The sequence below is a fragment of the Brachypodium distachyon genome, chromosome 2 (assembly GCF_000005505.3).
Source record: "Brachypodium distachyon strain Bd21 chromosome 2, Brachypodium_distachyon_v3.0, whole genome shotgun sequence".
Lineage (NCBI taxonomy): Eukaryota > Viridiplantae > Streptophyta > Magnoliopsida > Poales > Poaceae > Brachypodium > Brachypodium distachyon.
In genome coordinates, this window is record NC_016132.3 from 4415133 (window position 1) to 4532202 (window position 117070).

The 117070-nt window shown below is 44.8% G+C and overlaps 13 protein-coding genes, 2 long non-coding RNA genes and 1 other non-coding gene across 25 annotated transcripts; 8 read left to right on the forward strand and 8 right to left on the reverse strand.

Moving 5' to 3' along the window:
* The first annotated feature begins 3062 nt into the window (after positions 1 to 3062).
* LOC100835824 (protein indeterminate-domain 11) lies at positions 3063 to 5739 on the forward strand. The gene is made up of 3 exons (XM_003565407.4): positions 3063 to 3861; positions 3962 to 4361; positions 4463 to 5739. Exons 1-3 carry the CDS (start codon positions 3717 to 3719, stop codon positions 5316 to 5318), a joined length of 1401 nt encoding a protein of 466 aa, XP_003565455.1. The 5' UTR covers positions 3063 to 3716; the 3' UTR covers positions 5319 to 5739.
* A 5348-nt stretch (positions 5740 to 11087) lies between these two features.
* LOC100836129 (receptor-like serine/threonine-protein kinase ALE2) lies at positions 11088 to 17749 on the reverse strand. 2 transcript variants are annotated; one of them, XM_010232280.3, is made up of 16 exons: positions 17304 to 17749; positions 16534 to 16644; positions 16363 to 16467; positions 16062 to 16292; positions 15864 to 15926; positions 15693 to 15788; positions 15491 to 15598; positions 15204 to 15413; positions 15035 to 15118; positions 14885 to 14956; positions 14706 to 14807; positions 14212 to 14583; positions 13707 to 13985; positions 12658 to 13056; positions 12343 to 12586; positions 11088 to 12263 (listed from the first exon to the last, which is right to left on the reverse strand). In XM_010232280.3, the coding sequence occupies exons 1-16, from the start codon at positions 17383 to 17385 to the stop codon at positions 11627 to 11629; spliced, it is 3195 nt and encodes a 1064-aa protein (XP_010230582.1). In that variant the 5' UTR covers positions 17386 to 17749; the 3' UTR covers positions 11088 to 11626. The 2 variants fall into 2 exon arrangements, with proteins under 2 accessions (XP_010230582.1, XP_010230581.1); XM_010232279.3 differs by having other exon boundaries at positions 15693 to 15791; positions 17304 to 17745.
* A 10859-nt stretch (positions 17750 to 28608) lies between these two features.
* Positions 28609 to 33228, reverse strand: LOC100836746 (uncharacterized protein At2g29880-like). 2 transcript variants are annotated; one of them, XM_024460143.1, is made up of 5 exons: positions 32997 to 33228; positions 29760 to 29865; positions 29462 to 29590; positions 29195 to 29296; positions 28609 to 29099 (listed from the first exon to the last, which is right to left on the reverse strand). In XM_024460143.1, the coding sequence occupies exons 1-5, from the start codon at positions 33087 to 33089 to the stop codon at positions 28906 to 28908; spliced, it is 624 nt and encodes a 207-aa protein (XP_024315911.1). In that variant the 5' UTR covers positions 33090 to 33228; the 3' UTR covers positions 28609 to 28905. The 2 variants fall into 2 exon arrangements, with proteins under 2 accessions (XP_024315911.1, XP_024315910.1); XM_024460142.1 differs by having other exon boundaries at positions 29195 to 29590.
* Positions 30948 to 32586, reverse strand: LOC100836538 (NDR1/HIN1-like protein 6). Its single transcript, XM_003564859.4, has one exon. The coding sequence runs from the start codon at positions 32312 to 32314 to the stop codon at positions 31409 to 31411; it is 906 nt and encodes a 301-aa protein (XP_003564907.1). The 5' UTR covers positions 32315 to 32586; the 3' UTR covers positions 30948 to 31408.
* A 4051-nt stretch (positions 33229 to 37279) lies between the features above and the next one.
* LOC100838976 (translation machinery-associated protein 22) lies at positions 37280 to 39881 on the reverse strand. Its single transcript, XM_003564867.4, has 7 exons — positions 39568 to 39881; positions 39370 to 39450; positions 39163 to 39227; positions 38801 to 38882; positions 38498 to 38565; positions 38325 to 38408; positions 37280 to 37625 (listed from the first exon to the last, which is right to left on the reverse strand). Exons 1-7 carry the CDS (start codon positions 39728 to 39730, stop codon positions 37569 to 37571), a joined length of 600 nt encoding a protein of 199 aa, XP_003564915.1. The 5' UTR covers positions 39731 to 39881; the 3' UTR covers positions 37280 to 37568.
* Positions 39882 to 47329: 7448 nt separating this feature from the next.
* On the forward strand, positions 47330 to 50280 carry LOC100837058 (putative transcription factor bHLH041). The gene is made up of 4 exons (XM_003565410.3): positions 47330 to 47739; positions 47853 to 48509; positions 48619 to 49020; positions 49673 to 50280. The coding sequence occupies exons 1-4, from the start codon at positions 47578 to 47580 to the stop codon at positions 49832 to 49834; spliced, it is 1383 nt and encodes a 460-aa protein (XP_003565458.1). The 5' UTR covers positions 47330 to 47577; the 3' UTR covers positions 49835 to 50280.
* A 137-nt stretch (positions 50281 to 50417) lies between these two features.
* Positions 50418 to 56371, reverse strand: LOC112270624. Its single transcript, XR_002962939.1, has 4 exons — positions 56141 to 56371; positions 53010 to 53238; positions 50813 to 52929; positions 50418 to 50726 (listed from the first exon to the last, which is right to left on the reverse strand). It is a non-coding gene; the product is annotated as an uncharacterized LOC112270624 (long non-coding RNA).
* Positions 56372 to 56657: 286 nt separating this feature from the next.
* Positions 56658 to 59841, reverse strand: LOC100845776 (PRA1 family protein F3). Of its 2 annotated transcripts, none has more exons than XR_730253.3 (2): positions 58132 to 59841; positions 56658 to 57259 (listed from the first exon to the last, which is right to left on the reverse strand). XR_730253.3 is itself a non-coding variant. In XM_003564890.4 (2 exons), exon 1 carries the CDS (start codon positions 59615 to 59617, stop codon positions 59033 to 59035), a length of 585 nt encoding a protein of 194 aa, XP_003564938.1. In that variant the 5' UTR covers positions 59618 to 59837; the 3' UTR covers positions 56658 to 57259; positions 59005 to 59032. The 2 variants fall into 2 exon arrangements, 1 of the variants encoding a protein (XP_003564938.1); XM_003564890.4 differs by having other exon boundaries at positions 59005 to 59837.
* A 1502-nt stretch (positions 59842 to 61343) lies between these two features.
* LOC100843949 (venom phosphodiesterase 2) lies at positions 61344 to 63084 on the forward strand. The gene has a single exon (XM_003564884.4). It carries the CDS (start codon positions 61420 to 61422, stop codon positions 62839 to 62841), a length of 1422 nt encoding a protein of 473 aa, XP_003564932.1. The 5' UTR covers positions 61344 to 61419; the 3' UTR covers positions 62842 to 63084.
* A 794-nt stretch (positions 63085 to 63878) lies between these two features.
* On the forward strand, positions 63879 to 69837 carry LOC106866196. 4 transcript variants are annotated; one of them, XR_002963048.1, is made up of 4 exons: positions 63879 to 66056; positions 66792 to 66859; positions 66952 to 67135; positions 68147 to 69837. It is a non-coding gene; the product is annotated as an uncharacterized LOC106866196 (long non-coding RNA). The 4 variants fall into 4 exon arrangements; XR_002963049.1 differs by having other exon boundaries at positions 63879 to 66050; XR_002963047.1 differs by having other exon boundaries at positions 63879 to 64538; positions 65892 to 66859.
* A 2937-nt stretch (positions 69838 to 72774) lies between these two features.
* On the forward strand, positions 72775 to 79176 carry LOC100837364 (cytochrome P450 90D2). Its single transcript, XM_003565411.4, has 8 exons — positions 72775 to 73397; positions 73592 to 73928; positions 74701 to 74850; positions 75037 to 75300; positions 76570 to 76659; positions 76761 to 76946; positions 77183 to 77307; positions 78672 to 79176. The coding sequence occupies exons 1-8, from the start codon at positions 73141 to 73143 to the stop codon at positions 78775 to 78777; spliced, it is 1515 nt and encodes a 504-aa protein (XP_003565459.1). The 5' UTR covers positions 72775 to 73140; the 3' UTR covers positions 78778 to 79176.
* On the reverse strand, positions 79007 to 86244 carry LOC100824274 (DEAD-box ATP-dependent RNA helicase 20). 3 transcript variants are annotated; one of them, XM_024458606.1, is made up of 10 exons: positions 85989 to 86244; positions 85666 to 85913; positions 83631 to 83810; positions 83373 to 83534; positions 83144 to 83298; positions 82747 to 82839; positions 82570 to 82655; positions 82255 to 82481; positions 81936 to 82169; positions 79007 to 79624 (listed from the first exon to the last, which is right to left on the reverse strand). In XM_024458606.1, the coding sequence occupies exons 1-10, from the start codon at positions 86042 to 86044 to the stop codon at positions 79257 to 79259; spliced, it is 1809 nt and encodes a 602-aa protein (XP_024314374.1). In that variant the 5' UTR covers positions 86045 to 86244; the 3' UTR covers positions 79007 to 79256. The 3 variants fall into 3 exon arrangements, with proteins under 3 accessions (XP_024314374.1, XP_024314375.1, XP_003564953.1); XM_024458607.1 differs by lacking the exon at positions 79007 to 79624 and adding an exon at positions 80737 to 80917 and having other exon boundaries at positions 85989 to 86242; XM_003564905.4 differs by lacking the exon at positions 79007 to 79624 and adding an exon at positions 81536 to 81785 and having other exon boundaries at positions 85989 to 86241.
* A 186-nt stretch (positions 86245 to 86430) lies between these two features.
* Positions 86431 to 89224, forward strand: LOC100826428 (mini-ribonuclease 3). 2 transcript variants are annotated; one of them, XM_010232281.3, is made up of 7 exons: positions 86431 to 86739; positions 87089 to 87213; positions 87438 to 87527; positions 87867 to 87919; positions 88165 to 88267; positions 88437 to 88552; positions 88636 to 89224. In XM_010232281.3, exons 1-7 carry the CDS (start codon positions 86514 to 86516, stop codon positions 88682 to 88684), a joined length of 762 nt encoding a protein of 253 aa, XP_010230583.1. In that variant the 5' UTR covers positions 86431 to 86513; the 3' UTR covers positions 88685 to 89224. The 2 variants fall into 2 exon arrangements, with proteins under 2 accessions (XP_010230583.1, XP_003564960.1); XM_003564912.4 differs by having other exon boundaries at positions 86432 to 86739; positions 87092 to 87213.
* A 6246-nt stretch (positions 89225 to 95470) lies between these two features.
* MIR7763 (microRNA MIR7763) lies at positions 95471 to 95574 on the forward strand. Its single transcript, NR_127052.1, has one exon. It is a non-coding gene; the product is annotated as a microRNA MIR7763 (primary transcript).
* A 10379-nt stretch (positions 95575 to 105953) lies between these two features.
* LOC100828874 lies at positions 105954 to 111094 on the forward strand. The gene is made up of 5 exons (XM_003564920.4): positions 105954 to 106499; positions 110048 to 110100; positions 110181 to 110274; positions 110399 to 110497; positions 110585 to 111094. Exons 1-5 carry the CDS (start codon positions 106092 to 106094, stop codon positions 110744 to 110746), a joined length of 816 nt encoding a protein of 271 aa, XP_003564968.1. The 5' UTR covers positions 105954 to 106091; the 3' UTR covers positions 110747 to 111094.
* Positions 111095 to 111847: 753 nt separating this feature from the next.
* Positions 111848 to 115230, reverse strand: LOC100837666. The gene is made up of 6 exons (XM_003565412.4): positions 114867 to 115230; positions 113787 to 113907; positions 113263 to 113384; positions 113037 to 113158; positions 112796 to 112955; positions 111848 to 112240 (listed from the first exon to the last, which is right to left on the reverse strand). Exons 1-6 carry the CDS (start codon positions 115169 to 115171, stop codon positions 112231 to 112233), a joined length of 840 nt encoding a protein of 279 aa, XP_003565460.1. The 5' UTR covers positions 115172 to 115230; the 3' UTR covers positions 111848 to 112230.
* Between the last annotated feature and the right edge of the window lie 1840 nt (positions 115231 to 117070).

Genomic DNA, 117070 nt, shown 5'->3' on the forward strand with positions numbered 1-117070 from the left:
ATGGTATGGTCCAAATATCTCGAATGAAAATTTTCAAATTTCTCAAATGACATAGAACCAATATAAACACAAATCATGTCATGGTGCCAAAATAATCACAAATCATGCGGTGCATTATCACAAAAATTTTGTCTCCAAGATTTCCATACCACACTTTGTCCCGGCAAGGCCTTCCAAAGCCAAATTGATGATGTGGCATGTGTCGCGGACAATGTCCGGCTTGCCAAACCCAAGCCAAATTTGGCTAGAATTGGCTTGTCCGCGGACAAACGGACGGATGGCTAGCATTTGACGAGTCCCATTGGATGGCTATTTTTGTCCGTGAACAAAAACGGACAAATGGCTAGCATCTTGGATAGTACCCTTGGAGATGCCCTAAGGCAAGTTAAATGCTTGGAGCCTTAGGGCAAGAGCAGCATGGTGGTTCTAAGAATCTGTCAGTTAGACCGAGTCTAAGAAACCACAAAATGATGAAATGTACATTTTTCTTAGCCTCTCTAGTTGGGACCCATGAAAACGACAAAGTTGAATTGTTTACTCAGATTGATACCCTTGTCATAAATGAAAATGCATAAGAAATAAATTTTTTATTCACTATAACCTGGTTCACCAACTTGAACCAATTGCTCATTTTCTTAGCTAGCCAACAAGGTGCTGCAATGGTTAGAATCGGTTCTAGTGAGCCCTAGCACCAGGTTTGAGGGACACTTAACTACCATCCCACCAACAATATTTATGGCCAAGGTGGGGTTTATGACATGCGATTTGGCCATCACAACAATCACTTGTCATATTTTAGGGTGTGAGGACTCATTTTATAAGTTGGTCGAAGTACTTCTATATCCGGTTCATTTTACGCCCGGTTTCGAAGGACATTTTTAAAAATTTAATTCAACAAAACCCCCTTTAATTTCTATGACAACTACGGCCTACATCTTTCTTATTTTACAGTCAAACATGTCTTGCTTACTCACTGTTTCTTGTAGAAAACGATGTGTCACGACCTCCAGTTTTAATATATTTTTTCCTATTTACAGAATCTAAAAAATCGAGTGAAGGCCCAGACGGATAGCTTAGAAGAAAACAAAGCTTTTCGCTAAACTACTTAAGAAATGTTTTACTAGGTTCGCTAGCGGTACCTTTTGATCATATCATACTGATAGTATAGAAAAGGGAAGCCTAGGGATAGAGACAGAGTGTTTAATTAGTTAGTGTACGTTAATGCATTATTGGCAAGATGCTCTTCCAATTCCCCATCAACTTCAAGAAAGATTGGTTAACGGAAGCTACTAGGATCAACACTAGTATAAACTAGTACTGTAAGATGACATGGAAGGCCAATACTATACACAATCTGTATCCATCAGGACATGGGGTATGATCTTGATGGGCACATCAGGCTGTGAATTCAATCAATGGACCAATGATGTGTGTGTGTAAATGGCAAAAAGCTGCCCCTTTTGCTTGCCCTGCTTTACCACTCACTCACTCCAAACCTTTCCCCTTCCTTAACAACAATATAAACGAGCCAAGAGCCCATAATTCTCCAGGAAATCATACCTGCCTTTCCATGGGCCTTTTCCCACTTTTGAGACAAAGTTGGTGTCTGCCCTAATTTTTTTGCCCTGCCTGGCTGAAAGATGGAGGTCACTACGTTTGTCAGATATACCAAACCCAAAGCTGGAGGAGATGGTGAAAGATACACATGCATGCACATACCAGTCATCAGAGAAAGGGATCTTTATGTCTCATCTCCTGGTGTTTAATGCATTGAATCTCGTCCGTGAAGTACTCAGCCGTTTGAAGATCGGAGTATAAACTTTCTAACTGAGAATCACGAGCTTATATTAGTTACCGAATACACGGAGAAACTAAGGCCGAAGCCTTGGAACAGATAGGTATATACAGTCCGGTTGCGAGGGAGGAGAGGTCTGACTAGCAATCAGATCAGCTTCATCAAGCATTTAGTGCCTCTTTGATTCATGAGATTTTGAAAACATAAAAACAGGACAAACACAAGAATTGATAGGGATGCATGTGCAAAACAAACAAATAAAAACAAAATAATTTTGTAGACTCTTTTGTTTGATTCCCAAGAATAAAAACATAGGAATCCTAATAGAAACGTGTTTGTTGTAGCAGAACAACACTAGTGTTAGGGGGCATCGATGGTCCAAGGGAGTAGCATTTTGTTTGGAAACTAGTACAAAAGGAAAATTTCCTGAGTTTTTTTTAATCAAATTGGTGAATAGTGCCACCAAAGGATTTTTTTTTTCCTAATCCTATGTTCTTATATGAATCAGCTCATCTTTGCATCATAAGAATGTTGGAGAAAAAATGATTTAGTTCCTGAGAAAAAAAACTCATATACACATGTCCTTTAAATCATAGGGTTACATTAAGGACAGAAATTTTATAGGATAAACAATCTCTTTTAATTTTGAAGGAATCCAAGCATATGGTTTAACACCCGGGATTTTTTTTAAAGAAAATTTCAATGCATCTTCTCCACACTCTCCTCTCTTGCCCCAAATAACACAGAGTCTCAAAATTTCCGTATTTTTCTTTCGAGTACCTCTTTCGAAAATTTCCAATGTTTTTAATTCCGATAGCTGCAAAAGTGCCGTAACATTTTAATTCGTTTGGTCCAAAGATGGTCCAGCGAAGGCCTCTCGAGAGCATAGAATGAAAACTAAGCCATTGAAAGCAAACTATTCTCACATTCAGCGAGCAAAAGCCGGAGAGAAGTTTTATTTCCAGGCGCAAAACAGAGAGCCGCCGTATAATTATTAATCCTTCGAGAAAGAGAAAAAAAGGGCTCGCAAAAATGATCACAAGATCCACAATTCTAGGCCTGTAGCACTGTTCGATAGCACTGCAGAACAAGAACCCATTATTAACCTCCCTGGCCGGAATGGGATTAGCGAGCAGTGACAGAAGGTACAGGGGAGGGATTTCTCGAGCCTAGTGCAGCCCAAGTGATAGAGAGAGACCAAAGGAAAGGACACTGCTGACGTGGGCCCTCGTTTCGGTTCAGAGAGACTTGAGAGTAGTGTACCCCGGTGTGTGATCGCGGGGACCGAATGGGTGGACACTTGCGCTTGCCTCCCTCATCCGCATCCCTAGCTCTCCTAATTTCTTCTCTCTCTAGCAAAGCAAACAAGCAATCAACCCTAGTGCTAGTGCTAGTGCTAGCGTAGCTTCTTCCTCCAACCCCACTCTAGCTACTACCACCACCAGCTCGTCCACCGGGGACGTTAATCCGATTGCCTGATCACTCCATCAGCTAGCTAGCTGAGGACAGGAACCTCACCTCGGTTCTTACTCACTATAGTCAGTCAGCTACTCAGCTCCATGATTCCACCTATGCGGTATACGCTTGCTAGTCAGGACTAGCCCCGGACCTCAAGATTCAGAGATCAGCTGGAGTAGTAAGCTAACTATCCGTCCCCACCACCGCGGCAGGACGATACCGCGCCGCGTGGGCGATCTGCAAGTACCACCACCGCAGGCAAGCAAGCTGCTTGCTGCTGCACATGATCAGGATCAGATCGCCCGGCCGCGAGATCTGATCCCAGCAGAGTTGTCTTGTCGCTGAATTCTGCAGTTGCAAAGCAGCCGCTGCTCGACTGATTGGTACTACGTGGCTTGCGTCGGATCGATCGATCAATCGATCAGGGGGGAATTGAAGAAGGAAGTTCAATCAAGAATTGGAGATGATGCTCAAGGATCTGGCGACGATCCAGCAGGCGGAGGAGAACATGTCGAACCTGACCTCGGCGTCCGGCGACCAGACCAGCGTCTCCTCCCACCCGCTCCCTCCTCCTTCCAAGAAGAAGCGCAGCCTCCCCGGCAATCCAGGTACACACACACACCTGATCCGAATCAAGAAAGACAAGAATCGGTTGAACTTCGACCTTAAAATTCCGAGTTTTTCTGACGATGGTACAAACGACAACAGACCCGGAGGCGGAGGTGATCGCGCTGTCGCCGCGAGCCCTGATGGCGACGAACCGGTACGTGTGCGAGATCTGCGGCAAGGGGTTCCAGCGGGACCAGAACCTGCAGCTGCACCGGCGAGGGCACAACCTGCCGTGGAAGCTGAAGCAGCGGAACCCGAACGAGGCGGTGCGGAAGAAGGTGTACGTGTGCCCGGAACCCGGGTGCGTGCACCATGACCCGGCCAGGGCGCTGGGCGACCTCACGGGGATCAAGAAGCACTTCTCCCGGAAACACGGCGAGAAGCGGTGGAGGTGCGACCGGTGCGGCAAGAAGTACGCCGTGCAGTCCGACTGGAAGGCCCACTCCAAGGTCTGCGGCACCCGCGAGTACCGCTGCGACTGCGGCACCCTCTTCTCACGGCACGTTCTTGATCCTTCTTCTTCTTCCTCCTTGGGTTAATTTGTTCTTCGATGATCTTCGTCTTGCTGATCGTGTGTCAGTGTGTGTGTTGTGCATGCAGGAGGGACAGCTTCATCACGCACAGGGCGTTCTGCGACGCGCTGGCGGAGGAGAGCGCGAGGGCCACAGTGGAGGGGCAGCAGCAGCTTCAAGTTCAAGGGATGCTCTTCTCGCATGCCGGTGGCGACGAGGCCGGGTTCCAGATGCCGGTGCTGGACCCGGCGGCGCAGCAGCAGCAGCATCTTCAAGGGAGCCAGCTGATCCACGAACTGTGCCTAAAGAGGGAGAATCATCATCATCAGCAGCAGCAGCAGCAATTCGCGCCGTCGTCGTGGCTGTCGGAGCAGCAGCAGATTGAGATGGCCGGTGGAGAGCAGGGCGCCTCGTCCCCGGCCATGTTCGTCAACGGGACGCCGGCCGCGGAGAGCAGCAGCACGCAGCAGCAGCCAGGGCCAGGCAGCGGCGGCACGAGCTCCTTCGCGTTCTCGTCTCCGGCTCCGGCGCACATGTCGGCGACCGCGCTGCTCCAGAAGGCGGCGCAGATGGGCGCCACGCTCAGCCGCCCGTCGTGCCAAGGCCAGATGGCCGCGGCCACCCTCAGCACCAATGCACCAGTACTAGAAGCTGTTGCTACCACTAGCAACAACGCCAACAACCTGACAGGCACTGCCACTGCCATTGGCGCCGGATTCGGCGTGCAATTGCCAAGGACGAACCGAGCTGCCGGCGGCAACGACGGTCTCACGAGGGACTTCTTGGGGCTCCGGGCCTTCTCCCATGGGGACATGCTTGGCATGGCCGGGTTCGATCCCTGCGGCATGCCGACGTCGGCCTCGGCCTCGGCCTCGGCGGCGGTGGTGTATGATCAGCAAGGCGGCGGACACCATCAGAGCGGCAGCAAGCCATGGCATGGCTAGCTAGCGATCAACTTAATTCGCAATCGGCTGGATCGCCATTAATCGTTCGATGAGCTGAGCCAAACAATCCAATGTGACGCGCCATTCGTGGACTACTCATTGTACGTCTTCGAAGGCCTGGCATTGCTCCTCCATCACAAAAGACAAAGGTTAATCACCGGGTAAGTGGAGTCAGGTCGATAGTATCTAGTTCGTTCTTTTTGTTTACTGCGTACTCCATTTGATCTTCTTTTGGGAGGAAATGAGGAATGCGCTGTCCAAATGCAATGGAGGAGAGCTATAGATACGGAACTTGCAAAACGTACAAGTATTATTTGTCCATGCTATATACCATAGTCAATTCATGTTCCCCGTTGTAATAAATAAAGATTTAGCCCTTATTCTCATAAAGTCATGCTCGTAATTACCCGTATTAATCCTAGTACATAGTACTTCAGTTTACAACGCCTGTTGTCGGCTAAATTTGATATATACTTAGTAAATGCAGAGACATTTCTTCCAATTTCCAATCATATCGTTATAGTGCATTTGGGAGTATTCATTTATGCCATACTGTAAATGAACTGATATATGGTAGAGTACAGTATATCATTGTCAAACAGTGTGGTTGTATAACTAAAAAGTTGGGGCAAAAAAAATATTACTCGGTACCTGTAGGCTGTAGAAGTGGCCTACAGTACACTGCTGAACAGTACAAATGACCAGATGCCACTATTTTCAATACGTCAGAGCATTACACATTGTTGGTAACATGAAATTTTAAATGGTTAACACTACCTGGGTAACTTAATTTGCTCCCCTGTTGCAGATGTAACTTCGTTAATTAATGATCATATACCCAAAATATCATAAATCATGTCTCTTGTTCATTTTATGTATATATACTTGCTCAACGGTGAACGGTACTCATTTTATTCATGTTTTTAACAACACCACCACCACCCCCCCCCCCCCCCCCCCAGCAGGGAATTGACCCTTGCATTCTCATTTTATTTAGATATTGCCACCTTGCTACTCAATTTGCCATTTGAAAAAAATTATGAGTCCAGCTCTTAGACATATTAAGCTTGTTACTCCAGCTTGCACCTTTTTGCCATGGACTCATGCATAGAAGATTAAAAAAAAAACACCTTGTAGTGGAGTGTAAATTGTATTTGTTAATTAGTTGTCATATAAGCTTGTTAGCTTGCACCTTTTTCTCAGTAAAGAATGCAACGATATTCCAGAGAATGCACTAGCTAGTAGCAGTAGTACATCTTTCCCATCCGAGAGATCTCCCATGGCAGCAAAATGGATGCTACAACTGCATACAAATCAGTGAAACCTCGTAGGCATGCAAGCTTTGGGTAGAAAGGTTTTTGTTTTCTGTCACTTGTCTCTAGCCATTTGATCGATGACTACTCGAGATCATTTCGTTCATCTATACACGGAAGAAAAAGCAGCTAGCTAGCTAGCCTGAGAAGTTGTTTCTGGCTGTCTTTTTTGCCCTTTTGCATGTATGTGGTCGTAGTTTCTATACCTACGATGATTGCCACGGAGACCGCACCCCCTGAGCTGAGCTAGAACTCCAAGGTGGCATGCAAACGCGCAAGCTAGTTCCTTTTGGGTTTTGGCCATGCCTTGGTGGTCATAAATGTTTGTATCTCCCCCTTGTCTTGTTTCCGGGAATCCCCGGCCCGCGCATGATTTCATGGCAGCCTATCATTCCAACACAGGAACCAAAACCCAGAGTTTCAAATAAAATGCCCCCCGGCCTATCCATCATTCAAGTGTCTACAACTAGCTACAATCAATTTCCAAGTCCGTTCGATCAGTCTGCTGGTCGTCTCTTCCTCAAAATGCTCTCGTGCTGTTCTCGGCCATGCACGCACAGGTGAAGTAGTATTAACTGAAGCTAGTGGTAGCTTGTGTCACCGATTGCATTGCAGCTGAGCTTCTTCCAGCTAGACTTGGGCTGATGCTAGCTGCTGGGGCTATGGATGGGGGCACTGGTCACATGTGAGCATGAATGAAAAGAGAAGAGAGAAAACTAAGTAGGGGCTGGGCATTGTCAGTTTTGGAATCGTGCATAGACAAGAACAACTGCGTCCCATCCTTGTTTCCGCATCAAATATTCCACGCATCAGAATCCTGGGGGTGCTTCCAAGCGCTACAAGACAAATGCGTCGTCACGTGTCTCCCTAGCTTTTTTCCCCAAGTGCGCGCGTCCACGAGACACAGAGCGAGATGGATACAGAGACGAGTACTCTATAGAGATACGATGATATATTGGTCTGCAACAACTGCTATGTGCACGCGCTGTTGCTGTCTGGGTTGAGATGAAGACGAGTCTGCTGAAGGCGCTTTGAAAAAGAATCAAAATTGGTTTGACGGGATGGAGAGAGCAATGGATGCAGAGATCGAAGGTGATCGATCGAGTAGTTTTCCTGTTGCTTCGCGTTGTCAACGGGTGTGTCGTCGCGTGCCGGCCGGAGGGAGATATTGAAGCGACGCGCCACAGTAGTCCTTTTTCTTTCTTACGTAAGTAGAGTACGTACGTGCAGTCATTTCCTATTTAGTCGCACCCTACTCAGCTAGCAAAGAACTATCAGTGGCGGGTGAACACTGATGGACACATAAAATGGCCGCTGGGTTTCAGCGGCATATATCATCATCGTTCCGCAGGCCGCAGCGTCACGGGCTAGGTACGGCGGAGACGAGGCTAGCAGCTTGCGAGGGCTTCTACAGTGCTACTAGTGCTAGTGCGTACGTACGTAGTTGCATCGCGTCACGAAAGCTTCTTCACGTCCGCACGCTTTTTCCTTCTTTCTTCTGCCCTGCTCCTGTGAACAAAAAAGAGGGGGAGGAAAGTGATCGCGGCCATCACGAGGCCTTGTCCCGCGGCTCCCCCAGTAGTCCCACCACCACACCACCCCATTTCCTTTCTTTATGTACTCCTCCCACACTCTTCTTCACAACAAGCTACAGCCACAACACCAACGCATCTGCACGCACGAACCCAAACCCAAATGCCGTCTCTCTCTACAGTGCATTCCTAGATGTCTGTGCACGCCGCTCTGCATGCATGCATGTCAAGGAAGAAACGCCGATCGATCTCCATGCATGTTCCATGAGGAAAGAAGAAATAGAGAAAGAAAGGGGGAAGAGATACTGTTGGTGATGATGGCACGGGGAGACAATTGAGAGGGCAAAGGAGTGTCGCGGAAAGCCGCAACTTTTGTAGCCGTTGACATGGGGTCTCATCTCGATCGACTACACTTGTGATCATCCCGGACCAAACTTGCATCTCTTTGCACTCTACTACACTACTCCGTCTCCGTACGTTGGATACTTTGGGCCGTGTGGAGTGTGAAACTGTGAAAAAAATACTCAATTTTTTTTATTTTACTCAAAAAAGAAAACTGTGAAAAGCAGTGTATGTCTCTTCGTCTTCTCCCTTATGTTCAAGCGTGAAAGCACTGGGTATTTGCGCGCAGACATAAGGTTGACCGTTTGGTCGGTTCCACGTACGTGCATGCATGGAAGCGGATGGATCGACTCAAACTTGACCATTCAGACAAAGCCGGTAATTATGCCACGGCTTGACGCCCTACGTGATCCAAAGTCCATGTAGAGCTTGACCGTTCAGACAAACCGGATTCTGAAACGGGCTGTGAAGCGCCAGCTGTCACGGTCTTTGCATCTCCATCGAGTATATGCCGACTGGTCCTCGAAAAGTCCTTTTGGATCAGGCGCTGCGGGAAGCTTTTCTTATATACATAAGAAACACAGTACAAATGCATACAACTCAAAACACGCGCATACACTCTTCCCTAAGAATGCACACACGCACAATAACCTTCAAAAGACTGATCTGACAAATATTGAGAGATTGACTAAGTTACCGCAGTCGTCTCGCTGTTGACGAGTACATCACCTGCCAAATAAGTTTTTTTTTTAAAGATCGAAACAATGTTTTATTGTTTCCAAGATCATGAAAACAAATACTCTTTCCAATCCTAAATTGTTGTCGAAGTATTACATGTATCTAGACGCTTTTTAAGAATAAATACGTCCATATTTGGGCAAATTTGAGTCAAGAATTTAGGATCCGAGGGAGTAAGTTTTAGGGACTTTTGATGGGAAACATGTTTATTTGCGGTCTACAAACGGGAATGTGGTGCTGGATATGTTATATGTGCTCATTGACTGGGCCAAAGAGTATGGTCAGATTGGTGGAGTTGTACCGCACCCGGTGGATGACCGACTCTCAATTCTTCAGTATGCAGATAACACAATTTTCTTTTTGGAACATGACTTGGAAAAGGCTAGGAATTTGAAGTTAGTTCTTTGTTTCTTTGAGCAACTATTTGGGTTGGAAAATGGAAATCAACTTTCGTAAGAGTAAATTCTTGTTATACTTTTGCCAAGCCTGGGATGTGGCCGATCAATATGTTAAGTTGCTTGGGTGTGGCTTAGGACAATTTTTCATCTCGCCCTCTGGGCATTCCTATTCATTATAGACGGCTGAGCATAACAAATCAAAACAATAAGACTCACCATGATTGTTTCATCTAAATATAGTTACTAGCAATCTATCTAAATACGAAATCAAAACAAAAATTCCCACCATGATTGTTTCATCTAAATATAGTTACTAGCAATCGCTATATTATTTTGCAGGTAACTAGCAATCTCTATTTTACTGGTATTTCACTCTGGTTTCGTAACCAAATTTTTGTTTAGGAAATATCAATGGAACAGAAGTGAAATCTTTGTGAAGTGAAATAAATATCAATTATTTTAGACAATGAAACCTTTATTACATTCGGCCTCTCTATTCCTCTACGTATACAGTCTAGAATAAAATATTAATAATTGGAAATTTTTAAGTGTCATCGATTTTTAGTTCTAGTTTCACTAAAGTTCCACTCCAGTGTCAGCAATTTGGTTATAGAGCACAATCGAGCAGGCAAAGCTCGTCTTGGGTTCTTGGCAGCTGGCTGCAAAAGATCTGGAACTTGAACGAATCCTGCACTCTTCTCGTCGACCCAGCACGACAAATTAAGCCTGTTCCTGACTGTTGTGGATATAATAATCCAACCATGTATGATTAACAGCTCCTATGATAGTGTTTACTAGCTTGGTTGGAGCGTAACGGCTGGGCATCAGTCGCCCGTCTCCTTGTGCTGTGTCGCTCTCCGTTTGCTCTCGTGTCATTTGTCCCGGGGAGCTTGTAGGTTTGTAGCCCGTCACCACCTAACCTGCACCATTGTTCATGACGTGTAGCTATACTGCTCCACGCTAATCATGTTTCCAGAATAATTTTTCGTCCTCGTGGTTCTTTAGTTCTTGCCAGTTCGTGGTAACTGCTGGTAAGGTTCAGGTTTTGGTCGTCCAAGGCTTTAGTTTTTGCCAGTTCTAGCAGTCTGTATGAGGACTAACCAAACGTAGTTCAGTACAGCAGTAATCATACTGTTATGGTAGCAAATTCGCATCCTGCTAGCAAACAAAACAAAAAACGTGTGATGTAGTGATGTAAGAAATATAGGAGTTAGGAAACTTGCAACATCTGGCTAAAACTTTTGACCCCCAGATGGAAAATGGAGTGGCACTTTTTAAGGAAAAGAAAGTGGCATCAGAGCTAACTCGTGCCTCTTTATCTATATACAAAAAGGCTAAAACTCATGCCATACTCTTCAACAAGGTGCAGAGCTGCGAATACTAATGTCCAGAAGGCATCAATAAACTCAATACAGGTTGCACATCAACATATATCCACTCTAGGCCTGGAGAGCAATGAAATTCTTTCTTCAAAATATATATCCACAGACCACAGACTAGAGGAAAGAGAGAACTGAAGCCACCCTTTCAGAGCTGCACTACATAGTTTAATCGGAAAAGAGGTCTGAATCAACAAGGCGCAAAGAAGCTATTTCTGCAAATGCTAGTGTACAGGGAGTTGAAATCCACATGACCAAATGCAATCTGAATCTGTACATCAACAATTCCTACCAAACGGCTAAACCAAACAAAAAGGAAAAACAGACTAACTCAAACTGGAATGCTGAAAAGGAGAAACAGTGTGAGACGAAAGGCAGGTGTATCTGTGCATAGCAGTGCCCATTGAGTCCGAGCATATCTTATTAAAGCTTCCTGTGATCTAAAAACTCATGCTGCGGCCTGGTACTCTGCTGGTCCTGAACTGTGTATATAGCCTTTCTCCCCACATGCTTAATGTACAACAAATTAGGCCTTGAAAACTCTTTTTACGTCCAATCAGTTGAATATTCACCTTCTCGAGACCGGAAGATGAACAGAAAAAAGCCTCATCTATTGCTACACTGTGAGCGCGTCTCAAAATCTGGCGAAGCGCCGTGCTCGCTCATACTACCTCTTGACAAGCTTCGCAATCTCTGCCAGAACTTCTTGTTCTTGCCTGTCATCAAAGGGCCTGAGCTGGACTGCTTGCGGAAAGAACCTGAATCAGGAGCTGGAGTGAAGACAGGGGTTGATCCAAACATCTCAGATAATAGCACCCTTTCCGCTTCCATGCCAGTTACATCGTAAACCGCGGTAGTATGAGCCGCCAATTCCTCGCTGAAACTTGCCGAACCAAGAACCTCGTCACCCTCGCTGCAGACAAGTTTCAAGGCCTGCACGACCTCACTCATACTTGGCCGGTGTGCAACTTCAGGTTGCACACACATTGATGCAATAGCAGCTGCTTTTGCCACATTGTCCAGTGGTACATTAGGGCCAAGAAGCGGATCGACAGCTTGGCGTAAGCTCACCACATTCGTCAGATATGGGCGAGCCCATGAGACTAGGCTTTCTTGCCCTGCAGGCTGAGACATATCGACAGGCTTTCTACCTGTGAGGAGCTCAAGTAGTACGACACCATAACTGTATACATCACTCTTGACAAGAAGATGCCCCGTCATGGCATACTCCGGTGCAACATAGCTGAGAAGAAATACAAATGATCATATTACGTTTAATATCAAAAACTATATTAAGACAGTTAAGAGGATATATTTCATACCCGAATGTGCCCATGACACGAGTGGAGATGTGCTGGTTTCCCTCCCCTCTCGCAGTCCTAGCAAGTCCAAAGTCAGAAACTTTTGGAGTGAAGTCGTGCTCTAGCAGTATGTTGCTTGACTTGAAATCACGATGAATCACACAAGGGCTTGAATCTTCATGTAGATATGCAAGTGCCCGCCCTGCCCCCAGGGCTATCTTCATTCGGGCATTCCAATCAAGGGGAGCTATATCACGATCCGCTCCTACAATGAGCAAAGACGATAAGTAATTTCTTCAATCAATTTATGTTGGAGGTAAATCTGCAACTACTTACCATGCAGATGGGACTCAACACTGCCATTTGGAATAAGTTCATATACCAGACACCGTGCATTCTCCTCGATGCATATGCCTAACAACTTGACCAAATTTCGGTGATGCAAGCGTCCCAGCATCTCAACCTCAGCCAAGAACTCCCGTTCACCTTGGCAATCAAATTTTTTCAGAACCTTTACTGCGACCCGTGTTCCATCTTCAAGTGTGCCCTGGTAGACACACCCGAAGCCACCTTCTCCAAGTACCGTTGAATCATCAAAGCCATTTGTAGCCTTTTCAATCTCAGTGAATTTGAATGTCTTTGCATGTCCTGCGTATGTTGCCATGCTTGACCCCAGCGAACCTGATGGACCTGACGGTGAACTACAGCGACCAGCTAACAGTGTGTGGCATGTCCCTGCAATCATGAGATGTTTCAGGAGGGAAACTTGTACTAACAAAAACAGAAAAATATTATTATAACAAGGAAATGATACAGGATGTTTGGAAGTGAAATGGAGGATTTCTCTGAAAAGCTTTTACAAGCACTATTCATTACTGTTTCAGATGAGCACATAAATTTTGCTTGTTTGAGAAAATAAAAAAATTGGTTATGAATTTAGCAATATAACCATAATTAAACAATAAACACTTGAGGAGCGCTAAAATCTAGAGACAGTGGCTAATTTAATCCTAGCAAACTGACAACTTCCGGTTCAATTCAGTAGATGCTAAATGAGGATGAAATCAGGGCTTTTGAAAGCTCATTTTGTAGGTACCACAACAAAGCAGTGAAGATGTCATAATTTGTTTATAGTTTGAAATATTTGCTGCATGGGAAGCCAGGGCTATATCCCTCCATCTCATGGAATTATTGGTACTCTAGAAGAATACTGTTTGACAATATTTACGTATAGGTCACAGTGACATTCAATATAGTCTGTTGGAGTCACTTGACTGAAAATATGTAACTCGTGTTCTGCTATCATTTGAGCAGCTGACGAAAATGGCATCACAAGAATACAAGATGGTGCATTTATCATATATTACAAGCATGAGTACACATACCGGAAGATCTGGAAAACTTCGGAATTGCACTATGAGGAAATTGTTGAGCCATGTCATCTGAATCCCTGAATCTGATTATCAGCAACCATGCAGACAGGGTGCAAATAATCAACGCTATAACTGTAGACAAAACAGCAATGGCAATTAGGCTCCCATTCACTTTTCTTTTGGGTCTTCTTACATCAACCCCAAGAGGCTTCATTGCCCTTCCATTTCTGCTGTTGCCAAATGCACCCTTGCCAACACCTTCCGGTGCTGAAGGGGGAGAAGGAGGAAGCCCTGAAAAGAGTGCATGCATTTTGGTGAAACTCATGGTTCAGAAGATCAAAAATCAAAATGCTTAACAATGAGATAATAAATAATGAGCATAACACACTGAAATTTAATGATGTTTATGAGATTAATCAAATGACTACGGTATAATATGGTAAAAATAGCCTGTAGCATTGGTCAGTGGCATTCATGAAATAAGGGAGAGGTCAGGAGCACACGTAAGAATGCAAACCTGGATATACAACATAGAGGATTTCATAGTCCCCGAAAACTGACGGTTTTAGAGAAATTTTTTTGCTCCACAAGCTTTGAAATGTCGCAAAGGCAGTAGCATTATCAAAATTGACATGCATCGGTACCAGATCCACAAGAACCACCGTCTTGTCTGGTTGATCACCAGCCACATTTGCACCCATAACACGAACCTGCCTCCGTGCCATGTTTAACCCAGATCCCACTTCTTCGGCAAAATCCGACACCAATGGAAAGAATGAATAAAGGTCAACACTTAAACGAATTCCAACTTTAATTGGTAGAACACAAGCACATGGGGCTCCCGCAGGTGGATCTGTTAAAGGCTCTGAGCATGATAACGAGTTGCAATCTGCATATTAAAGCTTCACTAGGTAAGAAACCATTATAATTCCAAACTATGCAGATATTACAGAACTAGTACTAAAGTTTTAAAGGACAAAGATATGGAAATATATATATAGAAAAATGCACCTAAGTTAGGTGGTGGTGGAGGTAATGCCCAAATAGGATGAGTTGATGGGGCCTTGGGCTCTTTGGGAGGGATTGGTGGAAGAGTAGGAGAAACACGAGGTCCTGAAAATGAGAGAAGTATCAAAATATGTACTGACACGATGAAGACAAATAGGCCAAGCAAGAAGGCTTGAAAGTACTTTTAGTGACAGTGTGCCCCCTTGGTGACGCCGGTGAAGTAGATGGAGGATGCACAGGGAAGTTTGGATGGCCTGGACAGAGAAAAGAAATAAAAGTGTTAGTGCTATAAAATGATGCCAATGTGTTTAAAAAGGAAGAGCCAACATTACCTCGAAACATCGGTGGAGGTGCATGATGGTGTTGCGTTTTAGCCCCAACCTGTCTTGGAGCTCCAGCTCGAGAGATCTCAGGACCTATAATGCAGAACTTTTGAACCTCAATGTTCACAATTGACAATAGCTAGCCAGCTAGGTAATTGATGGGAGTATTATGCCGAACCTTGAGCCTGCAATGGTGGATAAGACGGTGCGGTCGATGGATTTTCTCCTTTCTTTGGCACCCATCCACGAGGATGAGATCTACTAATGGGTGCTGGTTTAGGAGCTACTCCTACCGATGGAGGATGAGCATGTGAAGTTGTCGAAGCATTTTTGGGGATTGCGGGCATATTTCTGTTCCGGGATAGAGGACTAGCTGCAGGTGCAAACCCTGAAATCAGAAATTAAGCAGTCAAGCAACAATGTCTTTCACAAACTGCAGATGTCCGAAATATTAACTGAGATTACCTCTAGTGGGTGATTTGTGAACTGGGGCAGTACTAGGCTCCTTTGGAGGAGGTGCACGCAGAATGTCATGATTCTGGTAACTTGGAGGGGGTGTATTTGATGAAGGCACTGCATTTCCAAAAGATAAACATTAAGTTCAGCATCTAAGAAAAAACACGAGGAAGATGATCAGATCAATAGAAACATATTTGTTTATACTCACCATTATTATGCTCAGTATTTGGAGCCAGTGCCTGTTGTTGTGGTGCTTGCGCAATAATAGGTGGTGCAGTCGGAGGATTCACATGTTCCCGTGGAACTTCTAAACAAGAAGTGGAAATGGTAAAGATACACAACTTGGCTATTTTGATCCACCCCAAGGAAAGCAAGTTACCTGAAGTAGGAGGAACAGCTGGGGAACTGCTTTTAGGTGGTGGATATGGAGGGACACCAGTACCTAGAGAAGGAGAATGAAGGGGGTGAATAATGAGGGAATATACACATTGGCATAATTGCGAATTTTGCGATTAAATTTTGGTAAATCAAGAATCCAGGAACCTAAGCGTACTATCAGAATTCAGAATATAGATACCTGATCCAACTGGACTTGGATGATTGTTAACAGAGGGAGGAGGTGCTACGGGCAGATTAGGCTTCACTGGGACAGATGAAGTAGGAGCCTGAACTGACGGTAGCAATGCAGGTGACCCAGGAAGTATTGGTGTGGGATCTTCGACTGCAGCTTTTGGAGGAGCTGCTGGCGGGGGCACCTTAACAGAGATAGTGGGAGGCACAGACTCAACTGGAGGAGGGGCATTATATTCTGCACAAGATTCAATTAGTGATGCAATCATCAGGAATGGAATACAGTATCTAACTGCAAGATGAGCTACCTTCAGGGGGAACAACTGGAGCCGGTGCATTTTGCGGCTCGGTGGGAACTGCAGGGCTAACAGCTCCCTTCTGGAGGGGAGGACTTGCTGATGGAGCAAGGGGTGCTGCAACAAACCAATGTTAGGGGCCACATTGCAATGTTGATCATGATCTTAGGAATTCAGAGTTACCTGTTGGAAGAGTTATTGGACCGAGAGCGAATGTAGGTTGAGGAGGACTAGGAGCTTGTCCTTCAGCCGCAGGCGAATTAGCAACCGCCGGAGAAGAAGCCAGATCACTACCTATAGTGGAGTGAAGAACACAGGTTTATTGTCAAGTATATATGTACACTAGTACTATGCAATTACTAAGCTCAGAGTTCAATAACAGAGAATTGTAGGCTACTATCAGACCCAGTCACACAAATTGTCCAGTGTTGTTTCACCATATAAGATTGCAAGACGAGCAACTATTGCAAGCATATAGCAGCAAAATGCCAAGCCTAGTTATATTTAGGGGGGGCGAATATTCAGCCAAAGCAAGCATTTCCCACGAAATAAACAGGTGGATTTAAATCGAAGCACATGTGATGGAATTTAAGTGGCTCGCAGTTGCAGGTACAGACAAGGGCAGGAAACACGAGATGGCCAAGCCACCGACACTCGTAATGGAAGTTCAGAAATAACAGGCCCATACTCGTTAATCCTGACAAACTTCAGAAAACACAGCGAAATTGCAGTTTCCCGGCCACGGGTTAGTTAGCTAGCACGCGCATTGCGAAGAAAAAAATCCTGAATCCACAAAGTTTTCCCCAACAAATCACACATCACCCCCGTAAAAATACTCAATGAGATACTGTATGAGCAACAACCAAGCCCTCGCATTATCACCAGCACCTACAGCAGTTACAAGGGAAAACAGGCGAAGCTTCAGCCTTGAGCAATGGCGAAAATTTCCTCACCTGTGGATCCAAGAGCCGAAGCGAGAAGAGCCACCGCTACCACCACCGCAGAAGCGAGAGGCCGCATCTCCCGCACGCTCATAGCGAGAGCAAGCCCAGACCACCACCACCACCAGCAGCAGCAGCAGCAGGCGGCAATGTCCCCCGGCACAGATCACAAATCAGGCGCGGTGCCGCTCCTCCGAAACCCACGAGAAACAGCCCCTAGAGCGGCGGGAAAGCACGGAGCCTGACTGCCATTTTGGCACCACGCCATGGGCGAGCAGAGGCCCATGTGGGGAGGGAGGGAGAAGAGGAGGAAGAGGGGAAGGTGCCCAGGGGAAGGCCAACGCCAAGGCAAGGCAGCAGCAGACAGCAGTACTAGTAGTGGTACAGTACAGTAGCCAGCAGTTAGTAGTTTACACGGGGAAAAAGGTGTATCTGTAGCAGCTACAAATGAATTATGAGCACTCATGAATTATTAACAGACGCCCCATCAATCAACAAAAAGGAGAGCACTAGCTAGAAATGGATCAAAGCAGAGAGAGATCATTTGTGATTCAGTTCAGCCGCGGCGAAGCAACGAACGAACGGTGTTGTGAAAAACATTCCTTGCTTCCTGCCCGTGCCCTCCTCCCACGTGTTTCAATTCAACATCCACCAAGGCTGCCCTGAAAAGAAATCTCGATCTTAATCTTGATCTTGATCTTGGCCGGGTCCGTTTAAATGATCTTGATCTTGGAGCAATTAATCGAGGCATCCGGCCAGCACCGTGAGACACCATCCGTCCGTCCGTCCCTATCGCTGTAGATCCTTGTCCTGTGGATGGAGCGGATTTGTTTGTCGTCCAGCGCAGCCTGGTCCGGCCCGGGATTAATATTAACAATTCCGATGCATTGGTGCAGACACGAACCGCTCCCTGAAAATTCGGTCGGGTTTCGATGCCCGTCGGTCGATCACGGGCCACGGAGCATAGCTAGCGGGAAACTTTTGAACGGGTATCCGCCGTCCGTGTAATCCTGACACGGATATTCGTCTCCGTTTGACAGCACAACTGGGTCATGCCACCACCTTTCAGTTTTGGTTTTGCCGAGAGGTTGTGGAGTCGCCGTCGCCGGCACGTACGGACCGCTAACACTTAGCCTAGCGCGGGTCAGGCATTGCGTTAGCTAGCTAGACGTGTCACGTACGTACAACTCTGCCGATATTATTTGGTCCCGTGCACTGTGATGCTGCTGGACCTTGTGTGGAATCCTGACAACGTAATGTCATGCCACGTGTTCCGGATCAGATGGAATTTTGAAGCCCTCACCGCAGGAATTTCACCAAGATTTTTGTACTGGTGTTTGCTCGTGATATATCAAACACACCGTTGTCGGCTGGAACCGCTCCAACTCCAAGGACAAGAATACAAAACTATTTACAGTATACTGCATACACTTTGTCTCCATCGATCTACTCGCTGGTGAACTACGGCAATCGAATAACCTGCGGGCTTTTCTTTTATGCTTTACTTAAATTAATATAATTTGCAGCGGTTGTACATTGTGCATCGCGATACACATTTTCCCTCCCGCGATAAAAATATATAGATATGCTTCTCGAGTTGATAAATGTTCGTTGGACGTATGTGTCGGCCAGTACGCAGCTGAAGCAACAGGCTTCAAAAGGAACACCGTGTGTGCGCACGTGTCCACGTGTCGTGGTCGCTTGACCTACCACGGCCGCTTTGGCTTTTCGCCACGGGACGGCAACGTGCGGATACGTACGTATAGAGAGATTGCGTGACATGCAAAGATGGACGAAAGAAAGAGTACTAGTTACCGGCGCTCGTCACGCCTTTGCTTCCCAAGTTGCCATCGATCCATCCACTTATCCACATGCTCGTCCTACCTAGTGGATGCAACACGTTTAATTCCTTTCCTTCAAGGAAGCCCTTCTTCTTTCTTTCGCATCATTGAACTCCCCCTTTGAGTTCGTATCTGTTTATAGACATGGATGTTCTGTTTTGAAACGCATGAGTGTATACATGGACCAGTGTAAATTGATATGGCTGTTTTGACAGGGACTTCAGTATGATCAGTTGATCGACCGCCGTATAAAGTTACACTGGTCCATGTACAAATTCGTGCCACCGCAACAGTTTCAGTCGCATGTCCATTGCCGCAACATCTCAGTTCTTATTTTTGCAAGCATACCCGGCTGGGCTCATTTCCACCCCTACTGATGGTTATTGAAAGCTACCATGCTTAATTTGTTTATGGATTATTGCTACTCAAGAAAAAAAAATTGCCCAAAATTTGGTTAGCAAGAGAATATAATAGGAAAAATTCGTACAGACAAACGAGATTATCGTAATCCAGTGCCAGGTCTAACAAAGCCTGGTACGGATATGTACCACGAAGCTGTCGGACAGGACAATTCCCACGCCGGCCGATTACAAATTGCGTGCATATATGATCATAAGGATTGTGATGACCGCATTGATGGATGAACGTGGCCGTGTCTCTTATAGGCATGCAAGGGTAAGTACGTACCGCGGCACGTTATATTCCCGGGCAGTACCAATAATTCTGATTAGATTAGATTCCTAAGCCCGAAAGCCAACTTGATGATCGATTTCGATCGTACGATTCTTAAGACCTTTCTGATGTTGCGAATTCCGGTCCGTACGTGATCGAATACTAAACATTTCCCCCCCTTTTTTGCTCTCACGAGAATATAATTAAGGATCGGTCTGAAGAAGAATATAATTAAGGTGCTCCAGTGCAAATTTTGGTTCCGTTTATTTCATTTTCGTGTCACGCGGACGGCGGACCGTGTCGTCAAATGATTTCTGTTCCGCGCTGATCGACTCGTGCCGTCTTTTCAGTCTGTGCACGTGCCTAGAGGTGCAACATGGCGATTCTCAGGTTACCCTTGATCCTTCTTAGTTTAACCAAATGAACTAAAATTTTAAAATGATACGATTTTTTGAAAAATTAGTTCATTTGTTTGAACTAAGAGGATCAAAGGGTACCTGAGGGTCACCATGTTGCACCTCTACGCGTGCCGTAATTTGCTAATTGGACAGGGCACGTAGATTTACCGTAAAACTCACCTGGAAGCAGGCTAAAACGACATTCATGATTTGCAAATGTAGTTTTGCAAGTCAGCAGTGGTAGAAAAGAAAGCTTTGGTAGCAGCGGCAGCTAGACAGTGAGGGCCTCTCCCCCTGTTTGCTTTGGCGCTGTAAAGGTGGCAAAGAGCCGGCCGGCGTCCTTTCACTGCATGTGCCGTTGCCGAGGTTCAATACCACGCAACAGGCAGCCCGATCTACCTTCACTAGTCACTACTGCATGCCTCTGATCCCATCATGAAATACTTGCTAGTAACGGAAAACCTCAACACGCCCGTACGGATAATATGCTTGCCACTGCATCTGCTTGCTTGCTTGCTCGCAGCGTTTAAGCCACACGAGGGCGTGACATACCATACCGGCATCGATCAGAAAGAAGCAAGGGAACAATCTGCTTGTCCTTGCGAGTGAGTAAAATGAGAATAAAGATGGATCGATCTGGGAGCAGAAACAGGACCCGGCATGCCTGCCTGCCTCGCCGGGCCAGGCCAGCAGAAAAGTGCCCTGTTGCAGCAAGCGCTGAGCTGAAGTGCAGCACTGGCCGGCAGGCAAGCATGTGACCGAGGAGGCGGCACGCACGCGCCTCGCTTTGCCTCCAGCAATCAGCGCGCAAAGTGGAGCCAACTTTTCCTTTTATTTGGTCCTCCCGGTTCTTAAAGAAACAGAGGAGCAATCATGGCTTCCTCCTTCTGCCTTTGCCTTGCGTCGCAATTCTACTATGCCATGCGTGAGCCGTGATAGTACGACATCTCGCTCTCTCTAACAACATCTTTGTCAATAGCAGCGGCAGACAGAAACAGTGATCCTGAACTCAAGGGGCTTGGCCAGGAAGTCTCTGTTCTTTCTTTTTGGAGGGGAGGAGAGAGCGAGAGAGGAAAAGAAAAGGCTATCAAAAGGACTTTGACGAAAGGCGTGAGAGATTCATCTGGCTTGTTCTTATCTATACCATCTGCGCTATCTTCCACGGAGTACATGCATATGCATTTGCAGATTTGCTCTTCTGTGGCGCTCAACATATATGTTCAGAGAAAGGCTGAAACACCTTAACCGTGCCTTTGGTTAAGAGTCTTTCAGGGATAATCCAGGCGCAGAGGGAAAATTAGCAGAGGACGATGCGTGCAGCTTTCTTCTGCTGTAAGAATTGTACTCTGCTACTGTTGCACTATATGTATGTCAGGTGTTGGTATCGATCTTAACCAAAAAAAAAAGTCCCAACCGGCAAACGCTGCATGAGAGCAGAGAAATTGTCATCCTTCGTACGAAACGACCAATGGGTCCAGACAGTTGTCTGTTTATAGTGAAACGGCAGGAGCCATGGGGCCCCGATTGGCAAAACAGAAGCCCACAAGATTAGAACCGGCCCTGTGAAGATGGTAAAAACAGAACAGAATCGGTCCAGTTAAGAGGGTGAGGTTTCTGATGCAGCACATCTAAATGGGCCTTACTGGAGGCCCATACACAGAAAGGCAAGGTCTCATCGTGGCTAGGTGCCTAGGTTTGTGCTGGTCTGATGAGTACAGTACCGACTCCCCCCCCCCCTCAAAAAAAGAACCTATGGTAAAAATACAGTTAAAAATATGAGTACTGGCACCCGTAGCCCGTAGGGCCGTGCAGCCCGTGCCTGTGTTATTTGGCCGCTCATTGGAACAGCAAGCGGCTTCACTGTTACATGCCGGCGGCAGGTAAACTGGTAAAGAAAACAATACTACTCCTACTATACGGAAAACAGCTAGTAGTACACACAGCATCGGCGGGACTGTTCACCCCAGTACGAAGTGTATAGCGAAGATGTCGTAGCAATGCATCTACAGGAGTACATGACAGGCACACTTATGACAGGTACTCCTAAGATCCTAATGTGTACGGAGTAGGCGACTAGCTAGCTAGGCGTACAGCAACAACACATAAGCGCGCGGCGCGCATTGATCAGACGAAGCGGGTATGGTCCTAGGATGCACCAGTCGATGCGCATCAGCAAAACTTGTGTTGTTCTGTACCAAGCTCGGCTATCCAGCATGACAGAACCTGCATGCATGTGTTGAATTCGCATCGCCTTCGCATGTACTACGGCCTGCCAAGCCTGAAAGTACTGCAGCTCACCGAAAGCCTGCACCACGGTACCGGAGCTGATCGATGGCCTGAAAGGCTGAAACCGCAGCGATCGAAAGCCAGACTTTTAGCTAGGTCTGTATGCTTGATGTTGGTATTGGCAGAGGCCGGAGCGGGACGCTGTATCGGTTTCTTGGTCCTCCTTTATTATACGATCGTACGTACCCTAGCTAGCTACGATCGCACCAGATGATGAGGAAACTCTAGCGATCTACTAGCACGCTGCACGCACTGATAGAATGATACAGTCCACACGGCGGGTCACGCACGTTTCCGATCATTAGAGAGGGACCTTTTATTTCTCGACATATTGGCTCTAATCGAAGACGACGTACATTGAATAAGCGAAGACCGTGGCAGGTTGGTTGGTTACCGAAAACACAGACACACACACGCACGCCGAATCCATTCAAACGCCGCTCGCCCATCTCGCCGGCCGGGCCGCGGTCAAGGAGAGCAAAAGGTGGCAGGAAACGGGAAGGAAAAAACTCGGCAGCAGAAACCGGAAAGGAAAGCGATCGCGCAAGGCGACACGAAGCCAGCTAGTACTCGCACTCAGTACAGCAGTACGCACAGGCCTCTCCTCTCTGAATTCTGAAACAAAACAAGAGTCCACACCGCATTGAATCGCTGCTTGCCCATACGCCGCAGAGTCCGTCCGTTCTCCAGAGCGACACACGCCGAAACAAAACTGTGACCACGGCGCGGGCCCACTGCCCAGTTGGAGTACTCCTACTTCCTTTTCTTTTCTTTCTTCTTGCTGGGGCTGTACAACCGTCCGAAAAAGGAAACGGGCGGTACGCCGTGGGCTCTACGCCGGCCGGACGGACCTTGAATTCCCTAGTGCTACCCGGTAACACACGAGGCGGTGGATGCATGATCTGAATCATCTGATCTATCCTACTCCAGGCTCCAAAGCTCAAGGGCGGGGTCGCCGGCCAACAGCTCCACCAGCCATTCCTCCTCCTGGTAGTAGCCGTCGGCGGAGAGCTCGGCCGCGGCCCGCTCGTCGTCGTCCACGCGCGCGGCGGCGGCGGCGGCGGTTTCGGGCCACGGCCAGGGGATGGGGGTCGGGGGCGGCGGCGCTCCGGCGCGCGTGTCGACGGCGGCCATGACGGTGGAGGCGGCGGCGGAGAAGGACGGGCCGCAGCTCTCCTCGTTGCCGTTGATGGTCACGAACCCCTTTTCCTCGTCCTCCTTGTCGCCCGAGGAGTAAATCTCCTTCTCCAGCCACCGCATCACCTCCTCCACGGCCTCCTCGTCGATGCCCGCCTCGCACTCGTCCTCCTCCTCCGCCTGCACCAGCTCCTTCACGACGCCCGCGCCGAAGGCCTCGCCTTCCCGCTTCCGCTTCCGTACGGCGGTGGCGTCATCCTCCTCCTCCATCGAACCGACAGATAGCGAGAGAGAGAAGCTCGGAGAAGGAACCGCCAACGCCAAGTGGAAAGGAGAAAACTCGAACAGAGAGGGGGGAGAGTGGGAAACTGAAGCGGTGGAGGCAGCACGGCAGCGGTCGACCGCCACGTAGGCGTATATATAGCCCACGGCGCGACGTGGCTGCGCGGCAGAGCACCTTGAGGACCGTCGGATCCGCCTCGGGACCCACACAGCGGCGCGCATCGGGCGGCCTCGATCGTTTTTGCCCCGAGGAAGAAGAAAAATAACAGGCCGCGTTCGCGCAAAACCGGGGCCCCCGCAGCTCGTGGCGCGTAGCGTACCGCGCTTTGGGAAGCCGCGATTTTTTTTATTTCATTTTTTCCTTTTTTTGTTTGGACGCGACGAGAGGAGACGGGCAGGGAAAGTCTTCCTCTCCCCGTGGTGTTGACTGGCCAGCTGGGCCCGTGCTGCGTGGGTGCGAGCCAGCTGGGCTGTTGCCAGAAACGCCTTCCCCTATCCTCTGCTCGTGACGGAAGCAGCAGCAGGAGCAGCCCAGGGCCCGAGACCGCACAGCCGTGCGATGGGAGGGTCCGCGATCGACAACCGTACGATCGGGAAACGTTTCTCGGCCGCCAAAGTTGGGAGTTTTCGCTCCTTTTGTGGCACTTTGCGTGGGGCGCCATTGTTTACCCCAAATGCAGAAGGGGCGCTCTAGAACTCTCCGCCCCCGATAATTAAGCCCCAACATAAATTTCGTGTACTGCACGGGAAGGATGTAGATATGGAAGTCGGGGCAATATGGAACGAACGGGGAAACTTCCCCCAGCACCAGTGGAACGCGCGCGCGTCTTTTGCTTGAAATGGTGCCGTCTAAATTAGCAACGTGAGCTGTAGCGCGTTAACCTTATTTCTTCCGAGGGAGGGTTTAAAGGAGATTTCCCTTTTTCTTGGTTGACACGGTTTTACTTTTACAGGAGCCGATGGGAATGGGAAGTGCGCGCGTTTATGCGTGATCCGGACGGAACGGTGCTAACAGGCCCAAATGATCACAAAGCAAAGAGTGTTTAAGCCAGTGGGCCTGCTCCAGCTACGGCCTGGAGTCTCTTTTTCGTGTATACCTGGCCCAATGGAGTTATTTGGGCCCATGGTCCCGAAAAAACCTAGTTTGAACAACATTCATGCAAGGAAAATGTGCAATCAGTCTTCTCATGAAGAAACTCTTAACCGTCACTTTCAAAAGTGCGACTCCATCTCTGACGGGACCGCGGATCCACCTGTCCTCTTCAGCTCATGTAGTTTGGTATTTTACTTTCTTGTTCAAGTCCTAGGCCAAAGCCAAAAGGATCCTACTCTCCCGCTATCAGGCTACTGAAAATGTTTTGCTCCCGCAAGTCTTCAAATTGTAGCTTCCTCTTTGATTTTAGCTGCAATGATCGTTGGTAGAGTGAAAACATGTCGAAGAATTCGTGCGTTTTGCCCGTTCCAAATCTCCTAACAAACTAACACGACACGCCTCTTTACAAGATCGTCTTTCATGGGTTACGTTGGTCCACCAATCCTTCATAAAAATTGCACTACCCCATTGATTCGGGTACACGTCGTGAAGGCCGAGCCAAAATTTAATCCCAATCCAGATTGTGATTGTGCAGCGGCACTTGAAGGGAAAATGGGCGCCTAATCGGCCACCTGCTTACAAGGAGGGCACAAGCCACAATTTGGCTGACCCCGACGCTCGAGACGATATGCGGTCGATACCCTATCTTGCATAATGGGCCATTCAAAGAATCTGTATTTTGGTGGTGCCTACACTTTCCAAACCGTGGGGTACATCATGGTGGTCATTGCACCAGCAAACTGTGCCTTGTAAGCTGATTCTGCAGAGTAAACCCATCAACGATAAATTTCCATCAGTTAGTATCTCGAATTCCATTGGTAAACTGAACATTGTTCAGCCTTTTCTGAAGAGAGTGAAACTCCTGGACTGGATGTGCTCCAAAGGTAGTTCTCGCTGGATTTCAATCGCAGCTTTGAACTGCTCTCACTAGTCACCAGGACCTGGGCGTCAGAATCAACTTCAAGACGCTTAAGGAGGTACTCTCTCCGTTCCATAATTTTTGTCTTAAATTTGTCTAAATGGATGTATCTATTTTTAAAAAGTGTCTAGATACATATAATATTTCGATAAAAATTATGGAATAGAGAGAATATAATTGTTGCAACTGCCTTAAAGATTGGGCTGCCGACGAGGGAGAATGCAACTGCAGTCCCGGCCTAATTGCGGCGGTGTTTATTCTGTTCATGCATCTCACACTCACAGGTAAATTTCCTTCTCTTCTCGTCCTCTTCCTTTTATCCTTTCTCACGGGGCATGCTGGGGAAAGACGGGGCACGCTTCAATGATTGTGTTGACCTTTAAACTAAGGACTCACCAATCCCGGTGAATTAACACCTTGTCATCCCGCTTAAACACACACCCCTTTTCACTAAGAAATGGATCTTTAGGCCCTGTTCGGTTTGGAGGATTTACAAAACATGAGAATAGAAAAAGTGTAGGAATAAGATGCCCAACCCATCCAAATTCTTTGGAAAACAAAACCTCAGGATTTCTGAATAACTAGCATTCGGTTGCACCATTTCCTAACATAGGAAAGGTACAGGAATACACTAGCCGTTAGCACACAATTAATTGACTCAACTAGCCGTTAGCTTTCAACTAGTACTAGTACGTGTATAAATAGCCTCACCGGTTCTCTTCAGTTCTTCCATTTTCCAGCTGCTCCTCGCACACTATGCTCTGTTTTATTCTCTTCAATCTCAGCTTTGCTCCTGGACAAGCCAACACAACAAGGCATAGCTGGCTGGAGAAATAAGGTCAGTACATATCCAGCTTCTGCAAAAAAAAACTTATTTTCTCCCAAGCAAAAGTAATGATTTTCTTTACTCTCTTCCATTCATTTTTCAGCATCATCTGCACAACGTCATTTCACAACATGTACTCAAGCTACCAGCGTAGATCAGCAACTGATGATGAGTTCATTAATTTTGTTCTCCCTACTTTAGAAGAGTCATCACCATCATCTTCTAGTAGGAGACCAATGCACACATCAAAGCTTACAGGTGCTTGTCGTGTTCATGAGATCCTTACTGGACATGAAAACTTATGCAAAAGGAACTTTCGCATGGAGGTTTCCATTTTTCTTGCACTAGTCAATAAGTTGTGTGAGAAAAAATATCTAGCTGATACAACATATGTTTCAGTAGAAAAACAAGTTGTTATATTTTTGTATGCAGTAGCAAAAAATGCAACCAATGAAACACTTCAAGATTGGTTTCAACATAGCCCAGATACAATACATCGACATTTCAAAAGAGTTCTTGAAGCAATCACAAATCTCACACCTATCTACATACGCCCACCTTCTCTACACCCGCATTCAATATTGAGGAAACCAAAAATTTACCCCTTCTTCAAGGTACGACTACATCTTGAATTGTTTTGGTTTAACATTGGAATAAAATATTTTTAAATATCTAACTTTGACTTGTCTTGTGTGCAGAATTGTATTGGTGCTGTAGATGGTACTCATATCCCTATGAAACTTCCATTGGATCAACAAAAACCATACAGAAATAGGAAGCAAACAATCTCACAGAATGCGATGGTTGCTTGTGATTTTGATTTGAAGTTTGTACATATAAATCCTGGTTGGGAGGGATCAGCTTCAGATGCAAGAGTTCTACAAGATGCACTTAACCATGGTTTTGAAGTTCCTGATGGCAAATTTTATCTAGTAGATGCTGGTTATGCAAATACACCTCAATTTCTTGCTCCCTATCGTGATACTAGGTATCACTTAAATGAACAAGGAAGAGCACGTCAAAAGCCACAGAATCACAAGGAACTATTCAATCTCGGACATGCTCAACTTCGGAATCATATTGAGAGAATTATTGGCATATGGAAAATGAGATTTCCTATACTGAAAGTTGCTTCGCATTTCTCAAAAGAAAAACAGATTGACACATCCGTGGCTTGTGCAGTTCTACATAACTTCATACGCATACACAATGGAGATATGACTTGGCCTAGTGATGCTACCATGGATATTGATCCTGACCAGATTGTTGATGTACCAAATGGAGACCATAGCTATCATGCTGACATCCATGCATTCAACAACTCCAGGCTTGCGGGACATCAAATGCGAGATACCATAGCACAACAAATGTGGGAGCAGTATGTATCACATAAAAATTCAAGATAAAGATAGTGAGAAGGCTCCCAAGTTGTATTACCACTGATGTAACTTGAAATATTAAAGTTCTAATCCATAATATATTAGTCTTAATATATTTTTCCTTGTTCCTTACCATGGCTGCAACAGATATAAGCTTGTACAAAATATTACCATTGATGTTAGTTGGACCTCTCGGCCTACCAAAATATACTAACCACCAAATGGCCAAAATATATGCTAACCACCACATGACACTATGAGATATGCAGGTTCTACTACTGTCCTCACGGCATACCAAAATATGCTAACCACCAAATGACCAAACTATATGCTAATCACCACATGACACCATGAGATGCAGGTTCTAGCACTGATAATTTGTGTTGCTACGTGTAATCTCCCTTTTAATCTAGGCCAACCGTAGTTCATCACTAGAAAATGATAAGAAAACTTCCCTGTGATCTTTTGCTTGGAAGATATCTGACGCCAACAAAATGTCACTCACTTGTAGACCATCTAACCCTTCAAGAGTTATAATACACTTGTTAATGCTTTAGGGATCCTCTGCTTTCTTCTCCTCAATAGAAGCTTTCTTCTCCTCGATAGCTGCAAATCGGTCTATTTCTTCCCGCTTCAGCTTTAGGTATCTCTCATGAAATCCCTCGGGAGGTTCAGTAGTACTTCTCTTTTGTTTTTTTGCACGTCTGCTGCTAGGCTTATCAGTACGTGCTTGTGCAGAGCTTGGTGTGGATTTCATTTGTTGAAAAGGTGTTGATGAACGCTAGGCAGCATCCGCAATGAAATCCTCGGTCTCTTCCTCAATAGAAAAATGCATACCATATTCTCCAGCACCTTGTAAAGTAGGCGATGGAGACTGATAAGCATCAGGCTGTTCATCAATAGAAATCACCACATTATTTGCCCTGCTTGCATAATAGTCCATACCACGACGAGTCCTTCCTTCAGCATGACGGCCTACATATATGTTCAATAAAAATTAGATTGGCATCAAGAAAAACATGACTAAAGCATGCTGAAAAAACACAAAGCTATAAGGATATTTCGCTAACCGTCGTAGAGTGGAACCAATTCAGCATAGTATGGGAAAGACTTGTCTCGCCATTGGAGGGCATCCTTGCTGTTCTTGCGAGCAGCAAATGTGGCCCAAATATCTGTTGGTGCATCTACCATCATTCTCACGCTATCCCATCCAAAACCACTTTCAGCTAACAAGTCTTTTACACTTCGATAATCTTTTTTTAAATCCTGCTCCTTTTGCTTGACTTGGTTAACAGTGAATGACACAACAAACTTGGTATTCAATTGAGAAGTAATACCTGTCCATGCTTCCATACTCCATGCATTTTGGTTTCGAAAACCAGGCACATCATGATCTTTCAAGAGTTGAATAAGAAATAGCTTCATTTGGTGACTCCATTTAGCTCTAGGACAAGTCCTTACGGTACCTAAAGCAGGTAGAAACTTGCTCAATTTCAACTATATTAGTCCTTCTAAGGAAGTAGGAGAACACACTAATCCAATTTATTTAAAACTGGAGCAATACCTATATATTATGCGCTTCGTCTGCAGTACCAAATTACTAATGCAAGAAATTTAACCCTTCAAGAGTAATACCTATTTGTTGAGAAGGTTGAGAAGTCACACGATCAGCTTCAAAATCGCTTAGTCCATGCGATTGTGAACGATGGCCTTGTTGCTCATAGCTCCGGTGATTACCATTCTGTAATAAGACAACAGTATTATTGCAACCAAAATAATCACCACAACTGATTGCTAATATTCTTCATCTGCACCTAAGCATCACACATTGATGCTACAGATTAATTACTGCTACGTAGGAGCACGTTAGTACACTGGCCAGATTAATCTCATTCAGTCATTCAGAGATGACTAGGACACACAGTAGATGGAGATTGATTGGTTCCGGCTTGAGAAAGATTACTTGGTGTACTGGTTCTACCTTCGGAATTGTCATCTGGTTGTATTTAACATCTCCTAATTATTGTCCAAAGCCAACTAATCATCTGGTTGTATTTAACGAAGAAAAACTCTGCTATTAATCTCCTAAGGGGACTGAAACCACAAAATCGATGAATCAGATCGACTGATCTCTGAACACCTGACATACCTGCAAAGAGGAACAAATGGCCATGTTGTAGGGACGACCTGGAGCAGTAGGAGAAGAAGAGATGGCCTCGCCTCGCCGTAGTGACGCAGGCGGAGAAGACGAGATGGGCGAGGGGAGAAACCAGCAGACGGGATCTGGTGGCTATCGTCGGTCGCTGCTCCCCTTCTAGACGAGGCGGAGTGCCTTCCTTTTTTCCCCCTTTTATTTGCCCTCGCGAAAGATCCAGCTATATTACTTTTGGCGCGAGAGTAGCGCGGGGGGCACTTCGCGCAGTCGTTCCGCGCCAGGAATTTTTACAGGCTCAGGAATCGGTTTTTCTAAGGAACTCGGTATCACCGATCCTGTGAACCGAATGTCACGTACAGGAAAATATCCTCTGGTTCAAAATCCCGTAAGAATCCGACAGATTTCTTGCAAACCGAAGGAGGCCTTAACCCTTTATCAGCTTCCTCCTCACTCCAGCATTGTTCACAAGAGAAAGCTTTACGTGAACACGTTCCACAGTGGTAGCAGTCCAATCCTTCCTCTCAGCTCCACTGTTCGTCAAAAGCAACCTCGTGATTCAATCGGCTGCAACTTTTCTCTGACGAGCAAAATTCCAGAGTTAATATCTACAGCGAGACGAACATACTGACCGACACATCTTAGAGAATCTGAATAAACTTTCCCTCGTGTTTGCCAACTGAAAACTTTGCGATAATATTTGAAACAAGAATGTAATTTGACAATACTCCATCAGTAGTTACTAATACAAGCCACTAACAATTACAAATTCAGATACATTCGTACTAGTATACAAAGTTAAGCATAACAAATCCCCAAAGAGTCCCATCCCCAAATTGTACTTGCACTAACAAAAAAGGAGGTAAAAAAAGAAGAAATAGGAAACAATAAACAAATGACTCAAGCTCTCAAACTGACTTACCACCCTCCCCCATCACTCCCCCGCCAAATTTCGTAAAATTCAAATCGAAAAGAATTTACAGCAACCCACGGTTGATTTGATTCGGTTTTGGATTTTCTACTGCGCACCGCAGCGGCATGATGATCATCGCAAGTGAAAAAGTAAAGCGACCTTTTCTTTGCCCGATATATTTGTTTTCGCAATGCGGCCCCTAGGAGATTCGCCCCGTTACTAGAAGGTCCACCTCCAGATCTTGACTCGGATCCTGACCTGGCACACGCGCGGCGCCATGGCGGTCGCCGTCGCCGGGGTACCGGTGGCGGCGTCGTCGGCGCCTGCCGACGGCTCCGGAGCCTCCACGACACCCGCAGCCGCCGCCGGCGCGGGCGCCTTGGAGACGGTGAGCTTGACGACCCCCTTCTTCTTGGCCGCCGGCGCGGGGGCCGTCGCGGGCGCGGCGACCTTGATGCCGTCGCAGTGCACCTGGATGCCGATCTTCTTGGTCCTGAGCCCGCCGACCTTCACCCCGGCCTTGGTCTCCAGGTCGAGCGTGATGGCGAAGCTTCCGGACTTCTTGATGTCGGAGCTGGCCGCGGCGGGGTCGACCCCGAGCGCGGACGCGGCCACGGTGGCCTTGATGACGGTGATATTGCCGGCCTCGTGCGCGAACCCGGGCACGGCGGCGTCCCCGAGCGGCACGGCGTTGGCGGCGGTGGCGGCGGAGACGGCGAAGTCGTCGTAGAGGAAGACGAGCTTCTTGTTGGGGTTCCTGGCGGTGAGGGTGAAGTCGATGGAGTCGGTGAGGGCCGGCGCGGCGGAGGAGTTGGAGAGGGCGAGCTTGTTGACGCGGGCGAGCGAGAGGGTGAAGGCCGGGCGGTGCGGGCGGTAGAGGAGGTAGAAGGCGCCGCCGGCCACGGCGGCTGCGAAGGCGAGGAGGAGCACGACGAGGATTGTCCAGAAGAAGCAGCAGCAACAGCTGAAGGGGCAGGAGCGCCCGCGCCCGCCGCGGCGGCCCTTGGAGGAGGGCCCCTGTGGGCGGTAGATGGGCCGCTGGTACATCTTGGGCGGGCCGCCGGTGGCAGCGCCGTTGCTGGCGGCGGCGGGGGGCTGCGGATTGGGCTTGCCGTTGGAAGACATTGCCGCCGGTGGAAGGGGCGAGGTCCTTTGCCCGGCGGAAGCTAGTTGGCTAGCTGGTTGGACTGGACTGGATTGGATTCCGTGCGCTTTGCTGAGTACTTGGCCGGGAGCTGGAGATCTATAAGCGAAGGGACGACGAGGAGGAAGAAGGAGAAGGTGAGTGAGGTGAGGGAAAAGGGACGGGTCACCTTACGGATGGTTCGTCCTCACCGAATCATTTGCTGCTGCTGCTGCTCGCTCAGCTCAGCTCAGGCAGCTCAGCTGATGCTTTCCTTTGCCTTTTATTTTAAGCAAGTCTCCTCCGTAATTCCCGTCTGCGCCCGAAAAATTCCTCCGGAAAATTCATTTCGGAATAATTTAAACTTGTTTTTACCGGGGGTACGACTTATACGTAAATCAGCATAATCTGTCAAAATCTTGAGTATTGTTACTGTTTGCCTGCTCGGCTCAATATACTCCACAAGAGTAATGATCAGAGATGGAGTATTTCACAAACCTCGAATTTGTATCGACAGATTTGACAGTAGATCAACTTGAGCAGCCTAGCACTAACCCTAACGCTAGTACGTCTAGCTTACTCCGGGTACTGTAGCAGTACTCCGATCCAGCCGGTACAATCAATTGCTACTTTAATTTGTCCCTCCAAAGCTTTATTATGCATCAATCAGGTACAAGTAATTACCTTCCCGCGAACCAGGCCTGCAATCCCCTGCCGAATTCTTCTTGCAGAAGTGCAGAGATTAATAAAAGCTCCATTTGTTGTAACTAAGTGCATTAAACTAATGGCAGCAGTAGCATCTGCGATCGTTTGGGGCCGGCCTTATATTACTGCCACTGATACTTCAATGAAGACTTGTGATCCGGGTTTGTTTTGGGCAAAGGCATCTTTGGGATCACACTCTCTGTTGCAAGTTGATTTTGGTATCCCAGGCTCTAGTCTATTACTCTCTCCTTCCCTTTATACTAGTATATGACATAATCCTTTTTACACGAGAATTATAGAACCCATAATTCAGCTAATCCATCGGTTAGGTAGACTGAATAAATAAAACCGGATTATCTAACAAGCAAAGACGCATAAGTATAACATCGATCCATGAAGCGTTTCGGACACAAAAATTGGAGAAGATCTACGAAAATACTCTCTGGAAGCAAGATTAATCTAATGTCCATAAAGAGTTTCAGATGGAATCTCCACCAAAATAACTTTGTTCTCAGTGAAGAATACATTTTTTTTTTGGAAAGGTGGGTTCATCGACCTCTCCATCGAACTGATGCAACAACCATTTTATGAAAAAAAGAAACAAACAATTCAGTCACGGATCACACAATGTGAATATAAAAATCAACTAGAGAAATCTAGAATCCTTTAGTGCATGTGCAAATAGCTCTTTACCTAACAGATGGTGGTGTTACCGTGTCGTCTTTTTTATCTGAGGATTGAGCTGGGCGGTTTTACGAATGGATGTGACTTTGAGATCAATAAATATTCCATTATGTTTTTTAGACAGAACTGAAAAAAATAACCCGTTTTATTTGCATTTTTTCTATTGAACCGTCAAACCATTTTTTTACAACAATTAGCTTTTTGCGGCTATCCAACCATTTTCCTATGGTCATGCAACGCCTCTTGATCGGTTGATCTGGTACTCCCTCTTGATCAGTTGAGTACATTTTATTTGCTTTGATCAAGATTCTGATAAAAAGTTACTCACCCTGATCCTAAATTCTTAACTCAAATTTGCCCAAATATAAATGTATCTATTCTTAAAAAACGTCTAGATACATATAATATTTCGACAACAATTTAGAATCGAAGAGAGTACTTCATTAACATGCATGAGTCATGTGGGCAAAATCATAACTATAGGCAACTACTTCTAAATACGAATACAATGATAGTATCAACTCAAAACATTTATTGATCAAAGAAAAACGAAATATATTTTATATTTTGGGAAAGAGGCAGTAGTAGTTAACTTCCAACACACAGGTAGCAGTAGTAGTTAACTTCCAGCAAAAATATCATTATATATAGACATTTATTTCTTGGGATGGGTGCTTTTGGTGTCAACGTCCTTGATAGTTGGCACGAAACTTGCCAAGGCAAACTTCCACGGAGGTGTCTAGTCACTTTCTTTCCCATCCTTGGCCATCAACGACGACAACCACGACGATGGATCTATATATACCCCAGCAAGCAGCCGGTGCATGTTCCACGATAGCGAAGGCGATTCACGAAAGAACTAGCGCAAAAGAATTACTACCGCCAAGACTTGTATTACCAATGTCTGTGGAATTTATCCCCGCAAAAAAAAAATTGTCTCTGGACTTTAGAAGGATCACAAGAGCGGGAGACATGAGATTGACGAGCAGAAAAATACTCACTCCGATTTTAAATTGTTGTCGGAAATATTACATGTATCTAGACGTTTTTTAAGAATAGATACATCTATATTTGAACAAATTTGAGTCAAGAATTTAGAATCAGATTACGTATTTCCGCATGTGTGGTTTATGTGCATTACATATCGTGGGGTTAGAGTTTACAAAATAATAATATTTTGGGGTTAGCACTTAGCAGCATGGAGCGATGGCGATGGTTTTTCTCTGGTTGTTGCGCCGTGCCGGGTAGGACGTCGCCGGCAGTCCAGCTGTGCTCTGCACCCTGAGGTTGCTCGTGCATGCGTGGCCCTACACGTTCAAACTAAACGTGATTTTCATCCATTTAATTATCGACATGAAGTTTGCTCGTGAATTCTACATGTTCTTCCGGCAGACTAAACAACGCCGCCCGAGTTCCATGCCTTTCCGCTTTTACGTTACCCAAACTATTGCTTCCGTAAATCGACACGAAACAGAGCAGAAGTACAAATCGGGACATTGTTGATAGCCGAACTTCTAAACTCTCAAGATAAAAAAAGAAAGATAGTCAAACTTGTACTTTCTCTGTCCAACAAAGGATGTCTCAATTTTGATTACATTTGAATGCATCTATACACAAAGTCATGTCTACATACATTCAAATTTTAACAAACTTGAGACATCTTTTGTTGGACGGAGGAAGTAGTAGAGTTTAACTGGAGCTTTGTCCAAAACACCATCTTTCCATAACCCAGAGAGAGTACATCTAGCAAAGCAGCTGTTACATAAGCTAATTAATGTTATTTGCACATGGAACCGAACATGGCCCCTATCATTTATATTCCCTACTTTTTCTCCATAAACAAGAAATCGCCGTGAAAAAGACGGACTACTCGAACTGCACCAAACACAGCCATGTCATTGACCATGCACGCACCTTGCTTGTAAATTAAACCTCCCTGTCTCCAGCAGTGCTGCCAGTGATCAAGAAGCCTCTTTCGTAGTCATACATTAATCATGTCGATCCATGACGTCCACCGAGAATAGTAACCGAGCGAAATGGAGCTTCGATCCAACGGCGGTAGTTGGGAGGATCGGAATATTCAAGCTCCTGTTTCGTTGGTAAGGAGGGGATGCCAAGGTAAGTCATCTATCGCTGTCTAGCTAAGTGTCTACCCCTAAAATACAATTGAGATGTATTTTTTCATTAAAATCTAGCATCCACCTGACGAGTGGTACCAAAAATACAACAATCTTGTCATCATGTGTGAACAACCAGCTGGGATTTCACGAATCCCTTGTCATATGCAGCCCCTCTTTCTATTGTTGATGTGACTTTTGGTATTTATGTCAAAGTTTGGGGGTCCAAATTAGTACACTTGAACATTCCCAAGTTTTTTTTTCCGCCTAAGCAAGGGGACGAAGGGCACGAGCTCTGTCATTCAAGATAAGAGTTACTATCCGGTTAATTTAGAAACAACAGACGGAAACCAGATTTACAAACACCCAAAACACCCAAAAGCAAACACACTGGAGCTTAATGGCTCGGAGATAGGGTCCAGACTGATACCAGTACTCCCTCCGTCAGATATCAAGTGATTCAAATTTGTCTAAAAATAACGAATCTATATACTAAAATACGTCTAGATGCCTGTAATATTTCGACACTTAATATGGGAGGGACGGAGGAAGGACATGTTCATATAAAATATTGGTTCTTGAATTGTTGCACACGGTGTTTTATGGCGTTTCTGGCCCTAGAAACCTTTATACAGACAATATTTATGCAAATGTTCCCTCTTCTCATTAACGCCTATTGCAATATCAGTAGGTACATAGCTAGGCACGGTTTATTAATGATGCTAAAGTACCGTCATTCCGTCACATGATTCTAACCGTAAGTGCCCACGACGTGAAACATGTCCGGAAGAACTGGAGTAATCTGCGGCGAGAGGTACATCAGTACATGGCACCGACGCCGACAGGGATCACGTAGGAACGCCGGCTTCCATTTGCTGCCGGAGTGATCACTGCCGGGATGACGGTGGTACATCATCCAGACTGCTTAGATCGATCACGTTTGTGTCTGCAAGAAAGCCGTGACATGTACCCATATCCGTCTGCGTAGGTCACATGGTTCGTGGACATCCTGAAAGGGAACCAAGAAATTCTGCTTTCTCGCGGCATCTTGTCCTTTCTTGCTTAGATCTCTCCCCGCACCGTCTATTGTCGATCGTAGCAATCGATCGAACAAAACCGTCAGCTTTTGGGAGTAAAGTTTGCCGATAATGATGAACTCAAGGAAATACTAGACTTTAAATGATGGCATGGCCATCCGGACCATTTTTTTTTGAGCATTTTTTGTTTTGAACGTGCAAAGTGAAAACACATGCTACAGATCAGTGTTCATTCTACAGGTTAGTGTGAAGTTACATATTCTACATACCAATGATCAGTTGCCAAGATGTTTTGCATCATTCAGATTTCTCTTACTAGCACGCTGGATGCAATAGATAAAAAGTAACACAAAACACTGGGTTGTTTCAAGAAAGCACAAAATGCTGGAGCACTGCTAATCAGCACCCAACTCTTGCAAGTTGATGAACAGATTGTACGAAATTGCTCCAAATATCTGAGATACCAACACGAAACTTCAAATGGATATTATACTGGCTTGCAGGAACTCGATTGCTAAATAAAGTTGGTACACGGAGGCAAGGTGCCAGTGGTAGATAAAACACCACAAGTGAATTGAGCCCAGAAATTAAAAAGAACAGTCGTCTGAGATGAGAACTCATGCAGGAGACCATGCCTTGACAGCCATATCTCGCCTTATATTTTGGCTATACCTCTAACTCCAGTGGTGTTTTGCCTTGCAAATTATACAACATCAAGCAGCGGCAACCTTCCTTCCATCTTCAATGAAATAGATGGCCGATTCAGGTACCTAGAAAGTATAAAGGCAAGGAGAAAGCCATAAGTATTGAAAAGTCACCTTTCATAAGCCATTAATATTAACAAAATTTGACTGGCAGTAATCATATCATGATCGTAATATGTGAAACAACTCAAATAACCTTTTTATCAGTGTTACGGCGCAAATGCATAACAAATTGTACTCATGATTAGTCCAGAAATAGAACGAAAAATAGCGACAATATTTTTTCCCCAAAGATATAAGAATATGCCATTAAAAAAGGGAACCTATATAAGGAATTGATGAGGACTTTGGGCGACTGCTGTTTGTTGAGAACAGGACTTGAACCATGGGAGATAGGCTCCCCATTGTTGCTACCTTAAAGGCTTAAACTTTCTCAGGCAAATGTGACAAATGCAAGAATGATCGGGCTAGCCTAACCACTGAGGCGCTGACCGAATACAAGATAACCAAAAAAAGCTACCATGGCTCTATGTTCCTATACATTTCCACTTTCTCAGCATGGAAGTGCATTATTGAACATTTATTTTGTTAAATAGTTAGTGCCAAGAAAAAATATTAGATTAAATAGATAGTGGATGTTCTCCCCATGTTCTTGTGAAACCAAATTGAATTGTCAAGTTGATAAAGTACCAGAAAGTTATCATCCATGAAAGCATACAGAAGATGTAAACCATAAAAAAAATGCAGAGATGATGGATAAATTACATCAGGCCATGTATCTGTAATGAACTCCACAACATCATATGATATGTCCCCTTGCACATCAATTTGCTCCTTCTCAGTTGGGCCCTGGAGAACATATTACAAGAAAAGATTGATGATTAAACAAAGCTTAAATGAATATCAGAAGTCTTGATAATCTCTAGATACTAGTATACCTTAACAACAGAAGCTCCAGTAGCAAACTTCTTCCCGAGCTTCTTTGAAGCATCAGTTAGCTTTACACCTAAAGAGTTCAGCAGACAAATATGATCTATTAAACAATGGCCATCATTGATAGCAAAGATCTACCACCATGAAACTTTAACACAGGTTCAGCTTAAGCCTGGATATAGTATCTGTAGAACAAACTCTTCTACAGAGTTTAAAATGATGTCCATCCAGCTTACTTCATTAGCTGGAAACAGTTCGTGCACAGCCATTTAACTCGTAAACAAGAGGGCTTATTCAACACCACTCACCAAACAATTCCAGACCTTTCACCACAGTAACACATTTGCGCTTGTTGCGGACAATCTTCTCAATAATAACCTCTTGCTTGTCCTACAGATACACAAGGGGAATTTATCCACCAAAAATGGCATATATATATATAGATTTAGACTGGCCCCAACTCAAACCCATAGACATGAATACAATAGCAGTCGAGCATAAAATGGTCATGTCACATGCCAAAGTAACTAGTACTGGAGTGAAACATGAGGTTGCATCAAACACCCAAATAACAAATATTCAGTTTCAATTCCTCGATTTCAGAGTAACATCTAATGGTGAAGCTACACAGCTAGAAAGTGGATTGTGGAAAGTGTGCAAGGGAACCAACCTTTTTCTTGAGCTTACCACCAGGCAGGCGTTTCACGTCTTCCTGCTTAGATGCTGAAGCACCCCCTGCAAACACAGGAACATCAATCAACTTTGACCGATCGTATGCTAAATCGAAGACTCACATCCACTCTCGCTACATCACTAAGAGTATAACACAACAAATTTGTAGAGGGGAAAAAAGAGACGGGCATGAGTTTACGCCAACCTGCACTGGTGGAGCCATCGGCGGAGATACCGACGCCTTGCAGGCGCACGGCGACCTTATCCACGTCCTTGTCGTCGCCGCCTTCACGCCCCAAACAGATCAAACGACACGCACCGTCAGAGAGTCGAGCCAACACGGAGCGCAAACAAAGAGGGGGAGGGGGAAAACAAGCAAGGCAGTTAGGTCAGCGCGGCGAACCGGAGGAGGAGGCGATTAGCTCGTCGGGGTAGACGCCGGGCGCGTGGGCGCGGAGCCAGGGCTTGCAGCGCTCGAAGTCGGGGCCGAACTCGCAGTACTCCGCGGGGAGGCCGCAGACGCCGCAGTAGAGCACCTTCACCGGAGCTGGCTTCTCAGCCGCCATCGCCGCCGGTTCCTCCGGATTCGATTCGACCCGATCTGGTGCGGAATGCTCGACGAAGGGGATGATGGGGGGCGGCGGGCTGCGCGAATCTGTGTTGCCCTGCTCGAGTGCTCGTGCTCGCCGTGGATGCGATTTTTTCCGTTTCTCTTTCTCCTCTTGGGGACGCGCAAGAGAAAAAGGAAAAGTTGGAGAGTCAGCAGCTCCGTATTGGGCTGGGCTACGGGCTACTGCAGCCTAGCTTGCTTTTCGTTTCCCAGCATGGGCTTCGTTGGGCTGGGGTAAGTATTGTCATATTGGGCTATGCCCGTCCATATTACGGCCTGAACTTCACTGTTTTCTTTTCTCTAAGTACTTCCTTCATTCTCAAATAAGTGACGTGGATTTATATATGTTCTTATACAAGTCGTCACTTATTTCAGGACGGAGTGAGTATCAACTTCACTTATATGTGCCCGTAATCACCAGCTGTGATTACGATGTAACCATGTCATCTAAGCAATAAAGAGGTTCTTTACTGTCAAAAAAAATATTTGCCCGGTAAAAAAAATCACTTATTTGCGTACTGTCCAAAACAAACTTCACAATCACTTATTTGGGTCGAAAGTGATGAAGAGTCGGCGTTTTCCACATGTAACCATGTTTTTTTGCTAGCCGATAAACACGAGCAAACATACAGTCATACTTTGCAAATAAACACGAGTACAGCCATGAGTGCGCAAACCCTGCAGACAGTCAACGTTCTTCGGAGAACAGCAGGGCTCGACCCACAGGTTTCAGTTGCAAAAGCCAAAACGATACATTTGGAAAACCCGAATGATCGAAATATAATTTACGTAACTGCAACAACAAATGTACATGATGAGAAATAAAAACCTCCACGTTTCACAGATCGACAACGTTAAAAATTTATGTTGCGAAACCAGGTGCACAGAGATCTGGAATTGTTCAATCTCCGCCCCGCTGATTTTCTCAAACGCTCGTGCCAGCGAAGAATATAGACTGATCGGCTAAGATCAATTTTATTTTGAGGTTCATGAATCTGGCAAAAGTTTGCCACCGAGCCGTGCAGGCAGACCACGGACGGAAGATCATTAGGTCATTAGGGAGAGAAAGAGTCGATTGCATTAGGCGCCAGGGCCGGGAATGGAAACGGTCGATGCAGGCTCGTGTACTCCGCGGACTAGGACTCATGCTGGGCCTACATGTTTTCTGGCCTGTTGAAAGGCGTGCGTTGTTTGCTGACTGAGTGACGGTATCGTTGCCATCAGGACATCTTCAACGAGTCACGGATACATAGGTTTCATGTCATCATTTTTTTTCCATCCTAATCTCATCTCTTCTTTATTATGTAGAGATATTTTATTTTATAATTTTTTCTTTTCTAGCAGGCCCACTGTCATTCTCTTTTTTAGTCTTGGTACCCGTGTAGTAGTGGTATCTTGCAGAAGAAACCATCTCTTTAACTTTTGGTTACACCTCAGTAAAAAAGTAGGAAAGAGAATTTAAGTACCTACCCTTGTTGGAGATGTCCTTAGTGTACATTATACCACTCGTAGGCCTCTTATTTTAGGGGATTCTCGCAGGCCTCTTTCGACGTTTCTACTTGCCGTCATCTTTTAAGCGTTCATGGCATTTTTCTTTCTTTCTTTGTGGCACTAAATAATGTTGTTTTTTATGTTGTCGACTGCCTTTTCACGTAATCAACACAAAGACATTAAAATTAATTTTGTACAAATAGACACATCTGATTTGTGGGCCATGCTAATCAAACTTGATCCTCACCCAATTCACCGTCAAGTCGTAAGGAGGTCGTACACAAGGCATTTATCACTACTCCCTCCGTCCACAAATAAGTGTGCTTCTAAGTTTGTCCTAAGTCAAACTTTTCTAGACTTGACCAACATTGTTGAAAAGAGTTTCAACATATATGACATCAAATCGGTATATTATGAAATTACATTTCAAAACGGATCTAATGACAATAATTTGGTATCATAAATGTTGATGCTTTTTTTCCAAAAAAGTTGGTCAAAGTTTAATATCTTTAACTTAGGACAAAACTAGATGTACACTTATTTACGGACGGAAAGAGTACTATACTTCAACGATGTGTGTTTAAGATATTCAACAGGAGAGGAGAGAATTAGAAGTTTGCTACCTAGTCACACCTTGGAGCGTATGCATGAGTTGCATGTTAACTACTCCCTCCGTCTCATATTAAGTGACTCAAATTTACCTAAATATGGATGTATTTATGCATAAAAAGCGTCTACATACATGCATGCAATAAAAAGTCACTTAATATGGGAGGAGGGAGTATAACCTTGATTTATCTCTACGTTTAACATTTGCCACATCATCAAAAGGCACTGTCCATCATCATTAAGAAACCATGATTTTATATGTACGGGAGGGAGTGTCAGCCTTTCAACCTGCGAGTACAGAAAGGAACACAAGAAATCTACACACTCAACAATCTGAGACTCGAAAACAAGACAGATCTTCTGGTCGACATGGCTACAATCGAGACATATCAAGCACACTTATTCCCGAGCATACTAATGAATCGATCGGCGACGACTCTCCCGGCCAGCTAGCGACGTGGACGTCCGCCGCTGACGCCGGTGGTAGACTTAGCTAGGTGCCTAGGTATATACATATGCAACGATCTGGTCACCAGCAGCAGCAGCAACGATATATCTGATGCAGCTGCAAGGGTTGTCCATTGTCGGTGCTCCGTGGTCGACAGGACACCCAAAGGCACACATCAACGACGTATATACGCTTCTAGAAGGATCGATCGCCCAGCAGCTGGTAGATCCGCAGCCATACGTTGCCAGTCGCCTCCTCCTGTCGCTGTATACGTACGTAGACGTAGCCTCAGCAGCGACATTTAAACTGTAGACCGGAAGTCCGTACGCCGGAATTGGTAAACCGGTACTGCAAACAGTTTGGAACACAAAATAGGATGGCATCCAATGCGTTTTTACACGCTGAGTCTTCAGTCCTACAGTACACTGTGTGATTTCGTTATTTAAATCGGGAGCTATGCTCCTCTCTGAAAAAAAAAAGTCCTCAGTCCTGGAGAGTGTAGAATCGAATGTATTTTACAGACCTATTACGCTTGCAACGCAAGCTGGAGTATATATCAAGGGACGGGAGTCGTCTTAGTCAGCACAAGAACATGTACGTAGCAATGCCGGGGCTCTGCATGCGTGCCAACGCGCAGAGAGGCCGGAACGTGCGTACGAACTTTCTGAAAGAAGACTAGCTTACTGATACACGCATATAACATTCATACTATATTATATGTAGGATCTGTGGAATTCCGGCGTGTTTCCGGCGCAGTGCGCCGTTCAATTCGTTCAGCCAGCGCGGTCCTTAATTTCTTTGTCTCCTTGTGTTGAATCGAGGGTATCAATAGGCAGGCGATCGAGCCTGGCCGTCACCCGGAGGCGCCCTTCATATCGAGCAGGAGTCCACCCGGCCGGAAGCTATGCATGGTTGTTATTACGAGCTGGCCGTAGCTGTAGATAGTTTCCGAACCAGCGGAGAACTTTCTGATAAGGACCCGGCTCGCTCGTTCGTTGCTCCCTCTCTGTCGGAAATCGGGAATTAATGTACAGTCGTACTACTCCTACTCAGCTAGCCAGCAGTCAAAGTACACTCGTCAAACGTATCAACGGCAATAAAACGGAGCATCCAATATACTATATCAGTGCTGTCGACTGTCCGATTTTATCCCCATTGCCATTTCTGGGCCGTTCAAACCGACACCCTTAATCATTTCCTGTGCGGGCCGTCCGATTCTACGTCAATGGAACCACTCGTCGTCCAATCTTGCTCGCAAAGTGGCGCACGTTTTAGTTGTTTTGGCACAGACATAGAAGGCTTGCTTGGCAGCTATGCGTTTTTTTGGGTACGGCCATAAATCAGGTTTTTTCAATACTACGGAGTACTCTCTCGTTTGAACTAAAACCACGACAAGAATTATGTGACGGATGCAGTGGCAGAGCCAGATGGGTGGCCGGGTGAGGCCCGGCCCACCCTAACAATTTGGTTTTATAGTATATATACTTATTAATGATGATAAAAAGCCCAAAAAATCCATAAAAAAGCCCCAAAAGGCCAGTTGCCCTACCCTAAATCAATATTCCAACTCTGCCGCTGGACGGATGGAGTAGAAGATAACGGAACAAACTTTACCTATACCACGCACAGTGTGTCACACACTTGCCTACAAACTAGGGAGGGAAGGGGGGTCAGTCAAAACACCAGAGTGGTTAAATGATTACGGAAGGCTCAGAGGTCTGCCAAAACCTCAAACAAATTGAAAATGGCCAGCAAACAAGCGTGAACAACCTCCAAAATTAAATTAAAGTCACCATTGTCGCCTTGCTATTTCTTTTTGACAATTGGAGCATATAATAGACAAATTGCATTGAGGGATGCACATGGCCTCAAGGTCCACAAAATACCCAACCATTACGAGCGAAGAAAACAACACAAAAAAGGATTACAAAGTAGCTATCAAACACGCAAGCTGCGATGCCATCCATGCAGGGTAAACAATTCTTGATCCTTTGGCCACAAAAGAGTAGACCAAGTACGAAGCCATTACTACGCCAACGGGTACATTTTCTGCCGATGGAAGGCATCAAACCTGGAATTTTTTTTTAATCTTCCAAGTACGGTGTTTAATCTCTGGCGGGATAGGAGTACAACCACTTCATTAACCACGCCGAAGCCAAGCCAGAGGTTTGTTCTATGTTTGTGGATATATTTTAGTCCATGTTATGCGATGTGAGCTAACCAGGTTATTTTAATATACAATTTAAGCACATTATGCAACCAATGTGAACACGAACCCTTCTCACATGCGACGTACAAGTATATTCAACTAAGTGATAGAGACCCACCGAAAGATATATAAATGCAAATTATGCATGTATGCCCTAGTGTCTCGTTAATTTGGTCTAATGTTGGATGCCATATATATTGCAATTTTTAATCCATAAGTATGAAGTTTCTTTTTTTTTCCTGGACAAGCCAGATCGACATGCATGGTCGTCATATGTTTTGATCAAAATTTGCGGCTTTGCATGCTATGGTTGCACGCAGTGTCTCCTTGCGCGTTGCTTTAGTTGAGTGGACGCCAAAACTAACCGCACGTGATTATTTAAGAGCAAGCTTCAACTTGCACGAGGGCGAGATGTGTTCCGAACTTCCGATGGAAGCTGCATTTCATTGTACAATATTTTGCTCACTCAAATACTCAATGCTTTGAAATTTGCGTTTTCTGGCATAAACTTTCAGAAACTGAATCAATCTCCCCTGCGATGGAGTTTAAAATTTTCCCATGATAACTCGATTGCAAAACAATGTCAACCAACACTCTCATTAGTACATATGGTTATGTAAAAATCATGTTTAATTAGGTGTTCTGATGAGAGCGGCAATTCTACTGGCTCCGTCATGTACAGTGCAGGTAGAGGCTACCACGTGGCGCTGGGCCGGGCCCACCTCATTGATATGTTTCATTGGAATATCTTCGATGGTATATGATGTGTGAATGATATTTTTCATGGGTTAATTGGATCTATGCCACTCTCTATTACATTAGTTGGAGATATGCCATTAAAAAAACTTGACTTGGAGAAATGCCGTTCTAACTTTCTTGTACCTCTATCAATGCCATTTTGTCCAATCCCAACACGTATATTGTCTAAATACATATAGACATCCCAATCCCAAGTCAAACAGTTCTATTCTTCTTATCTCCACGCGCTCCTCATATCACGTCCCCAATTGTACTGCTGAACGTATACTATCTAAATACGTATATACATAGGCATAGAATTTTTTGAACCTTTATGGTGCCTGGAAGACTCGAACGTACCGTTGAACGTTGTAAATAGGGGTATTATGGTAAATACTGATGTACATGCTGAAATACACGTATTTTATGAATAGTTATTGGTCTTAAGTGGATAGAATGACATTGATAGAGGAATAACAAAGTTAGAGTGGCATTTTTCCAAGTCAAGTTTTTGTAATGGCATATCTCCAACCGATGAAATATACAGTGGCGTAGATCAAATTAACCCATTTTTCATTGGCATATGGTATATATGCCATGTGGCAGTTCGTAGTAGGTTGCATGGCACCGATAGGTACCGGAGCCGTTAATAATGACTTTCGCGTGTTTTGAGTCCCACATTTTATCTGCAAATGCACGTTTTAGATCTGATTTTTTTCTAGAATACTCACATGTAGATAGTTTGCAAGTTTGCACCAAATACGTTGGCTACTAAAAATTTGGTTACCAAAATAATGGTCAAGATTTTGGTTCGCGACGAGTTGAAACTTCGGCAAAATAAAAAACAATAGAATTAGCAAAATAGCATTGTCATGCCAAAAAGTTGACAACCATCCAAACAAACAACTTTTTTTTTGTCGTGACCAAAAGCCTGGCTTAGTGCATTTGGGAAGCAATCCAAATACACCCAACTCTTTCTAACAGATAGAGGGATAAAAGCATTGAACTGCATACATTTGACGAGTAATCTTTTACATGCGGTAGAAATCTACATGCAAAACGAACTTTTTCTAGCGCTTCCCAAAAGTTAATGGAATTCTGTCAAAGCTTCCTCCAAAACTTGAAAATGGGAACACACGTCGATCCCACTCATTAACTCTCATGTTCTTTTTTTTTTCTAAAAGGACGGTCAAAATCTCTCGGTCTCTACATTAATTCTCGGATGCACATTACAAAAGATGGTACGCAAATACACAGCCCTGCTAAAACACCAATTTACAAGCTAAGTACATGGAGTGTTCCAAAACAACGCCTTTAAGGAGATCGTACACATCCATTAACTCTCATACTCACTGTACGTCGTCTTTGTAATAGCACGAAACAAAACTCAAGGTCTTAATCAAAAGAGGTACTCCCTACGTCTAACAAAAGATGTCTCAAGTTTGTCAAAATTTAGATGTATTTAGACATGACTTAGTGTATAATGGATTCAAATTTAGTCAAAGTTGATGCATCCTTTGTTGGACGGAGGGAGTATACATATAGAAAAGGAAGCCCGCTTCAAATTTAAATTTATTTTCCCCTAAACTATATCCAATCCTAAAGTTACAGACCCGTCCAAAAGGTATTCAAAAGTAAAGGTTCCATGCGATCTTAAAGCCTGGGTGGACCGATCCACGACAAGTCGACAACGCCCCAAAGCTGTCAAATTCGGCCAACCAAATTAATGGACCGTGGACTCAACCCCAAAATCTTCTCCCCGGGTTAATTTTAATTTCTCCTGACTGATCTCTCGCGCCATCATCAGCTACAGCTAGGCTAGTGTCCAGCCAGTGGCAGCTAATAGCAGCAACGGCGTAACGGCACCGTGGCACGTGCCACCGACGACCGAGATCGATCGACCCATCTCCTGATCTCGACTTCCTCGATGCCTCCCATGTCACAAATCACAATCACGACGAACGGGCCAGTCGCCATCTACCGGTTCCAATGCTCTTGCCGGCTATGCATCTATATATACGGGCACTCAATCTCGCACCCAGCACAAAGAACTCCAAACACACACTGGCTGATAGGTATCTGCACGCGCGCGCGTACGTGTGGTATTCCACTACGAATCTATCCCTGATCTAAAGGTTTCCACTCAGGATCTATATCCTGATCTAGCTAAAGTTCTAAACTAGCTTAGACTAGCCACACCAGTATATGCATGGTGCCTATATATATCAACTCTTGATTAAGACAAGACAATCGACGCTACGACGCCACGCCAATAGACGCAGATTAATTCATCGATCGTCTGGGCGCCATGGATAGCAGCAGCTGGATCAATGCCTATGGCAACAGCACCACCGGCAATAGCGGCTTCATGTGCGGCTACGCTGCAGGGCTGCAGTGCAGGGATGGGGATGAGCAGCAGCAGCAGCACGACCTGCTCGTCACATCCCAGATGCAGCACCACCTCAACCAGGCAAGAATCTTCGAACCCTTTTATTCGCACGAACGTGCCTGTGAATCAATCGATCTCATGATCAAGTTTCTTGCGAATTCAGGATTGATTTTGGTATATCTCCATACGTGCAGATCAGCATGGAGATGAGCATGGACGACGAGTCAGCTCTGTACAACGCCCCTTCCGGCGACGGTGCCGCCTTGGGCGTGCAGCATGCCGTCGACTTCTTCCTCCCTTCGCACCACGCCGCCAGCAGCGTTCTCCACACCTCGTCATCCACCTCCTCCTCGTTCCGATCTGCCTCGATCTCCTGCAGCCCGGAGAACTCCTCGGCGCAGGTGCTCACGGCTCCAACGACCGGATGCCTGCAGTTCCCGGAGGTCTCATCAAACGTGCCATTAATGGTGCTCCCTTACGACGACCACCAGCACCACTACGTCAATTTCGACTTCCACGACGATACTGTGGCGGCAATCGCGGCGCCCGGTGGGAATGCGATGTCGACGACGCCGAGCGCGTTCAAGCGCTACGCGCGGCACCTCGGCCCCAGGCATAGGAGGCCGAAGCCGGCGTGCGGGCAGAGGATGTTCAAGACGGCCATTTCGGTCCTGACCAAGATGCACACGGGCATGAGGCATCAGTCCTACTACTACCAGCAGGCAGCGGCGGCCGAGCCGCTGCAGCCGTCAGGGAACCAGCTGCAGCACATGATCTCCGAGCGCAAGCGCCGGGAGAAGCTCAACGACAGCTTCCACGCTCTCAAGACCGTCCTCCCTCCTGGCTCAAAGGTATAGGTCATCACATCATGCATTTATACGCATATGCATAATTCTTCAAATCAAATTTGTACCAAGTTCTTTGAGTAATGATGCTTAATTTGCGTGCCTCTTCTGGCAGAAAGACAAGACATCGATACTAATCACGGCGAGGGAGTACGTGAACTCTCTCAAGTCCAAGGTCTGCGAGCTCGAGGAGAAGAACCAGGTGCTCCAGGCGCAGCTAGCCCAGCGGGCCAACAGCGACAACACCGGAGAAGACGCAGAGACCAAGGCCGGCGAGAAGGTCGAGATCGAGATAACGAGAGACGACTCTACGGCGGATCAGGAAGACCAGGTTTGCACGGTGAAGATCGCAGTGATCAGGTCGGAGTGCAGCGGCAACATGACGAACGTGGTGCTCGGGACTCTGCAGCGCCTGAAAGACGAGGTGGGTGAAGATGTCACCCTGGTGGCGATGAGCAGCAGCGACGTCGACGGCGGAGGCGAGGCTCCCCGAGCAAGCCTGACGATGCAGCTCAAGGTAATAACAGTACCCATAATATTACGAGTCACGGTATCATTAGCTAGGTTTTGATCGCATGCTAACCTAGATAGCAGCACAGTACTGTCATAAGCTTAGCAGGTGAAGCACAGTACTGCCATAAGCTTAGCATGTGTGAACACACATACGCACGTGTCGCAATCGAAGAGCCTAAGCATGACGTGCGTGCACGTATAAATGAGATCTACTCCGTAGTAAGCTAGGCTAGATCGAATTGTGTGTACCAGGTTACATGAGAATTGTCAAACGAATCTTTTCGATTGACCAAACAGAACGCACACACTGATGATTGATCACATTAATTCGTAGCACCATCAATTAAGTTCGTCGACTAGCGAGACTTCCTACGATCAAAGTCAAACCCATGATGTCACACCCAGATGACAAATTCCCCGGACGTACCAGCCGGACACAGTTGGTCACAGCGATATATCAGGCCACGTACAGTAGACGAGAGATGAGCCAATAACGTACGGATGGATGGGGAATGCGAGGACTTGCAGAGATAAGTGACGACGATTATATGATTGCGACGACTGTTATGCATGCTCTTGATTCCGTTATTATTTTGTGCTACTCCGTAGAGTACTATACATCGCTGACGACGTTTATTCTTGTGTGATATTCTCAGTCAGCGTCGGGCGCCAAGTGGGGGGAGGCGGCGGTGAGGGAAGCCGTGGCGAAGGCCGTCGCCGATGCGCTGCCGGTCAGCCGGTCGCAGTCAACAGAGACGATGACCGCCCCGCGCCGTGGCGAGACCGGCCGGTCTCGGGTTTCGGCATTAGCCAAGTGATTATGCTGCATACTACTCCTGTACGCTGCTTCGCCGAGGCTTCATGCATGCCAATGAAAGCCCGTGATCAGCTCGATCGTTTGAGTCGTGGTCCACGCCTCAGGAGACCGCCGCTAGCTTAGCTTAGCTATAGGCACAAGCCCACCCACCCACTGACGGCGCAGTTTGGTGTGGTGAGAAGAACAAAAGGTGGAGTACTCCAGTAGAATGGTAGAACGAGATGTAGGAAAAGGGATACTGTGGACTCATGCGCGATCATGTATATATACACATCTTTTTGTGGATCCTCGAAACTGTGTGGACCGAGTGCCGGACACGTAAGGGCGGTCAATTTTGTTGACACAAATTTTGGAAGTCTAGGCACGAAGTCCTGAAACCGTACATGTGATGTGATCAGTATGACACCATGTCGCCCTTCGAGGGGGGACAATTCATACGAGTTTTACCCTGCGTCCTACCCGACCGGTGAGAGACTGACAAGACGAATGATCGGCGTACAATGTGGTAAAAGATCTCGTCATGTTGAACACGCGATCCAAGCAAGGAAAGATGCACAGCGATTAGTAGCCATACTTATGTAACGTACGTACGACCGGTTTCATTTGGTTAGGGAGGACTTACTGTACGTCCATGTAATTTTACCAACAGTGTACATTATTTTGATTTGGCAAATGGCGCGCTGTACTTTACTTGTACTCCTACGTATTTCCTAATAGTGCAGAGTGGTTAAATGAATGAGATGTATATATACTCCTATCTTGTGCGTGTACGATATCGATGTTTAAAAGAATATAACTGTCAATGAAGAATACCTTCTCTGAAATCAATCAGTCAAAGCCACATCTAATTCGTGTTGCTCGACGATCTGACTCCATAAGGCTGCAATTATACTCTGGGTGCAAAAAGAAAACTGAAATTAGTTCCCCACACACACAAAAAAAATGAAATTCGTTGGCAAGGAAAAATTAGTAATCTTACATGTTTGGTTTCAGGGATCACATTCATCATCGTGGTTGCTCCATCACAACGACACCTTAAATTTGGTTGGAAGGACAACGTACGTGGTGATGGGCCAGTAGTCCGCTCTTTTCCTCGACATAGATATATATGATCGTATATATGTTGCTGCCTGATTGGCTATGAGCCACCTGATTCTCAAATCAATTAAACAGTCCACTTCTCTTTTTACAACAAAAAAACTAGGAAAAGTGAGAATAATTCAAAAGAGGACAAATTGCTCGAGGGACCCTTGGATTACAGGATTTCTTCGAAGGAATTAATGTCTACACATTTTGGATATGAAATTCCTTTTGGTAATTGAATTGAAACGAAATGGCTTTGATTTCTCTAGAATCCAATAAGTAATGTCACTCTAATCATGTTTACATGCCAAGTCAAACTATATAAATATTTGAGGTGACATGGTGTTCCTGCTCATGTTGGAGGATTAAGAAAGCATTTGATATGAGTTTTACAGTGTATTTCTACAGTTGAAACTACCCTATGTAGGAAACAAAAATAGGATAAAACTTCTGCAAAATTTCTATCAGTATCTTGCAACCCAATGTTGCCTTTAAACTCAAAAACAGTAACTTAATATAATATTATTAGGCAATGTGGGGAGCACGCCAATATGAGAGCGTGGTATCGTATGTACAACGGTTACACCTAAACGTCCAAGGGCAATATATATCCACCTGATAAGATCTAGGATTGGGATTCCATTTATTCTAAGATACACTCGTCAAAATAATTTAGATGATGTGAACCAGCATGGTGCTTTCCCTCAGAGGGCAGCCCCATATTGTTTATGATACACTATAATGGAGTAGAAGAGTACAAGAGAAGACACATACTAATGTAGAATATCACGAGAGAATTTCTAGTGCTATAAGCCAACCTCCCATTTGAGACACATACAATATATTTTGTGTACTATCTACTATATATAATACCCTACACATTCAGGCACCAACCACAACACAATCAGGCACCACCTTTGCTACCTTTAACACCCACAATTCATTTTCTTAAAAAAAAACTGTGCAAAGGATCATAAAAAGTTAAGAAGAATGCTGAAAAAGCTCAGGAGTGCGTGCATCTGGCGTTGCGTCAGCAAAACAGACAATTGAGCAAAATCATATATTTTAGTGTGTGGTTGGCAAGAGTAGTACACATGTAATATATTATGCATGTCCCTGATTTGAGTTATGTACCAATCATTGATTCCAAACTAAAAGATTATAAAATTCAAAGGGTGGATAGATATCATATAGGAAGAAATTTTTAATCGAATGATGTCAGCAACCAGGGCCTGCTGCCCACCAGATGCACGTAGTTTTCGCTTCTATGTACTACAAAACAAGAGATACTTTGGTGTATGACTAAATCTCTCTTCAGCAATACTTTTTAATGGATAAGATAAGAGGTATTTTTCCACATTCACATAAATAATTTTAAGCAAAGTCTTACCGTCCATGTCAAGGTTTTAATGGAGCACGTCATTAGACCATTGTTTCAAATTCCAATAATTTAATTGCATTGCTTCTAGAACAATGTAATTTCAGCATCTTCTGCCTTATGCAAGGTAGTAAGCAATCATGTAGCGATTCAGTGATTTTTCCATGCAAAACATCATCCATTACGGCATGAGATAATTTTTTTATCGAGATAGCAGGGTCTAACACCGATTTTTTCACAAGATTCATTGATGCTGTGAAAAGTAAAAAGTTTTCTGTAAATATAACACTACAACTGCAAGTTGGTACTATATTTTTCAGGAAAAAAAGGAAAGTCTTAGAGCACAGTATTTCTTGCCTTCCTAGTTAAGATATGCATCATGAGAGCACGTGATAAGACCTCTATCTTAACGTCTATACACAGCAACATATACAGTGTTGACTTTCTTAGTAACGTAGTTCTCTCAACTCCCAGTGACAAAAAATTAAAAGTAGAACTGAATAAGAACTTACCTGTGAACCATCTCGGTTCAGAGAATTTTGGCAGGGCCGGTGAATTAATTACCAATTAATCAGTTAAAGAAAAATCAAACCCTAATCCCCTCCCTGCACTGAGAGTGTCTGCCACTCCGCAGCCTGCAAGAACTGACCACAAGTCAGCAAGAGCAACAACGTTGACAAGGACAGGGGAACAATCAAAGCAAGTGCATGCATACCTGGGAAATCTTGCATTAATTCTCTGGTTTGTGGAAACTACTGTTCTCCCTGCACGCAAAGGGGATGGGCAATTTGGGCAGGCTTGACCATGACTTCTCTTACGAATTAATGTTGACCTGTTAGCTATCCACATCGAATGGAAGTGGAAGCTGATCTCCTTTCTTGAAAGTAACAGTGCATAAATGCCTGTTTACTTACGCGGGTAGTAGACGCAATATAACAAGTTAACTGCAATCCAAAGAATGAGTGTAAATGTCAACACGCGTCCCTAGCTTAACTACTTGGATGGCAGCTACTACGAAGATCTCTCGTATCCAAACTCCACGCAACTGAAGTCCCACAAAAGATAGGCAGGGTGTTGCTTACCGAGAATAGTAAGCAAGCCATGGTCCTCACGTTTTACTCTTGCAAAGATTATTATTTACTAGTACCTCTTCTCTGGCTTATGATCATTTCTTTCACAGCTCTTTTCAGTCAACATAAGACTAGACTAGGTTACATACATCCATAGGAAGACAATTCAACGTGACTTGACAATTCTTTGGTTGTGGAAGTTCTTTTTACACTAGCTTAGTAAAGTAATAGTATTAAGCCAGTGGAGTGATCATTTTCTACACCGTGCCTTTTCAATTATGATAAAAGTACACAGATCAGTTTAGTGGAAATGAAATTGGGCTAGAGCGGGGAAGCCCTCTATTGGGACAAATCATTAGCAAGCTCCTGACTTGTCAAAGTTAAGGAGGAAATGAGACAAGGAAGTCGTATCCTGACCATCATAATACCATATATATACTGCAGTTTTCCATAGCCTAGTTGCCATCAGATTGAATAGACGAGGAAAAGTAAGCAGTAACCGAAAACCATGGAAAGAAACAATCCTAGCAGGACAATAAAGCTTTAAAAGTGAAAGAAAACTACTCCTACATGCCTTCCCCTCTCCCATCCTGAAGAAAGAAGGAAACGGGCAAGCTAGCTTTTGGAATTCAGTTAATCAGTCGTGCACTAGTCAATTATAACACATCTAATACAAGCAAAAGAATAAACCGAATAGGTGAGGAGCTTGCTAAATCACCAGGTTAGCCCAGAAAGCATATTCCAGTCATGATAGGCCCATATCAGCAAAACATGTTTCACTACTATGTTTCTCAATCTTCTATTTTTCGGTGACTAGCTAACTACCCATGCTTGGCTGCACACAGGAATTATACTATCTTGAGTAGTCAACCCATGCTGTCAGGCCCAGCCTGATCCGTCCTTGGCTACGTGCTCCAATTAGTTCCTCCAAAGCATGAAGTCCCGCCTATGTGTCTTTCTCGTTCTGCGTCTATGCACCAAGCCCATGGTTCCGCAAACTGAGCTTGTTTTGTCATGCTAAATTTTCTTAGGGCTCTTTATTGTATACGTATAACTTAGCTTGCCTTTTTTTTGTTACAGATTTTTTTTATAAATGAAAGTGAAGGTGGGGCTTGTGACATTACCACAATCATCATCAACAACTCTCATTATATAATTAAAATAGTATTAAAGATAAAATATTGATAGGCATGTGGCACTTAGACAAAAACGTAAAAGGAATAAATTCAGTAAATGGCTTCCAACATTGGTTGCAAAACAGCAACTAGTTCCTAACAAGTCATCCAAATGACTTCTTGCTGATTACACAACTCAGGTGTAACTTACTCCAGTTCCAATACAAGATCTGGATATTTTCTTCTTGTCACTATCACCAAGGATCATATTAATTGAGTATCACAAGTAACATGTGTAGATAATGATTTACTAAAGAAGAAAAATGCCTGCTTACGCTGCTTGCGACCTTAAGCAACCACCATCCTTTGTCAATAAGTCCCCAATGTCATGGCTCTGAATCAGGACAGAAATTTGAGCACTATTGTACTATATTCAATTTAATTATTAGCATGTCATATGGGCTTGTTGTCAGCGAATATTACTTTCAGCAGAAATATCACAATTGAACTACTATCAAAGGAGTGTTTGTCAGAAACGATAAGAGTACACAAAATGATATAAATCTAGTCAAAGCAGTAAAATGACATTCAAAAGTCTAGTTAACAATAAGGGTAATGAAGTCATGCAAAAGGGTGAGACAGATAATTGAACATCATTAAATTATATCAGCATGTAAAATTGCTTAACCAAGATATGGCAGAAACATCCACCATGATTCACAACAACCTACATGAAAATGTAGCAGGCCACGTTGACCAAACAAATTTAAGTACTACCTTAATGTTAATTTTGGCTCTAAAACTGACTAGGGCCTTGTTAGGAGCCCTAAAAGTCTGACCACAAGGACATGTGCACAAAAAGAAAATCAAGATCCTCTGCGGCAGGAGATTATCTCCAGCTGGCACATAGAAAAGGCACTGTTTGTTCATGTGGCATTGGTTTAAATTGGTGAAATCAATATCCATATGGAGTGATTTATGCAAGCGTTACACCTCAACTACCAATGGGACATACTACTTGCAAATAAAGGACCAAAATTAGTGTCATGTGTCAGAATACTACTGACTTTAGCTCATCATAATATAGATGGGCAACTATCACTACACTTATAAAAGACCCAATTGGTGGCGGCGGTCCGTCACACCTTTAGGCTCACCACTTCTTGTTGATTCGGCACAAATGAGAACAAATATGGACTAGAAGATCTAAGATAATAATACAGCATTCTCTTTAATTATGTAGTGCACATATTTTTAGTCCGTAGCAACGCACAGGCACTGTGTCAGTCGTCCATAAAATCCGCAATCGGTTATGTGCGCACCCCATGTGGACAAAGTTTCAAACAGCACATCATCAGAGGGATTCCCATTCTCGCTATCTCTCAATAAGAAAATATTTGGACACACCATTCCGATCGCCAGAGTTACGAGAGAGCGTGATGATTAATTTCCCTCGAGATACTGGACAATCGGGTGAACTGACAGAGTGTACACAAGCATCAATCTAGCATTCTGAATGCCATAGCACGCATCACAAAAATCACCGACGGATTAGAATCTAAAAAGCGCGGCCGCTGCCCACACCCCCCTAAAAAGAGCATGCAAGGAGCGGTGTAACCCATAGCCGTGCAAACAGAACCCTAGCGTGTTCGCGAATGTACCTTGAGCGGAGCCAGCCGGGCGGCGAGTTCACCAGTGCGGGGGGCGCGAGAGAGACCTCTGCGTTGGATAAAAGGAGGAGGGGATCGCCGCGCAGCCGAATGCGGCCGCGATCGATTCCGGGAGACTCCGGCACGCGCGGTGCGCCATGGCTCCCGCAGCCGCCACCGTTGCCGTCGGGGTTTTCAGGGAGCATCCGAGACGTGGGCGCGGGGAGGCGCGCGTGTGGCTCTGTGGGAGTTGTGGGCGACAGGGCGACGCACTCACGGACTGGACGACATCATGTCCTGCACATCCCGGCCCAAACTAAAATGGACTAGCCTTCCCAGCCCAGTCTACAACGCTGTTGGGCTGGGTCTTCCGCCTCGCCCCCATAAAAAAAAAAACCGCCTCGTTTTCTGTAACCGTTCTCTCTTTCGATGATAGAGTACCGGACTACCGGAGCACGCATGTTTACCCATAAAATGTTCAAGAGTGTACATAAAATGCTGAAGAGTGTACAGAACATGGGATTGCCAATACAAGAAAAGGTTAATTTTTTTTTCCAAGAAACAACATCATGCCTCATAAACAAGATTACAAAGGACTGTTCTCTATTTCAACGACATACGAGTGCCGGAGCACGCATGCTTACCCACAAAATGTCGAAGCATGTACAGAATATGGGATTGTCTATCCAAGAAACAAGATCATGCCTCATAAACAAGATTACAGAGAGATAGTAGGACTTGTATATTGTAAAACGAAGGAACACAAATCGACATTCCGATTTGCCATGTTTTAACTGAGCGGCTAGCACGAAACAGAGTCCCTTAGAAACAAAATGGCGTGTGTAAGATGAACGGAATGATTACCAGTCACCCACATTTTCCCAGCCGCCTTAAGTGTAAAAGGGAACAAGCTTTGAACTGTTCGCGACAATCAGAGTTTACAACCTTCCATCACCACTGGGTCAAAACCTTCAGATGAATCAGCTGTCTTGCAGAATATGAACCACCAGCTACAAGTTCTTCGTTGCGATTGGGCCAGAACCAGCCCTACCAATGCTCAACTTACACTCCAGGAATACTTGGAAAAGAAGACAGGACAAACAAAATCGCCACACGAACCACACTCATGTCCTGCAAAAGCGAAAGATAGGTATTTTCAATCAGTCTTCACATGGATTGTACACACAAATTAGCAAATTAAGCAGAACTGGAGGCCATTATGTGATCCAACAAATTTATTCAATTTTTTTCAGCACAACATTTCCACGCAAGATGAGAATAGTGATTATATTCATGAACTTTTAGCATCGATAGACAAGATTTACAACTGCCAAACATACAATAGTTCAGGTGTGGATCTTGTCAATTTGTTGCAACAGACTACTGTCAACCTCAAGTTTGATAGAAGATCAGAAATGAAGAAACAGGATCGTTGTTATGACTATGCATAACTAGCACAATAGCTGTGTGTTTCTACGGGCTAAAAAATAATGTTCTACTGTTAATAATTGATCTACCTAGAACATATGATCCATATTCGTTTTCGTCTCAATGATTTGCCCCAAATCAGTAAGTGATGAAAAAAAGTGACGCATCCCAGAGGTGATGGACCGCCACCACCAATTGTTTTCTTTCATAGGAGTAAGATAAGATGAAATGGTAGTGATCAGACCGCTAGACAGCCGATAGATGTCAAAGGAAGGCATTACTCTCTATCTAATGTAAATCACATTATCAGTTGCCAATTTGAGAAACAAGTGTAAGAATTTAGTAACACCAACTTCAATTAAGCAAAAAGTGAAAAACTGTAAGTACAAAGACTGGTTCCTCCAAACAAAGGTAGGGAATGTCCAGAAATATTTAGCAACTGGAAACTACAAAGGCTTCTTAAAGTGTGATGATTTCGCTCTAAAATTGTGACTCGTTCCGCAAATTTAAAAAGTCAGTACTCTGTCCGCGACAAACAGCTAAGCTAATTCAATTCAATTGTTAGTTAGCTGTACCTCTCCAGTGTCAAGTGAGGTGGGGAAGGAATTGATTCCCACAACTTCCAAAACTGACTCTTATTTGGGCCAGGGCTGTCTCTCAGACTATGTCCGAACTTGTTGCATAACATCCATCTCCTTTTGGCTGGCACTCACAATAATTCTGCCCTCCATGTAAGAACAAGCACATAGATACCCAATTGGCAACTATTAACAGGAATGGGAAATACACTAGGGTCACAGGCTGTAAAGAGATGGTATGATTGCTATAACTCTTTTGATTGCATGTTGTTTTATAGTGCTTTGGACAACCTGATAATAACAACTGCTAGAGGTACCACAAAATCTGCATGATGTCAATTAAACTTCATCTACTTAACCTATATGCAATTATGAAAACATCTGCAGACGCATCTAGATGATGTCTTTTTACCAACCACAGTTAGAGGTTTCTTTTCTTCTTTGTTACAAGTTAGCAACGAATCAGGTGCAGTGCAGTTTAAGACGAGTCATCTGAAAATGCAAGATGTCTCAATCTCACTTTAGAAAGGTGCTATCTCAATTATCCGTGGAGCAAAAGGGATCTGTTTGATCATGCAACTCTAAACTAACTAACTAAACAAGTAGCATGATTGTGACAATCTGAGATGCAATTGCACAATTAGCTGCTCTGAGATATCAACCATATAGGTAAATTCGAGAAATGGACGAGAAGCTTCATGGATAAAAAATCACCCATCACAAAGTAGTGCCATAAAACTTGCATTGATGTTCAAGATTCGAGTAACAGACTAACAGTAGCATAACAAAAACAGATTATACAGCATCCAGCAGTAAGAAGAACATCAATTTTTACACGGTGCTGAACAATAATATGATTGGACCACGAACCATGGGTTGGAGCGCAAGCGATCTCACACTAGTGCGACGGCGGCGGCGGCACAGGCGCGTACCAGCGGCCGACCTCCTCGTCGACGTTGTCCTCCGCCTTGTGCAGAGCGGCGTGCAACACGACGAGCACGAAGCCGATGAGAAGCGACGAGAGGATGTTGGCGGTGGCGCCGGTGAGCAGCAGCAGGCCGAGCGTGACGACGGCGAGCCCGGCGAGGACGACGCCGTCGCCGACGACGCGGCCGAAGAGCACAATCGGCTCGTCGCGGAGGAAGTAGAGGACGAGCCAGGCGATCATGCAGACGAGGAAGACGATGAGGGAGACGGGCTTCCAGAGGAGGGAGAGGAAGACGACGACGAGGATGACGATGGCGTAGTTCATGGCGAAGTGGGCGAGGTTGGCGCGCACGCGGAGGTAGGCGTCGCCGAGGCTGGGGGGCAGCCCGACGGCGTGGAGGTCCGCGAGCTCGCGCCACGGCCGGCGCGTGGCCAGCGCCGTCGCGCCGCGGGCCTTGGCGCGGGAGATGAAGTCGAGCGGCGAGGCGCCCCCGAATTGGGGCGCCCCCGCGGCCGCGGCGGAGGAGGAGGTGGGGATTGTGCCGTACTTGGACATGGTCGCCGGCGGCGAGGGGGCACAGGCTGTGGGGGGTGGATCCGAAGGGGGGATGGGAGAGGGAGAAGGGAGGAGGGAGACTCGTGAGGGATCGGGGAAAGCGATGGGATTAACGAATGGGGATGGTGGGGAACGCTGCCGTACTGGAGCCGGCTGGAGCCTGGAGAGCTCTTCCCGGATGGATACACGACACGGCAACGTGAATTTCGAGGAGTTTCTGGGACGGCAACCGTCCCCTGTTTTTGTAAATCCGCGATTTCACCCGCACATGGAACAAACAGAAGTTCTCGGCAGATACTTGTATGAGACCGAAAAATAGATGTTCATTTGATTTTGAAGTGAAAAGTAAAATCAGTGTCTTCAATCGTTATTCTTGGCATCCAAGCCACGGTTTGATGCTTCTTCTTTTTATGTTTTCGCAAAGTAAAATAAATCAAACGGATTGTGAGTCACCCTCTTTGATGCCACTATTTAACACAGTAAATCAGCGAAACTTATTTGGATGGTAGGCAGTGTTAGATTTTATACCGAAACTGTCTCTTCATTTGTGAAATCAATGCTCGTATCATACTTAGATGTTTCGATTGCTAATCGAGATTTACGGAGCTCATGGTTCCTTTGAAAGTTAAGAATTTTTGCTATCTTTGAGAACAATGTTGTTCAATTACCATTCGGCTCCTTCTACTTGGTCAGCTGGTTGTCCAGGCCTCTTCGGCAATTCACACTGAGGTGTTGATGGTAAGCTGAGGGCACTAGTTTTAATGCATGGTGCACCATTGTGTTGGGCTACAGGAGTATGTCTTAGTAGCAAACTAGTAACGACACTTACATAAAGACTAACTCTTCCTATGCGGGTCATGTACTTAGGGCATCTTTAACGTGGTTGATATAGTACTAATTTTTTTTCTTCTTCTTTTAATATGTTTTTTTTTTCGTATTCACTTCTTTTTTTTGATGGATTCACATGTCATTTTTTTTTTGTCTTGATATCCATATAGTACATATTACTTATTTAAATAACCACTGTTTTGTTGTGGTATTCATCTCTCACATTGACCATTTTTTTTCTTGGTACCGGTGCAGTATTCCTTGTCAAAGATGCCCTTATGTAAACGCTAGTCCATGCATTGTTTACAAACTCAGTTCGTCTATCTTCGACCCGTTCGTGGCTTCCAGCCTAGCAGATTTGTCTCATTTCTTACTTATTTAAATGATCAATCTATCAGCATGGCGAAGATCGCGAAGATCACAAATTTTTATAGGTTGTCAGGCGATGCATGTGACCTGAGCAACTTGAGCAACGAAAAAAGAAGTCAGCTGAACAGCACGGGTTCCATTAGAAAAGAGAGAAAAATTTGCTCATGCCCACCTTTTTCTGATAAAGAAAATGGGTTCGATAGCAAGGTAGACACGCAAGGACGCAGGAGACTGGTCCACGTGGCACGAAGTAAGCTGGTTTGTCCCACGTGTCTTTCCCTGACAGGCTAAAACATCCACGTAGGGTGCGCTGTTGCAGGGTACAGCGGATAACAGAGATGGGAACGGGCCATTACCGGGCCGTACTTCCAAGAGTAGCTACCGAAGGACCAAGCGTCCAAGCCCAAGCCCACTCACAAAACAGGCCAACACGATCTCCGAATCCCTCAGAAATAAAGAAACACGATCCGCGACTGCGAGTACGGGGCGCACGTCGGCCGGATCCGCAATTCCGCGTCGACACGATTTCCCCCCCACGCCGCACCTACCACAAACCCCAAGTCAGAGAGCAAACTCTCAAAAGCATCTCCCACTCCCAGGTCCCAATGGCAGCTCCGCCCTTCTCCGTCAATCTCCGTTCCACCGGCGACTCGCCGCCGCCCACCGCCGCCCTCCTCGCCCACTCCCAGTCCCACTCCGCCGCTTCTCCCCACCCCCCCACGGCCTCCCGCTTCCTCATGCTCCTAACGGCCGCCCTCGCCCTCGCCACCGCCTACCTCCTCCTCCTCCGCCCGCCCATCTCCACAGTGTCCGCCGCCGCACCCCTTGCGCGGCCGCTCTCCAAGCTCCCGAAGCCGGTGGTCCTCCTAATATCCTCCGACGGCTTCCGCTTCGGGTACCAGTACAAGGTCCCCACGCCGCACATCCGCCGCCTCATCGCCAATGGCACCTCCGCCGCCGAGGGCCTCATCCCCGTCTTCCCCACCCTCACCTTCCCCAACCACTACTCCATCGCCACCGGCCTTTACCCCTCCTCCCACGGCATCATCAACAACTTCTTCCCCGACCCCATCTCGGGGGACCACTTCAACATGGGTTCTCACGAGCCCAAGTGGTGGCTCGGGGAGCCCCTCTGGGTCACCGCCGCCGATCAGGGGGTTCAGGCGTCCACGTACTTCTGGCCGGGCTCGGAGGTGAAGAAGGGCTCCTGGGACTGCCCCGACAAGTATTGCCGCCACTACAATGGCTCCGTGCCATTCGAGGAGAGGGTTGACGCGATCCTTGGTTATTTTGATCTTCCGGTTGACGAAATGCCGCAGTTTCTGACACTGTACTTTGAGGATCCAGATCACCAGGGGCACCAGGTAGGTCCCGACGACCCACTTATCACAGATGCGGTGAAGCGGATTGATGAAATGATCGGAAGGCTCATCACTGGTTTGGAAGCTAGGGGCGTGTTTGAGGATGTGAACATTATATTGGTCGGGGATCATGGGATGGTTGGGACCTGCGACCAGAAGCTAGTGATTCTCGAGGAATTAGCTCCTTGGATTGAGGTGAAGAATGACTGGGTTCTATCGACGACACCATTGCTGGCAATCAGGCCTCCAGATGGTGTGTCACCAGCTGATGTCGTGGCGAAAATGAATGAAGGGTTGGGGTCTGGGAAGGTGAAGAACGGGGAATATCTGAAGATTTATTTGAAAGAGGATTTGCCTTCTCGCCTGCACTACTCTGAAAATTACAGGATACCACCAATTATTGGGCTGGTAGATGAAGGTTATAAGATAGAGAAGAAGCGATCGAAGAGCAAAGAGTGTGGAGGGGCGCATGGGTATGACAATGCCTTCTTCTCAATGAGGACAATATTTTTTGCACATGGACCTCGGTTTGAGAGGGGTAGAATGGTGCCCTCCTTTGAGAATGTGGAGATATACAATGTTATTGCTTCCATTCTTAATTTGAAGCCAGCTCCAAACAACGGTTCAGCTTCCTTTCCTGGAACTGTTCTTTTGCCAAGTGAGTAAATGATCACAGATGTACACAAGGGCTGTGGTTTTAGAGGACAAAAGATACTCTGATGGTATTATCTCTTGTTGTATTTGTATTTGTACACTTCTTAAATTTGACTTCTGCCCCATGCAGCTATTCACTACTGCTGATACTTCTACTAGAGTGTCTTTTTTCCTTAAGGTTATCATCTGGTTATGTGAATCATGTTCAACCTTCGATTTTCTGTTATGACAAATGAATCACTTGTGCTTCTTTAAGTTCATCGTTTCCTGCTTGAGTTGATGTTGATGCCGATTCCGCTGGTGGATAAACATTTGGTATCTTTTGCCCCTGCGTGTTCTTTTTGCAAAAGAAGTGTCCTTGTTCTTTATATAACTATTTATAGTTCCATGCAACTATCGGAGATTTTAGAAGAAGTTACCATACAACAAATTGAGTTATGATCCATGGAATATAGACTTGGATCAACTGCATGTTCATCCTATTGAAAAGAGGTGTGTTGCCCCTAGTCTTATGCAACCTCATTTCAAAATTTATATATCAACTGCTAGTTCATCCTATTGAAAAGAGGTGTATTGCTTCTAGTCTGATGCAGCTTTATCTCAAGACTATACTTCTTACATAAGATAATTTGCTGTACTTTCGTATCTTCTATTGTCTGTGCATGCACCAAACTATTGAACCTGTTTTCTTTCGCAAAGTGCAAACACATTTTGATTCTATGTTGCAATGTGTTTGCTCTGACATCGGAATTTGGCAGCAAATTATACAGTTAGCTCGTAGCAAAATAAATAAGTGAGGAGTGAATAGTCTTTACCTCATTGGACCTCCAATACTACTCTTGGACCCCTTTTTACTTTTTATGTCACAGATATGTGCATGGATGTACTGTTCCATGAACAGAAGAAAAATATTGCTGTTCCAAGTTCTTGAATCATCATTTGTGAGGCTGCAAAACTATGCGAGAAACTAGAACATACAGTTGCACATCTATAGCTGTCTTGAATTTATTGTAGCATCATGGTTGCTTCGTTATGCCTGTCACTTTCTAGATATAGTTGAAATAAACAAAGAAACATTGTCAGCAATTCATTTCTTCTTATTCTATGAAGCACTTCTTTTATGAACATACTGCTTTATGTGTGCTTAAGTAAGTGGGGTTGGTATATCTGTAAGCTTCGTTTCTTTCGTTTACTGCTTATTCTTAGTAGTTAAGCTATATTAATTTGTGTCACCTTTCGTGGTTAAGTATCAGGTGGAAACCACCCTCTCCGTGAAAACTATGTGGAAATCACCTGTGAAGTTCTAAAAAATCTCAAATAAGAAGCATATGCAGGTCTGGTGACATTATATAAATCTGTAGAATTTGAAAAGTAAACAAAACCCAAAACTGCGTTCGGAAGATATGGAAAAGACAAAACATGAAAAATGACTGTATCTCTCTTCATTTTACTGCTTCTTAGTTCCATATTTTCCAAATTTGATTTTTTTTATCTTGAAATTTTACAGGTTTATAGAACATGACATCCCCTACATATGGTATTTTTTTTACAACCTTTTAGAACTTCTACACAGGGTTTCCACAGGGTTTTCACAGAGAGGGTGATTTCCACCTTAGATTCGCCAACTTTTTTTACCTTTGCGTGGCTAGAAGTTCCTTTGTCTTCTTGATGCAATCGTGCAAAGACAGAAGCTCTTCAAGGTCGAAAAGGTTCTCATGCTTTCTTGAACATACTCATTCTTATTGAAATGACATATCAGTTAATATGGGTGGCTAGGTCTTCATATGCACCTAACTTATAGTTAATATTCTACTTGCGATCTTCATACGGTTAAGTGAAGGAGTATTTTACTTTAAAATTTTTTTTTGCGGGTGTTTTAAAAGTTGTTGTTGATGATCGGTACAATATTTTTTTTAGATTGTCAGTTTTGCCAGCTGTTTAGGACGAGGATCTGTAAAGTGCACATTGCACAATGCTTACTTGGAATGCCATTGATACACTTAGGTTCTCTCCAATCTAAACTGAAAATACTTTGGAGTGATATAGTCAGGGTAGTTTCAGTATTTTAGTGTGCTGAAACATTCGAAATTCAATGCTGTTGAACCATTAACACAATCTGGTAATATTTTTCTTGTGTTATTTCTCTTAAGTTTATTATGGAAAACTTTACAGTTAAGCTGCTTAGAAAGTTTCAAAATGTGACTTGGTTCATTTGCTAGTCAACATTAATGTGGGTTAACTGCTGCCTTATCTTGGAAGCAGGGTGTTCCAAGCTCATCAAACCTTAACACTATTTAATTCAGAAGGGCATCCTATGCAGTGTGCAGAGTTCTGTTTGGCATTGTACCATTTTCTTTCCTATTTGTAACCAGAGCTTTCTTGTTGTTCACCTCGTTTGCCTTGAAGGCTTTACATTATTATTCCTTCTTCTCTTGCTTAGTTTTCTTTTTGTCGGTCGAGGTTTTGTGGAGAAACTGAATGCTAGGTTGCTAGTATCTGCTTAGATACCTTTCTAGTTTAGTCAAATTGAATCAAGAACTTTATCAAGAAGAATACACTTTCACTTGGCAGTGTTGAATGCACAAGTGTTTCCTACATAAAGGGCCTCTGTTAACCTCTTGTGTAGTTGTGCATGCTAGAGTTAATTGACTCTTGGACCTGCTTGCAAGGTATTCTCACGAATTAATTTGTTTTTCTGGTCAGAAGTTAACGATCACAATTCGTTCTGCAGGGTGGCAACAGCAATGCTTGTTGGGACTAATGCTCGGTCCCTTCTCAACTGCATGTGCTGGGTTCTGTATTTACATATGCAACCAGTCAGGGCCTTAGCAAGCAAAGCACCTTCATAGCAAGTAGATAGGCATTCATATTTTAGTACTCCGTAGATATCCTTCTCTAGTTGTACAAATTTTAACTGACACCACAGAGAAGTTCTTGAGCTAGTTTACAATGTTCCTAGCCAAAAAACATACCAGTTAAAAGCACATTAGATCCATCAATAGGATGCTAAATAATAGTGCTACTTTTGGGCTGATGTGTTTCTCGTATTTTCATCTGTTCAGGGTGAACAAGAGAAGTTACGAAGGTTCCCCAAAAATTCTGGGATTAAGTGTTTTTAAACTTTATCACCATATCATCCTCTAAGTGATCTTGATGAGATAATATGGATACTGTCCACAAATGCATGCACAACTGCACAAGATCAACCACTGGTCGATATGGTACCGGTAATTCTGGCCCGTTCTCTACACCTTCATTTTAAGTCATATACTTGTGGACAGTTACTGTCCGTCTAAAGCAACGTTTGTTTATCTAGGTTTTAACTGTATCTCATTATTACTGTATGTCCGTAGTGGGGCTGATAATCAGCGGATCTGTATTTTGATATTTCTCTCCAGTCCCGTGATAAATGCAGTCCGGCATGGGCATGATGGACATACAATCCAGTGGACCTTTCAACATAGTTGGATGGTGTCCTCTGTCCTGTATGCAAGAGCTGCCATAATCTGGTCTCCTAAACTATGTCATGAACAGATGGAGATAAATGATGAATACTAGCAAACGTGACCTTATTATAAGATGGCCTTGCAGGGACCGGTTACATGGTAATAGTGCAATAGTAAGGGCCATAAATAAAGAGGGTCCATTTGCCACCCAAGTTGTTAGTTTTAATAGGCTCTTTTATTGGCTCTGCAATGCAGGCACTGTAAATATTTGTTGTCTGGTAATTTATTTAATCCGTATTGATGTGCATATATTTTAATGTTTATGCTTTCTTTCACCTTAGAAATGCTCCACTGTATGAACTAGATCCGTCAAACAGAGGTGTAGGCCCTTTCTTTACGACCATCAGTTCCACAGTTTGAAGAAATCTACATTTAGTATTGTCCCGTTTCTTTTTTTCTGCTGCTGTTCAAACAAACCTCCACCCATAATTGCCTTGCATGGTTTATGTTTACCAGGACAAAGAAGCGCTGCATGCTTCATTTTCTCTACACCGATGCCTAATTTCTGCTTCTGCAATAGAAAGGTAGTGCTTGTGCCTTTGAGATATCCTGGCTCTGCTCAATTTAAGGTTCCTCATTTTGTCTTACATTCTTACCATTCGCACTCCTCTTGCAGAGCTCCCTAAATTATGTGCATGCTTATTCACAGTACAGAGGATATGCTGTGATGATATGTGGCAGTTTGCCAGGAGAAACAGGTGTACTGCCAGCAGCTGCAGGAACTACCATCAGATTAATCTGTAGGCAATAATTCCAATGACCAAAGGGACCAAACCTCCTGTTGCTCTATTCATCCTTTGGTGAGTAAATGCTTCTATTGAATAATAGGAAGGTTACCCTACCTCCTTTTCACAGGTTGCCGTTCAGCATAACTTTCATACCTAACAAGCACATAAGTGCACAAAGCGCTGTCAGATACTTATCATTACCGTTTAGGTCCAGCTCCATGGTAACAAGAAAATACCCTAGCAGTGCATAATTGCGCAAGACTGCAGGATAATCTTCTGGCACTCATTCCAAGAACCGAAAATAGGCTTGTACTTGGCTTCTGTTGCCATATACAGAGATCCTTTGCTCCTGCCCTTGATCCATCAACCTCCGAGCCCATCTTGCCCCTGTTCATGTCCCTTGTACCCACACTCGTAAAGCCCTAACTGCAACTCACCAGTGTCCTCGTCAGCTGCATGCAATAGGAGCACGGCTCTGTGCAAGGTCACTATTGAGATCCGTCTTTGGCTTACTGATGGTTACTGCCTACTGCTGCCCAGAAATATTGTTCCAGCGCTTGTCCTTGTTGCACTCACCCCCTCGTTGATTCCTTTTGTTCCTGCCTTTTCAATCCCAATGTGATGCCCATCTGTGCATACACGACGGCCTGTTTTGTTTTTTGCATGTGACTTTCCTGTATTCTTTTACTAACACTGCCAAGGTCCCGTTTTATAAAATACTGCCAAAGTTATCGTCAAATTAGTATCTCAATACATACAGGTATCTTGCTAGCTTGTTCTGTTTGTTAGTGGTTAGATAACTTAGAGTTAGCAAAATATTCCAAAGGTTGTTGGGGTATAATGATTAATGAAGATGGCACTTGCCATCACCTTAATATGAAATTCCTTGGAAACCTTATGATCGGTATCCATCAATCCATAAATGGGCCAATTCCACCTACACCTGAGAGTTGCCATGTGTATGAACCAAAACTTTGAACTTCATATTATTTGTTGTTAATTGTGTGTTGCATATATTGAATTTAAAGGCATGCACTACCAGCAATTGTTCCGAAGCTTCCTAAAAGAACTATTCTTGTGCAGAACCGTGCCACCTCCATATCTGAACTTTCTCCTCGTCAGTCAGCTTCAAATTCCGGTAAAGTGACATTGCTTATTTCTCTTAGTTTCAGTCTTCCTAATGCATTTGGCTACAACCAAGAAAATCAAGGTGGTTTCTCTTCAGCCTTTGCTTTGTTCTTATACCATGCTTGCTATACAAGGTTCCACGTATGAATGAATTTGAGTGCTAGATCAGGCTGAAACTATTGACAAAGGAACAGGGAATTCAGTTTTTTTTTCCAAAAAGAGGAACGGGGACTCTGGTATGCACCCCCCTAAAAACAGAATCAAAGGTTCTAATCACCTGACCCCACTAGGACTTACATACTGCGCGGCTGTGTTAGCCCATCAAATCACTGACGCAAAGCTAACCTAGGAGCGCAATGGCAGGGCAGAGACACATACATAGAGGAAAGCATCTTTTGCTCATAACATTAGTCAAGTGATTGGAGTGTGATGTGAATTATTCTGGTAGGGTGGGGTGGTTTGGTCGCATCACATCATTGCCTTATACCACACCATCAGAAGAAGGCAAAGCTCGTCTTTTTACATGTATTTTATTTCTGAACTTAAAGTGTTCCGCATACGGTGGGCTGTGGCTGCCCTGCCATGGCACTCCATCTCCAAATTTGCAACTCCGAGTGCCAGGGCTACCCCAGGAACAAAGGGTGTTTTTCACCTCATGTCAGGGAGAACAGTAGTGGATCTATGATTTTAATTGGTTTTAGGGGCGTCACTTCACGGTTTTAGGGGAGTAGCAGATTTAACAGAGAAGCTCAAATTTGCAAAATACTACTCCATCCGTTTCATAAAGATTGTCACGGCTTTAAACTAGATCTAGTTTAAATCCGTCCCAATCTTTATGAAACAGAGAGAGTACAATACAAAGTTCTGTGGGCGATCTAGGTGGACTATGTTGTAAGGATTAGATTTTTGATGCTTAGGTCTTGTGGATATTGGTGTGGCCTGCGGTGCTGCAAACATAGGGAGGATTAGATTTTAGATGATTAGGTGCTGCAAACATAGCGATCTACGCTATATGCCATGACGTTTTCCTATAAGTGGGATTAGATTTTTGGATGATTAGGTCTTGTGGCGGTGATGCAACTATCAGCTATGGGCTTTGGTATTTTTGGTCTTTAGCCGGCAGAGTACTATTACTACTCTTATATGGTAAAGTTTTGCATTTTTGGAGGCACCCGGCCGCACCGTGCCCATGTCGGACTTGGTTGTGAGGTACGCACTCCCACGCCGACACTAGTTAGATTCATTTTGCATTGCTGAACTTATTTCCTAATCTTTTGTGTTAACATAGTTGTGAAAATAAGAAAACATGGTTAGCTAATCGAAAAATATGTAAAAGTTGATCATATAAACTATCGGTTTTTTTTGAGAGATCATATAAACTATCGTAATCCACTTCAACTCAGAACACCGTCTTAATTTTCCGACCGGTGTGCCATATTCCCGAGAGGATCTCGCTTTCGGCTCTAGAATATTGTCGGAAGCAAGAGTACTGCCATTCCTGCCGATGGTGTGCTCCACATAGTGCGTGCGTTTGCCAATCCGGTCCTGATGACGTGCCGGTGCCGGAGCCGGATGAACGAAGGCATGTGCGACGCGGATTAGCCGTGGTTACTGGCAATCTGGTACCACTACCACTGTTGTCAAGTTCTTGCCGTTGCGGTCTCTGCCTGTTCTCTTGCTAATTGTTGGGTTATTATCAGCGCTATTCTCTCTTTCTTTTTTGCGAAGATCAGCGCTATTCTCTCAAAAATGGAAATTAGCTAGTGTTTGTTCCAGAGCGAGATGGAATGGAATGGAATGAAACGGTTCTACTTTTCTATATCTTAGGAACCAAACACTTAAATCACTGCTTCCACTTGGAACCAACTCATTCAAATGTAGGAATGAGATGGTCAGTCATATTGAGAAAATATTCCTTTTTGAGGAACCATGTGGTTCCATTCCACTTCTCTGTGTTCCAAGAACCAAACACATGAATCATTTCAGCTTTTGGAACCATTCCATTACATTCCATTTCATGATCTCAACCAAACACTAGTCGCTCTCTCTTCTGTCTGAAGAAAACCTCTTAGATCTAAGCAATCTGGTACCACTACCACATGATGTGATGCACCAATGCCGTGTTTGTTTGTTTTGGGAGTATTTGGGTTTCTGCCGCTCCCACCAGTTCTGTTCTAGGAAGTGAGTCAATTGCAACATGACCCCCGGACCATCATGTCAGTGAGATGAGTGTTGCAAAACTTGGATATCATTGTTCTGGAGTGACGAATAAAGAATTTGTCCTTGTTTTGGAGGTGCATGCAGGGTAGAGACCACGGTGTTTCGTCTGAGCCTGAGTTGCACTTGCACCAAACCCATTAGAAGCAGCACCTCTGTTAGAGTTACACGGAAGGGTTTTGTTTTCATGGAACGGGGTGAGTATCGATCTTCTCAACTGTTATAATTAATCTTCCTTCTGTACTCCTCACGTTGAATGCACTTGATCGTAGAATCCAATACATAGGTAGTGTAAGTTCAGCATTCATGAGCATATCCGCAAAAGTTTGCAAATTTGCTCGGAGTAGTTAAATAAGCATGTATTCAGTTTAGACCCCGCACCCGTGCGGCTATGCCATATCTCCATCCGTCAAAGGATGCCTAGTTAATTCCCTGAAAAACATGCCTACTTAAACTTTTTGTTTAGAAAAAAATCCGGCCGAAAGGAGTTGAATCAAACTGCGCAATGATTCATCGCAGCTGTTCCGATCGTTTATCTACAAAACAATTGGGGTGTTCTTTTTGATCTACTGTATTGTGGTGTAATGTTTATTGCGTGAAATTCCCCGTGGGGTCGTCTTCGTTTAATTTTCTTATGGAGTTCAAAGAGCAAAAACTCATGATCAAATGACATATGCACCAACATGGTGTATCCATGATTGCGCGTCATGCTTTTGCGTTTGGGTTTCCTGACTATTCTGTATCGGCATGGAGCATGAGGGAAGGCTGAAATTGGAGAAATAAGCTATGTATGGACATAATTTTTTTTTATCATTGATTATTCCTGAGCAACAAAAGGTTTGACTTACCCGATACTTTCACATCGAGGTTGGAGTTGTTCTGGCGTCTGATTTGTCCTGAGAAATCAGATCGTACTCAGTCGTGTTAATAAAAAGTACTGCCCCAAGCTAAAAATCTATTGTCAGCAGCAGACAGCGATGTGGCAGGATTGCATTTGCAACCCTTTATCAGACCAAACGTGTGCACAGCCACAGTCAAGGATAGGAGAAATCTCACTCAACCCCGTGTACAAATTTGTCGTTACACGCGACAGCATGGCCTAGTCTAAGATTAGGAGTGCTTCATTTCCTGAAGAGATAAAGCCTAGCTGGAGTAGAGTGCTGCTAGCCTACCACGCTAGGAATCTTTTTGCTACCTGGGTTAGGTCATATCACTCTGTTCTAGAACTTGGTCTCCACTCTCGGTAGCAAAAAATCTTTTTTCTAAAGTTGCTTCGTTTGAATTGCTCAATCAATGTGCTGCCACCCTTGGGGTTGACCACCAATCCTACGTTCAAGACGGTCAAAGACGCTAGTGTTCGGTCAGCTAACACCCGATGACACAATGCAAGGTGAGGTGGTAAAATGGCTGACTTGGAAGAAAAAAAAATGTCAAGCTTGCTTACATGTAGACTCTAAAATGAAATATAAGTACCTTTTCTAAAATTCCCCAAAAATCATATTTGAGCTCCTTTTTCATGGTGATGCCAAGAATGTTTCCAATTTGAATATGCTCAATTCTAGCCTTTCAATGTAAAACAATTACTTGGGCATCCAAAAAAATTAAAATTGCTGAAGAATTGAAAAGGCTCATCTCATACAATGTGAGCTTGAGTTCACAACCAAGGTTTTATTTAGTTTCTATTTCGGTGTTTAACTATTATTATTTTTGTTTCTTAGCTATTCTTATAATGCATAAATGATGAAATGAAATGTGTTCATGCTTAATCATAAATTCATAATTCTAGATCCTTGCATTATGAGAGCCCTTACATGATTTTTTTTTGTTCTAGCCAATATGTCTTTTTTTTAATCATTGATTTCCTCTTGCAAAAAAATAAAAAGTTTGGAAGGGCACAATAAAAGAGGAATTTTTTGCTCTTTTGGCCCTTTGCCCAACTCAATTGACAAAAATGGCCTCCTTTCAAACTGAATGCTAAAAATGGCTTAGCGAAAAGCCCTAAAAGCGATGCATGTGACTCTTTGCCAATTGAGTTGGCGAAAAGCACTTTTTTCCTAGCAGAAGATCCCGGCTTCTGCCATCCCAGTTGGCGCGAAGGTCGGGTGATCGACCAAGATGGCGAAAGGTCATACCTGTCGTTTTTCAGCTTTTCGCCGGACCATTTTTGCCATTCGATTTGAAAAAGGTCATTTTTGTCAATTGTTCTGAACAAAGGGCCAAAATAACAAAAAATTCAACAATATCCTTCCCCTGCGCGGAGCGCCTACCTCTCCCTTTCATGAGCATGGGCTCCACACGTGCACACGAGGAGGTGAGTATCAGCCATCACTCATCCAGCAATCGGTTCGGCCGGGGATATAGAAAAATATACTCCGTCCGTAGGAGTAGTAGTCCTGCTCAGTACCACTGTGCCACGACATACAATGATAGACGTGGGGACTATACAAAGAAATCATATACTCAATGTTTTTGTTTAATTTAAGATCCGAGGGAGTACATTTTTTAAAAGAATTCTCCCTTCGTCCTGTACTTTTGCACTTGCGAATTGACTCCCACTCACTCGCTGGCTAGCTACTTATAAGTTGCCTCATTCCTCCGATCCTCTTCCTCCACTCTCGTCCTCTCGTAGTCGCCTCGCTCCACCTCCAGTCCACTACGCCGCCATTCAGAAGGCGCGCACCACGACTAACAGTGCAGCAGCAGCAGCAAAACCTCTGAGGCCGTCGATCGAGATGTCCGCTCTCCTCGCAGCCGTTCCTTGGCCGGCGCCGTCGTCGTGCGCGGCCGCCGTGGCGCTCCTGGCCATCGCCGCCGTGTGGCTGCTGTGTTTGAGGCTACTGCCGTTCATGGCGAGGAGAAGACGGATGAAGACTGAGGCGCGGCTCCCGCCCGGCAGCTTCGGGTGGCCGCTCGTGGGCGAGACGCTGGACTTCGTCTCCTGCGCCTACTCCCCACAACCCGAGTCCTTCGTCGACAAGCGCCGCCTCCGGTAAGCAAACTAATCCAACAATCCGCGCTCTACTTCTCTCTGCGGCAGTCAGTGCCGGGCCGTGCGCGTCCATCGATGCCATGTCATGCCATGGCACGGCATGCCGATCGAGCTGGACGCGCGCTGACTGTGGCTCTAATTACTACGACTTCCTGGCAACCATCATAACCATGTATGCACGCACGGCATGGCAGGCACGGGAGCGCGGTGTTCCGGTCGCACCTGTTCGGGGCGGCGACGGTGGTGAGCGCGGACGCGGAGGTGAGCCGGGCCGTGCTGCAGAGCGACGCGCGCGCCTTCGTGCCCTGGTACCCGCGCTCGCTCACGGAGCTCATGGGCAAGTCCTCCATCCTCCTCATCAACGGCAGCCTCCAGCGCCGCGTCCACGGCCTGGCGGGGGCCTTCTTCAAGTCGCCCCGGCTCAAGCGGCAGGTCACCGCCGACATGCAGCGCCGCCTGGCCCCGGCCCTCGCCGCCTGGCGCGCCCAGGGCCCCGGCGCGCGCCTCCGCATCCAGGACCACGCCAAGACGGTACGCTTAACGTTCGTGCTCACACACAATTGTTTGATATTACTCGCGCTCTCTCTTGGCCGTGGCTCTTCTAGCTTAGCTTAGCTCTAGGTACGACGACGTGTCTGTCTGCACGCATGCGTCAGACAGAGGGAAAAAGGAGAGAATCGGGATGGATTTGCCGCAAGTAGTAGCCGTGGTGGTATGGCGCGCGCACGCACACACGGGCGTGCGTGCACACGTGCGGCGCCGTGTCACCACATGGGATTGGGAAGGAAGGCCATTCCGAAAGGAACAGGTCTGTGACTGTGCGGGTGTGGAGTGTGGTGTATCTTGATGAGATTGTGGGAGGGGGCTTGCCTACCTTGTGTTCTGATGTTCTCTCTCCCCTCCCCACATTCAATTCCACACACACGGACAGACATGGACACCACCCCCGTCCCCTCCCTACCCCCCTCCTGTGGGGCCCACACTAGCTAGGATTGGATTACCGGCAAGCGAAATTTTTTACTATACCGGTACATATCTCATCTTGTCAAAATTGTATACAGTACAGTGGCGCCGGTACACAGTCCATGTGAAACCGAGTGCTGTTCTTCGTAACGTCTCTGCATTTCAAGCACGAAACGGCAACTTACAGGTTCACATTAGAAGAAGAAAAACGACGATTCCAGATGATAGTAGTAGGAGAGTATTGTATTTGTATTCTGTCTTGTGGATTACACTGGCTAGCCAGCAGGATTGAGCAAATGAATGAATGTGGTCTGGTCTGGTGTGGTCTGTGAATTTGCAGATAGTGTTCGAAATCCTGGTGAGGGGTCTGATCGGGCTGGAGGCAGGGCCGGAGATGCAGCAGCTCAAGCAGCAATTCCAGGAATTTATTGTCGGACTCATGTCCCTTCCCATTAAGCTGCCAGGGACTAGGCTCTATAGATCCCTCCAGGTACCCCCTCTATCCCCCCTCTCGTCTGCAAATCTGGCAGCCCAAAAGCTATCATCAGCATCGCTCGCTGCCACTGCATCTGCATGCCATGCCATTGCCAAGATTTTATTATGAGCCTTTCTTTGTTCCTTCTGTTTGACACGCCTCTGTCTGCCGCTCTCTGTGCACTCCTGCTATTATGGACAGGCCAAAAAGAGGATGGCCAGGCTGATACAGAGGATCATACAGGAAAAGAGGAGGAAAAGGATCATCGCCGGGGAGGGCGACGGCGAGGCGCCGCGCGACGCCATCGACGTGCTGATGGGCGACGGCAGCGGCGAGCTCACCGACGAGCTGATATCCGACAACATGATCGACCTCATGATCCCCGCCGAGGACTCCGTGCCGGTGCTCATCACGCTGGCCATCAAGTTCCTCAGCGAGTGCCCCCTCGCCTTGCAACAACTAGAGGTACTAGATTCCTTTTCGTTTTCATATGGGCAATTACAGCTGATTACAATTGCCATTGCGTCGTTAGCTTAGAACTATGACACGCAAATTAAGCATGCATTTGGATGGAAATTTCTTAGAACTGTAGTTAGCTTCAGACTTCTGAATCCGAAAACCCTGAGCCAGAGAACCTGACCGAACAAATTTGAATCACTGTTGTTACTCAGGCAACAAGCCAACAACATGAAACCTTGTTTCTTTTTTTTGTCAGACGCATGGATTTTCTTTTCAGGAGCAGATGCAGCATGTGTATGAATTATGATGTGAACAGTCCCTTCGTGGCAGGGGATCTGTCTCCCGAACAAAAAACTACTCTTAGTTTATAAAAAGCATCCATAAAGGATCGTACCAACCTTGGTCCATGCCTTTCTTGTTGTCACCTTAAGCATTATCAATTGTTGTTAGTGCCTAAAAAACAGTGCAGCCTAACCTTTGCGACAACAATATGTGTGCAACATTGTTAATATCAGGTACTGTACATACACCCCATCAAAATTAGCCACCTTCTCACGCAAACAAAGTTTTCAGTGCCATGACCTGCCATCTATTACTTGGGTCGATTCATTAGTTATCTTGTTACTTATGTAATCGCTTTATTTGGACATTGTCACGGCACCTAATTCTTGTACACCTAGCTTTAATTTGACACCTGATGGTATGATGGCAAATGCTAATTTGTCCAGGTATATAGTGCAATTGATAGCGATGTGCAACTAACTACTCTATATAGGATAACAATGAGTACGGCCAATTTGTAAAGTCAAAAACTAGGCTGCACAGAACAACATGGTTAAGTTAATCAAGCATTTTTCTTATGTCAAAGACAGACATGCATGTTTCTGATACAGTTTCATCAGTTGGCTGTGAAAGAAAGGCCAGTGAACTTTTTCTTGTATTTATGTGTTGTAAGATTGGAATACAACAGCAGCATCAAGAAAGTTCCCCAGTTACCATGTCCTACTATCACACAAGCAGCATCATGCCATTCACCAGTTTCCATTTACAGCACTACAGTGCATAGAAATTTACTCATGTGTCGACTCTGTTTCTGTTTTGATGCCATGTGAACAATGAACTCATTGAAACCCTCTGCGTGCCAAGATACTGTAAGAGAACATGCCTAGGCAGCCTTTTCGATTTTTCTGCGGTAGAAAATGGAAATTTTTAATTTCAGTAATCATTCGATGCAACAATGATTGGTGACAACCAACAACATTGTGATGGTGCCAGGAGGAGAACATGCAGCTCAAGAGGAGAAAAACTGACATGGGTGAAACCTTGCAATGGACAGACTACATGTCTTTGTCATTCACACAACATGTAAGCATTGCAAGATCACCACCATTTCCATCTTACAACAATAGGCAGACCTGCACTACTTAGCATGAATGAAACATTTTTGGGGCTGTACATATGTGTAGGTGATAACAGAGACGTTGCGGATGGGGAACATCATCAGCGGGATAATGCGCAAGGCGGTTCGGGACGTCGAGGTGAAGGGACATCTCATCCCCAAAGGGTGGTGCGTGTTCGTGTACTTCCGGTCGGTCCACCTCGACGACACGCTCTACGAGGATCCCTACAAGTTCAACCCATGGAGGTGGAAGGTAAGAAGGAGCCCCACATTTGGTAGTGGTGTTCATCCGATTGCTACTCCTTTAGGCAACACCAGCACAATAGAGGGCCGGGGTTTAATGAGTGGGACTCCTAGCATAGGTAACGTAGGAAAGAAGATGCATAACGATGGAAAATGGTGGGGCACTACTTGTTGAAGCTTATCATCGATCAATTAGATTCGAGGAAACCTAATAATGTGTTAATTGGCGAACAAATCAATCAACAGGAGAAGGACATGATGAGCACCAGCAGCTTCACCCCTTTTGGTGGTGGGCAGAGGTTGTGCCCAGGCCTGGATCTGGCCAGGCTGGAAGCTTCCATCTTTCTCCACCACTTGGTCACCAGCTTCAGGTATGGATCACTACGTCTCACTCCTCCCGTATTGTTAGTCAGTCTGTATGCATGCAACGTCGTCGTGCCCTGGTCCTTGGAATCCACTAATTGTTCATTTGCATACATGGTCAAGATCGCTCACACACAAACATTGTGAGTTAACTAGGTTTGAGTCATTCTCTGTTCGGAACTGGATAGAACTTCTTTTCCTTTACCAAAAGCAACAAAAAGGAATTAATGAAAGTGATGAGGTCGAACGGGCGGGTCAGTAATTTTGTGAAGCGGGGTTTGGATCTTCGATCTTTGCCATGCCAGTAGATCAAGGTGGCAGATGAAAGAAACCTATAGCTATAGCTATAGCTAGGGAGGTCCAGCCAGGCCAAAGCCAAGGGACCCCTACACCACACTACGCACTATGACTACGTACACACACTGCACGGCCTATTAGTGGGGGTCCGTTGGCGCGTTACGTGGGGCCACACGTGCACGCACATGCCGACACGTACGGCCACCATGCATATATGTGCATGTACCGCGCGCCGACTACACTACTCTACGTATAGGGTAAAGTTAGGCGACATGAATGTGACGGTTGGTTTGATGGATGGCGTCCCGACCCAAGTCCAACCCAGATAGGCTCGACCGGTCGGATCGGATCGATGACATGCTCTGTGTCTGGTCCGGTCGGTGATTGTGAGCTCAAAAAACCCAATAAAATATGCGCGCGCATGCGCATGCATGCCCCTTGACCAGTCGGTCAGCGCATCTACGTACGCGCGAGCCAGGGCATGGCGCCGCGGCACCGCACGGCACGGCGTGATGATCTCTCGTTTGTAGTTTATCTATAGACGCCCCACGAGGGAATCACTCTGAAAAAGGAGTACTACTCGAATACTGTTATACAAAATGGTCCTTTCCTTCTAAAAAATACAGTAACGCTACTATGAAACTCTTGCATTTCTCACCTTGGTCTTTGCCCATAGTATATGAACCGAATACGATATCGACTTGGTTGCGAATCTGCCGTCTGCCGCGTGGTCACACATATTTATGCAGGACGCGTTGCATCGATCTGCATGCATTGGTTGCATATGTAAACAGTTGCACCCATCAAAGACGCGTACGTACTAGATGCATACTTAAGTATACTCCACTACTGTACTCCATATGTTTGCTTATATCTCCGGTTCAAAAAAATATATATGTTTGCTTATATGCCAGTGGCGGCCGCTACTGCAATAAAAACAGCTGACTAGCTCCGAGATGCGCATCGTGTGGCAGACGGCGAGATCGATCCCGTCTCGCATGCATGCATCCGTGTGTTAAATTAATTTGTTGCATGACAATGACGTCGGAATAATGAAATGCATGCATGGATGCAGGTGGGTGGCCGAGGAGGACCACATCGTCAACTTCCCCACCGTGCGCCTCAAGGGAGGCATGCCCATCAGGGTCACCAGCAAAGACAAAATATTGCATGCAGGTTAACCTAGCTGTATATGCAATCAGGTCAAGCTAGATATATATGGCCAGGTCAAGCTGCTATAAGTACGTGTTATATATGGTATTCATAGCAAGATCGAAGGATCCTCCAAAGAGCCAAGCTCTGGATTAAGCATTGGTCCAGGCGAAATGTGTTGGCCAGCTGGCCTGGCTGGCTTCAGCATGGAGGTAGTTGTACATAGGTATGTGTACAGAAGTGTTGTAGGCGAGAATGATGTGTAGCTATAGGGAGCTTAATTAGCATTAAATACTACTCCCCTCTGATTCTAAATTCTTGACTCAAATTTGTTTAAATATGAATGTATCTATTCTTAAAAGACGTCTAGATACATGTAATATTTTGACAACAATTTAGGATGGGAAGGAGTAGCTAGCTACCGCTCACTGTCACTGGTTCATCATATATATAGCTGAGGATTGATGATGGTTTGTGCTACAGCAGTAGTTGTAGTAGTATTCAGTATTCACCGTAGTACTCCAGTATACTTATATTCACAAGCAGAGTCGGCACCCAAAAAATGCGACAAGGAAGAGGATAGATATATTGTCATGTGTGCATGCATGATGCATGGATACATTTTCCATCTGGTGGTCTGGTCCACAACCTCTGCGAATGATGAATTGAAAGGCTGATAGGACTTGAGACCACTGGAAAGCTGGGGCATGGTGTGGTGGGCGTGCACCTGCATCTGTATCTGCTTTGCACTGGAGCTGGGGAAGCATATATAGGGCCTAGAGATAGAGGTCCATATGAAGATGATGGATGGACGGGCAGTGCTGACGAATGAGTTCTTTGGGAACTCCATTTCCATTAAGATGTCATCAGTTGTAGCTGCAAAGAAACGTAAGTGTCACCTTACTACTGCAGGAAAGGAGAAAGGAACTGGATATTTCTGGGAATGCTTTCATGAGGGGAAGGAATATGGCATCGAGAGTCGGTTCAACTTGCCAAGCATAATACTCCACTATATCTCAAGATCAAAAATTCCTCTTATCTTCAATCTAGATTTATGTCTACTTTACGAGGCTAAAAAGCACGTACTGTTATACCAGAACCAGTGCCTGTTCTTTCCTTATCGCGATGAGTCTCCGTCTTCCCCTCGCCAACGAAGGGTTTGTTTAGAACACAAGAATCGCGAAAAAAGTATACAGTTGCTTTCAAAGCAGGATCCTAGGCCAGATCGAATCACCATCGGCTACAATCTGGCTGGCCCGGGCCTCTACTGCAGCTCATCCCCGGTGTGCCCGGCTATGACTAATGGTATGAGCTTTTGGGAACACAAGGGGCAGATCATGCCTTGTGCAAACCACGTTTATTTCTATCGCACCACCGGCCCAGCCGCATGTGGCGATGTTTGCTCCGTGTTACAGATGGCCAGACTCCCACCCTTTTGGAAAGACTGCCAGGTTTTCGTATTAGGAGCAACCAAAAGATGGCTTCGCAAACTTGATAGTATTATCTCTACTAGCATGCACAAGATTTACTTAATCTTCCTCCAGGTTCTGTGGATTTCCCTGCGAACTTGTAGTATTTGAAACAAGAAACGTTGAAGCACAAAATCTAGTAGGTTGGCTCATTGCAGCCGAACTAATTCAGGGCAATCCCGCAGCATAGATACACTTCGGAAGAAACAAAACGAGAGCATAACATGGTCGCTACAATGCCAACAGAACAGTGAAACAGCAGGCTCAGGAACTGAAGCAAGCACAATGAACTGAAGAAACATGGTAGGTGGGTACTTGCAGGACAAATGAGCTCAACGAGATTTCCGCAATTCTAGTACATAGAAAGGAATTCACATTCCAGATAAGACCAGAAATGTATAAACTAAATACCAAATTATAACCAAAGATATTATGTTCTTTTGAAACACAAGTAGCTTAATGCAAATACTGAAGATGGAAACAGAATAGAAATCATTTACAAGAAGAGTAACTTGGATATAGCACCTAGCAAAGATTTTGGGCATGTGGCAGCAGTAATATACTGAGTACATACATATATATCTAACTGGTAACTTCACAACTGATAAGTCACCTCATAGGATAGTGGTAAATGGTTGGCGTGGAAAAGAAACAGTGGCAACAAAGTGATCATGGACCACGCTACAACAAGAGTCCCTTCCTAGAAACAAAAACCAGTTTTCAGGTATCATGATAGATAACTCCAAATGACAGATGTATCAGATATGCAACAGCAGCAAGGACCACAAATCCATTGCTTTGGCAGATCCTTATTTACCACAAGATCTTGGATGAGTACAGCAAAAGCTGGTGAGAAGCTGAAGATGGTACTAACGAAGATGTGGACACATCACCAGCTAATTCACACTGCAATTTCATGTAGGGCATGTACTCACGACACATCCATGTAAAATCTAAAGAAAAAAAGACTATGGGACATAACTTTTAAGTCCCATTCCTAGGCTTAAAATCCTTAGGATTGAGTCCAAATTGGCCTAATTCCTTAAGAATCTAACACTTCCATTCTATAAAACGAATGCTGCACATAAGAAAAATTCCGAAGGGTTGAAATCCTGTAAAATTCCTATGAGATTCCTTCAAACCGAATAGGGTACAAGGAAAAATATCCTACTGCCCAACTGGAAGAAACTCCATTCCAGGTTCCAGCTGACAACACAACAAGGACATCATTCCAATTTTGTTGTGGACACAAAATAGGTTTCGTTTGGACAAGGATGGAACAAAATTATGAGTTACTGAGAACTGGGCTGTTCTCTAATGAAATTGCAAGATTGTGTCACATTTCTAGCTATTAGACAAAATGGGTGAAACTGTTTCGGTCATAGCAACAAGGTAAAGTATATAAATACACCTTTCCAGGACAGTAGCCAAAATATTCATTGAGCGGGCAGTACATAAACATCCACAAAGTAAGGTCAAATATCGCTCTTTGCAACAATTAAATTAAATATTTTAATGTCAGTTCCATGACCGACCACCTCCATGTCCTCTATATCTATCACGATAACCTGCAAAATGTGATAATAATCACACCTTCCAATTCATTAAGCTGCTTTTCAAGATTCAACGATATCTTGGGCGCAAAAGATGAAGGGTGCAGAACAGAAAATAAGCAAATTTGTATATCTTGAAAAAGAGTAATCGAACAGGACACTTACCTAGAGAGGGGGGTGGTGCACCACGGCCCATATTAGCTAATTCAGGGCTGACCTTTTGTCCAGCTTCAACTAAAATATTAATAAGATCCTTGGCAAATCTGGCGTTAGCAGCCGTGAAAAAGGTGTAAGCTGTTCCTGTTGCTCCAGCTCTGCCAGTTCGACCAATGCGATGAACATAATCCTCAAGTGAACCGGGAAAGTCATAGTTAATGACATATTTAACATCCTTAACATCTGTTTGCCAGGTAAAGAACGCACATTAGTTTTCCCTGTATAACATAATTTACATCTTATTGTATCTGTAAAAAATTCTGTATACCTAAGCCTCGAGCAGCTACATCAGTAGCTGTCATAATAGGGCTTTTCCCCGACTTAAATTCAGAAAGAACCCAATCCCTTTCTGCCTGGCTCTTGTCACCATGGATAGATAGAGCAGGCCAACCATCCATCCGAAGCTGTCTAGTGATTTGGTCACATCCTTTCTTGGTGTCCATAAATATTAAAATACGGCTGCCATCCATTATATCCTCCAGTAGATTTACCAACCTTGTATCAGAGTGATTCATCATCAAGGAACCATCTATGCATTATTAGAGTACACATTAAGTAACAAATAAAGTAATAGGAATCCTACTTGTTATACTTCTGACTCTCAGATAATATCTCCACGTACTGACAAATTGCATGATTAGCTTTCAGTTCTTCAGAACCAATTATAACCTGCATCATGTTAAATTGCAATCTGCTCACATGCAACACATCTGGAAGTACATGTTAATCCACTAGCAGAATGATTTGTGGCCTAATATACCTTGTAAGGGTCAAAAAGGAAATTCCTTGCTAGCTGTTCAACTTCCTTTGGCCAGGTAGCACTCCAATAAAGTGTTTGGCGATCTGGACGAATCTGAAACAGTAGATATTCCTTTGACATCAATTTTCTATAGTTTCCAGGTTACAGTGAATCCAATGCTAACATTGATGAACATTGTTGACTTATATGCTAAATTTGATTAAATAAATTGACAACCTCATCATAACAACTAAATTCATAGTGACATTGCCTACAAGTACAACAAAAGCATATATCAAAGACACAATATCAGAGCAATGATTTGCATATCGACTCATTAAGCTGGGACAGGGAGGTGGAGGGAAAAGAGAATCAATTAGAAAATGCAACAAAATGTGTTCTATGAGAAGGGGTGTACCTGAGAAACAATTTTCTTAATCTGAGGTTCAAAACCCATGTCTAGCATCCGATCTGCCTCATCTAGAACAAGGTAAGTGACCCTCCGCAAATTTGTATGATGTGATTCAATCATATCAATTAGTCTTCCTGGCGTGGCTATAACAATTTCAACACCTGACATGGAAAGCATAGGAAATCAGAGCAGTAATGAGTGAGGAAGGGAGGAAGGAGAGAAAGAGGAAAAGAACCTTTTTGAAGATCTCGAACTTGAGGACCTTTGGGGACACCACCATATATGCATGTGCTTTTTATCTTTGATGATGCACCAAATTTTGTTGTCTCCTGCTGTATCTGAACAGCAAGTTCACGTGTAGGCGCTAACACTAGAACAATTGGACCATCACCAGGAGCTTGAATAACAAAGGACGTATTAGTTGTACAATCTTTAGGTTATTACTCAAAATAATTCCAGAGAGTAAGTCAAGATATAAGAAACATATTCGTACCTAGAATAGGTTGAGCATTAACATGAACAATGGCAGGTAAAAGATAAGCAAGTGTTTTCCCAGATCCTGTTTCAGCAATACCAATAAGATCACGCCCCTTCAGTGCCATTGGCCAACCTTGTGATTGGATAGGGGTAGGTTCTACAAATCCAGCTTTGGTGATCTCTTGCAACACATATTCTGCAGAACAAAAGTGAAGCATCTTAGGAAAGTGAAATCAAGGTTGTACGATATTAAAGCTAAGAGCGCACAAACAAACATGTAATGATGCATGTACCTACAGAGAGCATTATTTTTCTTTTCCTACAGCAGAAGAGCACCGCCCATTTTTATACCAAACGAATGCAACTTTAAGAATATAGGTGGAGAAAAAAACAGCCAGGTAGATATCAAAGGGTATCATGATATGGTGATACCATTTACTCCTGAGGCATGAGCTTGCTGATGTTAATGTGAGGACCATGAAATTCTCTAGTTCACAGAAAAGGACTAGATACTATTTTGCTTTTTAATTAATCAACCATACCTGCTGTGGCCAGGTTATACATAACTCAAGTATCTTTAAAGGAATGAATCTAAAATTCTGTAAATAAGTGCAGTGACTGGGAGTCTGGGACATAGCAGAGCAGCATATCCAGTCTTACTATATCCTAATATCTATTGTTGATTACCCACACATGTAGTCCCTTACATACAGGAATTGATGTAAGAAAGGAATTCATGCAAGATAACTAGCATTGGCAGCCTGGCAGGTGCTAAGCCCTAGTAATATAGTTACCACTTACAAGTCAGTATAGTCAGTACAACAAAAAAAAACTGGTCAACTTTATGTTTTTCCCTACCTAGATTTTTCTACAGAATCCCGGTCTGGTACTTCTTCATCTAAAGTTTACTTGACTGTAGGGTCTAATAAAAAGAATGCATGCTTAAATTGTGGTCATGTTAGCAAACATCTGTCTCCCTCATGTATTCATCATTTTATTCTTTCGTCAATAGCCATGTCTCATGAATCCCGCCACCCCCATTTTGTTAAGCACCAGTTAATAAATAGCAAAGGTGGTTTGTTCAAGATCAACATGTAGCTGAGAAAAAGAACATTTCGTTTAACACTCATTTTTTTCTCATCTAACCAGGTTTCTACCCGATTATCAATGATAAATGCACATATAAAGTTATAAACGTAGCTCTCATCTCCCATAAGAAAACAAAGGAATAGCTACATCTAAGAAGAGCTCTCGTTTTGTTCAATAAATCCATTGGAACGCACCACAAGATGTTAGGACACATAATATGATGGCAGTAGATACTGAGGTTAGTGCTCCAGATGGAATTGCTTTGGAACAGCTAGTAGGATAGCTAAAGTACGAACAAAATTGTTAGTGGCTGTTACGACTTACGATAGCTAGGCAATGATAACATGATAGGAAGCTTACCCTACAAGAATAATGAAATGGCAACATAATTCAAAATGCAGCAGTACAACTATTTGGTGCGCATGGGTGAGGGTGGGAAGTAAATTTTCACAAAAATGCGTTTAAGCGGTACTTCCTATTTTAGCTATGCAACAAGTTGTTCATCAGTTAACTCAAGTGCACTTAACCTGCTGCAAATATGAACCGAAATTTCAGTATAAGTTGTATGCCCTTGCAATAAGGGACTTAAGAGCTGGCTAGCTAGTGCTCATAGCCTCATACTTCAAGGGGAGAAACTAGCTATAATGTGGCATTCATCGGGAACCACTGCTTAATAGGATATGCCTTTTTCCAATCAGCTCGCTAACAGGTACCAACTCAGCCCAGTGGCATGAGACTATTTGCTTGAATTGCATCTAGGTTCTTTAATGGCACACCTTCAGAGTGTGGTGTCATGACCAGTGAAATGCAAGGTAATGAGACACGCTGCCGAATGAAGATGTTCACGCCATTCTATTTGAACTAACTCAACAGAGATGCTACAAAACAGACGAACTGATCACATTCCCTCCTGATTCTATATCCAATTTGTGAAGCCGGCAGCACAACAGCAACTAACTAACCTGGGAAGCCAACATCGCGGAAGTCACACACGGGTTTAGGCACGTCGTGGCCATCAACAGTGATCTCCCGGCGGCGGCGATACGCCTCGACCTCGTCCGCCGTCATGCCGGCCACGGAGGGCACCTCCACATAGAAGTTCTTCTCGAACCGCGGCAGCCCGTCCAGCTCCGCCGCGGCCGCCGCGGCATCAGCATCCGCTCTACTCGGCGGCGCGAACGCCCTCGTCCCGCCTCCGAACGCCCCCTCACTGCAAACCACGAGGCAGAATAAGCAACGGACCGGAACTAGAACCGGCCTTAGGGTTTAGAGTTGAGCGGGTTACCTGCGGCGGTCGCGGTAGGAGCCCTGGTCCGCCGCACGGCCGTCGAAGCGGCTCATGGCGGCGGCTAGGGTTTAGCGGCGAGAGGTGGAGGGGGCTCTGCTCCGGTGGGTAGGGGAGCCGCCGATGTGGTGGTGAGCTCGACTCGGCGCGTGAGGTTTTGGGCCGAGAAGAAGCGAGCCAGCAAGCAAGCACGCAAACGGCGGAGGCGAATCGAACGAATTGGAAGCGAAGCAGCGGCGGCGAGTTCAACAGAAGAGCTAGAGCACCGCTTGCGTTATTCTGAATGGAGTAATCCAGCTTTCCCACTGTGAAGACGTACTTCTTTTAATACGTAACTCAAGTCATCTAACGTGCTCTACAAATATACGTCTCTCTTTCTAGGTAGAGGAGTCAGGATGGACCGAGGGGATTGGCTCACTGGCAGGAGACCCACAACTGGACACTGAGAAAAGAGTAAAAGAAAATCTTGGATTCCGGAGGTTGTTTATCCATTTGTACCCGCGACGGCGCAAGAGTTTCCCTGCAATGGCCTCCGTCGCGGCGACCATGGCGACGCCGACGCGCCACCACCGGTTCCGCGTGCGCGCCGCCTGGGATATGAATCCGGGGGCCGCCACCGTCGCCATGCCTAAGCCATCCAAGGCCAAGGCCAAGCCCGCTCTTCCGCAGTCACCGGCGACGGCGACCACCCCGGCCCGCGCGCCGCCTCCCACGCACGAGGACCTCTTCGCGCGCAGCAGCGAGGGACAAGGTATCATACTATCATCCCTCGGATTTGCCGTCCCAACCAAGTGCTGCACAGCTGGGAACACAATACAATTGAGTGTCTGAATACAATCCAGAAAGAAAGTAGTACGTAGAGATTCTTCCGTCGAAATGCAAGTGCAATAGAAAGATTAGGCCATTCAGAAATGAGAACCTCAGCAGAGTACCAGACTAGCTTACTTGTTAAGTGTTAACTCTCCTTTGATGATAACTGGCTGGATTTTTCTATCACCTGCTCCACTCAGAAGTGTTAGTGGTGTGTAGTCACTAGTCAGTACACTAGTTACTTGGAAGAAATTGGTAATTTGACCAATAGCTTGCTGGCTGTTTTGTAGCAGCAAAGAAGAGCACATATATGGGTTTTGAGAAGTGGTGGTTGCCACCGGCGCCAGAGGTGAAGAAGCCCCGTTCACTCTACAATGCGGCATCACTGGCATACTTGGGAGACTGCATATATGAAGTGAGAGTTGTTCATTTGATTCCTTGGTCTTTACTCACTCTCACTTGCTCTTATCTATTTGTATTTATTATGTTACATGTAGCTTGGCCTAGTTGTCACTTATGACTTTCATTTGTTTTGGATTAGTACTATATGATGTTGATATATAAAGTGTACTAGTTGTCAACTTGAAGCTTGTTTGTTGTAAGATGATCTGATCTTGCTCTTCGTGAATCCTGATACAGCTTTATGCTCGGAGACACTTCTTCTTTCCACCACTAAGCATCAATGAATACAATAAGCGTGTGATGGATGTCGTGAAATGCGAATCACAGGTATGGATTTGACTCATTTTTATCCTCTAATCAAACAACGGAGATAGACTAAATGCATCGATATGGTATTCAGTGATTGTGATGTGGAACTTATCTTGTTGTTCATCCTTATACACTGTATCATGGCCTTCCAATAGGCATTCTTTGCATATTTTAATAGGATTCTTTCCTACATGTTATTTCAGTTCCTGCTGTTTTTATGGTTGTAGTTCAATTTCGGAAGAAGACACATTCTGTTTGCTTTTCTCTGTTCTGCGTGCTACATATAAGAGAGTTCTTTGTAGCATCACAATGTCAAGCGTATTTTCACATCAACTGTCAATCGTTTCCTTCCTTCAGGATCTCTTACTGAATAAACTTCTCGGAGAGGATTTTCTAACTCAAGAAGAAAGGTACGTCAATGTTTCTAGCCTTTTACTACCTACCAGGAAATTGTAGTATGCATCTGTCCAACGTGTGGGAAATATATGAAACTTGTCCTCCACAAGTACTATTTGTTACTCCCTCCGTTCCATAATTCTTGTCTCAAATTTGCCTAAAAATGGATGTATCTATTCCCAACAAGTGTCTAAATACATGTAATATTTACACAAGAATTATGGAACGGAGGGAGTACTTAGATGGTCATGTTCTGCAGGGACATACTTCGTTGGGGAAGGAACATTGTTAGCAGCAAAACTCGTACCAGAAAACGTGCAGGGATTGCAGTCTACAATCGAGCATCTTCACTTGAAACCCTGGTTTGTTCTAACTCCAAAAATTAATAATTGTTTGTACCAATATCATGACATGTTTTTCACTCAACCAAAAATTTATGATTTCTATTAGAGCTGCAATTTGTGTTGTACTCCTCACATTGTTTCTTTAGAAGCCTAATCCTCACATTGTTGGTGATCTTCCCACTATTAGATCGGATATCTTTACCTCACGAATTTCAAGCGTTTGGAGCAAATGATGTTTCAATTAGGATTCACAAGTGGTGCTTCGTCACAGAATATTGCAGATGAGCTGCGTGCGAGCTTCCAGTAAAGCATCATCCTTGATTTATATTCCTACGATACCGGAAGTTGGTCTATGTTTGCTCTTGCTAACAGGTAACCTTTGTCAGGGAAACATCCTCCACTCCTGTACAATCTCATCAACCCCCAAATCGATGAGTAGTTTCCAAACACAGTGACCTTGGTACGGAACGGTACTTCCTCTGATGACGCAGCAACTGATACAAGAATGAAAAAATAGTGGAAGTTGTTTGCGTGTCAGCGAGCTCTAGTGAGTTGAACAACATATATGGTGCATGCAGCCATGCAAGAGTAATTGTGGATGTCAAGGAGCTGGTGATTCTTATATGCCGACACCATTAAGGCCACGAGTGCCTAGACACCTGAGCTTTCTGTGGATTCTGTGTAATTCTTGAATGAGGGCTTGTTTGCAAAGATCTGTGGAATGACCCGGTGTCGAAACTATGGGGGGAAGCTTTAGATGTATCAGCTGGACGTTGATTTTTAAACAATATACTTAGAAGAGTTATGATAATCTGAAGCAAATCACTCAAAACACCTTTAAGGTTATTACTTTGATGGAAAGCTCATTTAAGTTTGATAAGGAAGACAATTGTCAAAGCCCCTTGTATGTTCCAAAACTTTTGTGGCTCGATAGACGATAGCATTACAGATATGGATTGAGCTGGCTTCAAAATATCTACCTATTGTTAATTACCCCCTCCGTTCCTTAAATTATGGAGTATATTGTTTTCTTTGACCAAGAATTAGTCTATTAATATATATTTTTTGTGAAATAAAATTTATATCATTTCATTCGTATTCAAAGGTACTTGTTTATAGGTATGATTTGTATCACATAAGTCAAAATTTGATGGATTAATCCTTGATCAAAATTCGGTCAAAGAAAACAATATAGGCCCGCAGGGAGTAGTACAACAGTAGGTCATGTCCTCTTCTGAACCTTGTCTATCACTCCGGCTATAACTCCGGCCCTTCTTATCTTTGTCTCCCTCCTTGTCCTACCCAGCTTGTGATCAACAGATTTCAATTGCCGTAGTTACATCCTCCCTTCACCCAGTGTGATCTGGGAAGATTAAGATTCGAGGTAGTTTTTGTATATCACTTGTATCAGCGAGAGTTTTTTCTCTTCAACAAGAAGACCAATCCACAATTCACAATGGCCACTCAACCGGCGTCGCCGGCAAGGCACCTACGCAGATCGTCGCCGCCTCCGGCAGCTCGCAGCCATCAAGTTTGATACCCTCTGCCGTGGCCTCGCCGAGGGGGCTGACGTCCGGGCTGTGGCGACCCGCTCGGCCCCGGCTCTATTTTGTACTCGTTCTGTTTCATAATTTTTGTCGAAATATTACATGTATTTAGACGATGTTCCATAATTTTTGTCGAAATATTATTTAGACGCTTTTTAGGAATAGATATATCCATTTTTGAGCAAATTTGAGACAAGAATTATGAAACAGAGTAAGTATTTTGGTATTAAAAGTGAAACCGGTCGCAGTACTTTCGACCAACAGCAAATGAATGTGCAGTACATTAGTTTTCATCGCTCATTCAGAGCTCACCTACATCCTACATACGTCGACTTTCGGGAACATCCCTATATGTAGCACAGCAGGCATTCTTTGTATATGTTAATTGGCGTTCTTTGCACGTTCTCTGTTCCGTGTGCTAGTTGGGATGGAACATTGTTAGCAGCAAAACTCGTACCCGAAAGCATGTGCAGCTCGTTTGGCGTCCATCATTCAGAACTAGACTTGTGAAATTCATTTTGAATTTTAGAAACTAACTTGTTTGGTTGGCACGGAATTGACTACATGAATTCAATTTGCAATTTCATGAAATCACAGTACAACTAATCTCAATTTCTCTTCACAAGCCATCATTTCTCTGGAATTGTCTCTAGCTCTACAAATCCATATGGTAGACAAACATGATTTTTGAATCCAGAATTCAAATTTAACCAAATAAAGTCCTACCAAAAATTAGATTTCATTTCATTTGGACCAAATGAAATGAAATGAAGAGCGCCAAACGAGCTGGCAGGGATTGCTGTCCAAGAGCTTCCGGCAAAGCATCATCCGATGATTCCGGTATTTGATCTAGGGCTGCTCTTGCTAATAGATAACCTCTGTCAGGGAAACAACCTCCACTGACCACTCCTTACAATCTCAGCAACCCACAAAGCGATGAGTAGTTTCCGAACGCAGTGACCTTGGTGAGGAACAGTACCTTCCTCAGATGGCGCTGCAGCAACTGATATCAGGATACATGGCTTGTGGCATGTCTGGGCCAAAGTCGGACATGAATGAAAAAATAGTGGAAGTCATTTGCGTGTCAGCAAGTTCAGGTGAGTTGAGCAACATATACGTACGGTGCACGCATACTTGAGGCCGCTCAAGAGGAAGGAATCGATGATGGCGAGGAGCTGGTGATTCTTTTTTTTTTAATTATTATTATTATTTAGCAGAAGGAGCTGGTGATTCTTTTTTTTTAATTATTATTATTATTTAGCAGAAGGAGCTGGTGATGCTGGCCACGTTTCCTTCGGTCCTTCCCCTCGCTCCACTCTAGCCAGTGCCACCTGCGCCGCCAAGTCTGCCACGCGGCCATGTCGCCGCGCATCTAGCCGACGCTCCCGCTCGACGCGAAGACCCCCGAAGCCCGAGATCCGCCTCCGTCTTCCCCAACGCCGGCACGCCTCCGCTGCACTGCTTCCTCTCCACTGCGTCACGTCTTCGTCGACCGTCGACTCCTTTTCGGGCCCAGCGTAAGACATTCCGTTTCCTCCGTCCCGTTTTGCTCTCGCACTGCGCCCGACCGCTGCCGCCGGCAAGCACAGCAGTCATCGCCGTCTCGTAGCCCCGACTGGAATCCCTAACGCCCAGGGATCGAGTCGATCCATAGCAGGCCGAAGCCACTTGGCCCAGCCGCTCACCCTCGGCCTAACTCAAGGAAAAAGGAAACTGAAGCCTAAATTTTTTTAGGACCAGGCCAGATCTAGTCGGCCCAGTAGTAGATCCAGTTCGGCTTTCCCGATTTTTTATTCCAGATCTGAACATCGCGAGAGTAAGGCCCAGAGCCAACTGGCAATTTCCTTTCTGTCCTGATTTTGTAAAATCCATAACTTGGTGCATAAAATTCCTAAAAATGTAAAACTAGTGCCCATGGCTTCATATTTTCACCTAGTTTCGTTATTAGTTTTTTTTTCTAGAAAATGTTTTGTGTAACTTTTTTGTGAAATGATTTAAATTTTGAACTAGGTGTTTAATCAATAGGAGAATGCTTAATAAATTTTTAGAACATTCTATAAAATCTAAAAAATGGCCAAACTAATTTTTGAACTTTGTGGCACTCTAGACAAGCCCCACCGTTTTTGGTTATTTTTTAACTATAAATTGTTTACTGTGATTTATTGCTTGTAAGTACTTAGAATAGTCATATTAAATATTGTATACACTAAAAAAAAACTTGTTTAGTAAATTCCAATGAACTAATTAGGAATGACCATTACCATCATATGATACCGTTATGTGAATTCAAATGCCTTTTATTGTCTCATTGCCATTTAATAGCTTATTCTATCAGTAGTTTTGGGTGAAAGGAAATATTTTAGGCCACCAAAATCCATGTTTATGGTTTTGGGACATTTCCAAACCATTAGATGTATGCATAAGACCTTTTGGTTTAATTTGTTATGACGACTTTATGTGTGGATTTCAAAACACCCCAAATGCCTAAATGGTCCTAGCGATGTTATTTTGTAAGTAACGAGCAACTCTTTGCATAATGTTTACATTGTGTATTATGCTTTCCGCATTTGGCCATCGTGCCAAGTTGTATGTTCCGTCGTGCTTATTCACATCCTTTGTGCTTTTTGTATGTACGGTTAGACGTAGCCGAGGACCAGCAGGAGTGTGAGGAGTTCTCCACTGAGGAGTTTGCCCTGCTCATGTGTCGGTTTTGAGTACTCAAGACGGTCCTCTGTAGCCTTCAGTTGACCCGTGACATCCTCCAACGACAACTCAGAGATGTTTAGAAGTGTCTCGATCGAAAGGGCAAGCTGCGAGAACCTAGGCGGCACAACTCGCAAGAATTTCTTGACTACTTGAGATTCGTCGATAAGTTCTCCAAGCGTGCCAAGGCTTGTGACAAGGTTGGTGAGGCGTAGCGTGAAGTCGTCGACAGACTCCCCGTCATTGAATGAGATGGTCTCAAATTCCCTTCTCTGCTATTGCACCTTGCCCTTCTGTACACGGACTGTACCGACACGCATGGCTCGGACCGCCTCCCACACCTCCTATACGGTCTGCTAGACGGCCAAGCTAGTCATCATTTGTAGTGGTACCGCATTCAAGATAGCCTCCAACGCCATTCGAACTTCCTAGAAGTCGACGATGTCGAGCTTGATTGCGTCTCAGAGGCCACAAGCTTGTGGTATCACCTTCATGAGGAGGCTCCATTATGCGTAGTCCGTCTGCGTCAGCGTCGGCGTCCTTCACGACACCCTCGATGACGACCTCACGCCTTCTGGCCTCGCGGTGGTGCGGTCGTCTCAACAACGGTGGAGGGGAACGACGGTGTGGCTGGCGAGGCGATCTGTCTGCTACGTCCTGAACAGGAGCTGACATCTATCTTAGGATACTCTTCTGAACAAGGCTTTGATACCACTTGTTAGGAGTTGTTCCTACCTCACATACACATCTATATGGTTAGATGGATTTAAGTGTCTTGCAAAGTTCTTTGATCTTGTATTGCATATTGTTATATATAGGAGTACAAGGTTGGTTTGGAGGGGTTCAGTCGGTTTGCACCTAGCACCCAACCTGGCTGCCAACCAGAGCTAACCAAGATGTCAAACCACTACTATTACTCGTGTGTACTAGGTCTACAAGGACCTACAAACTATTACCTTAACTCCTAAGCAGAGCAGGGATTACTCTGACGGTTTCACCTCGATCAAGGAAGTACTTCAGACACCAAAAGGGCTTCAATTGCTAGTGTTGCTTTTGCCACATGCCTAAATTGCAATTGAAATCCATTCCAAGCATGGGTGCCATTTCAACAGAGGTTAATTGCCATCACTGACCCCATTTGAATTTGAATTTTTCTTATCATTGTAAAAATTGCCATTTTTAACTACCTTTGGCACAAATTGCTGAAATTCCATTTGTTATTAACGCGTGTAGCCATTTCAGTAACTAAAATGAGCATTGAGCGGTTGTTTTGTTGGTTCAATATGTAATGTTCAAACATGCACAAAATGGAAAATTATTATATATCCTTGTTTTGTTTGCTCAAACCAAATTATATCCTTGTTGCACCAATGTTTACATATGGAACTATTTCGCTTCAGGAGCATAGTGTTGTCCTAACAAACAACCTAGGCTGATAATCTATTTCCAAAATTAGAGGGATGTATATATAACTGAAATGTGGGTTGAATGAAGTTGAAGATAAAGTGGGATATTCCCCATTTTAACCAACTCCTACACACACAATGTTTAATGACATATTTACAATTTGGAATAGAGTGAAAGGCAAGTGTCCCCTTCCCACCCTGAAGTAAGTCAACCTTGCTTTCATGTTCTTGAATGTTATATTAGCTTCAAGAGATTTGAACTGCCCAAGTCAATAAAACTTGATAACTTCAAATCTACCTCTTATTTACACCAACACACAAAATTGTTAAAAATCAAACATTTGACATACAGCTAATGAACAAAAAACAAACAAAGAAAAAAGTTTAGCACTGCAAAATTATGTTTTTAGATCGTGAGTCAATATTGGTCGCTTTCATCCTACAGGTCGATCTACACCGAATTTGTAAGGTGTACTCAAGTCTCGCAAGTAGCAAATTCACCAACAAATAACATACAAGGGAAACCTTTAATCTTGTTCATCTACTTACATATGCAACACTAAACACCTCTCACAAAACATTTATTAAATGCACATATTCTACTTAGGGATGCAAGCGGAAATGCGGGATCCTTCTTCTAAGCCATCAGGGACTTGCTAGTTCAAAATTTTGGCTCAAAATTTGACTTGGAAGGTTTGTAGATTGGCCTAGAAGCGGGACATGCGGGATCCCGCTTGCATCCCAAATTCTATTGTGCCCCAAATGTCAATGCCTTTTCTTGCAACTACTCAAATCACACCAACCTCCAACTCACATCAAAACAAAAGTTAACTAAAGCAAGATCCATAACAAAAACAAGAAGAAAAATATATTAGCCATATCAAAGCTAACATACATAATATAACACAACCACATAAAATACTGATTTGGATCATCATAGCACCACTCAACTAGAAGAGGGGGGTAGGTGTCTTTTTTGCTCCTTCTTTCTTCCAACCAACCATCGCGTCGTCTCCAACACACAAGCCCTTCCACTTCTTCCTCGCCTCTCGTCTCCTCTTCCCACTATCGCAAGCAAGACGCGTCGGTCGTTGGGATGATTTAGGTGTTGCAGAATAGTGTTCCCAGTCAAGGAGCTGAAGAAACTGGACGGTGGTAATAGAGAGGATGTGAGCAAGGGTAATCACTATGGTTAACATGGTTGTAGATCTGGTTTGGGACAAAACCCTGAATGGCAAGAACTTGTCGAGCATGTTAGATTTAGATGTATTTACTTCATTTGTTAAGTACTTATTTATTTCATTTCTAGTAGTGGTTGGCGGTTATCACATTTTTGTTTTTGGGCGGGGGAAGGGGGCTTTAAGGAAAGGTATTGAAGAGGGAATAGTTTTTCCAAAAAAGGCGTCGCCAGCTAAGGCTCTAGAAACTTAAGCCGCGTCCGGCTGTTGTATGAGTTACAAATTTATGCTAATTGTATTAATATTTTTGGCCATTCTTTTACTCTTTAGTGTATTATGATCATCTCATTAATGTGTCGGGAATGGTAAAATATGAATAGATTGCTGCAACTTGGGCTGCAATCTTGATGTGCGGGGATAGATATTCCATCTTGAGAGGATTTTAACTGAGAATATCTATTCCCGTACGTCAAGATTGCAATCCTGATTGCATCCCTATCCATCCATATCTTACTGTTTCCCGACACATTATGCCATGATCATAGTACACTGAAGAGTAAAATAATGGCAATCAATATTAAAACAATTAGTGTAGATTTGTGGCTCATACAACAGCCACGTGCTGTTAAAGCTTCTAGAGCCTAGCTGGTCCTTTTGGAAGAATTACTCCCCTCTTCAATACCTTTCTGAAAAGCCCAGATTTCCTCCAAAATCATGTGATGACCACCAACCACTACTAGGAATGAAATAAGTAAGTTCTAGAAGGAAGTAAATAAATCTAGATCTAACCTGTTCGATGCGTTCTTACCATTGAGGGTTTCGTCCCAAACCAGATCAACCATGATAACCATGGTGATTTCCCTTACTCACATCCTTGCTATTAGGGACGTCCTATTTCTTCAGCTCCTTGGTCGGTAATGTTGTTCCGCTACACCTAAATCATCTCAACTGTCGATGCGACTTGCTGGCAGTGGTGGGAAGAGACGGAAGGCAAGGAGGAAGCGGAAGGGCTTGCTTGTTAGAGACGGCACGATGATTGATTGGCATAAAGAGGGAGCAAAAAAGACATATTTCACCTTCTTTTGGTTGGGTGGTGCTATGGAAAGATGGATCAGTATTTTGTGTGGTGTGGTTGCGTTATATTATTAATATCAGCTTTGATCAGGTTAATATTTTTTTTTCTTGTTTTTGTTATGGATCTTGCTTTAATTAATTTTTGTTTTGTTTGAGTTGGAGGTTGTCGTGATTTGAGTAGTTGCAGGAAAACGGATTGACAACCGGGGCACTATAGAACCTAGAATATGTGCGTCTAATCAGTGTTTTTGTGTGAGAGGTGTTTAGTGTTCCATAAATCAGCATGAAAGTGAGCAGGTGTATTGTTTATTTGTTAGGTGAATTTGCTATTTGCTGGACTTAACTTGAATACACTTTTACCAATTCGTTGTAGATCAAACCCATGACCTATAGCATGACATCGAGCAGTATTGACTCATAATTATGCGGTGCTGAACTTGTGTTTATTTTTTTTTGTTAATTATCTGCATGCCAAATGTTTGATTTGTAATAATTTTTTTGTACTAGTGTTAACAAAGAGGTAGGTTTGCTAATCTTTTTTGTTCTGTTGGCATGGAGTTATCGAGTGCCGTGTGAGTTCAAACAGCTTCTTCGTGCAGGTTTAGTTCTTGTTGATATATATTATTATTTTGAGTTTCTTTATGACCACAAGCTGTTTGGTTGCAATTTTCTTCTAATTGTTCCTTCTATCTTGTATTTATTAAAGAAGAGCTGAAGAAACTCTTGGTGAGCAAAAGCAAAGACCATGTGCCACCCATCCATTTTTCTTGTTTCGTTTCATAACCCAAGTAAAGATGTGCAAGTCCATTAGAGAAGTCCATGCGCAAGTAATATGGGCTTGAGATAATGTTGAGTTGGTGAAAAGAAAATGAACACTGGAATTTCGTTCTGCAAATGTTTGTTCTCATGGCACTCTTTTAGCTTTGTAAATGCTGTGATGAGCTTTGGCACCTACGAGCACTGCAATACTTGAATTCTTTAGCAAAACTGACATGTTATGACACATGCCAATATGCCATTGAAGATTTGGTTTAGGCTTTTGCGGTTTGTTCAATTTTTTCCAGGATTGCACTCTGGCATTTGGGTATTCTATTTTTGCCGACACAACTATGACCTATTATCGTCTACGGGAGGTCTAGTGAAGTGGACCTCGCATGTGTCAAGAAATTATTACAAATAGCAAGTTAGGTATGGACTATGCTGCTGCCACACAGATGAAATGTAACTTGAGAAAACAAAGTTAAGGATTTAAGCTAGTTGCGATGCTCCTAAACTTTTTAAGTGCTATTTCTATGGTGTTAGATTGCCATGAGCTATACCTTTATTGGAGAATTTGCCTATTGCAAGTTTGCAACTGTAAACTATATCTTCATGACTTCATAGTTTCTATCAATTTATATGCTCTCTACCTTGTTTTTTCGGATTGGCGAGTTTTTCAACTGTATTGTAGATGCTAGGAATGAACTGCTGCAAAAGTATGTTAGTACTATTTGCACTCAGTTTTACCTTCAGAGTTCAGACATCCATTACAAACTCTCAGTAACATCTCTGTGTCCAAGGTCTGTGATCGCCCAAAGAAGCATCACACTAAAGAAGGCCATTTTATCCTACACTGGTAGGTCTTCATATAACTTCGCCTATCTGCACAGGTGAGGCATTTGAGGGGGAAAAATCCATAACAAGAAGAATTAGGAACTGGTTTGGAATCTGGTTGTGCTGGCTTCAGCCTTTGATGCTTCTTCATACTCTTGGCATTGTCGTGGATAGGTATTGGAATCCAACCATTAAAGACTGAAGAAAGACCCATAGTTTACGATTTTCTTCAAGCACAGCTTCAGCAATCGGTGCCATACAAATTGGTAACGCACTTCTGTCCTGCTCGCGAGCACCTCTATTCTGTGTGATATCAACCACCAGTTCTGATAGTGATACCTTACCTTTCACCATGGCAGATGGCAGACCTCCAGGATGTGATTGAGAAGGAAGCCCAGGGACAAGCCCTCGCTGAGGAAGTCCCCGAGATGTCATTCGAGGAGCTCCTGACCCAGGAGAAGGACACAGCCTTCTGGTAGGTGTGACGGGAAGCTGAGATCAATCTCATACAGCAAGTAGGGAGAGACAACCAAAAAGGCGATTGCACCAGCACCAACACCGTCATCATGAGTCTAAACTTGGGAACTAAAAACTGAATTTGTTCGCAGGAGATCTGTGTGCTTAAACTCATGGTGTGATCATACTTGTCGAATGTCTTGACTTCTTCAACCATGGCTTCAATGAAATAAAGTTTAGACTGGGCAGGTTCAACATGTGTCGCGGCTATCAAGTTCGAGACCCTCTGCTGTGGCCTTCGCCAAGTGGGCCGACGTCCGCTCGTCCCCGGCTCTATTTTTTACAGTATTAAATTAGAAGTGAAACCAACAACCACAGTACTTTTGACCGACAGCAAAGTAATGTGCAGTACATTAGTTTTTGTATCATTCATTCAGAGCTCAGCTAGCAGTCCTACATATACGTCGATTTTCAGGGACATTCCTATATGTAGCACAGCAGGTATTCTTTGCATGTTCTCTGTTCTGAGAGTGCTTTGTAGCATCACAATGTCAGGCATATTTTCACATCAACTGTCAATTGTTTCCTTCCTTCAGGATCTGGCACTGAAAAAACTTCTCGGAGAGGATTTCCTAACTCAAGAAGAAAGGTAGGTATGTCGATGTTTCTAGCCTTTTACTTCCTACCAGGAAATACTATGTTCCAGCCTGTGCACATGGTTGAAGTTCATTGGGGTGTTAGCACTTCAGCATTCTGGACTTATTTGCCGATGACTTCTGGGCTTGGGCAATGTGGTATGTGGGGGTCTGGCACGCTAGGAACAGTAGAATCCATGAAGCAAAAGAAAAATCTAGGTGTCCAGTGTTCAGTGGGCGGTTGGCACTGCTTTTCATCTTTGGAAAGCAGGGACTGGAAATGGTAATATTGAGAAACCTCAGAGTTTTGAATCGAAACCTCCTGATGGCAAGTTTGTCAAAATAAATGTGGATGCAAGTTTTATTTCCGCCTCCTCTAATGCAACAACTGGGTGCCTTTTACGAGAGATGGAAACAGCAGCCTTATTCAGGCCCCTTCCTGTTGGTTTGAATTTGCCCCAGATGCCTTGGTCATGGAAGCAAATGCTCTAACATAAGGGATTCAGCTTGCTGTGGACTAGGGGAAGCAAAGAGATGAAGGTGATCATTGAGAGTCATTGCCAAGTTCTGGTGAAGATACTGGCAAGTGCAGATGATGACAGATCGAAAATTGCCTCTATTCTAAGAGATGTGAGCTCAGCAGGAATTTTACTTCTTTTCATTGTAGTTTTGTTCGTCTGTTGTTAGGCCAAGTTGGGCTTGGTTAAACATGGTACCAAGCTCAAGGGATTATTAGACTCGTTCCTCCACTCAACGTTAGTTGTGGGCTCTTATCCTCTACCTATTGGGCCTATATAAAGGAGAGGAGGCATACCTTGTATGTACAGTTGAGATCAGAAATTAATAAAGAATTCGTGCTCTTCTTTACTTCTTGGTGTTCATCTACTTTACTGTATTTCGTGATTGTGTGTATGATTGACTTCTTGGACTACGATCTTGGTTAAAAATTCCTTTTATTCCAAGGCAAAGATTGAATTGTAACCCCGGTACCGGCCAGCCAGCAGAGGTTACACAACACGTTATCAACACGAGAGCCTCTACCCGGAGCCTCCTCCAAGCAGGCTTTCGACATAAATCACGGAGGTATTGGATCCAAAATTTTATTGCAAAAATGGATTCCTCTTTGTGTTACGATTTCGTTTTTTCGATTAGATTATTTTTCGGATTTTTATACCGACGGTATGGATTTTCCTCGCGAGATGTTGCCGACCAAGTCGCCGGCCAATGACGATCATCCTCGCCGCACGAGGGACTTACCCTCACCATGGGGAGACGGTGTCGCACCACCGTGCTTCACCGCCGGACATTGCAAGCTTCAAGCCGCGAGCCGTCCCAAGTCACTGTCGTGCCGCCGCCACCTCAGGAGCGCACGGGCACGGGTTGCCGCTGCCGTGCCCGCGAGCCGCCGCGGCCCTCCCGGACGCACGAGCGCGCGCCGCCGCCGTCGCCGGCTGCTGCCGCCTCAGGCACGCACGAGCAGCCGCCGTCCGCTGCAGGGCGCGCCGGCTGCCGCCACGTGCATCGGGCGCGCGGGTAGCCGCAGCCGCCTCGTGCGCGGGGCCGCGGCCGTCCACCACGTGCGCCGGAAGCGCGGCCCGCCACCGTCCCCTGCAGGGCGCGCGCGGGCAGCCGCGCCGCCGGCCGCCCCTGCCGCCAACAGCCGCCGCCCAGAAGGGAAACCCTAGGGGCTGGCGTGGCGGGCCCAGCTGGGCCGCGAGGGATGGGCCGGTGGGCCTTCTGGGCTGAAAAAAAGAGAGGGGGAAATGGGATGGCAACCTGAAATGCATTTTGGGCCAGGAATTTTCGTTTTAGCCCTTGGATTTTACCGTAATTACGCACAAATGTTTGATGTGCTGCGTTTTTGCGTGTAAGTCCCTGGAAGTGTCAGTTTTTGCTGAAACTGCACATTTATGCTCAAAATGACTTCGGGAATGTGTTTTTGGGGCTAATTTTCACGTTTAGGAAACGTTTATCTTGCCATCTCTGTACACATGCTTGTATTACCATGTTTTACCGTTGTTGATTAATTGTAGTTATGACATATTGCTTTTAATCATTAAGTAAGACATGAACTCGCGTGTTTTAAATATTGGAACGTTGTCTTAGTGAATACATTGTATCACCATCGCATTTGTGCAAGGGATTGCTGTTGTAATCTCATGGTTACTTGCAAAAATGCAGATGCATGGAATAATCCATCGGGAATTTGACGCGCTTCATGAGAGTGGCGCAAATTACCTCCAGTGGAAGTGTGATGTGGAGCTTTTCCTCTAGTCAAAAGGACTCCTAGGGGCGGGCGGTCACTCGACCCACGAGGTCACTACCACCACGCCTGAGGAAAATGATGAGGTGCTGCAGTTCCTTTGGCGCCATTCCTTTGGCGCCATCTCTGCAACATTCTGGAGGAAGAGTATATGGCTGAGATTAGCGCCATGACTCTTGGGACTGCCCTGAGGGAGCGGTTCGAGGAGGACCAACTCGCCAACTTCCAAAGGGATGTACCCATGTTACCCATTGTGGGGCCTTTTATGGCGCCATATGAGTAGCAGGCAAGTCCAGGCTAAGCCTGATGGCGTGATTGCTGAAATGGCCTAGTCATTATTGTTTCCTTGATGTTTTAGTTTATTCATTGATACAATTGGGTTGTAAGCTCTATGAGAGCAAATTCTTTACAGCGATTGGATGATATCTGGTTCATTCATTAGTTTCTTTATTTAATACTGATGGCTTGTTATGTTCTGAAATGTATGTCGCATTTATTTAATTATGTTGCTACTTCCTCGCTTCATGAATTAATTAAATGCTATATTTTAGAATACGTGGCGCTCGAATGGAGGAAACGTGCCTTGTGGATAGTTGTACCACAAACACCATCTTGAGAGAAACTCGTTATTTCGAGTCCATTAAAAAGACTCCGAGGAGTATCATGACTATCGCAGGGGCCGAGTCAAAAATAGTAGGCTCTGGACGAGCTACCATCATACTCCCCATGGGAACAACTTTGCTCATTGAGAAAGCATTATTGTACCCAGAGTCGACTCGAACTCTCTTGAGTTTTAAGGACATCCGCGCAAACGGCCTCCATGTGGAGACCGATGATGATAATGGCAAAGAGTGCCTACTTATCACAAAGCGCGATGCCCACGGTAAGCATGTTGTTGAAAAATTTCCTTCATTCGACACGGGGCTTTACTACACTAAGATTGTAGCGCCGCCCGTGTACACTACCTTAAAGACTATATTTAGAAGTTCTGAACTATTTTGCTTATGGCATGATAGATTAGGCCACCCGGGTATTAGAATGATGAGAAATATAATTAACAACTTAAATGGGCATGGGGTGAATGTTAAAAATTTCCCGAATCATGATGATTTCGTGTGCTGGGCATGTGCGACGGGGAAATTAATCATTCGACCATCACCATTGAAAGTGAGGGATGAAATCCCTGCGTTTTTGGAACGCATCCAAGGGGATATATGTGGTCCGATTCAGCCCCTTACGGGGCCGTTTCGATACTTCATGGTGCTCATAGACGCTTCGTCTAAATGGTCCTGTGTTAAATTGTTGTCTACACGGAACCATGCCTTTGCCAAGTTGATGTTGCAAATCATACAAATGAGAAATAATTTCCCAGATCATCGTATAAAGTCTATCCGAATGGACAACACTGGAGAATTTTCTTCAAAAGTGTTCGATGATTATTGTATGACACTTGGCATTAAGGTTGAGCACTCTGTACCGCATGTCCATACGCAAAATGGATTAGCGGAGTCATTGATTAAGAGGATTAAATTCATTGCCAGACCACTCCTTCGGGGTTGTAATTTACCAACCACGTGTTGGGGGAATGCAGTGTTGCACGCCGCAAATCTCATCAACTATAGACCCACGGCCTACAACATCCATTCACCTGTCCAACTAGCGCAAGGGTCGGCACCGAAAACTTCCCACCTTCGTAGGTTCGGTTGCCAGGTATATGTACCGATACCACCCCCTCAGCGATCAGCAATGGGACCGCTCCGTAAGTCGGGGATATACGTTGGTTATGAGACTGTGTCCATAATCAGGTATCTGGACCCCATGACAGGAGACTGTCATACGGCCCGCTTTACTGACTGCATTTTTGACAAGGATCTCTTCCCGACTTTAGGGGGAGGAAATCAACCTCTTGATGAGAAAAGTTGAGAATTGACGTGGCAAGCCACGGGGATCGACGCAAATGACCCACGCACAAGTGAGACACATAGAGAAGTCCAAAAGATAATAGATTTGCATGCTTTAGCGAATCAACTGCCTGGTCACTTTAGTGACTTGAGAAGTGTGACAAAATCACATGTGCCTGCGCGCAATGTACCGGAAAGGGTAGAGATACCCAAGGATCCTGTGGGTCGACCCGCTCGAGTCCAAAGTCCTAAAAGGACGAGAAACCTGGTTCCTCAAATCCCAAGTACTCGGGGACGCCCGACGAAAAAGGACAAGGGAGATTTATCACACTCGGTTACTAAAAAGCCCCAGAGAGTGAGGGGAGCCAACTGAGACCTGGCACAAGTACGGAATCTCCGGCGCAAGAAATTCCGGACTTTAACCTTCCAACAATGGAAGCACCCAGCAGAGATGTGAGCGCACACATCGGCGCGGAAAAACTAAAGGACCTTGCTCTAGGAATGGAGAATCCTGTGAAGACAGAGGATGCGCCCCATGACGAAATGGCCATAGATTATGTTAACACGGGAGAATCAATAAACCGAGCGACTGATAATGTCGACATAAACTTTGCTAAGAAAATTGCCGCAATCATCGATCTTGACCCCGAGCCTAACTTGCTCGCCGTGTAAGAAGAGGTCGGATTGGAAAGATTGGCAGAAGGCAATAGCTACCGAATTATTATCTCTGCACAAAAGAGAGGTTTTTGGACCTGTGTGTCGAACCCCTCCCCACGTACGCCCTGTCGGCTATAAGTGGGTATTTGTCCGCAAGAGAAATGAAAATAATAAGGTAGTACGGTACAAAGCAAGGTTAGTTGCTCAGGGGTTTACTCAACGACCTGGGGTCGATTATGAGGAAACCTACTCCCCGGTCATGGATGGAATTATCTTTAGATATTTGATCTCAATGGCAGTAAATATGGACTTAAAAATGAAATTGATGGATGTTGTTACTGCTTACCTGTATGGTAACTTGGATTCGGACATTTATATGAGGATACCTGATGGTCTCCCGATTCCGAACCAAGACAGAGCAAACAGAGGTCTATACAGTGTTCAACTCAAGAAGTCACTGTACGGACTTAAACAATCGGGTAGAATGTGGTATAATCGCCTCAGCGATTTTCTACATGAAAAAGGCTACACGAGCAATGAAGATTGCCCATGTGTATTTATACGGCGATCCCAAGATGGATTCTGTATAATCTCGGTATACGTAGATGATTTGAATATCATCGGTACACCTGAGGATATTGAGGAAGCAAGTTCCTACTTGAAGTCAGAATTTGAGATGAAGGATTTGGGTAAAACCAAGTTCTGTCTAGGTTTGCAACTGGAACATTCCCATGATGGGATTCCCAGTGCAGCAGTCTACCTACACTCAAAAGGTGTTGGAAAGATTTGGATTTGACAAGGCATATCCTTCAAAAACTCCCATGATTGGGCGGTCATTATAGCAAGACAAGGACCCTTTCAGGCCGAAAGAAGAGGGGGAGGAAGTTCTGGGTTCAGAATTTCCTTACCTGAGTGCTATTGGAGCACTCATGTACCTCGCGAATTGTACACGGCCGGACATTGCGTTCATCGTCAATTTGCTGGCTAGGTACAGCTCTGAACCTACCAAAAGGCATTGGAAAGGTGTTAAGGATGTCTTCGGTACCTGCAAGGGACCAAAGATCTTGGGCTATTTTACAGAAGGAATCAAGACCCATCTTTGATAGGCTATGTCGATGTTGGGTATTTCTCGGACCTCCATACATCCAAGTCTCAGACTGGATATGTTTTCCTATGTGGTGGAACTGTTGTTTCATGGAAATCGTCAAAGCAAAGTCTTCTATCAACTTCGACGAACCACTCGGAAATCATAGCACTATATGAAGCATCACGTGAGTGTGTATGGCTTCGACGGATGGTTCGCCACATTCAGCAGACTTGTGGGCTGAACACCGTTCAGACCCTCACCATTATCTATGAAGATAATGCAGCTTGTGTTGCACAAGTACAAACGGGTTATGTGAAGAGTAATCTCACCAAGCATATAAATACTAAGTTTTTCTATGCACATGAGTTGCAAAAGATGAACGAGGTAAAGGTCTTGCATACTAAGTCGTGTGAAAATCTTGCTGATTTGTTCACCAAGTCACTACCGGCTTCCACCTTTGAGAGGTTTGTGCGTGGAATCAGTATGTTGAGACTTAGGAAGATGCAAGGTTCAGGGGGAGATACTTCACATACTCATAGATAAATCTTGATCATGGCGATCAAATACTCATCTTGGAGATTGAGTAGGTTGTACTCTTTTTCCCTCAGCGAGTTTTCTTGTGTTTCTCGCATGAGGTTTTTAACGAGGCAATCTGTGCAACATAGCAACGTATCCTATGCGCTCTTTCCCACTGGATTTTTTCGGAGTTTTTGAGGCATATGTCATACGGATAAGTGCCCAAGGGGGAGTGTTGAGGAACCGGTCGGGGGGGAGGGCCACCGATACGTGCGCCTCCCTCCATCTCCCGCAGACTCGTTCCTCCACTTAACGTTAGTTGTGGGCTCTTATCCCCTACCTATTGGGCTTATATAAAGGAGAGGAGGCATACCTCGTACGTACTGTTGAGATCAGAAATTAATAAATAGCTCATGTTCCTCTCTACTTCCTTGTGTTCATCTACTTTACTGTACTTCGTGATTGTGTGTATGATCGACTCTTTCGACTACGATCTTGGTGTGTAACCCCGGGACCGGGCAGCCGGCAGAGGTTGCACAACACTTTTCACTAAATGAAAGCTCCTGATTCGAAAAAAGAAAAAGAAAAAAGAAAAAAAAAAGCACTCCAAGAGGGAAGAGGGGGAGCGAGCGAGCAGGCGCTCTGCCGCGCGGAGACTTCAAAATCGTCCATCGTTTGCTCACACACACAGCACGCATCCATTTCCCGTTTCCCGAGCGCGCTCTCGCACACTGAAGGAAAATAAATAAAGGCGGAGACAGGGAGAGGAGGCGGAGTCTACGCCAAGTCCCGGCTCCCGTCTGGGGATGGCGAGCTCTGGCCGGCGATGGACATACCGCTGCTAGCCCTCGCCGCGCTCCTCCTCCTCCTCCTGCTCCCGCTCCTCGCCGCCGCGCTCCCGGCTCTTCTCGTTGCTCTCCGTCTACGCCGCCGCCGCCGCCGCAAGCCCCGGCTCACGCCCCCCGAGCCCCGCGCGCCGACCGAAGAGGAGCCCTCCGACGAGGGCGGGGAGGAGAAGAGGCGGCCGCGGAGGGCGAAGAGAAAGCAGCAGCAACATCAGCGGAAGGGTGGGGACGGGGCGGCGGCGGAGGGCGGCGGGGGCGAGGCTCTGCCCCCGCGGCGGCCGCGGTTCCCGCTCGCCTCGGTGGCCGGCGCGCTGCAGCGGCGGATCAACGCGCGGTACGACGACCTCGCGCGGGCCAGCCAGCGAGGGCAGTCCCTCACCATTCGCCAGGTCGGTGCTTGCATGCTATTGCCTTGCATTACTTCTCGCGTCTCCCGTCCCGCTTCCCTTTCCAGAACTTGCGGGCTACTCCGCACGAGTTCGCTGAACTTAGGATCCCTGCTCCGTCGTTGACAGCTGCTGCTAGCTTGCTACGGTACAAATAGTGGGATTCATTTGGTGCTGCGCCAACTGTGACAGTGGCCCCAATTTATTTCTAGAACTGGTATTTGCTTTGATTTCAAACTATAATTGGAGCTAATGCCTCGATTATGGAAGTAATTGAGACAACCAAAATGGCCCCAATTGCTAGTAGTGGTTTTGCCACATGCATAAATGGCATTGAAAACCATTCCAAGCAAGGGTGCCATTTCAACAGATGTTAATTGCCATCACTGGACCCATTTGAATTTTGGCACAAAATGCTGAAATTCCTTATGTAATTGAAGTGCGTCGCCATTTTAGTAACTGATATGAGCATTGGAACGGTTGTTTTGTTGGTTCAGTATGTAAACATGCACATTATTATATCCTTGTTGTGTTGGCTTGAACCAAATTATATCCTTATTGTACCAATGTTCACATCTAGAAGAATTCTCTTCAGGAACATAGTGTTGTCATAACAAACAACCCAGACCGGCAGCCATTTTTTCTTAAATTGGAGGAATGTATATATAAATTGTTGTTGTTGTAGAACAACACCTAGAAAGTCAGAATATAGGGTGCCAATTCTCGATGGCACAAATGAGTAAAGTAGGGCGTATACAACGGCCTTGTAGCGAAGGTCGTCGTATACTGGACAAAGTTGACACGTCGATGTTTTTTTAATAGGTTCGGTCAACCCTGCGTGTGCGACTTAATCCTATGTTAGGAGAGGCTTCGAGGGGGTCGTTAGCCGAAGCGCTTGGGGCGAATTGATCTACCCAAGTCGTCTAGCGAGAGTTCCAAAGGGGCCGCCTCGGTCTTGCACTGAGCTAGTCTTTCCAATTTGCGAGGCCCGAGCCCTCTTGTTCGAGTCTGGACCGAGCTGGTCTTTCCAGAATCTCGAAACTAGAGCTCTTTGGAGGCTCTAGCTCTTTTCCCTTGAGTTTATTCAAGTTGAGAGTGAATGGTACAAACCCCCATGGGGGGGAGGGGGTATTTATACCTTAGGGGTACATGACAAAAGACCATGGCTACCCTTTGGGGGAGAAAGAAAGTGGGGCAATATGGTAAAGTAAGGGCTTCCACCATGGACCATATGCCTTGTCCCTCCCTCCTTTGGTCTTCTTGCTTCTAGCCCTCTCTTCTTCTCTCTTTTATCCCCCATTTGAGTCTTTTCCACCAATTTTGACTTGTTGACTTCCTTTGACCGGCGCCATGTAGGCTTGACCAAGCCTTGTAGGCATGTTGACCAGTGCAGGAAAATGTTGACATAGTATTTGCAACGCTGGATTTATGGTCCGACCCATGTAAGGGTTTTGTTTTACTACAACAGTAGCCCCCTTGTGCTCGAAGCATTAGGAATGCCTCCAGGTCAACCTTGGCAAAAAAACTTGTAGTCATCATCTTGCTCTCGAGCTTCGAGTGATTCTATTCTTCCGTGAGGAATCACAGTCTTGGTTGGTTTCTTCGTGCGAAATTAAGGCTCTTGGCAGTTCTTCTGTGGGAAACTAGAGCCTTGGGGACTTGGAGAAGTCATCGCATTGAAATTTCATGCCTACAAGAGGTTTCTTGAATTTTCCGAGGCCTTGAAGGATTTTCTTGTGGAAACCACGACTTGAAGAAGTCATCCTATTGAAATTTCACCCCTATGGGAGGTCTCGTGAATTTTCCGGGGCCTTGGAGGTTTTTCCTATGGAAAATCATGACTTGGAGAAGTCATCCCATTGTAATTTCAGACCTACGAGAGGTTTCGTGAATTTTCTAGGGCCTTGGAGGATTTTTATAGCAAAATACCATTACCAAGGGACTTTTATGCGAAAATCTGAAGCCTTTAAGGCTTTCTTGAATTTTTCAAGGATTTCTTCGCAATTTTCTGGAAGTTCGGGTTCTTCTATGCAAAATTGGGAAGCTCTTGGGTCCTTCGGAACTTTCCAAGGGGCCCTCCCGTGAAATTTCCGCATGGCGCCGGCACCTGGGCCGCATGCGTGTGCCTCCAACTACCACTAGCGAACAATAAACACGTCCTTAAATGAGGCAATAAAGCTAACCTCTGCAACGTCTAATTGGCATCGACGTTTTGTCCCAAACCAGATCTATAACAATGCGCATAGCAACTGTGATTTTCGCCTGCTCAGATCCTCGCGATTAGCGCAGTACTATTTCTTCACCTCTTCAACAAGCAGTCCTATTCCCCAACACCTCAATCATCACAACTATCGATGCCCCTTGCTGGTGGTAGTGGGAATAAGAGACGAAAGGCGAGGATGAAGCGGAAGGACTTGTGTGTTGGAGATGACGCGGTGATTGTTTGGGGGGGAAGGGTGGCAGAAAAGATACCTTTTCCCCTCTTTTGGTTGAGTGGTGCAACGAAACAACGCATCACTGATCATTATTTTCAATGGCTGCATCATACTAGGAATATCGGTTTTGATCAGGTTGATTTTCTTTCTTCTTGTTTTTGTTATGGATCTTTAGATAAATTTTGTTTTGATTTGAGTGAGTGGTTGGTGTGACTTGAGTAGTTACAAGAAAGATATTGCCATTTGGGGCACAGTAGAGTGTGTGCATCCAATCAGTCGTTTTATGAGAATTTAAGGTGTTCGGTGTTGTATCAGCAGATGAACACGATTAAAGATTTCCCTTCTAGTGTTTATTTGTTGGGAGGATTTGCTACTTGACTGGACTTAACTTGAATATTCGGTGTAGATCAAGCCCATGAGTCCATGACCTGTGGAATGAAAGCAAGCAGTATTGACTCCTAATCTAAAAAAATAATTCTGCAGTGCTGGACTTCTGTCTATGTTTGGTTTTGTTAATTATCTGGATGCCAAATCTTTGATTTATAACAATTTTGTGTGTTAGTGTTAACTAGTAGTAGCTTTGCTTTCTTTTGCTAGTTTTGTCGATGTTAGGTTATCGAGTACCGTGTGAATTCTAACAGCTTCTTGGTGCAGGTTTGTTCCTGTTAGGCTGTTAATATATATTACTCCCCCCGGCCGGAATTACTTGTCACTGATTTAGTACAACTTTGTACTAAATTAGTACATGTTTGTACTAAATCTGGGACAAGTAATATGGGTCGGAAGGAGTATTATTTCGAGTTTTCTTGATGATCATAAAATGTTTGGTTGTAATTTCCTTTTAACTGTGTTTTCTATCTTCTATTGATTAAAGAAGAGCTCGACAAACTCTTGGTTGGCAAACACAAAGACCATGTGCAACTCATCCATTTTCTTGTTTTGTCTCATAACCAAGGAAGATATGCTTGCGGTAATTGATTTATGAAAAGAAAATTGAAGCTGAACAGTGTGGAAAATTTGCCTATTACAAGTTTGCAACCGTAAACTATATGCTTTGTTATCTTCACGGCTTCGTAGTTTCTATCAATTTATATGCTCTCTACTTTGTTTTTTCAGGTTCGCGATTTTCTCAACTGTCTTGTAGATGCAAGGAATGAACTGCTGCAAAAGTATGTTACTGTTTGCACTCAATTTTACCTTCAGAGTTCAGACCTCCATTACAAAACTCAATAATATCTTGGTGTTTCAGGTCTGAGACCACCCAAAGAAGCATCACACTAAAGAAGGCCATGTTATCCCACACTCGTAGGTCTTCATATGATTTACATCGCCTATCTGAACAGGTGAGCCATTTGAGGAAAAAACTCCCGTACCAACATAAACTAGGAACTGTCATCAGCCAGTTTGGAATCTTGCTGTGCTTGCTTCAGCCATTGATGCCTCTTCATACTCTTGGCATTGTTGCAGGTAGATAAACTGGAAGCCAACCATGAAAAACTGAAGAAAGACGCCAATGTTTACGATTTTCTTCAAGCACGGCTTCAGCTATCAGAACCATACAAACTGGTAACAAACTTCTATCCTGCTCGCAAGCATCTCTACTCTGTGTGATATCAATCACCAGTTGTGATACCTTACCTTTCAACATGGCAGATGGTTGAGCTCAACGATGTGATGGAGAAGGAAGCCCAGGAACAAGCCCTCGCCAACGAAGTTCCTGAGATGTCATTCGATGAGCTGCTGGCCCAGGAGAAGGAGGACACCGCCTTCTGGTGGCGTGACGGGAAGCTGAGGTCAATCTCAGACAGCAAGTAGGGAGAGACAACCGACAAGGCGATCACACCAGCACTAGCATCAGCAGTACCGTCATCGTGAGTCTAAACTTGGGAACTAAAAGCTGAATTTGTTCGCTGGAGAATCTGTGTGTGGTGTGATCATACTTGTCGTTAACTTGTTTCATCATGGGTTCAATCTTCAATGAAATAAAGTATAAACTGGCAGACTCAACAGTGTAGCTGTAGTTGGGTGCTCTCGTGAGTATTTCCTGCAAGGCGCTGTGTGATCCTCTGTCTGGAGCCTGCTGCTGAATGAACTGATCGCTGGCACTATTCACTGCTGTTTTTCCAGCTATAACTCCGGCCCTTGTTACCCCTGCTTTCAGTATACAGATTTCAATTGCCGCAATTACTTCCTCCCTTCACCTTTCAGGTAGTAGTTCTTGTATATATCACTTATATCATCGAGAGTTTTTCTCTTCGACAACAAGTTGCAGCTCGACGAAGTTCTTCAGTTATCTTTCACTTCCCACACTGTTTACCTGCTGCAGGAAAAGACTACGAAGATCTCATCGGCTCCAGGCAGCGTGCTCCCGGCTGCGAAGTCAAACACCTTCGCTATCTGCCTGGATCAAACCCTCGCACTATTGGAGTCGTCCCACGTTCCGCACACGGCGTACAGGTTCGTGATCAGCGTGTGGTTGCTGGTGGTCGACTCTGCGGCGGCCTGCGAAATCTTTGCTACGGTGGCTTCGGGCATGGCCTCATCTTCGTGAATCCTGCACGAGTTGAGCAGTGCTCCCCCACACGCACAAGTCGGCACCTATCGGCGGCATCGTCTCGACGAGCTCACACGCGTCCTTGAGCAGGCTGGCACGGCCCTGGAGGTCTATAGTTGCGGCCTGATATAACGGTGACGAAGGTGACAGCGTCGGACCCAACCGTAGCTTCGGCCATGTCCGCAAAGGGCGTCATCGCACAACCCAGCTGCTGTGTAGATGGTGATGAGGGAGAGTTCCAGAATCCAGATCACGTTGTTCTTCTACCCAGCTTCCGGTCCGGGGAAACCTTCTGGGTGGCCGTCCATCTCCCTCGATTTGTGCTGTTAGCTCGTACAATCTGTATAGTACAATAACCTTCCTTAAAAGAAACAATCGTATCTATCAACTGATAAAGCCTCGGACAATCATACAACTATACAAGGATGCAAACTATAATGAGAAACAAAAGAGATGGTTGTGTGACAGCCGAAATCTTCAGGCTTGAAATCTCGTCCTCCAATTTAACTTCTATTTTTCTGGTTAACAAGCTCCAGATACAAGTAAATGCTACAACACAAACACTCGGATCAAATAATGTCTCGGCCCTTGTATATGCCACCACCAATATGGAACACGTGAGGGAAGGAGAGACTGCCAGCCACACCCGCGCAGGATACGTCAGTCAGCGGAGGGCCTCCTCCGAACATAAAAATTGCAATAGGAGTTCGGCCCCATAATATGATCAGCAATGGTACAGTGGCGGTCATGAGTCCCTGTGGAGAAGATGCAGAATTGTAGATTAATCCCCGCTTATACGCAAAGTGCCATTTTGCAGAAGCGAACAAGAGATGCAATTCAGGATATGCAATTCCTCCCTCCGTTCCTAAATATAAGATGTTCAAGCTTTGTATTAGGTCAAACTTTAAGTTTAGAGAAAAATCTACCAACATTTACAACTCTAAATTAGTTTTATTAAATTTTTCATGATATATTATCTTCATAGCATGCTTATTTGATATTGTAGATATTGGTACACTTTTCTATAAACTTGGAACAAAACCTAAAACATCTTATATTTAGGAACAGAGGTAGTACTAGTTTATTACTACTATCTACTTTAGAGAGGACCAATCTCCTTCTTAAGTAACAAGCCTAACAAACTACCACATTAAACTGACCAGAATGATTCAAGGAAGCAGCTCTTCTATCTACTATAGAGAGGACCAAACACCTACTTAAGCAACAAAACCTAAAGAATTACCAAAAATGAGCAGAATGATTCAAGAAAGCAGCTCTTCAAAGAATCTAAATTGAGGATTAGTTGGTACCTGGCAATCTTAATATTTCTGAATGATAGCATCACAGTAAGTATCAAGGTAACCATGGCAAAGCAAAGGTGCTCCAAGGAATGACCACTAATGAAGTATCTATTAACACTGTAAACCTTTCTGTCAGCAAGACCTTCAAATCTTGCCAAAAGGTAAAAGCCTGCACCAAGATGCAAGAAAACAAGGGTTTCTTAAGGATGACAGATCTCAATCATTAGATCATTCACTGTCACGGTGTTACCTGTAGCAAGAAACCAAAATCTGGAGTGTGTATACTTTGGTGGGAACAAGAATAACATTGCAGGAATCGCAACACAAGGAATGAAATTTAGAACTACCCAGAGACGCATATCATCAAGAACCCTGCAGTCAGCGAAAACAACATGTTAAACTAGGACCCATTTTCAGAATTTATCTGGCACCAACATTAAAATTAAAAAGCTAAAAGAGTGGGCACTTGTTTATACCTTTCACACGCGCTGCTCACCAGTAAGAGAGACAAGAGCGAGATCAAACAAGATAACCCAGCCCCCTCATCAACTCTTTCAATTACTAATATAGACAAAAGTGAGGAGGCTGATATCATCATCTGCATTGCAAAAGCATCCAGTTAACATTCATCTCCACCAAAGACAAGTCCAAACTTATTCATCCCATTGGTTATGCACCAGCATAATATTCAGATCAGATACATAGCACAAGAACATCAATAACTAATTCGCCATTTTCCAGTTAAAACACTCACATGGAAACCCAGATACAGCCATATTTTTGCCTATGGTCAATGTTTGGATGACAAAAAAATGTAAGTGAACAGATTTTTTTTGAACAAGAATCATAGAACACTGTATGTTCCCAATTAGACTCCAGCCTATGTAAATAAAAAGTTAAATTATCAAAATAGCTCATTCAACAACTACACAAAAAACACCAAGTAATAATTAGTAAACGGCAGGGGGAAGATGGCAGAAAGAAGAAATGTTTAGAATACCGGCAACCTGTCCCAAATTAAACGGTCATCATCTGGCTTGAGGTGATAGTAAGCTGAGCCAAATGCTGCTCCTATATTCCCAGCATAGAAGAGGAACCATCCCAAGGCCTCCCACCTCAAGCTACGTAGTTCCACAAAGTAACATACATTTTGTTAAACACAGGTATAATTCATTTGAAATGTTCAATAGAACACAACAATACAAGTTTCTTGGAAGTGAAAACATAGCTACTGTCTTCGCTGAAACTTAACCCAATGCAAGGAGCATATTATCGGCTGGCTCTTTTGACAACAATGATAGCATTTTTTTTTAGGCAGCAAGCCACATGGGAAAACAAAATAGTTGTGCATTAAGTGGCAGATTTACATGGTTTTTAGCCTGGTTTTCCTGATAAAAGGGGCCCCTCTATTCTTTTTATGAAATGCACGAACACCCTTCTCTTTGAGGTTCTTGAAAAAAAAGTGGCAGATTCAGTAGACAGAGGATCGCACGCGTCTTAACTGACACATTTTAAACTACCACTCATATTTCAAATCACTTAAACAGATTTATTCTGTTCTGGAGCAACATTGTGAATTCTTAAAGCTGATAAATGTAGCAATAGTAACAAAGACATGGTGATGTTCCAACAGAACATCAAAACATTTCAATGTCACTGGTTCAGCGACCCATTAAACTCAAGCATGATCCCAAATTCTCAATTAGTGGAGCCTCATTGGGGGCTATGGTGGATCATGGTCATCCCTTACAGCAAGTCAGCAATACTCTAATACTCGAGCATCATCCCTTAACAATGCACTCTTACAGTCTTACTTGATAGGTAGGTACACACTAAGAAATCTCCTGGGTTTTCAAGCACAACTTGAGTAGATGTGCCTCCTTCATAATATTGTTCAAGATTTGTTACTGCGAGTTTGATAATTGGTTACACGTCCCATTGTTTAAAAAACAAGTATACCAAAATCCACCAAATTGAGCATATCATGAAGCTAAAAAATCGTTATGCACTTCTATAGTTCTTTAAGCTAGACATTTCACCAAACAGCTGGTGGGTGAGCAAGGGAAAGGGCACGGCGCACCTGATGCCGAAGCATCCACTGCCGCAGAGGCAAAGGACGAGTCCTGGTACGCCCACAAGGAGAAGCGGGTAGGCGGTGAGCACGTTGAGTGTGTTGGGCACGCCGAGGAGGTTGCGCATGTCGGCGAAGAGGTGGAGCGCCGGGGAGTGGCGGAGGCGCGGCGTGGCCACGAGGAGCAGCGCCGAGGCGAGGACGGCGCAGCCTGCGATCGCGCGGCGACGGTTCTCGGTGCGGAGGAAGGCGGCCGCGAGGGTCCAGTGGCCCAGGCGGCCGCCGCGGTGCGGGTAGTCGGCGGCGAGATGCATGCGGATGCGGGCGTGGGGCGCTTTCTGATTGTGGCCGAAGCGCAGTGGGATGCCGTGGACGCGGCTGCAGGCCTAGATTTTCTGGCCTTGGGCTGTATTTTGGGCCTTCTTTTTATTCTCAGTTACATTTTCCTGTTCCTGCCGCAATCCTTCTAAGAAAAAAAAAGCCTTGCCGCTTGACTGTGTGTTTTCCTCTACAATTTATTTTTCTTAAACACATTTCATTTAAGTGTCGCAATTTTGTAGATACACATGCATCTAAATGCGTCTTAGTGTGCAGATGCAAGTTTATATTAGACAAAATTGCGACACTTTTACGGAACCCATACTTTTATTATGAGACGGAGAAAATACTTTGCTGAAATTATTACCCTATTTGAACCGGTGTTGCAGGGGGTGCAGCCCATCACGTGGGAGGACCTGATTTGCCTTTGGAGTATGAGATGGGCTTTGCCTTTTCTTAAATGCAATAACTCTTAAATCGAGCATGAAAATAATAATTTATTTTGATCATTGATTTTCTAGTGAGAAGTGATTTGAAACTATATCTCATATTGATGTGTTTTGTTTAAAAAAATGTCATGCCTAACTTCTCACCATATTCTTTCATAATTTGAACTAAACCGCGACAAGTTAGGAATGGAGGGAGCATCATGTAACTGAACTGCATACGCACCCTAATGTCTTACAGCATCTCCACTCATCCCCCCATATGGCGTCCGGCGCATGGCCATGTGGGAAGGCGCCAGCGCAAGCAATTCATTTAGGGTGGAGCGGCACCCTGGCGCACTCCTCAAATTTGATTTGTCTCGCCGACAGGGTTGGCCCGCGTTGCTTTTCAACTTCATCCGGCGCCCCCGCTAGCCCTCATGTGATCATAGGGTGCGGCTTGGGGACGCCGGCTGAATTGAGACTACTTTTTATTTTTAGAGGGACGGGCTGGATCAGTTTTTTTAGCGTCGGCGTCCGCATAACCCATTTGGATGCTTTAAGGGGAGGCGAGTGGACTTGCCTACGGTATTATTAGTACGATGGTTTTACCTTTGTACGCTACAGGGTGGGTACCATGGCCGAAAAATATGTACGTGCGAACATACAAATCATTATGAAGGGATCTGTAGTAGTAGGACTGTTAGGTGTACCAGTACTACATTTCACAAGTAGACTTGTAGTCGTAGGGCTAGCTAGGATAGTACAGGTTAGAAACGTGATCGAGATTCGAGAACTAGTTGCTTTTTGGACAAGTGGCCGGCACGGTGACACGCATATGTGCACGGAACGAGTACATTGTGTAGGGCCAAGCTGGGAGGCGAGGTGCTTGGCTGCTTGTACGATCGCGCTCCCGACCACAAAAACGTGGGTGTCCGATGCATCGGATGAGATCTATACTAGGTACTCAAGATGCAGTGGGCGGCCGCCAGTTTCATCAAGGACCAACTGTGAACAAAAGCATATATGTCGACAAGCATGCATGGCTTACTTAATTCAGGGAAAGTCGTAGTTGCATGCTAGTTTTACATATGGCTTAAAAAAAATGATACGAGTCAGATGGTCGTCCAGACATGACACGCATATACAAGCGCGCGTGAAACGCGTGCACGAGGTAGCCGGGACTCTGAGAGAGCTAGTGACAAGTAGTCTCGCCGTTTTTAAATACTTGTTGCTGCGACAAGTATTTGGGAAGTTAGGGACTACGCAGGGGAAGTAAATTCCAAGAGAAACGGCACGGGCGGTCACGAGCCATAGGTACCGCCGAATCCGGCCCAGCGATTGCGTTCCACCGCGGAGGGGGCCGCCCATTGGTGCAAGTGGACGTATAGGTACGATATACGTACAGGACAGGCCGGACCGCCGGAAGTGGCCCGACGACACCTCTGGCGCCGGTGACCGAAATGGAAC

Coding starts and splice junctions, on each gene's coding strand:
- LOC100835824 (XM_003565407.4), top strand. CDS start 3,717: ATGATGCTCAAGGATCTGGCGACGATCCAGCAGGCGGAGGAGAACATG. Junction 3,862..3,961: donor CAGCCTCCCCGGCAATCCAG/GTACACACACAC, acceptor AAACGACAACAG/ACCCGGAGGCGGAGGTGATC. Junction 4,362..4,462: donor TGCGGCACCCTCTTCTCACG/GCACGTTCTTGA, acceptor TTGTGCATGCAG/GAGGGACAGCTTCATCACGC.
- LOC100836129 (XM_010232279.3), bottom strand. CDS start 17,385: ATGAGCGTGCGGGAGATGCGGCCTCTCGCTTCTGCGGTGGTGGTAGCG. Junction 15,927..16,061: donor TCCAAGTCCAGTTGGATCAG/GTATCTATATTC, acceptor CTCCTTCTCTAG/GTACTGGTGTCCCTCCATAT. Junction 15,119..15,203: donor TCCACCATTGCAGGCTCAAG/GTTCGGCATAAT, acceptor TCTGCATTATAG/GTCCTGAGATCTCTCGAGCT.
- LOC100836538 (XM_003564859.4), bottom strand. CDS start 32,314: ATGTCTTCCAACGGCAAGCCCAATCCGCAGCCCCCCGCCGCCGCCAGC.
- LOC100836746 (XM_024460142.1), bottom strand. CDS start 33,089: ATGCACTTAGTTACAACAAATGGAGCTTTTATTAATCTCTGCACTTCT. Junction 29,866..32,996: donor CAGGCCTGGTTCGCGGGAAG/GTAATTACTTGT, acceptor GTCTTATTACAG/AATGGTAATCACCGGAGCTA. Junction 29,591..29,759: donor TCAACCTTCTCAACAAATAG/GTATTACTCTTG, acceptor TACCTGCTTTAG/GTACCGTAAGGACTTGTCCT.
- LOC100838976 (XM_003564867.4), bottom strand. CDS start 39,730: ATGGCGGCTGAGAAGCCAGCTCCGGTGAAGGTGCTCTACTGCGGCGTC. Junction 39,228..39,369: donor CGATGGCTCCACCAGTGCAG/GTTGGCGTAAAC, acceptor CTGTGTTTGCAG/GGGGTGCTTCAGCATCTAAG. Junction 38,883..39,162: donor GTGGTAAGCTCAAGAAAAAG/GTTGGTTCCCTT, acceptor GTGTATCTGTAG/GACAAGCAAGAGGTTATTAT.
- LOC100837058 (XM_003565410.3), top strand. CDS start 47,578: ATGGATAGCAGCAGCTGGATCAATGCCTATGGCAACAGCACCACCGGC. Junction 47,740..47,852: donor TGCAGCACCACCTCAACCAG/GCAAGAATCTTC, acceptor CCATACGTGCAG/ATCAGCATGGAGATGAGCAT. Junction 48,510..48,618: donor TCCTCCCTCCTGGCTCAAAG/GTATAGGTCATC, acceptor CTCTTCTGGCAG/AAAGACAAGACATCGATACT.
- LOC100845776 (XM_003564890.4), bottom strand. CDS start 59,617: ATGTCCAAGTACGGCACAATCCCCACCTCCTCCTCCGCCGCGGCCGCG.
- LOC100843949 (XM_003564884.4), top strand. CDS start 61,420: ATGGCAGCTCCGCCCTTCTCCGTCAATCTCCGTTCCACCGGCGACTCG.
- LOC100837364 (XM_003565411.4), top strand. CDS start 73,141: ATGTCCGCTCTCCTCGCAGCCGTTCCTTGGCCGGCGCCGTCGTCGTGC. Junction 73,929..74,700: donor TCCAGGACCACGCCAAGACG/GTACGCTTAACG, acceptor GTGAATTTGCAG/ATAGTGTTCGAAATCCTGGT. Junction 76,660..76,760: donor CTTTGTCATTCACACAACAT/GTAAGCATTGCA, acceptor ACATATGTGTAG/GTGATAACAGAGACGTTGCG.
- LOC100824274 (XM_024458606.1), bottom strand. CDS start 86,044: ATGAGCCGCTTCGACGGCCGTGCGGCGGACCAGGGCTCCTACCGCGAC. Junction 83,535..83,630: donor TAATGCTCAACCTATTCTAG/GTACGAATATGT, acceptor TTGTTATTCAAG/CTCCTGGTGATGGTCCAATT. Junction 82,840..83,143: donor TTAAGAAAATTGTTTCTCAG/GTACACCCCTTC, acceptor CTACTGTTTCAG/ATTCGTCCAGATCGCCAAAC.
- LOC100826428 (XM_010232281.3), top strand. CDS start 86,514: ATGGCCTCCGTCGCGGCGACCATGGCGACGCCGACGCGCCACCACCGG. Junction 86,740..87,088: donor GCGCAGCAGCGAGGGACAAG/GTATCATACTAT, acceptor GCTGTTTTGTAG/CAGCAAAGAAGAGCACATAT. Junction 87,528..87,866: donor TCGTGAAATGCGAATCACAG/GTATGGATTTGA, acceptor TCCTTCCTTCAG/GATCTCTTACTGAATAAACT.
- LOC100828874 (XM_003564920.4), top strand. CDS start 106,092: ATGGACATACCGCTGCTAGCCCTCGCCGCGCTCCTCCTCCTCCTCCTG. Junction 106,500..110,047: donor AGTCCCTCACCATTCGCCAG/GTCGGTGCTTGC, acceptor TTGTTTTTTCAG/GTTCGCGATTTTCTCAACTG. Junction 110,498..110,584: donor TATCAGAACCATACAAACTG/GTAACAAACTTC, acceptor TCAACATGGCAG/ATGGTTGAGCTCAACGATGT.
- LOC100837666 (XM_003565412.4), bottom strand. CDS start 115,171: ATGCATCTCGCCGCCGACTACCCGCACCGCGGCGGCCGCCTGGGCCAC. Junction 113,385..113,786: donor TAATTTGGGACAGGTTGCCG/GTATTCTAAACA, acceptor TTTGCAATGCAG/ATGATGATATCAGCCTCCTC. Junction 113,159..113,262: donor GTGAGCAGCGCGTGTGAAAG/GTATAAACAAGT, acceptor CGCTGACTGCAG/GGTTCTTGATGATATGCGTC.